At 53.5% G+C, this 138,085-nt stretch overlaps 4 protein-coding genes across 5 annotated transcripts in view; 3 read left to right on the top strand and 1 right to left on the bottom strand.

Annotated features, from left to right (window-relative positions):
• The window catches only part of LOC136651248 (SCO-spondin-like), a 116,474-nt gene extending 69,587 nt beyond the window's left edge, over positions 1 to 46,887 (top strand). The window contains exons 61-112 of the mRNA XM_066627474.1: positions 1 to 225; positions 557 to 603; positions 1,170 to 1,340; positions 2,832 to 2,966; positions 3,119 to 3,264; positions 4,875 to 4,969; positions 5,052 to 5,104; positions 5,458 to 5,628; positions 6,790 to 6,960; positions 7,738 to 7,817; positions 8,639 to 8,808; positions 8,901 to 8,947; positions 9,692 to 9,874; positions 10,592 to 10,762; positions 11,362 to 11,559; positions 12,363 to 12,459; positions 14,004 to 14,227; positions 14,918 to 15,076; positions 16,235 to 16,401; positions 18,619 to 18,779; positions 21,864 to 22,072; positions 22,780 to 22,821; positions 22,995 to 23,165; positions 24,199 to 24,408; positions 24,610 to 24,777; positions 24,928 to 25,059; positions 25,715 to 25,955; positions 26,425 to 26,577; positions 26,716 to 26,762; positions 28,118 to 28,288; positions 28,875 to 28,970; positions 29,938 to 30,093; positions 30,282 to 30,412; positions 30,778 to 30,902; positions 31,374 to 31,420; positions 32,709 to 32,767; positions 32,831 to 32,981; positions 33,354 to 33,515; positions 34,309 to 34,425; positions 34,903 to 35,041; positions 35,813 to 36,015; positions 38,673 to 38,834; positions 40,601 to 40,728; positions 40,810 to 40,961; positions 41,292 to 41,338; positions 42,021 to 42,185; positions 42,430 to 42,638; positions 43,109 to 43,204; positions 44,103 to 44,163; positions 44,582 to 44,712; positions 44,957 to 45,107; positions 46,865 to 46,887. The exon at positions 1 to 225 is cut by the window's left edge and continues 28 nt beyond it. Coding sequence (XP_066483571.1) covers positions 1 to 225; positions 557 to 603; positions 1,170 to 1,340; positions 2,832 to 2,966; positions 3,119 to 3,264; positions 4,875 to 4,969; positions 5,052 to 5,104; positions 5,458 to 5,628; positions 6,790 to 6,960; positions 7,738 to 7,817; positions 8,639 to 8,808; positions 8,901 to 8,947; positions 9,692 to 9,874; positions 10,592 to 10,762; positions 11,362 to 11,559; positions 12,363 to 12,459; positions 14,004 to 14,227; positions 14,918 to 15,076; positions 16,235 to 16,401; positions 18,619 to 18,779; positions 21,864 to 22,072; positions 22,780 to 22,821; positions 22,995 to 23,165; positions 24,199 to 24,408; positions 24,610 to 24,777; positions 24,928 to 25,059; positions 25,715 to 25,955; positions 26,425 to 26,577; positions 26,716 to 26,762; positions 28,118 to 28,288; positions 28,875 to 28,970; positions 29,938 to 30,093; positions 30,282 to 30,412; positions 30,778 to 30,902; positions 31,374 to 31,420; positions 32,709 to 32,767; positions 32,831 to 32,981; positions 33,354 to 33,515; positions 34,309 to 34,425; positions 34,903 to 35,041; positions 35,813 to 36,015; positions 38,673 to 38,834; positions 40,601 to 40,728; positions 40,810 to 40,961; positions 41,292 to 41,338; positions 42,021 to 42,185; positions 42,430 to 42,638; positions 43,109 to 43,204; positions 44,103 to 44,163; positions 44,582 to 44,712; positions 44,957 to 45,107; positions 46,865 to 46,887 — 7,126 coding nt within the window. The remainder of the gene's footprint in view (positions 226 to 556; positions 604 to 1,169; positions 1,341 to 2,831; positions 2,967 to 3,118; positions 3,265 to 4,874; positions 4,970 to 5,051; positions 5,105 to 5,457; positions 5,629 to 6,789; positions 6,961 to 7,737; positions 7,818 to 8,638; positions 8,809 to 8,900; positions 8,948 to 9,691; positions 9,875 to 10,591; positions 10,763 to 11,361; positions 11,560 to 12,362; positions 12,460 to 14,003; positions 14,228 to 14,917; positions 15,077 to 16,234; positions 16,402 to 18,618; positions 18,780 to 21,863; positions 22,073 to 22,779; positions 22,822 to 22,994; positions 23,166 to 24,198; positions 24,409 to 24,609; positions 24,778 to 24,927; positions 25,060 to 25,714; positions 25,956 to 26,424; positions 26,578 to 26,715; positions 26,763 to 28,117; positions 28,289 to 28,874; positions 28,971 to 29,937; positions 30,094 to 30,281; positions 30,413 to 30,777; positions 30,903 to 31,373; positions 31,421 to 32,708; positions 32,768 to 32,830; positions 32,982 to 33,353; positions 33,516 to 34,308; positions 34,426 to 34,902; positions 35,042 to 35,812; positions 36,016 to 38,672; positions 38,835 to 40,600; positions 40,729 to 40,809; positions 40,962 to 41,291; positions 41,339 to 42,020; positions 42,186 to 42,429; positions 42,639 to 43,108; positions 43,205 to 44,102; positions 44,164 to 44,581; positions 44,713 to 44,956; positions 45,108 to 46,864) is intronic.
• Positions 46,888 to 62,262: 15,375 nt separating this feature from the next.
• Positions 62,263 to 68,410, top strand: LOC136650929 (zinc finger protein ZFP2-like). 2 transcript variants are annotated; one of them, XM_066626893.1, is made up of 4 exons: positions 62,263 to 62,380; positions 63,414 to 63,540; positions 64,661 to 64,759; positions 65,710 to 68,410. In XM_066626893.1, exons 1-4 carry the CDS (start codon positions 62,354 to 62,356, stop codon positions 66,939 to 66,941), a joined length of 1,485 nt encoding a protein of 494 aa, XP_066482990.1. In that variant the 5' UTR covers positions 62,263 to 62,353; the 3' UTR covers positions 66,942 to 68,410. The 2 variants fall into 2 exon arrangements, with proteins under 2 accessions (XP_066482990.1, XP_066482989.1); XM_066626892.1 differs by having other exon boundaries at positions 62,263 to 62,410.
• Positions 68,411 to 71,349: 2,939 nt separating this feature from the next.
• On the bottom strand, positions 71,350 to 115,670 carry LOC136651246 (uncharacterized). The gene is made up of 26 exons (XM_066627473.1): positions 115,566 to 115,670; positions 104,012 to 104,180; positions 103,040 to 103,147; positions 101,682 to 101,789; positions 100,459 to 100,605; positions 99,476 to 99,631; positions 98,156 to 98,326; positions 96,187 to 96,450; positions 94,726 to 94,929; positions 91,856 to 92,029; positions 91,468 to 91,641; positions 89,159 to 89,290; positions 88,513 to 88,674; positions 87,410 to 87,565; positions 85,657 to 85,821; positions 84,341 to 84,499; positions 83,851 to 84,024; positions 81,890 to 82,063; positions 81,315 to 81,482; positions 80,593 to 80,757; positions 79,974 to 80,210; positions 79,257 to 79,523; positions 76,506 to 76,664; positions 76,212 to 76,337; positions 74,112 to 74,276; positions 71,350 to 73,340 (listed from the first exon to the last, which is right to left on the bottom strand). Exons 1-26 carry the CDS (start codon positions 115,638 to 115,640, stop codon positions 72,376 to 72,378), a joined length of 5,124 nt encoding a protein of 1,707 aa, XP_066483570.1. The 5' UTR covers positions 115,641 to 115,670; the 3' UTR covers positions 71,350 to 72,375.
• A 10,740-nt stretch (positions 115,671 to 126,410) lies between these two features.
• Positions 126,411 to 137,179, top strand: LOC136650925 (zinc finger protein 398-like). Its single transcript, XM_066626880.1, has 6 exons — positions 126,411 to 126,469; positions 127,757 to 128,143; positions 129,047 to 129,173; positions 131,587 to 131,700; positions 132,979 to 133,086; positions 134,533 to 137,179. The coding sequence occupies exons 1-6, from the start codon at positions 126,413 to 126,415 to the stop codon at positions 135,843 to 135,845; spliced, it is 2,106 nt and encodes a 701-aa protein (XP_066482977.1). The 5' UTR covers positions 126,411 to 126,412; the 3' UTR covers positions 135,846 to 137,179.
• The last annotated feature ends 906 nt before the right edge of the window (positions 137,180 to 138,085 follow it).

Here is a 138,085-nt window from a genome sequence, read left to right as displayed (position 1 = left end):
GACAGCTGAGGAGTGCCAGCAGCGAGGGGGCATCTGCCCCCGCCTCTGCTTGGATCGGGACTCTCACGTGGAGTGTACTTCCCACTGCTATGATGGCTGCTACTGCCCCAATGGGCTCTTCCTTCACCATGACGCCTGTGTACCACTCAGCGAGTGCCCGTGCTACCACCAGGGGGCGCTCTACCAGCAGGAGGACACTGTCCCGCTGGACTCCTGCAACAACTGGTACCAGGCTGGGAAGGGGGCAGGAAAGTCCAGCTAACCAACCTTTCAGGATCCTCTCTGGCCCCGCCAGCCCTTTCACCTCACCTCCACCTTCCTTGCCCACCAGAAGGCATAGGTGCGTTCTGTGCTAGCAGAACGCAAACATCCATAATTGCATGATTAAATGCAATCATCCAAGGGTAGCTGGAGATGATTCCAGCTGTGCCTGGTCCTCTGATCAGTGCTAGGCCAGCCCCTCCACCCTCCTTTCGCTCAGCAGCCCGGGCATCTTAGAATTCCCCACCCATCCAAAGAGGATCCGTTCTCAAAGTGCCCCCTTTTCCCTTTGCAGCACCTGCATAAATGGGACGATGGAGTGTGGCGTGGAACCTTGTCCAGGTAATGGTGGCTCAATGGGCCCAAACCTTTTACACCCAGGAGTAGGAGACTGGAAGGTGAGTGGGAGGCAGAGAGAAGACACACTGAGTGTTAGTATGAATCAGCTCTCATTTCCATGTATCAGAGCTAATGCTGGAATTCATATTCGGTTGCGTGTCATCGGGTTGGCCACTGGTTTTCAGCTGGTTACTGATTTGTTGGGTGAGCCGTATTGTTATATATTAAATAAATGAAATTGTTGGGGGTGACACCAGCCCTAGTGAAGCCACTGCATTTAGGCTGTGCGTAGGATCTTGTAATTTATTCTGTATGGTCTGGTACAGAAGGAGGTCCGTCATGGGGGTGACGCAGTGTGCTCTTGCACCGGGTGACACTAACCCCAGTGACACTTCTGAGTGAGAAGAAGGCCTCGTAAAGACAAAACGGAAGGAGAGGCCGGATGGCTCCCTGGTGGGGAGATAGGTTGGAGGTCTGCTGTGATGAGGATGCATTTTCTGGGAGTGGTGAACAAGGGGCTGTGTGCTGGCTGGCACTGGGAAGGAGCTTCACCATCTTCCTTTCTGCAGTGGACTGTGGCTGGACGACTTGGACAGCCTGGAGCTCTTGCAGCCGCACCTGCAATGTGGGCACACGGCGTCGCTTCCGCTCTGGCTCTGAGCCACCTGCTGCTGCTGGGGGAAGCCCATGCCAGGGACCCAACGTGGAGATTGAGTTCTGCAGCCTACAGCCCTGTCAAGGCAAGAGAAGAAAGGGGAGTGGGGCTGCTGGGGTTGCGGGAAAGGGGGTCAGGAGCGCAGGAGAGAGCCAACACCTGCTCGGGGCAGAAATGGAGCTGGGGTTCAGACTGGGAGCCAAAATTAAGCAATGTTCCTTTGAGCATGTACAGAGTCCCTTTAACGCAATAGCGTCAGCAGCCCCCATGTGGATTGAGAGAAGAAGGTGAAACTTCTCAGCACACCTGAGTCCTGGCAGCCTCTTGTTGTTAGTTTGAGATTTCACTAGAACATAAAAACATAATAAAAGCCCCGCTGGATCAAACCATAGACCTATGTAGTCCAGCTTCCTGTATCTCACAGTGGCCCACCAGATGTCCCCTGGTTCTGATGTTGTGTGAGAGGGTAAAGAGCATCTCTCTATCCACTCTGTCCATCCCCTGCATAATTTTCTGTGTCTCAATCATGTCCCCCCTCAGGCACCTCTTTTCTAGGCTGAAGAGGCCCAAATGCTGTAGCCCAGGGGTGTCAAACTTAAGGCCCAGGGGCCAGATGCGGCCTGCGGAGCTTTTTATCTGGCCCTCAGGCTTTCAGCTGCTGAGCAATGCTGAGGTGTTACTGTTGAAAGGGCGGCCCACATGATAATTGGGCTCCCCATATCTTGAAATATGATAAAGATTTGCGTGTTTTCTCTTCTGCCATTTGCAGCTAGTGAATTTCTAAGTGAGAAAAAGTGCTTACTTTTGGTTATGACCTGTTCAGTGACATCACTTCCTCCCTAACGACATCACTTCCGGCCCTCAGCAGGCATCATGAATGCCATTTGGCCCTTGGTATGAAATGAGTTTGACACCCTGCTGTAGCCTTTCCTCATAAGGGAGGTGCCCCAGCCCAGTAATCATCATAGGCCCAAATCCTAACCCGCTTTCCAGCCCTGGCATAGCTGTGACCCATTCCCTGAGTCCCTGGAGCTCCTTGCACCGAGGACACACACATGAGTTATGCCCCAAAGGTATATAGTCATACGTGTGTCACTCGATGTAAAACACTGGATAGCCCCCACCCTGCTGCTGGCTGCCTGACTGCATAGTTTTGTGTTTTTGTTTAGGGGTTCTTCAGAAAGCTTACACTAGTTTGCTGCCCCGCTTCTCAATGGAAGTGAAGGGCAGTGCTTGGAGATCTGGCTTCCTCACCCTGCTGCTGAACTAGCACAGATGCTTAACTTGCTCTGTCTTACCTTGGCACTTCATTCCAGGAGGTCACACGCCACTTCATGCAGAAGAGCGCATGAAGCTGGAGCTGAACAGAATGTGGTTCTAGGCCTTCGGATGCTCGGGTGGGGGGGGCACAGTGATGCACAGGGGAGCAAGGGGGCAACAAAACAGGAGGAGGAGAATGGCCCAGGAGAGACCCACCATGCCTTGGCTGACCCTGCCTGCTTTTCCTGCAGGAGCCTCTTGTTCAGCACTCCTGGGGATCCTGGGCTTTCCAACACTCTCTCCCTCTTCCCCTCAGGCTCTAGCACGGAATGGGAGCCCTGGTCAGAATGCTCTGTCCCGTGTGGGGGTGGCTACCGGAACCGCACGAGGGCCGGTGTGGCTGCCCTGCGCAGGATCGAGTTTGCCACCTGCCACCTTCAACCCTGCACAGGTGAGCCCCTTCCTGGGCCTCAGAACCCACTGCGGTGGAGCCCAGCCATGGGCTGCATTTCTAGCAAAAGCGGAGCCCACAGCCCTGCCCACAAACCACGAGTAACCACCAACCACTCCCACCCACCCCCTTCCTCTCACCCTCTCACACAGGGGACATGCCAGGTGTTTGTCCAGAGGGGAAGGTGTGGCGGGAATGCATGGAGGGGCCGGCTGCCTGTGCAGAGCTCAGCCTGGAGCCTGGGAGGAATGAGACCTGCCTCGCTGGCTGTTACTGCCCCAATGGCACCGTCCTGCTGGTGAGTGAGGCAAAAGCTGCCTGCTGAGGCAACCCCCATGCTCTGGGCCCACCTTTTCTGTATCCAGGAGAAACTATCACAGGATCAGACAGAGAATCTGTTCTGGTGGGGCTGGAACCATGTTCAGCTGCAGTGGCCTGCGTTCTACTGCATTTGAAGCTCATAATGTTGTACGTCTAGAAAGCTGCTCTCTGTGATCATGGAAGGCAAGCGGTAGAGGACTCTCCAGACTGCTACACCCAGTGTGTACCAAAATGGGGGTTAAGCGCTCCCTCATATAGAAAACTCAAGCAAGCCTTGAGGAGACTAGTTCTGGCCTAGGATTTTATCTGATGTGCTAAATAGCACTCCCTGCCCTGCTTCTGAAAGATCCCAGAAGATGGATGGGGTGCTTTTTTTTGAGCAGTGGACTGGCTCTGACCCCCCCCCCCCCGTGGGACAGTGGACGGCGAGATACACCGAGTTGCAAGGAGCAGGTTGCAGGGAGCAGCCCTCTGAGCCAGTCAGCAGCATAGCTGGAAGGAATGCCACCCAGAGGCACGCCTCCTAGGGCTGCCCCCCTTCACTTGCCCCCATGCCGCCTCTAAGTGTGACTAGGCCTTTAGCCTCCCCAGGCCTCAGAACACCCAGCACAGTTCCGATTGTGTTCAGAGGGAGTGCAGGAGCGAACGAGGGGGGCCGGGCCTTGGCAGGGGTGACATTTGCAATCCCCTGGAAGAGGGCTGCCTGGGGTCCTGTGACCCCCCCCCCTCAGCTACACAACTGCTGGCAGTTTCACTCCAGGTATTCAGGTGGTTTACCTGGAGCTGTTGCCAGGGTCGGGACCCAGGACCTTCTGCAGGCAGAGAAGAGCAGAGCAGGTCTTCCTTTGAGCCACAGCCCTTCCCCAGGCCTAAATGAGGTCTTGAGGCTTCCACTCGCGCCAGTGCTAAAGCGCGGTGCTCCCACCCCATGCCGTACTCTGCTGGCTGACCGTGCAGTCCCAGGACCCACCATCTGTCAGGGTGCAGTCTGCAGAGAGCCTCCATTTTTGGTCAAGGCAGAACCCGAACTCAGGCCCACTCTGAGGCCTTTGTGACAGTGAACAGAGGAGTGACACTGCCTGGCAGCAACTCTCCAGGACCTCAGCTGTGCCTACCAGGGCCAGCACAGACTGCACCTGGGAGCCTCCACACCCCCAGCAGGGGCACTGCCTTTGAACTCAGGCCCTTCCCCATCCCATGGCCCAGAGCAAGACTGCTGGGCTGCCCCCAGTCCCACCCATTTCAAAAAGGCTGGAAACCCAAATGCCAGAAACAGAGTACAATGAGTAAACAGGCATTTGCTTAATAGTAAGAGTGATGAGTAAGAGACAGACCAGGGACAGACTGCACTTGCTCCCGGTGTGGAAGGGATTGTCACTCCCGGATTGGCCTTTTCAGCCACACTAGACGCTGTGCCAGAACCACCTTCCAGAGCGCGGCACCAGAGTCTCTCGAGACTGAAGGTTGCCAATACAAAGAGTGATGGCATTTCTGTTCTTGGCTGTGATATCCCCTCTGAGTGCCGGAGGTAAGGGCGGGAGGGCACCTGATTGCCTCTGATGGCTGCCCCTCTGCTCCTGTTGACAGAACAACCTCTGCGTGTCCATGGAGGAGTGTCCGTGTACCCAAGACGGAGTACTGTACGCCCCAGGGCAGGCAGTGACCCAGGGCTGCGAGAACTGGTCAGTCCACCTCCCTGTGCCCACCACCCTTGCTCTCCTTGCCTGGCTCCAGGCTGAATGACCTCTTTCCTTCCCTTCCTAGCTCCTGCATCTCCGGCCAGGTGGGCAACTGCTCCCGAGCAGCCTGTGGTGACGGTAAGCTCCAGGCTGAGTCCAGGCCCCACGGGCATCAAATGTCCCTGGAAACAAGTGTCCCATCAGGAGCTACCATTCTCTGATCACACCTCCACCCCCGTTCTCTCAGTTTCTTTCCAGTGCTGCTGGTCACGTCCAGGCTGCCACTAGGTTTCTCTTGAGGACTTATCTCAGGCCCTGGAAGTCAGCCAAGAGGCAGTCAGCCAAATGGGCGCCCAAGGGGTTCAGCCGGGGTGGCTGGTCTTATCACTGCCACCCTCCTCTCTTTCATGCCTTTCTCCTGCTTTCTGGCTGCTCTTGTCTCCCACCACCACCACCCACCTCTGACGCCCTCCTTGGTTCTTCCCTGGCAGTGAACGGCCACTGGTCAGCCTGGACGCCCTGGAGCGAGTGCTCGGCTTCCTGCGGCCTGGGGCTCCAGAACCGGCACCACTTCTGCACAGACCCTGCTCCATCCGGGCTGGGAATGCCCTGCCTTGGGCCAGAGCGCGAGGACAAGCCCTGCCACGTCCAGCCGTGTGCCAGTGAGTGCTCCTCTTGCCTCCTCCTGTTTGGCGCAGCGTTGCTCTGCAGGTCCCGCCCTCTGGTGAGGAGCAAGAAGAGCTCCAGCCAGCCAGAGAGGGACTCTGAGTCCCACAGTGGCTTGCCAGTTGTCTCTGGGAAGTCCACCAGCAGGAGAGAGAGGTCTGGCAATGTCCGCCCTCCTCAGCTTGGCTGTCCTGCAACTGCCCAAGTTGAACTCTGGGCAGGTAGCGGCTTCCAGCAGTGTGGGCAGGCTGAAGCTCTCCTCCAGAAGCAGAGGAAAGCAGAGGGTGCCAGCTGCATGAGGGGGGAAGATGTGGCACATCCCTACCAGTGACTAGGGGGTCCAAATAGAGGTGCTGATTCAGCGCACTTTGGACTCCAAGCCCCTCCTCCTGGATAGAAGTGCCCTAGAGGCACACCTGATGTGGTTCTGCCCCAGTTTGTGACCTTACACCTGTCGGGCAGAAACTGGCCCATGTCAGAAATGGAGGATGCCTGGTCTGGGGGCCAGGATCCTTGGAGTAGGTGCCCTTTGCTCAAGTCTTTTCTCCACACTGGAGCTTCAGGATGGTGTCACACACTGACCTCCATCTGCACCACCACGCAAGGTGTGGGGAAGCTGGCTTGGGCGGCTTGTGGCTTTACTTCTTAGCAATGGGTACATATGCTGCCCTTTTGCATCCGTGGAACTCAAGGCAGCCTGGATGGGGTTCCCAAGTGGCCTCCATCTGACCAGCCCAAGTTCAGCTTCCTCGAGGGGGCTGCACCAGCCCCTCCAGACCATTATAAACTGCACTGCATGCTCTGTGCTCCTTGTGACTGCGCCCTCACAGCGTGAGCTCTGGTACTTCCTGGCTGAGGGAAGCCCACTACAAATGGCAGCCTGCCCAGATCAGCAAAGGCTGGTTCTTCTCATGGGAGGGTGTGCCGCGCAGCCTGGCATGGGGGTTAAAGCAGCACTCCTGTGCCCCAGAGTGGTGTGGGGCTTGGTCTGTAGCAGTAAGGAGGCAAGAAAACATGGAATGCAAAAGTCTACCTGAGCCAGGATGGCCCAGAACAGCTGCCCCTTCTACAGTTGCACCACTGGTGACCTTCTGGAGGGAGTCAACCAGGGGCCTGCAGCGGGAGAGGTCCATCGTGATTCCCTCCGTCTCTCGCAGGGAGTGGGGCTTGGGGGGACTGGAGCCCGTGGACAGCCTGCACCATCAGCTGCGGAGGAGGCATGCGGAGCCGGATGAGAGCCTGCGACAGCCCAGCCCCGCAGGGTGGAGGGGACTACTGCGAGGGGCCCCCCACCCAGCTGGAGGCCTGCGGCCTGAATCCCTGCCCAGGTGAGTTGACGGAGGGGCAAGGGGGCCCTGCCCGCTGCTTAGGAGAACCTGTGGCTGAGGGGAGCCTGGCCATGTAGGGCTGGGTGCCGGGAGCATAAGTGAGTCCCGAGAGCAGGTGCCGTGGGCTGTGGCTCCCAGGCCCACCTGCCTCCCTCCTGCAGTTGCATTCAGGACAGATGCCTGAAGGCTCCTGGGGAGGGAGGGAGGGAGGGAGGCCGTCCCTGTCCTGACCTGTCTCCTGTCCTCAGGCTCTGAAACAAAATGGCCTCAACTCCATCCTGAGAGACTTCCTCGGGGCTGAGCGGTGCATTCGGGTGAAGTCGCAGCTTGGAGTGCCCACTGGGGCTTCCTCTGAAAAGCAGCCACAAAGGGCCCCTGTCTGGGTCCAGGCTGTGGCCTGGGAGGAGGGGGTGGTGCTCCTTTGCCCTCCATATTCCAGTGACCCCACCGAAATCCCCTCCACACACAAGCGGCTGTTAGTTGCCAGAAAGAAAACTCCCTCTCCCCCTTCCCTCATGGCTAAGAACAGCTAAGGCTGTGCATGTAGAGGAACGGGGATTGGGACCATGATGTGTGGGCAAAGAGCTGGACCTCCATGACCCCTGTCCAAATAGGGCGCCCCTGCAAGAGGACCCCCCCCCCGAACACCAGCATGTCATATCCTCATGCCTGGTCCTGCCTCATGCACCTGGAGAGAACCTGGCACCTGGCCCCAGGTGGGCAGAGTGCGGATCCTCCCATCTCCTCCCTGTCCCTCCCTTCCCCACTGTCTCACAGCTGTGGACTGCTCTGCCGTGGAGGGTGCTGAGTTCAGCAGCTGTGGACCTGCCTGCCCTCGCTCGTGTGATGACCTCTTGGTGAGACCCTGTGTCTGCGGATGTGCCCCTGTGCCCCTCCCCAGGGCTTTCTCTCTGGGCTCATACCCCTCTGAGCCATCACCTCAAACTCTCTAGGGCCTCTGAAACCCCCAGAGAGCCAGGCTGCCGTTTGACTAGCAGAAATGGGGGGGGGGACCCAGGAAGGTCCTGTCTCTCCCTGCCCCCTTTTTGCCCATGTCCCCCCACCCTATGGTGAGGCGTAGGCAGGGGAAGGAGGGCCCTGGGAGCCAGTTCAGGGGAACAGTCCAGCTGCCAGCCTCCACTCTTCACTGTGCAGGGACAGAGCCCTGCTGGGGGCGAGGAGAGCTCAGGCTGTTTGCAGGCATGAATCCCTCATTCCCAAGAGCTGAAGGAGCAGCTGAGCGGGGGGGAGTGCTATTTTGCACGGCTCCCCCACCCACTCCATTAATTGCACAATCAGAATAAATATGCCCAGTTGGTCTGTTTCCCTTGTACTCTGCATGATGTCTTCTCCATCTTCGATTCGGTTTTCAAACCATTTCAAAGAGAGCAGATGTACGCAGAGATGACACCAGGCCTTTCTTCAGAATGCCTGTAAAGCCCAGACACACACTTGTGTGGAGCCCCAGTTCCCCCTGCCCACCTCTGCCCATCTCCACAAGGCCCACACAGTCACTTCTCGCAGTGGAGAGTACGACTCTCCCATGACCCAGCTGGTGTCTCCCTGGACTGGGCTGTGCTGTGGCAGCCACAACCCCCCCACAAAGATCCAGGCCCTTCTCTGGATCTCAGGAGCCTGCCGCCCACACGTGTCTCTACAATTCCCTTGGCCCTCCTAGCACTGCGTGTGGACCTGTGAGCCCGGCTGCTACTGCACCAGTGGAATGCTGCTGAGCGAGAACCACACTGCCTGCCTGGAGAGGCGCAGCTGCCCCTGCCTGGATCTGCTGACTGGGCTGCGGCACCCGCCAGGAGCGACTGTCCTGCACACTGATGGCTGCAATTCCTGGTAAGGCTGGGCGGGGCTATGGGGCGGCTGTGGAGGTGTCCCGGGAAGCCTGCAGGGCCCCTCTTATGCCACCTCCTATTTTCGCCTTGCAGCACCTGCTCTGAAGGGAGGCTGATCTGTACCAAGCGGGCCTGTGCCGGTGAGTCCACCAGGCCAAGGGGCAAACCAGAAAGGCAGGCCTCCTGCGGGAAGGAGCCTGGATGACTGTGGGATGTTGGAGAGTTGCTTCTGTTGTGCCCCAACCAGCCTGCCTCCATGGGGCTCTGCAGGGCAGCTCTGTTGGGCCAGGTCAAAGGCCAGCCTAGGCCAGTCACCCATCGGTATCCCCTCAGTTGCCTCCCAGGAGCCCCTGAGCAGAGTGCCCCTGCTCTTGCCCCAGCCACCAGCATGCAGAGGAACACTGCCTTGGAGGGTTAGAGTTCCCCCTTGGCCATCACAGCTAGTTGTTAGTGCAAAGCCTCGCCTCTGGGATTGGAGTGAACCCGTTTTGCTTCTCAGTTCCCCTGCACATCAGCCTGCTTGGGGAATGTGCACCTTGTTCCTGCCTCACAGTATTGTGACCCATCCCCCGCGAAGCATCGTATCTCCTCCACACTTGGCAGTGGCCTCTGCAAATGCTCCTAGAATGATGCTCCAGCCCTTAATTGCTGGGCTTGGCCCTGCAATCCATTCCCCCCTTTGATATCGGTCAGGAAGCCCTGCCCAGTCGTCAGCCCTGTCTGCTGGATGGTCAGCTGTTTGTGAGCTGGGCTCTGCAAGGCAGCAGCCTATGATAGGGTGTAGCGCCAGGGCCAACAGCAGGAGTGCCCTCCCTGTGGGGAGGGAACCTGCACCCTCCCTTTGCACACAGGCCAGGTGACCTCTCCACTCTCCTCCCCTCCAGTTCCCGGTGGCTGGTGTGACTGGTCGCCATGGAGCCCCTGCTCCAGGACGTGTGGCAGTGAGGTGGTGACCCGCTACCGGATGTGCAGTTGCCCCAAGCCGCAGCACGGTGGCCCGGAGTGCCAAGATGATGGTGCGGTGCAGCTCCAGAGGGAAGAGTGTCCCATGGCCACCTTCTGCCCAGGTACCCAAGCCGCAGGAGAAAAGGGGCGCTGGGCGTGCTCTTGTTGTCTTCAGGTGACCAATAAAAGGGCTTGGAAGATGAAAGAAAGAGAAAAGCCCAATTGGAGGGAAACATCTGGAAGGGAAACATCTGGAAGCTCAGTCACCCCAGTGGGGATTCCTGCAGCACACATGTGTATTGGCTTGGGGTGTGGGTACGGCTCTGCCCACCCTCCAACCAGGTCAAATTTAATGTGATCGCAGCAGGTGCCTCTGCCAGGACTGGGTACCCTCCAAGTTCCCACTGAGTGTGGGAGAGAAGATTCAAAGTGATGCCTTGGCAGGAGGGACCAGTGGAACCTCTTCCCCACCCAAACGTGCCCCCCCCACTGTAGTTCTCTTTTGCAAAGGGGCCAGTGCATTTCAATGACTGTTCTGTGTGATGTACTTCGGGTATCACATTTTGTTTGACCTGGGCTGGGTTGTGCTGCACCTTGGCTGCCTTCTGTCTTGCAGAATCACAGGTCCCATTTGGCTTGTACCTGGGAAGAATGAGGATTGTGTCATGTCAAGTCTGTAGTTTGGTCATGCCACATGGGCTGCAGACTTGTGCAAAGAGCAGACGCTCCAGCTTCAGACCAAACTGGGCTTCTGTAGCCTGGCCCCACACGTAGCTGCCCTCTGGTCACTCCAGCCAGGGTGAGCGCATCCATAGCCCTCCTGTTTCTGTGCCTTGCAGTGGATGGGGGCTGGAGTACGTGGAGCTCCTGGTCTCTGTGCAATGCCTGCCTTGGTGAGTCTGTGCGGAGCAGGGAGTGCAACAACCCCCCTGCCCGCTTCGGGGGCCTGACCTGCTCTGGAGAAGCCTGGCAGAGCCGCATGTGCCACGACGGACACACTCTCTGCGAAGGTGAGAACGAGTCAGGCAGGGACTCCACCTGCGCTCCCTGGGGAGGGTGGGTGGGGACACTCCTTGGGGCAAAGCCTCCTTCTGGCAGCACTGGCACACCTGGAGTCTGCAGCTGACATTTCTCTGTGTGAACGTCAAGGTGGCAAGAAGTGTTTCCAGGTGTGGATTTTGCAGTCCTGACCGCATCCCAGCCGCCTTTTGAACTTGGTCGCCTGCCTTGAACAGAACAAACGCCTCATTTGGGGCTCCTCAACCGCTGATTTTCTTCCTGCAGATCCCTTTTCGGGAAGCAGCACAATTCCCACATGTAGATCGGGTGTGCTGCTCCTGCATGTGTGCAGGCCCACTGATGACACCCTGCCCGTGGCACTCAGGCCAGAGTCTTCCATGCAGGCTTTTTGTCACTGGCACAGTGGCCTTGTGGTGTGGTTTGGGGGAGAGGCGAGCTTGGCTCTGAGAGGCCTAGAGGGCTCAGGGGTATTCTGAGTCCTTTCTTCAAGGTTGGGGGGGGGTTATTGGGTGAGGGGGACAGCAGGCTTAGGGGAAATGCCTGAAATGCCCTCGGAGGCCTCACTGCATGACTCCTCCCACCTCCCCAGACTGCGGTGGAGGCCAGGTGTCCTTCTCTTGTGGCAAGGCCTGCCCCCGCTCCTGTGAGGACCTGCACCCGGATGCTGCCTGCCTGGAGAGCCCACAGTGCCAGCTTGTGTGTGCCTGCCCAGATGGACAGCTGCTGCAGGACGCCACCTGCGTCAGCCCCGCCGAGTGCCGCTGCAAGTACCGGAGGAGCTGGCTGGGTGCGTGTGCCACATGTCTGGGACTAAGAACAGGCCCGGGCAGAGCCTGGCAGGGCACTGAGTGGCACCTCTTGTCCGTGGGACGGGCAGGCAGGTCTGGGCCCTTGGGTGAGGAGAGGGCACGAAGCCACCTGCTGGGGAAGCAAAGTCATGGTCCACCTGTGCTCCGTGTTGCCTGCCGTGGCCGGTAGTGATGGCGCAGCTCTCCAGGTCTCGGGTGGCGAAGGCTCTCCCAGCACTGCCAGAAATGTCACTGAAGAGCAAACCCACACGCAATGCAGGGGCAGCTCAACTCCTGAGTTGGGCTGCTCCTCAGTCGAGGGGGGACCATGGCTTGTGAGGTGGTTCTTTGAGGTTTTCCCACCTTCATGCACCACTACGCTGGAGAGCTTAATGTCTGAGGCAGAAGTTAGCAGCATGCAGTCAAGAGGTGCCAGGAGCCCCGCGGTGGAAGCAGCTTTCGTGTGGTCTTCCCTGGTTCCCTCAGCACATTGTGCCTTTGCGGGTGGGTGGTTCCAGAGTCATAGGAACATAAGAACAGCCCCACTGGGTCAGGCCATAGGCCCATCTAGTCCAGCTTCCTGTAACTCACAGCGGCCCACCAAATGCCCCAGGGAGCACACCAGATAACAAGAGACCTGCAAGGCCTCCTGGGAATTGTAGTTAAGAACATAAGAACAGCCCCACTGGATCAGGCCATAGGCCCATCTAGTCCAGCTTCCTGTATCTCACAGCGGCCCACCAAATGCCCTCCTGCTGGGAGGCAAGGCTGGCAGTGTCACAGTCCCTCTTCTTCCTCTCAGGTGCTCCAGAAGAACGGAACCTCTCATCCTGGTCTGGACTCCCTCCATGGGACTATGCCCAGCCAGGCGAGACCGTGCACGGCTCCTGCCAGAACTGGTGAGCGTGGATGATGCAGGCAGGGCAGAGACCACTCGAGAGCTCCTGGAACCATGATGCCCCCCAGACTCCAGGGGGCCCTGTGGAATAGTCCTGCTCCCACCTCACACCCAGCTGCCCAGACCCTGAATGCTTGTGCTCTTGATGCCATGCATGCACATCTGTGTGTGTGTGTGTGTGTGTGTGTGTGTGTGTGTGTGTGTGTGTGTGTGTGTGTGTGAAGCAATGAGCAGAATGTGCAGATTTCCACATCCAAAACTTTCAACTCCAGGCGTAATCCAGACTCTTCTTGGTTTGGGCCTCTCTAGTCTATCATGCAGGTGTCTGCCTAGAGGGCTGCATGGCAGTCCACATCCCAGCTGAGGCCATGGGGGGGGGGGCGGGCAACTGATCTTAACCTCCTGGTGAAGCACCATTTTCTCTCCAAGCTCCATCCCTCCTGCCAGTCCCTTCACTGTGCCTGGAACAACCTCCTGGCCCCGCTATGGTGCCAAGCTGAACCTTGTGTTCAGCTTGACCTGAGCACAGAGGGACAGAATTCAGCAGCTGGATTGGGGCCTGCATGAGTCTACAGCAAGAAAGTGGAGGGTTTGACTCCCCCCCCCATGGTTCTGGTCCTGATCCCTGCCACACCCCCGATCCTGATCCTGATCCCTGCCACACCCCCAACTGTTGTTTAGCAAGCTTTTAAAAATTCTCTGTACTGCTACTGCACCACTAGTTAGATGCTTGGCCCAGTCCAGCAGCTCCCCATCCGCAGCCCTTTCAGGGCCCTTTTGGTCCACAGAGTCTTCCCTCTTCTCAGGAGTTGAAGCCCTGCTACCACTTGAGGCCAGGCAAGAAGTGACACAGGTGGGGCTTCTAGAACCTTTCTCCTGCAAGAGCAGGCTGAAATGCTGGAGGCCACAGCCAGGAACACCCCAGGCCAGGGGCCCTCAGCCCTTAATGGTGCCATCCGTTAAGTCAGAAACCTCCTGTGGCCCCCAGATGTTCTGTCTTTTCCATGTGGCTCCCAGAAGTGTGGCATGGCCCCTTGGGGTCCACATTGCAACCACTCCTCAGCCCACCACTCTCTTTTCCACCACACTTCCACTCTTCCCACCTTCCTTTTCTGATCCAGGGAATGGGGAGGGGGAGAAGGAGAGTGGAGCTGCGGGGGGGGGCTGTGGGGGCCCCTGCCACACTACTGCCTGAGGCAACCACCTCAGCCAGCCACAGACCTTGGCTCTGTGCTTGTTGGTGTGTGGTTTAGATCAGGGCTGTGGCACAGTGGGAGAGTCTCACCCCTTCACTGTGGCCCCAGTCCAGGCTGCTGGATGGTGCCCTCCAGCCTGCCTCCCCACCGCAGCTGGCAGCAGCCCAGTGTGGCCCTGGCAAGCCTCCCTCCAGAAGCCCTGCTGCAGCCTGGGTACTGCTTCTTGGCTCCTTGTCATGTCCCTTACATGCTGACCTGCAGGGTGGAATAAAGGCAGGCTGAAAGTATCCGCACCTGGCACCTCTGCCCCACCCCACTAACAGGCCTCCTTTCCACTCTTCTGCCACAGCACCTGCGTGGCTGGACATCTGCAGTGTCATGTGGACCCCTCGTGTCACCTGAATGGCGGCTGGAGCACCTGGAGGCCGTGGTCCCCCTGCTCCCAGAGCTGTGGGGAGGGCATTCAGCTCCGCTTCCGACAGTGTGACAACCCGGCCCCTCAGAATGGAGGCAGGGGCTGCCAGGGCATCAGTCAGCAGCAGAAGCCCTGCCAGGACCAGCAGGATTGCTCAGGTGAGGAGGGGCAAGAGGAGCTGGGAGTGGAAGTGGTCACATGAAGGTCCAGGCAAAGGATGGCATTGCTCTGGAGCAGTGATTTTCAGCCTTTTTCATCTCGGGGCACACTGACAAGGCACTAAAATTGTCAAGGCACACCATAGGTTTTTTGACAATTGACAAGGCACACCATGCTGTTGGTGGGGGCTAACATCCCCCAAAAACCTTACTAATAGTCCTCCCCTAAACTCCTGTGGCACACCTGCAGACCATTCATGGCACACCAGTGTGCCATGGCATAGTGGTTGAAAATGGCTGCTGTGGAGAGACACCTGCTCCTTGCAGTGGTGCTGCCTGCAGGGTGATCCACCTGGGGCTCAGGAGTTGCTCTCCCCACATTGGAAACAAGCAAGTTGAGAGAAAGGCAAGGTGGCTGCAGTCCTCCTGCCCGACACTCTGTTTTCCACATGCAAGGACTTTAATTTCCTCAGAAGTGCTGGCATGGGAGCAGCCTTCGCCCCGACAAGGCCCACCTGCATTCTGAAGGGCTTAAGCCCAGGCTCCATTGGAAATTGGGCTTAAACCAGCCCTAGTCAGAATTTGTGAATCGCTTTCTGCAAATTAGTCATGGAGGGGGTGGAGCGAGCATGTGGGGTGTCCCCAATTCCATAGGCCTTACTGGAGTCCTTCCTTCCTTGTATCCTGCAGAGGAGGAGGAGGAGGAGGCGTGGGGTGAGTGGTCCCAGTGGTCTCCCTGCAGTGTGTCCTGTGGAGGAGGAGAGCAAGTGCGCACCCGCAGGTGTCGCCATCTGGGCTGCCAAGGCTTGGCCACACAGAGCAAGACATGCAACACACAGGTGTGCCTCGGTGAGTCTGCTGAAAGAGGCACCCCGCCCTGCCTCCACCACAGCCCCCTCTTCCCCCTCCAGCATGGGAGCTGGTACATAAGAACAGCCCCACTGGATCAGGCCATAGGCCCATCTCGTCCAGCTTACTGTCTCTCACAGCGGCCCACCAAATGCCCCAGAAGTCATTTAGTAGGCAAGGAGCAATGGCCTTTGCCCTGCCCCAAGGGCTGGTGCCCAAAGCCTACCTTGGCCATGGGCAGATCTCTCCACTCCCTGGGCTGTGACTGGTAGTCGCAGATATAGGTTGGCATCCCAGTTCTCTGGAGGCTGTGGGGTTGACCAGTCCTTGACATTTGAAAATCATGGGCAGAGCTGAGTAAAGAAGGGAGCAGGGCTCCCTCTTTTCTGCTGGAGAGTGAGGAAGAGGTTGTAGGACAGTGGCAGCCCAGGGTGGACCTGGACAATCCCTCTCCCCTGCCTTTGGGTCACAAGTAGAGGCAGGGGCCGAGGCACAGGGCCCCCACCCTTCCTAGCCACTGTTGCTGATGCCCACTTCCCTCCGGTTGTCAGAGTGGGGTCCAGTTGGAGAAGGAACCACTCATACAAGGACCCTGAGCCCCGCCAACCTCCCAAGAGCTGGCTGCTCCCTTCTCCCTTCCAGAGCCTGGTCTCTTGAGGCTCACCTTAATTTTCTGGCCAGGGTCAGGCAAATGATGGCAGCCAGAATTGTCTAAGCCTCCCTGTCTCTGAAATGGGCTTTGGGAACAATGGGGGGAGGAGCAGGGCCAAAAAGAGGAGAAAAAAGAAACCAGAAAATTCTCCCAGGGGTGGGGCCAGAGGAAGAGAAACGCTGTTTGGGAAATGGCACTCCTGTCATCGGAGAGGATCTGAAGGGTTCCAGAGGCCGTTCACTTGTCTGGCCATGGACAAAGGGGGCTGAAGACCCCAAGAGGGGAGCCTATGAATGGTGGGAGGATTAAGAAGCCTCAGGGCAGCTGAGCAGGGGGTGGGGCTGGAGGTTGCTGCATTTGTGAACCCTGAAGGCAGCACAGGGGAGGAAGCTTGCCCCCTTTAACTCGCACATGGTGGGTCGTGTCAGGGATCTCCCACTCAGCAATGCCCCCCTGCCACTTCTTGGGTGTGGAGCCTCACCTTGCTATCTCCCCCCCCCTTCCAGAGGTGGGCTGTCCAGTGGGGCGCTTGTACCGGGAGTGCCTGGAAGAAGAGGGGTGTCCCTACAGCTGCGCCCACCTCACCCGCCAGATGGACTGCTTCTCAGATGGCTGCGAAGAGGGTTGCCACTGCCCCGTGGGCACCTACCAGCATGGCGGACTCTGCGTCCAGGTGGGTCCCCTCCAGGGCTCCCTCTCAGAGCTGGGGTGGGTGCAGGGGCTCTTCTAAGGGGCTTGAACATCTGGTTGGGGAGTTAGAGGAAAGAGCAGGGTCTACCTGTGAGACAGGAGAGCTCCAATGTTCCAGCTTTCACCAGGTAGAATCAGAGCCCTGCTGGGTCTAATGCTGCTTCCTCTGTCTTGCGGTGGCCCAGCAGATGCCTCCAGGAGCACTTGGGAGATGCCACTTCTGGAATTGCAAGGTTATGAAAGTTGCTCTTGTCATGAGACAGTAGGAGTCTTGGGAGGGCAAATGTTGCATCAGTGTGCAGTTCTGATGCTGTTCTGGACCATGTGCGGTTGGACCACCAGTCTGATCCATGACCTGATTGTGGAGGAGCGTGCCAACCTTGCTTGTATCATGGAGTCCTGGTTGGCTGGGGAGGGGTTAATCTCACCCAGCGGTGCCCACCAGGTTTCTGTGTACTGCAGTAGCCATGGCAGCAGGGATGGGGTGGTGGTCTTGCATTGGTCCATTGGGAGTCTTTCCCTTACTAGGTATCCTGCCCAGCAGTGTATGGGAGTCAAGTGCCTGAGCGTGGTGCTGAGAGGGCTGTCAGGACAGGGATCCTGCTAGAATATCGATCTCCTAGCTGTACAGTGGACTCCCTGCCTGAGTTGGTCTCAGCCTTGGCAATGGAATTTCCCCAGCCAATTGTGTTGGGGGATTTCAACATCCAGGCTGAGGCTCCCAGAGTAGGTTCAGCTCGGGATTTCCTGGCTACTATGTCTTGCAGTGGTTCCAAGGGGGTTGTAGAAATTGCAGGGCACTGTCTGGAAGCAGTTAGTCATCAGACCGGTTGTTGTTTACCGACCTGGCATTCAACAGCAGCAGCTTCAGGCTTGCAGGGCTGCCACTAGGGCTACCAAGGGCCCTTAGGGAGGAGGAAGGGCCAGAAAGAGGGATAATCTGCCTTTGACCAACCCTCCTTCTCCTGTGATGGCCTGCCTACCATCATGTTGGCAACCTTCAGTCTCGAAAGACTCTGGTATCGTGCCCTGAAAGGTGGTTCTGGAACAGCTGAATAGTGTGACTGAAAGGCCAATTTGGGAAAGGCCAATTTGGGAAAAGGCCAATTCGGGAGTGACAGTCCCTTCCACACCGGGAGCAAGTGCAGTCTGTCCCTGGTCTGTCTCCCTGGCTACGGGCCTTCCTTCTTTGCCTCTTTGCCTCAGACTGTTGGCCAAGTGTCTCTTCAAACTGGGAAAGGCCATGCTGCACAGCCTGCCTCCAAGCGGGCCGCTCAGAGGCCAGGGTTTCCCACCTGTTGAGGTCCACTCCTAAGGCCTTCAGATCCCTCTTGCAGATGTCCTTGTATCGCAGCTGTGGTCTACCTGTAGGGCGCTTTCCTTGCACGAGTTCACCTGCCTACCATCACCGCCATATTTCATTTTGCCCGTCACCCTGTAAATTGTGGCACTACCCCTGAAATCAAAACATGTGGTGCTGGTGGGGAAGAGGGAGAATAATTAAAACTAGAGATCACTCCAGGACCCCTTCACAATTGCAACCATCTTCCAAACTAGGACAGGCACGCTCAACCTTCAGACAGCTCTCTCCCGTCTTACGCAGAGTATAAACCTCCCCCCCCCCCACACAACTTCCTCTGCCCCCACTCTCACCAGAGCTACAGGAGCAGGAACATGCGCCCTCACCACCCCTCCAACCATCAAAATTGTGTGCAGTTGTCTTAGTTGCTGCTTCAGCTCTTCTGCTCTTCTCTCTCCCTGGCTGAATGATATGGGGGGAGAGTGATCTGGATACTGTAGGGTCAGGGTGCCAGGAAGGGCTCTTCAGTCTCCTGGGCACAATCCCCTGGGCTAAGAGCCATGGGCAAAGAGCCTTAAGGTTAGAGAAGTGGTTTCGGTCCTGGAACAAACTGCTTGGGGTGGGAGGAAGGAAGCACTTGGCATCTCCATCACTGAAAGTGTTCCAGAAATGTTGGCTCAGTGGGGTTTTTTTAGGGACCAGCACAGTGCTGTCTGGCAATACATCAGATGATGCCAGCAATGACCACTGGCCTCATAGCTCCCTGTTCATCCTTGCCACTTGTGACCAAAGATGCCCCTGGGCTTGTGTGTAGGGGAGGTGGTGCTCACCCCTGTGCTCTCTCTCTCTCTCTCTCTCTCTCTCTCTCTCTCTCTCTCTCTCTCTCTCTCTCTGGCCCAGGAGTGCCCCTGTGTCCTGACAGAGGAGTTGTTGGAGATGCTCCAGAACCCTTCCTCAGAGCTGAGCCGTGTCCTGGCTGTCCACACCGTTCAAGGGCAGCTGCTTTCCGCAGGAGAGGAGGTGCCACCGAACAATACCATCTCTGCTGCCTGCAGCAATTGGTGAGTTCCACAGTCAAGGCCAGCCCTGGCTTGCGAGTAGAATCAGGGGGCAAATTAGCCCTCCATCCCAGCACAAAGTGGCTGCTTTGTAACTGCATTTCTGTCCCACTTGGAGGAAGTTGCTCAGGGCAGCACACAGGGCTCTGTCCATCCGTCTCCAGTTATCCTCACAGCAGCCCTGAGAGATAGGTTAGATTGAAAGAGTGTAACTAGGACAAGGCCACTGATGTGTGAATTTGAACCTGTGTCTCCCTGGCTCAACTCCTGCACCACAATTGCCCACGACGGATATGATGTGGGACCATTTGGGGGTAGGACAGGCATCCACACTTACCTCTGAATCTTCTGGCTCTCATAAGAACATAGGAACAGCCCCACTGGATCAGGCCATGGGCCAATCTAGTCCAGCTTCCTGTATCTCACAGCGGCCCACCAAATGCCCCAGGGAGCACATCAGATAACAAGAAGACCTGCAAGGCCTGCTGGGAATTGTGGTTTAAGAACATAAGAACAGCCCCACTAGATCAGGCCATAGGCCCATCTAGTCCAGCTTCCTGTATCTCACAGCGGCCCACCAAATGCCCCAGGGAGCACACCAGATAACAAGAGACCTGCATCCTGGTGCCCTCCCTTGCATCTGGCATTCTGACATAGCCCATTTCTAAAATCAGGAGGTTGCACATACACATCGTGGCTTGTAACCCATAATGGATTTTTCCTCCAGAAACTTGTCCAATACCCTTTTAAAGGCGTCCAGGCCAGATGCCGTCACCACATTCTGCGGCAAGGAGTTCCACAGACCGACCCCACGTAGTTCCACCTAACCCTCCCAATTTTAGTGGATGTCCCCTGGTTCTGGTGTTATGTGAGAGTGTAAAGAGCATCTCTCTATCCACTCTGACCATTCCCTGCATAATTTTGTATGTCTCAATCATGTCCCCCCTCAGGCGACGCTTTTCTAGGCTTAAGAGGCCCAAATGCCTCATAAGGAAGGTGCCCCACCCCAGTAATCATCCTAGTCGCTCTCTTTTGCACCTTTTCCATTTCCACTATGTCTTTTTTGAGATGCGGTGACCAGAACTGGACACAATACTCCAGGTGTGGCCTTGCCATCGATTTGTACAACAGCATTATAATATTAGCCGTTTTGTTCTCAATACCTTTTCTAATGATCCCCAGCATAGAATTGGCCTTCTTTACTGCTGCCGCACATTGGGTCGACACTTTCATCGACTTGTCCACCACCACCCCTAGATCTCTCTCCTGATCTGTCACAGACAGCTCAGAACCCATCAGCCTATATGTGAAGTTTTGATTTTTTGCCCCAATGTGCATGACTTTACACTTACTTACATTGAAACGCACCTGCCATTTTGCTGCCCATTCTGCCAATCTGGAGAGATCCTTCTGGAGCTCCTCACAATCACTTCTGGTCTTCACCACTCAGAAAAGTTTGGTGTCGTCTGCAAACTTGGCCACCTCACTGCTCAACCCTGTCTCCAGGTCACTTATGAAGAGATTGAAGAGCACCGGTCCCAGGACAGATCCTTGGGGCACACCGCTTTTCACCTCTCTCCATTGTGAAAATTGCGCATTGACACCCCCTCTCTGTTTCCTGGTCTTCAACCAGTTCTCAATCCAGGAGAGGACCTGCCCTCTAATTCCCTGACTGTGGAGTTTTTTCAGTAGCCTTTGGTGAGGGACCATGTTGAACGCCTTCTGAAAGTCCAGATATATAATGTCCACGGGTTCTCCCGCATCCACATGCCTGTTGACCTTTACAAAGAATTCTATAAGGTTTGTGAGGCAAGACTTACCCTTACAGAAGCCATGCTGATTCTCCCTCAGCAAGTCCTGTTCGTCTATGTGTTTTGAGATTCTATATTTGATGAGGCATTCCACCATCTTACCTGGTATAGATGATAGGCTGACTGGCCTATAGTTTCCCGGGTCCCCCCTCTTTCCCTTTTTAAAGATCGGTGTGACATTTGCTATCCTCCAGTCTTCTGGCACCGTGGCCGTTTTGAGGGACAAGTTGCACATTTTAGTCAAGAGATCAGCAACTTCATTCTTTAATTCCTTAATAACTCTTGGGTGGATGCCATCAGGGCCCGGTGACTTACTGATCTTTAATTTATCAATGAGGTCTGAAACATTGTCTCTTTCAGCCTCTACCTGACTTAATTCCTTGGTCAGGAGGGGCCGTTCTGGCACGAGGTCTTCTGCTGTGAAGACAGATGCAAAGAACTCATTCAATTTCTCTGCCATCTCTAAGTCTCCTTTTATCTCTCCTTTCCCTCTCTCACCATCCAGAGGGCCAACCGCTTCTCTGGCGGGTTTCCTGCTTCTAACATATTTGAAGAAGTTTTTATTATTCCCCTTAATGCTGCTGGCCATGCGTTCCTCATGGTCTCGCTTGGCCTCCCGTATCACTTTCTTACATTTCTTTTGCCACAGTTTATGTTCCTTTTCTTTCTCCTCATTAGGGCAAGACTTCCATTTACGGAAGGAAGCTTCCTTGCCCTTCACAGCCTCTCTAACTTGGCTTGTTAGCCATGCGGGCACCTCCTGGATTTAGTGGAGCCCTTCTTCCTTTGCGGTATACACTTCCGCTAGGCGTTTGTTACTGTTGTTTTAAGCAGCCTCCACGCACTCTGCAGAGATTGGACTCTTGTTACCTTCCCTTTCAACCTCCTTCTCTACTCCAGTCTGGATCACCTTGAAGAAGCCTCTTTCTCTTCTTGGTTCCAGTTTTTTCTCTCAACACCAGCAGCAAAACCAGTGGCAGAAAGATAGGACTATGTTTAACCCCCCCCCCCGACACACCTTGCTCATGACACCTGAGCAAATGTGTGGATATCTGAACCCTCCCTTCTTCTAGCCCTTCCAGGTCATTAGTGCTCCCCAGGCGCCATTTTGGGGTCCTTTTGCTGTCCAGTGTTTGGGGAGTCCTGCAACAGAAATTCCTTAGGAAGACTAGCTGGAATGTGCGTTCAATGGCAAGGTGTGCAAATGGAAGGTGCCCTCCCTGTGAGGCTGCAGGGAGCCCTGCACAATTGCTGACTGTTGCCTCCCTCCACTCAGCTCCTGTCATAATGGGCAGCTAGCCTGCAACTTCTTCTGCTCCGTGGATGGGGGCTTCACACCCTGGAGCCCATGGACACCTTGCTCAGTCACCTGCGGTGGGCTGGGAAACATGACCAGATCCCGGGACTGTGTCCACTCCGTGCCAGGGAAGGAGTGCGTCGGCCCCCAGGTTGACATTAAGTACTGCCAAACACCTGACTGCAAAGGTAAGGGGCATCTGGGGAGGGTGCAGTTGCCTGGTATGCATCCTGTGGCATGGAGCCAAGCAGGACACTGGCAGTGGTCGCCTCTCTACTCCTCTTTTTCTTGAACGTGTCATGTGGTACATACAAGTGGCGCAGTCTGTGGCTAGTGAGCTTGCCATCTTCTACACTGGCGCATCCATGCAGACACAGGCCCTTTGCCGGAGCAGAGATACCCAGGAGCCTCCAGTTCCTTTGCCCACCATGGGCACAGCTGGAAGGTCAGCACTTGTGCCCTGGCCAGAACCGACCTCAAGCCCTTGCCATGGGCAGGTTGGCTCTGATCACCAGCCAGCAGCTACCGTGCAGTGGTTAGAACACAGGAAGGTGGAAATGCTGGGCCAGTCACCCTCTTGGATCACAGGGTTCTTGTGAAGAGAGGGGACACCTGGAAGGGAGGTGGCTGCCAGTGTCAAGCAGAGCAGGAGCAGTTGGGTGCAGCAGCTCCCTACTGAGAAGGGTCTCCCGCGCCCCACATGCCTCTCTCCCACAGACCCTCCAGAGCCCCAGTGCTGGGTCTGGCCACAGGCAGCACTGCAGTCTCCTCAGCTCCCATCAGGGCCTCTGCATGACCCTTGCAATGGGCAGGGGAAGCCCAGTTGCCGAGGGGTGGTGAGAAGGGGCTTGCTGGGGTCTGCTCAGCCCGGTCATCCTGACTTTCTCCTTCACAGAAGTGGCTGGTCCCACAAAGGAGCCGGTCTCTGGAGCCCCAGGTAAAGGGTGTGTGTGGAATCCTTTCACTTGAGGGGGGAAGACCAAAGTCCCGCTTGGAGCTCTTGGCTTGGCTGGGGGTTCAGGTTCCCTTGGGGAGGTACTTAGGCCCACCCAGTGGCAAAGAGACTGAGGAATGCCTCTCCTGTGTCTTCCTGCTTTCCCTACTTCCCAGGTTCTGAGGAGGACAACTTCACCTCCTGGTCACCCTGGACCCCCTGCTCCAAAAGCTGCAGCGACCCAGACCTCCCAGCTATCAAGACCCGCATGCGGTTTTGCCAGGAGGGGTCCAGCTGCACAGGAGCCTCCTTCCAGGAGCGGGAGTGCAATTTGCCGCAGTGCACAGGTGAGAGTGTTGTGCAGAGCCAGACACCGGGGTGGATGTGCTACTCCAGCATGCGCCTTGTGAACAGGCCGTGCGGAGTGAATGCTGGCTGGTGGCAAGGGCGGCCCATCGCTGCTCCGAGCGCGGAGGGAGTGCAGGAGGAAGCTTGGCTGAATTGCTGAAAGGGACACGGGGAACAGGCAGAGGTGCCATCTCCACATGGCCACTGCAGTTCCCAGGGATTGCTGAGCCTCCATGCGCACAAGGCAGAAGCTCAGCATGAGTGTCCAAGAGAGAGAAGGTAAGAACATAAGAACAGCCCCACTGGATCAGGCCATAGGCCCATCTAGTCCAGCTTCCTGTATCTCACAGCGGCCCACCAAATGCCCCAGGGAGCACACCAGATAACAAGAGACCTGCAAGGCTTCCTGGGAATTGTAGTTAAGAACATAAGAACAGCCCCACTGGATCAGGCCATAGGCCCATCTAGTCCAGCTTCCTGTATCTCACAGCGGCCCACCAAATGCCCCAGGGAGCACACCAGATAACAAGAGACCTGCAAGGCTTCCTGGGAATTGTAGTTAAGAACATAAGAACAGCCCCACTGGATCAGGCCATAGGCCCATCTAGTCCAGCTTCCTGTATCTCACAGCGGCCCACCAAATGCCCCAGGGAGCACACCAGATAACAAGGCCACAGCCAGCGCCCCTCTCCCCAGTCAGCTATATTATATTGGTGCTTTTAATGTGTAGTGCTCTGAAACCCGCTGCAGAGATTCCTCAGGAAGAACAGGGTGCAAGTTCTGTGAATCTGCCCAGTGACTGGAGAGCCTTGCACAGGGTCAGCCCTGAAATGGGCGGAGCAATGCTGAAAGGGGAAGTGCCTCTAGGGATGCTCCTCCCTGCCCAGTGAACCACGGCCAACCCTCCCCCCCCATAGTCTAGGGCTCAAAGGCTGGGCTTCCAGGTGAAGGCAGCACTCCCCCCCCACACTGCAGGGTCCCAAGCCTGACCCCCCCCCCCCAGCTCCATCCTTTCTTTGCTGCTTCCCACAGACACCCCAGTGTGCCAGGGTGAGGAGTGTCTGGGCATGAACTGCTCCTGGAACCCATGGTCTTCCTGGAGTGAGTGTTCCCGCAGCTGCGGAGTGGGGCAGCAACAACGCCTGCGCACCTACCACCCACCTGGGCAAGGAGGGCATTGGTGCCAGAGTATCCTCACAGCCAACATGGAGCGACGCTTCTGCAACCTGCAGGCCTGCAAAGGTAGGGTTTGCACACACAGCTGCGCTGGGCTTGTGGCTTCCCTCAGAATACATGCAAGTGCCCAGGACTGGCTGGCCTGAGGGGAAGGGACCTCTCACTTGACTGCTGCAACGTGCAGGCAGATCTTGAGACCTTTGCAAGCCAAGCCCTGAGCTCCCCCTGCTCCACACCCTGTGCCCTCTTTTCTTTGTGTCTCTGCAGTGGATGGCATCTGGTCTAAGTGGACCCCCTGGTCCTGGTGTGACCGCACCTGTGGCGGGGGGCGCTCAGTGCGCACGCGGACGTGCACCAGCCCCCCACCCAAGAACGGAGGGCAGCACTGTCCTGGCGAGAAGCACCACGTGCGCGTCTGCAACCCTCAGCCCTGCAGTAAGTGGAGAGCAGGGCGGCTCTTTTCATGAGTGGGGGTTCTGAGGGCCCCACGCCTTGTCCTGCTGGCCCTGTTTGTGGGTTGGTGTTTCCCATCAAGCACCCATGCTCCTGTCCCTGGAAAACTGACTGTTGTCTTTCTTCCGGCAGAGGGGGGCTGTGCCCCAGCAATGCAACTGGTGGACTGCGCCAACCGATGCCCACGTCACTGCTGGGACCTCCAGGAGGGCATAGCCTGTCATGACAGGGAAGCCTGTGAGCGCGGCTGCCGGTGCCCCAATGGTGAGCCTGCCTGCCTGCCTGCCTGCTGGTCTCTGTGTTCTGCCTGGGAACTGCATGTGGCCCAGCCAGCCACCCTCAGTCACACAGATAAGGGCTCCTCTGCCCATGGACAGAGCCAGCAAGGAAGCAGTGGGTTTGGCCCATTTGAGAGGCCAAACGCTCAGCTTGTTTGGCTGGAGTGGAACCACTCACAGGCAGCGCAGGTGAAAGATCAAAACAGGGATCCTGGCCAAGGGGGGAAGGGAGGCAAGTCCCTGCAATGCTCAGCCATGTTGGCTCCTGCTTGGCCCCCCCCCCTTCGCCACCTCTTCTGCAGACTTGAGAAGGAGCCAGTCATTTTGCCTGTGGCTGATCAGACCAATCTCGTCTGATCTTGGAAGCTAAGCAGGGTCAGGCCTGGTTAGTACTTGGATGGGAGACTGCCTGGGAATACCGGGTGCTGTAGGCTTATACCAGAGTCTTTCTAGACTGAAGGTTGCCAACCAACCAAATCAGACCAATGTGCTAGTGGGGTTTCCCAGCAGTAGGAAGGCAGTGCCTTCTGCCCATGCTCAGGAGTACCCTTTCCAGTGTTCCTGCTGGAATTGGCTCCACTATTCTGTGGACCATTTCAGAATTTGGGCCTGCAGCGTGATGGTTTCCCTGCTTGTCCCAGGGACCCTGGAGCAGGATGGTGCCTGTGTCTCTCCTGTCCACTGTGAGTGCACAGATGCCCAGGGGCACAGCTGGGTGCCGGGCAGCCTCCGTGATGACGGCTGCAACAACTGCACCTGCTCTGAGGGGCGGTTCCTGTGCACCAACCACAGCTGCATATCCAGTGATTGCGCCTGGAGCCTCTGGTCAAGCTGGTCCCCATGCAGCGTCACCTGTGGGCATGGCCTGCACACCCGCTTCAGGTAAGGCTGCGGGGGGCACCTGGGGCTGAGAGGGAAGGGGAAGGAAGGAGCTGGGAAGGGAGCTCTGTGGGGCTGGGGGTTTGGGTGATTCTTTTGCCCAACCAGGACTGCGCCAGGTGAGTTTGTGGCAGATCCCAGGGAGGTGTACTGAGAGGGGAGAAAGAGAAAAGCAGGGGGCAGGAGCTGCAGGCACCCCTGGATAGGAAGAGGGCAGGAGGTATGGGGTGCAATGGAGAGACCCAAGAGCAGTTCATCTTGTGCTGTCATTGTGGTGGAGATATTTTGGTCTGCATGATTGTGTACAAACAGTCATGAGTGCCAAGTGCTCTCTCTCTCTCCTGTGTCCGTCCATCTGTCCATCCCTCTGATGCCTGTGGGTCTTCCCCCTTTGATTTGCCAGTGTGCCAGTTCCCTTACATGCTACAAAATGGGAGGGGGTGTTCATTCTCTCTTACTCCTGCCCCTCTAGGACACCTACCTCCAGTTCATGGGCCCCTGAGTGCTTGGAAGAGCAACTGCAGACTCGCCCCTGCCCTGAGGGCCCCTGCCCTCCCCTTTGTCTGCATGCCGGCCAGGAGATGGGCCTGGGCAGCACCTGGCTCCAGGGAGAGTGCCAGCAGTGGTAAGTCCTGCCAAGGGGGAGGGCTTTGGAGGGCCTCTGGGCAGCAGCAGACATTTTGGTGCAGCATTGCTTGTCCGCAGGACTGGGGTTGGTAACCTGGGCTACACTGATGCCTTTCTCTGCCTCTTCCCCCTCCAGTATTTGCACCCCAGAAGGCATCTACTGCCTGGACATTGTGTGTGCAGGTGAGTCTGTGGCACCACCTCTCTGAATGAGGCGGTTTCCTCCCTTGACTGGTTCATGATTCAGTCAGAGCTTGAGCAGACCCAGCCACGAAGTGTGTTCTAAGTTGTGAGTCTCCATGCACAGGGCAGCTTGGCTCATGTTTTCCAGCCATGTTGGCTCTGTAATAACCAGGGGAAAATCATATATATGAAAAGATGATCAAGAGCAAGTTGAGTCTCAAGGAAATGAATCCTGACTGAAAACCACTGAAGTCAGTGAGACAAGTCATCTGTGTCCCATCAGTTTCTGTGTGACTACTGGATACAGCCCAATGCACAGAGGATACATTCAGTGGGTCAAATGCAGGTTGGGCTTTCTATGGTGATCAGATAGGACAACCCACCAAATTACGCGTGAACGTGGGGTAGGCAAGCAAAGAGTCAGAATGTAACTAGTTTATTAAAAATTCAAAGGAAAAGGAATTAAACAAAGGGAGGAGATAGGAAAAAATACAAGCAGGCTGATGGGAATGCCTGAACTTGGCTAGTTGTTCACAGTGAAAAAGCTGAATTCAATGAATAAAAGAACCAGGAGCTGGAGCTGGGATGCTGCTCAAGGGCAAAGTACACACAGACTAGTCCCCAGCAATGCATATCACGTTGCTAAACCTGTGAAGAGGGTGCTGGCGGAGTGAAGGCAATCAAAAGCAGGGTGCACATTCCCTGCATGTTCCTCTCTGTATATGTAGCCCCTGTCAGTAGCAATTTACATTGTCCCAAGTCCCTGCACTTCCTGGAGAATAAGTGGTCCAGCAGTGGGTTTCCATAGCAGCCCTGGCAGAAACACCTGGGGCATCCCTGTGCTTGAACGGAAGTCATTTCGGTTTGATGATGACATCCAGTTAACCTGATGGAGTAACATCCAGTGGAGCGGAGTCTGCCTGGCTTCTCCATCCCAGGCCTGTACCTAGATAGGCAGGTTTGACTGCTCAGTGGTAGGTGCAGCCAATCCTGTTCGAGGGGTCGCTGTTCCAGACAGGAAAAAGGACTCTGAATCCCTAAATGCACATGGCTGGCCTGTAATGGAGTTTCATGCAAACAACAAACGGCTGCTTGCAAAAGAATGTCTCAGCACCTTTGTAGGCTGCCAAACCAGCACAGGAGCCAGGGTTAAAAGTGTCCCCAAATAAGAAAAGAAAACAGAAAATAAGGGAGAAAATGGTACATTCATCCCAGACTCATAGGACGGGAAACTTCCGCACCTTGCAAACTGCTGATGATCTTGACAACTGAGGATGGGCATGGTGTAAGGTGAGGGTGCAGGGCAACGGGGGTCCTCAGACAGATGCCTTCTTATCCGCTCTCCTTGCCAACAGTTTCTGGTGCCTGGACACCCTGGTCGCCGTGGTCCGACTGCCCTGTCACCTGCGGACATGGCACCCAGGTCCGCACGCGGGCTTGCATCAACCCACCGCCGCGCAACAATGGCCTGCCCTGCCCAGGCCCTGAAATGCAGGCCCAGAACTGCTCCACCCTGCCCTGTCGAGGTAAGGGCTTCCCTGGGCACTAAGTCCGTTTTCCTTCAGCTAGGAGCAAAAGCACTAATGCTAATCAGGCTGATTCTCTTTAGCATTTATTTAGTGCCTTGGTGGGCTGGAACCCAGAAGTGAGGCCCAGGGAACTGGCACACCATTCAGTGGCCCAGGCAGGGGTGTGGGGGAGAGATCAGGAGTTTCGGAATGAGCTAACGTGCCCAGTTAACTTATGGAATTCGTTGCCACTAGATGGGATAAAGGACATAATATCAGGTAGCTTTAAAAAGAAAGAGCAATTCACAGATGGAGCCCTGTTGCTGAGCTAGGAAGCCTCCATGTTGAGATGTGGTACTGTGGGTGCTGGAGCCAAGAAGAAGGGATAAGAGCAAAACAGCCTGGGAGTTGAACTGCCAAGCCTGGCCAGCGTCCCAAAATGTCCACGGACCAGAGTGTTGCTGCCTGCTTGCAGATGCTTGCTTGCCTGCCTGCCTCCTCCCTCTGCAGCTGCTTGTCTCCACAGGAGATAGTGAGTCCTGCCCCTGGTCTCCCTGGAGCCCCTGTTCTCAATCCTGCGGAACTGGCTTGACCACCCGCACAGCACTGTGCCCCTGCCCAACACCCCAGGACTCCAGGGTGCCCTGCAACGACAGCCACCGCCTGGCAGTGGAGGCCTGCTACCTCCGGGCCTGTGCAGGTGAGAGCTCTGCCCCCTCCTCAGGACTTGGGTGGGCAAATCCAAGCAATCTGGAGAATCACAAGCAGGAGCTCCTGCCGACTTGTGTCCATTTGGTCATGGCTGCTGTTGGTGCAGGAGACAAACATGGATCAGGTCTGTGGCGCTGCGGGGGGCGTGTCCTCTTCTGCTTCAGACCCTTAATCTGGGCCAGTTCCCTGGTGAAAGTTGCTTCCCTTTGCACAGGGAAGATCTTGTAAGTGTCTTATAAAGTCCTCTCTGTTGCCCTTTCCAAGGCATTGGGGGGGGGGGATTTGCTCATAGCTGCAGCTGTTAACTTGTCAGAAGAACCGCTGGCACTCTGAACCACAACTCTTGTCCCCCACCAGGTCTGACCACTCCCTCCCTCCCCAGTGATCTTTCCAAAAGCACACTGGGGAGTTGCCATCATGGAGCAGGAGAGCCCTCCTTGTCTGCCCAAACACAGGGGAACTCTGGCACTCGCGTATTTCTCAAGAGGGAGGTGGGTGCAGGTCTCTGACCATGATATGGAGGGGCCTTCGCCTTCACTGGAAATGCCTGTGGGCTGCCCATAGAAACGAGGTAGTGAGGGAGGAAACACTGCACATGCTTAGAGGCACTCGTTTGCTATGACCATCTACAGCACAATCCTATGCCTGTCTACTCAGAAGTAAGTGCCACTGAGTTCAGTGGCACTTACTCCTGGGTAAGCGCATATAGGATTACAGCCTTAATGTTCCTGGGCAGAACCTGCCCCAATTGTTTTGGGAAAGTGCTCTTTGCCGACCATCCTGGGACGTTCCTGGTCTGCTGTGCTGAACATCCATATGAATGCAGCACTTTCCTTTCCTTGCTCTGCCGTGGTCTACCACAACTCCTTGGAAGGAGGGAGTCCTTGAGCAGCAGGGTGTTCCCATCCTGGTCTGTGTGTGCTCCACCTCAGCCCCTCCTCTTCCTCTCCCCCCAGAGTGTCCCTGGAGCACCTGGACAGCGTGGACTGGGTGCTCCTGTAGTTTCCTGGTACAGCAGCGATACCGGAACCAGCGTGGCTCAGGGGCTGGTGGCGAGCCCTGTGTGGGGCTGGACGGCCAGTTCCGCATGTGTGACTACTCCCAGTGCTCAGGTGAGGCAAGAGATCCCCCTCCTTGTCATTGAGTGGTGGTGGGTTTCTCTCTGTGCAGCCTGCTCTCCCTTGGATCAGCAGAGGGGGTGGAGGGGCAGGGAGGGGGAAGCTGATGTCTCTTCCTTTGACTTCCCACCCTGCTGAGGATCTGGGCTTCACCTGCCTCCCCACCCACCACTTTTCCCCAGAGTCCAGCTGTGAGGCCCCCTTTGAGTTCCAGGAGTGCGGCTCCCCCTGTGATCGCCTCTGCTCCACCCTGCAGCACCCAGAGCTGTGCAAGGACATTCCCCAGTGCCTTCCTGGCTGCTACTGCCCACAGGTGAGAGCGAGTGCCCAGAAGTGTGGGACTCCCTGCTGCAGGGCCTGCCTGACAGCCAGAAGCACTGCAGTTGATTGCTTGTGTCTGCCTGGAGGAAGTCCTGCCATCCATCCTAGCTGTGGTTACTTACTGGTGAGAGACAAGCACATCCTGCAAGTGCTCAGTCATACTTTGCTCAGTCATAACGAGCTGAGCCAAGAAAGGAGGATTTGCAGTTTGGTGCTGATCATTTCCACCTGCACATACATCTCAAAGCCCCTCTCCTCCTTGCAGGCCTCCATTCCTCTGAGTCCCACAGGTCACTTGGTGGTTGGGGCCGGCTGGGGAGAGGCTGTTCTGGGTCCTGACTCTTTGTGTCTCTCAAGGGCCTAGTCGAACAGAACGGGGCCTGCGTCCCACCTGTGCAGTGTGGCTGCCTCCACCTCAGCCAATCAGAAGGCCTCGTGTTCCTGGCGGCAGGAGACACGGTCTGGATGGGTTGCAAGGAGTGGTGAGTGATGCAGTCACACATGCCCTGTGGTCAGCTTTGCCCTGGGCAAATTGTACTGCCCCGGTTGTGGTTCACAGTGGCCGAAGCTCCGCTCTAGACTTGCCATCCGAGGCCATGACTGTGTTCGCAGGCCGGAGATTCAGCTGTGCAGTTTCCCCCTAAGGGCTACGAGCAGGCGGTTGAGGGAGCCAGAAACCTCATTGCCTAATTCCAGGGCACATTGCATCATTCTGCAATTTCCCCACCACACTCTTGGTTTGAATTTGTTGTCCCAGGAATCTCCACTTTTCAGTGCAAAAGGAAAACCCGGTTTCTGAAGTTTGGCTTGAAGCCTGCCCAGCCTGCCTGGTTGCATTTAGGCCCAAAGCAAGGAGTTGCCAGGCATTGCCCGAGTCCGTCTGGAAACGGGTGGCAATGACAAGCCATGTGGACTACTCCTGGCGCTTTTAACCAGCAACTTTCTCTCTGCAGCATGTGCCGGCAGGGAGAGCTCCAGTGCAGCAGCGAGGGCTGCCAAGGTGAGAGGCAAGGCAGGGCTCCTCCACTCCCCACCCCTGGGCCCACTGCCAGGCAACCTATTGGTGCCCAGAAGGGGCTTGTCCTGTGGGTACTGGTAGCCCAGCATTTGCCCAGCTTCAAAGTCATTCCTCTCCAGGATGGGTTTATCTTAGGCAGCTGGTACGTAATTTCTGAAATTATCACTTCCCCACCTTCTCCCCATCCCAGTGGATGAAGTGGAGTTTCTAAGAATAAGGGACTTTGCACATGTTCAAAGGATTCTCTTCCTTATTCTGTTCAATCTCCCAGCCCTAACACTGCAAACAGCCTATAAAATCCCACATGGAACAAACCCACTGCCCCTCCCCATTCCCCCTTCCCTGCTTTGGGTCTTACTCTCGGCCAAAAGGAGCCTCTTTCCTTTCTTTTTCAATACCTTTGCTTTAAACAAATCCTGAAGGACTCTCAAACGTGCAAAAAATTCAGAGGCACAAAGGGTTATGTTCCGATGGTTGTTTAGTAGAGAGTCATAGCTAGGTCATTTGATACAATAAATTTTTGACACACACACACCCCCAGTGGCATTTTTTTATTTATGTACTTAAGTATTTATTTTAATATAGAACAGTGCAGGTTGCCCAACCAATCAGTCACCAACCAAACACCAGTGGCCAACTTGATGATGACACACAACTGAAGTTCTAGTTCTAGTACTGCATTCGCTCTGATACATGGAAATGAGAGCTGACTGGTGCTAACACCTGATTGGTTCCCTGCTATGTCATAACAACACCTTATTGGCTCTTAGAACAATCAGTCCCATTGGTCAGTTTTGAGTCAAGAAAATACACTTTTTGTTATATGTTTTCTTTTTCTGTTTTCTTTTTCTGATTATTTGGCTATAATTTTTGATATAATACAGATATTTTGACAGAGTTTGTTTCATTGCATTCTGAATTAAATTACCCATTGAATGATATATAACATGATGGTATTATTTGAAAATAGCAAGATTTCTACAGTTTTGACCAGTAGTGGTGTCACACACCCCCAAGGGTGTCACCCAGGATGGTCTGCCCTCCCACCCCCTGCTAGCTATGCCACTGATTTAGAATTTGATTGGCCTTAATTCTGAACATTTTTTGGAATTATCTGGTTTGCCTTGAGGATTCCCACCCTGGGGTCTTGAAAACAAGGGCGGTAGTTTCCATGTACACTCTCACTCCTGTGTGCCTGTCATTGCACCGACAGACTTTCAGTTCGTGTGTCTGAATTCAGCTCCAGGTCTGATGCGTGTTTTGTCCCCAGGGCTGCTTCCACTGAGTGCCTGGTCAGAGTGGACGCCCTGCTCCTCCTGCTTGCCCTTGGCGGCTCTTAGTCCCAGCATGGCCACTGTCCTCTTGGCTCAGCACAATGGCTGGAATCCAGAGGCCCCCTCCCACCTGGCCATGGTCTCTGTGCAGCACCGCTACCGGCTGTGCCTGGACCCACAGACAGGCAATCCCTGGGCAGGACGGGCAACCCTGTGCTCGGCTGAACGAGAGCAGGAGCGACTCTGCCCAGACCCTCGAGCCTGCGAAGGTGACTTGGGGGTCCTGCCAAGGGCTATGTGGGCCACGACTTGAATGGGAGGGGTCTAGGGGGACTGTTCAAGGTGCAGTATCTGGGGGCATTCTCCAGTTGGAGTCGCCACTGTCCCCCATGTGCCATCACCGCAGCTGCAGGTGTGCCCTCCTCTGGTCTCCTATTCACCACCCTATTCACTTGGAGTTCCAGTTAGGTGGGGGGGGTGAACCCAGTGAAACAGCCGCCTGCCTCACAGAAAGATGCCAGTGGGAACCAACAGGCTGTCTCAGGAGAGATTCTGACATTGGGAGGGGGCGTTTCCCATGCAGAGTTCTGGTGGGACAAACCAGGCTTCTGGGAGCTCCCCTCGAGTCTTTCCCTTCCCAGATTTCTGCCTCTGGAGCAACTGGAGTCCCTGGAGCCCCTGCCGGGAACCCTGCAGTGGGGGCTTCCGTGTGCGCTGGCGCTCAGCTGATCACCAGGTGGGAGAGCCTGACTGCCACGGGGTCCGGTCCCAGTCAGAGAGCTGCAACACAGCCCCCTGCCCAGGTACATGCACTGGAGTTGGGGCTCTCCTGGCCATTGCCCAAGTCCCTGCGGAGCCAGCAGGAGCCAACACCCCACAGGCAACTTAGGAGGCCCATGGCCATACCACCTGGCAGGCCTGCCTCCCCCTTCGATCCTGAGGCTGTTCTGTGCATATCGCTTGTCCACAAGGCCTCCTGCGTGTCCCTCTGCGTCTCTGATAACTCAGTCAGGGGTCCTTCACATCGCTCCACCCCTCCCCAAACAAAATTCTGCAGCCAGGCAGCCGGAAGATCACTGAAACAGGTGATGCGTTTGCAGAGTCACCACTTGCTCTTCTTCCACAGGTGGAGGCTGCCGATCATTTTGGCTTTAGGGCAAGGAAGGGAGTGACCAAGGGAAGGGTGGGAGGCCCCCCAAGACAGTGACGGGTTGCCAGGTGCCAAAGCCTTTATTAGGCAACCCAGCTGCAGGTGCGCAAAATAGTCTGTGTCGGCTGGGACTGGTGGCACAGAAGCCCTCCCATCCCCACTCTCTTCCCAGGTGTGGCCCCAGGCAGTGAATGGCCTCCCTCCATGGATTCTGGGTCTTGCCTTTCCTTCTGCCATGACAACTAGTACTGTAGCTGGGGGGGGGGGTGACAGCACTAAGTTTTGCAAGCAGCCCCTCCCCCTCCCCTTCACTCTTGCCACCCAGAATGGCTGCAAAGGGAAGGGGGAGGGGCTGCTTGCACACTAGTGGTGACAACCCCAGCAGAACTCGCAGAATCTCCCCCACAGTCCTGTGCAACATACTCTCAGGCCTGTTTCTCTCCCAGGAGAAGAATGTGAAGATCGGAGCAAGGTGCACGATTCGGCCTGTGCCAACGGCTGCCCCCGCACCTGCACAGACCTCTGGGATCACGTGGAGTGCCTGCAGGGGGAATGCAAGCCAGGTGACCCACCCCTGCTGCTGCCGCCCACCGCTGCAGACTGACAAGGCCCAGGGCGCCGCACTGGCTGCTCAGAACCCCGCGGGGCCTGTTCGGCTCTCCTGCCTCCCTACCCTGCCCTTTTGCCAGAGAGGGGCACTCAGCATCCTCCCTCCAAGGAGCCCTGCCTCTCTTCCGGGGCCAGCAATCCCCTGGCCTGCTGTTTCCTCTGGTTCTGCAAGCCCTGCTCCCCTGGCCTGAGAGAACCCCTTTGCCGAGCCAGGACTCTGTGGTGGGGGGTATGAGCCTGGCTTTGTCAGCCTCTGACTGCCAGGGACGGGGAACCTGGCAAGGCTATGCGCTCTCCCCCCCCGCCCCAGCTCAGAGAGCAGACCTGCCTTTGCCATCCATGTTGCCTGAGCCATGAGCTGTGCCTTCCCTGAGATGAAAGCCTGTTCTTCAGGGGTCCCATGTCCCCCCTCATTGCTGTTGTCTCCAAAGGGTGCCGGTGTCCCGATGGGCAGCTGCTGCAGGATGGCATCTGCATGCCAATCCAGGCGTGCCGCTGTGGCCTACCCACAGCCAGCGGTTCCCTGCAATTCATGCCTGGGCAGTTGGTGGAGCTGGATTGTCACAACTGGTAAGGGGCTCTTCAGGGGGGCTTATATTTGGAGAGGAGATGGCTGGCCAGTGCATGAACTGGGGGGACCACAAATGTTGAGTGAATGAATGGTTCACTAAGTAGAAACCAGTTGGGCCCCGCCAGGACTCCTCGGGAAGGGTCCACAGCCTCCCTTCACCCACAGAGGGTGTTGTGCTGGCAGTGCTGGGAGTGGGGCAGCCCCCAGCCACGCACAGCAGCACAAGGGCAACAGGGAAGTGGCACCTGCATGCTGCCTGCTCAGCCCCAGAACTGAGCTGTGGCCCTGCAGAGGCAGGCGGGGGTTGGCAGTGCAGCCAGGTGGCACATCTAGCTGTACAGGGTGTGTTTGGCTGGGGCTCCACCTGTGTGTGTGTTGCTGTGGGGGCACAAATGCTCTGAAAGCCACAGCAGCCAAGGGCTGGCACTAGAGTAGCAGACTGGCAGGCAGCATGCACTTGGGAAGGGGCAGCCTGGCTGTAGCTTCTCCAGTGCAAGCCCCACAGCAATGAATGTGGCTGTGCTCTGGGGCAGCCTCCATTTGTTTCCATGAGGCTTGTTCAGGAGAAGCCGGTTTGGGGCCCCTGTGAATCTGCGGAAAGGTGGTGCTCCCAGAGCGCTTTGAGTTGCGCTCCGCGTAATCCCAGCAGAAGCTCCCGGACTGCTCCTTGAGCCCCAGGCAGGGCTCTTCCTACTGTCCCAGCCATGTGCCGTCAGACTGCAGGTATGTGCCACTCACACTCTGCTTGGGGCTCCTGTGTCCCTCCACAGCACCTGTGCCAATGGCACCTTTGTGTGCCCTGAGCAGGAGTGCCCAACCCTCGGAGAATGGTCCACCTGGAGTCCTTGCTCAGCCACTTGTGGTGCGGGGATTGCTCTGCGACACCGACCCTGCCACGAGAGCCCCAGTGGAGTCCCCTGTGCTGCTGACACCTTGGAGGAAATCTCCCAGTGCAATCCCCAGCCCTGCCCAGGTGAGTGCTGCCACCCTCCTGAAAGTGAGTGCCAACACAGCTGCCCCCCCATCACTGATGTCAGCCTGTCACTCCTGCCTTACACTGTAGTTGTGAGGACCACCTCCAGACAGTACGTGTTGAGTGCTTTACATGCCCAGGAAGTGCTCTGCAGATTTTTATTTATTTAGGCAGTTTTTACCCCACCTTCCCCTCTACAAAAAAGGGGAGCCCAAGGCAGTTTACAAATAAAGAAATACAACAAAAATACAATAACATTCAAAGACAACAAAATACAGGTCCAACCTTGTGATACACAGATTTTTTATACAAGGATTTGACTCAGCTCAAATGGCCACTGCAAATGAGAAGGAATCTGCTGATCCCTGGAGAAGGGGAAAAATGCACCCCTTTAAAATTGCAGTTTAAAAAACTACTTTTCTTACTATTGTAGAGGGACAGTCATGCAAGTGATTACAGGTATAACCTAATTATCCACAGATTCCACAGATTTTTCTGTCTCAAAGAGGAGGGCCCTTTAAATTAAAGGAAAACAGTCATTTAACAATAACCTCATTAATGTGAGAGAAATCCATGAGTCATTCTGTCTGCAGGCAGCTTCAGCTTCACTCCCAGACCCCTCCCTTCCCCCCCCCCCCAGCATGTGAAAGAAAGATAATCATTTTGCATTGGTGAAGGGAGGGGTCTGTGGCTGCCTTTCTAAGCACCTGGAGAGAGACTGATTGATGGACTGTCTTCTTAATGAGTCTATCTTTCATTACAGAGGTCAGCAAGGCTGTTTTTATATTGCCTAGTGAAAGGACATTGCTTTTTAAATAGATTTGCTTTAGTGTGATTTTTGCCATCCACCTGAGTTCTGGGAAGGGAACTCTCAGGAATAATGAGACTCATCCTGTATAAAAACATCTAATGAACTGTGCAAAACAGCTGAAGGATGTAAACACAGTAAAAGAGAGAACAGCAGCCACACAAGCAGTGAAAGAACCATTGAGGAGCCAAATGAATCAGCACAGAAACAAGAAAGCCTCATAAAACCACATCAGGGTTACAGAAATCCATCAGTAAGATCCTCCATCACCAGAAGAACAACAATAGAGCAGCCTTGCCCAACTTCACCTTGCCCAGTGGCCTTGCATCTGAAAGCCAGCTGGAAAAGGAAGGTCTACAGACCCCACCAAAAGGCCTCGGGGAGGCCACTACTCTCAGCTCAGAAGGGAGGGAATTCCACAGTTGGGGTGCCACTGCTGAGAAGGCCCTGCTGCTTGTTGCAGACCCCTGATCTCCATGAGGAACAGCAAATGCAGGAGGGCCCACTCATATGACCTCAGGCGGTGGGCCAGATTGTATGGAAGAAGATCTAAAGCACTTTGAAGGTCAAAACCAGCCCCCTGATTTTGCTCAGAAACAAACAGGCAGCCAGCGTAGCCGCTGGAGCAGCAGTCTGGTTGAGTTGAACCATGAGCAGCCATGTTCTACAGTACTTGCAGCTTCCAAAGAGCCTTCATGGGCAGCCCCACATAGAACATGTTGCAGCAATAAACTCTTGTGGCACTCATGCATGGATTGCTGGGGCCTAGTCCAAATAACCCCACATCATCACAGCTCCAACTTTTCCTGAACTGTGAATTCAGGAGGACTCCCCAGGTGTGGCCCTGTTCCTTCAGAGAGAGCACAGCCCTATTCAGAACAGGCTGAGCGTCCAATAGCTGTGTTATCTAGTGAGTCCATGTGAATAAAGGAAGGCAGAGAGAGATAACAGCTCAATATGCTTATTCCAGAACAGAACGTGGCAATGAATCTGACACAAGGCAAACACCCCTGGATTTTATAGCCTGTAGCTCCGCCCAGACTCCCCATGATTGGTGCAATTGGAACATTAACTAGAGGGCCAATCGGGTGGTAGGATTTCAATCCATCACCCAATTGGCCAGCCATAAGTTTGGACCAATCAGTTATGCAGCATTTCGATCCTGCATAACTTGCATACATAACAACCTGCACTGTGGATTTCTGGCCAGGAGCATCTACAGATTTAATTCCAGCTTGTTAGCCCTTGTGCAGTTCCCAGCACCCTGCCAGCAACACCCTCAGATCTCAACAGCTGCCCTGGCATTTGCTGGAAAGGAGAAATGAAGCTGGGTGTCATCCACATACTAGTGACACCCAACTCCAAACCCCTGGATGAGGATGCAAGGGAGGGCACCAGGATGAGGTCTCTTGTTATCTGGTGTGCTCCCTGGGGCATTTGGTGGGCCTCTGTGAGATACAGGAAGCTGGACTAGGTGGGCCTCGCCTGATCCAGCAGGGCTGTTCTTATGTTCTTAACCCTGTGGCACCTCACAGCTCTAAGGCCAGGGGGGTGAATAGGCACCCCCAGCACCACCTTCTGAGACCTGTTGGTCAAGAGGGAGGGGAACCACCACCACCTTACATTCTCTGATCTGATGACAGAGCCAGCCCCTTCTCCGCTGCCCCCTCCCTCTGAGTCCTCCCACTGCCTATCCCAGGAAGTGCCTTTCCTAGCAGCTGCCATCTTGGTCCTTTGTCTACTGATCCTCAGCAGAATTCCCTGGCCTGCTGAGTCTTGGCTCTGTGCCAGGGCTCCTGCAGGGGCCCTCCATGGGCCGACACTGATCCTTTCCCTCTTCTCTTTGCAGCTGACTGCCGGTTGAGTGCATGGTCTGCCTGGAGCCCCTGCAGCAGCAGCTGTGGAGGAGGAACGTCTGAGAGGTACCGCAGCCTGCTGTCTCCCCTGGGAGAGCCGTGCCTGGAGCCACTGCTGCAGCGCCTCACCTGCAATTTGCAAAACTGCACCCCAGGTGAGCTGCTCCGGAGTGGCCTTGGTACTGCTTGCCTGCTGGGCCTGAGGTCAGCCCCAGACTCTTCACCAAGGTGGCCATTCCCAAGAGGGGCTGCAGAGCAGTTGCAGGCCAGGCAAGGGGGACACCTGGCCACAGGGGAGGCCTGTCTCTTGAGTCCTGGCACTGCTTCCCCCACAAAAAGTTGAGTTTTCCCTTGGAGCTTCAGAAAAAGGCCCAGTCCTTGTGCACGAGACTGGTCTGGGTGCACAGTTTAGCCACGGCAGCAAGTGCACAGTCTTCCTCAGAGTAGTCACCAGTGTCTACTGGCCTGGGCCTGGGCCTGGGCCTCCAACACTTCTCATGGTTCTTGCTGCTAGGCACTCCCTGAGTTGCTGAGCCACAGCCCACTGCAGGCTGAAGTCTTCCCCAGGAGGGCTCCGTGTCCAGTTGGAGAGGTGCTGGGGCTCACACTTGCCCAGAAGTAATAGCCTCTGCCCTGCCCCTGAAAGATGTCAATCCGTGCCCCACCTGCCCTTTCCCCTCCCAGCCTCATTGCAAAGGCCCATTGCAGATCTGCAGTTCTGAGTGGGGGCACTTGCCTTGTGAGGAAAAGCTACAGCGTTTGGGCCTCTTCAAGAAAAGAGGCGCCTGAGGGGGGACATGTTTGAGACATACAAAATTATGCATGGGAAGGATAAAGTGGATAGTGATGCTCTTTACACTCTCACATAACACCAGAACCAGGGGACATTCACTCAAATTGAGTGTTGGGACAGACAAAAGAAAATATCTCTTTACTCAGTGTGTAGTTGGTCTGTGGAACTCCTTGCCACAGGATGTAGTGATGACATCTTGCCTAGATGCCTTTAAAAGAGGATTGGACAAATTTCTGGAGGGAAAAGCCATCACGGGTTACAAGCCATGATGTGTGTGTGCAACCTCCTGATTTTAGAAATGGGCTATGACAGATGCCAGGGGCATTTGTGCTCCCTGGGGCATTTGGTGGGCCAACGTGAGATACAGGAAGCTGAGCCGTTGGCCTCATCCAGCAGGGCTCTTGTTCTTATGTCCCTTGGGATGCCGCTTTCCTTCAAGCTGAGCTTGTGATTAAACTACGGTTTAGAGCAGGGGTGTCAAACTCGTTTCATACAGAGGGCCGAATAGCATTCATGATGCCTGCTGAGGGCCGAAAGTGATGTCATTAGACAGGAAGTGATGTCATTAAATAGGTCTTAACCAAAAATAAGCATTTTTCTCACTTAGGAACTCCTTAGCTGCAAATGACAGAAGAGAAAATACACAAAGCTTGATCATATTTCCAGACATGGGACAGCCCAATTTTCAAGTGGGCTGCCCTTTCAGCAGTAACACCTCAGCACTGCTCAGCAGCTGAGAGCCTGGGGGCCGGATAAAAAGCTTCCGCAGGCCGCATCCGGCCCCCGGCCTTATGTTTGACACCCCTGGATTAACCACTGAGAGGAACTGGGATTGTGAGGGTGGCCTCACTTGGTCCGGGACTGAGTCTCAGCACAGAAGCTCACTGTGGGGGCAAGCCACTTATAAAGCAGGGTCCATGAAGAAGCCGTGTTCCCAGGACCAGTCCTGTGGCTGGTGGTTCCACCGCATCATTTGCTGCTGCATAAAGATGGAACGGGGCTGAAGCACACGCTGGTGCAGGAGAGTAGGAGGTGATACCACCACCCCACTCCTCCACCCTGGCTGGGCTGTTTGGATTCTCCATTCCAGCACACTCTTCCCCCTCCCTTTCCTTGCCCCTCCTGCAGAGTGCCCCGGCAGCCAGGTTTACAACACATGTGCCAATGCCTGCCCGCAAAGCTGTGCTGACCTGCACCCTGAGAGCCAGTGCCTGCAGGTGGAGTGCCAGCCAGGCTGCAGCTGCCCCCTTGGCCAGGTGAGTGTGTCTGTGGGGTGGCCGGCCTGTCGCTCACTGGGAAGCAGAGCAGAACTGCTAGAGCCTCCTCTTGGCCCCCAGGTGCTGCAGGACGGGGGTTGTGTGCCCCTGGAAGAGTGCCGCTGCTCGCTGGGCCAGGGGCCTGCCATGCCCTGGGCTGCCAACCTGTCCCAAGAGGAGCAGGCACAGGAGCACCCGCCCGGCAGTGTCATTTGGCACGAGTGCAACAGCTGGTGAGTTGGGAGTGGGGCTGCCAGCTGAGGGGGTGGAAGCGGGCAGTGAAGAAGCGTCTGTGCCAGGAACAGCTGGCCTCAGACAGGGGCCTCTGCATGACGAGTGTGGCCATTTTTGCAGAGCGCAGCCCAGCCCAGAGGGGCCTGTGACTGCAGAGGGGCTTTGAGTGGAAAGGGAGGGGATTCTCAGATTTGAGCAGGGGGTCTTGTGAAAGTGCGGCCCCCTTCTGATGCTCCTGTCCTGTCCACCCACTGGTGGACTGAGGTGCTGGGCTTGTTTTTGCCTTGTGTGGGGGCAGCTTTTGATCACCACTACCTTTGGCTCTGCAGTGTCTGCCAGCGAGGAGTCTTCATCTGCAGCCAGAAGGACTGTGATGGTAAGAGGCCCCAAGGACCCCACTCCCCCACCCCACACTTGGCCCCAGGCAGACTGTGGGCATGGCTGTGCACCCCCTCTGCCTCTGCCTCCTGGACTGCTCCGAGGGATGCTCCCCGAGGTGACCCCTTTTCCATCTCCTGCATCCCATCTTGGAGAGTGAGGGAGGGGCCTCGGGGATGGGGAGATTTTGCCCCTCCCCCAAGGCTTGCAGAGCCAGGAGGTTGCTGGCAGCTGGGTAGATGGCAAGGAAGCAGGACGGCTGGGGTTGCCTTCACTCTGCCTGGCCGTGCACAGAGGGCAGAGCAGTCTGAAACCAGGGCTCACCTCGCTGTCCTGCCTTCTTAGGGTTCTGTTTTCAGTGCTGTGTCCCAGCCCTGGAACATACGAACATGTGACACATGGTGGGTCTGAGCACGTGCAGAGTATCTCTCACATACACCACTGAAGAACTCCCTGCACGTTTCTGAACCTGGGCTCCTCTCATTCAAGGGGTTCACCCCAAGGAGAGGCCACAGGTGCTGCCTGCCTCCCTGGGACAAGAGCTGGGCACTGCCTTCCCCTCTGGCTCCCCCCGCCCCGCTCTTCCGGCAATTCCATGCTGCTCCCCCTGTGACTTGGCCCATCCCCCCACTTCTCCCACCCTGCCAGGATATCTCAGCCACACCCTTTCTCTCCCACAGTGCCATGCCAGTGGTCAGAGTGGTTGCCCTGGTCCCCCTGCTCCACGACATGTGGCACTGGCGAGCGCCTTTCCCGGCGGTACCAGCTCCAGCAGCGTTTATACGGAGGAGCAGAATGCGAGGGCCCTGCTGTGCGTGAAACACCATGCACTCTCCCAGACTGCGGTGAGATGGCGTGTCCTTGCATGCCTGACAACTGTAGACAACGTGCCCCCATCCCCAGACAGGAGGGGAGGCTGGGAAGGAGCTGCAGCACTAGGGACAGCCTGTGGTTGGCAACCTGGAGAACGACTTGGTCCGGGCAGGAGGGCCCCTCTGAGCAGCTGCTGGGCAGGGGGAATCCAAGCACTTGGGAGCCGCAGGGCAGGTGGAAACTCTGGCTCACCTCGGCCATCTTTCCTTGATGCAGCCTGCCCTGTAGGGGAACACTGGCTCAGAGCTGACTCTCCAGGCCTGTGTGAGCGCAGCTGCCATCAGATCTACGAGGACCCGCTGCAGAACTGCAGCAGGAGGGCAACGCAGGGTTGCGTGTGCCAGCCGGGGCACTACCGAGACAGGAGCGGGCACTGTGTCGTGGCTGCTCACTGTGAGTGTGAGCAGGAGGGCCAGGTTTACCTGGTGAGTCTGAGCACTGGCAGATTGGGAGGGGAGGGGTCCCGAATCCCAATGAGCTCATGCCCTTGGATCTTCAGCTCATTCCTTCCCAAAGTGATTGTGGGAAAATTGGGCGGTGCCACCCCACCCCTCCAACAGGGGTCTGAAGGGGGCCTGTCTGCCTTCTCCTGAATGTACCTGTCCAATGACCCCAAGTCATCATCCAAGGCCTTCCCCAGGTGGCACCAGCAACAGCCCCCAGTGGGGCCCCTAGCCAGGCGGTTGGTCATGGTCCTCCATTTGACCCCCCTGGAAGACAAACACATCCTCTTGACACAGCTGTGCTGGTGATGCAGCTCACACTGGTTCCGTGTCAGCGTCGCACAGTTTTGTGATGCCTCGTGCAAGACATGGACGCCAGCCTGCTCCCTGGCTGGAACTGCGGAGTGCCGTGAGCACAGCTGATGTGATGCTTCTCTCCCCACCCTCCACAGCCTGGTGCTGAATGGCAGGACGGCTGCACAGCCTGCCGCTGTGTGAATGGGAAGGCCTTGTGCAAGGCCAGCTGCCCCACGCTCATCTGCCTCGAGGTACGGCTGCGGGGGGGGGGGCGCTTGGGGCCTCATGCTCTCAACCAGGCAGAGGTGGTTGGTGCCCAGGCTGGGGCGGGGCAAGACAGATGGCCCTCCCCTCTGATCTGATGTGTGCTGGGTGGATGTGGCTGCTCAGGGGTATGGGATGTGCGCTTCTGTGTGCTCAGGGCACTTTCAGAGAAAGCCCAGGACCAGGTTCTGTCCTGACACGGCATCCAGCTTTGTCCCAGGAGGCTCTCCCCCCCCCCCGTGGCCCCAGTGGCACAGAGCAGCTGCTAGTACCTGTCATTGCATCCTTTCCTGTCACAGGGCAGCTATCTGCAGGTCTCCATGCTCTGGTCATGTCCAGAATTGGCCATAATCACACACTGTACGTGGGGCAACCTTTGACAGTGAACTGCGCTTGGTCTAAAGCCGAGCATTGGCACGTGTCTCCCCGGGGCTAGAAGAGCTTCTGGGCTCTTTGTCCATGCCGAGTGCAACCTTCGCAGCCCCACAATCTTTAGTATCTGGGTACCTAAAGGGAGATGTGCTTCCCTCTCACACTGCCGATGTTCCAGGCTTGTCCTCAGAAGTCCTTTCAGCTGTCCCTGCTGCCTGAAAAATGACAGGCGGCCAAGGGAGCAGGGCCTGGCCAACCATGTTGCTGCTCACTCTGAATGGCACACCCTCCCTGGAGTGGACTGCCTGGAGCAGGCCCAGCTCCCTTTCCAGCACGAGGGGAAGTCTTTTCTGTTCTCCAGGTACCCCTCTGTAAGCCACGCATGTTTTTAATTATAACTAGCCTTGAGCGTTTTCCGGCAGGGAAGCAGTGTCACTCTAAACAAAGGCATGAAGAGCAGGTGCTTGGCCTGAGCTCTGGCCCAGTTGAAGCCCAGCTCTGTTCTCTTCTCAGGGTGAAGTGCGAATCCAGGAGCCAGACAGCTGCTGCCCTGTCTGCAGGAAGGCGCTGCCAGGTGGGTGCCTCTTCTTCTGCATGGGGGCCAGGCTGCTGGCATGACTCTGCACATCCTGCACCCACTGCCAACTCAGCGCTGGGGGCTGTGCAAGTCCAGTCCTTGGGAAGTGCTTCCAGCTGGAGAGGAACTCTGTAGGTCCTTATACAACTCTAAAAACAGCTGCCATCAACACTGCAGAGCCAGTCCAGGCTCTGTCTGTCCACTGGACCCCTGTCATGCTGAAAGAGGGCCTGGGAGCGGGTCAAGATCTTTGCATTTCAGCTGGGCCCAGATCCACCCAGTGTCTTGACCACCCCCAAGCTCAGGCAAACCTGACCTTTCCTTCCTTCCAGCTGGTTTTGGGGGGTTGTCTTTGGCTGCACAGGTGGGTGCAGCTGGCTGGGATTGTCACGGTCTTCTTCCTATCCCTGTGCAGAGGAGCCGCAACTGCACTGCCAGCGCCTCACTGAGCGGCGCAACATCACCAAGGGACCCTGCTTCCTGGCAGACGTGGAGGTGAGCTACTGCAGCGGGCGGTGTGCCTCCCACACCCACGTCATCCCCGAGGTAAGTGACAGCCACCGCCCTGCCAGCAACACCCAACCTGGCCCAGGTCCCGCCTTGCAGAGCCCTCTCCAGTGCAGGAGGTCAAATGCAGTCACTGTCTTCTGGGCCTACGTGATTGCACAAGGCCCTCATTTCCTCCAGACCCCCCCCCCCGCCTACCCCCTGCTCTCAAGAGCTGCAACTGCTGCTGCTCCTGCTCGTGCCTGAATGCCAGGAGTGGCTGCTCAGTGGTGTCCCCTTGCAGGAGCCCTACTTGCAGACTCTCTGCGATTGCTGCAGCTACCGCCTGGACCCCGTCAGGCCCGTCCACATCCTGAACCTGCACTGTGAAGACGGTGAGACTGAGCCAGTGGTGTTGCCCATCATCCACAGCTGCGAATGCAGCAGCTGCCAAGGTGAGCCTGTGCAGCCCCCAGGGGGAGGTCTAGCGGGCTGGGCCGAGACCTTCAGAAAGGCCCCCAAGGGGGTCCCTCTGGGCCAGCCACCAGTGGGGCAGGAAGGCCACCAGGCATAGCTTCTATCCGCATCCTACCCCCTCCCTTCCTTCACTCTGGGATTCGTATGTAGAGTCTTTATCTGAGTCCCAAAAGGAGCTCCCAGGCTGAAAAGAGGCACCAGCTGCAGCCACAGGAGGGAGTTGCTCTCCGCTGCCCGAGGAGATAACTCTGGCAGAAGGGGTCTCTTTGCTTGGTGGGTGGAGGGCAGGTCTCGCCCTCAGGGACCCTGGCTCCTCCCCCTTCTTGGAGCCTCACAGCATCTCCCAAGATAGAGTCGCTGAGAGTTGGAGGCTGGCCAAGGCCTCCTGGTCCAGCACTCCCACCACCACCACCAGTCAGGCCAAAGTTCAGGGCCCGAGTTGCGGACCAGATTACAAGCTTTTTACAAGCTGGTTTCATTCACTTACACTCATTCTACTCAATTGCAGATATTTTAAAATTTAAAATTTATTTTTTAAAATCTGTACTTTTCAAGGTCCTTGAGCACCTGCACACACGCCTGCCAGAGGTGACATTTCAAGGGCCTGACCATGAAGACTGAGCTCCCTGGCAGCTCCTGTTGAGATAAAGGGCTTTGCCCTGAACTGCCACAGGGCTCCTTCCTGTGTTCACTGCCACAGACTCAGGTGACTGCACTTGCTCTGGGTCTTGTACAAAGCAATTCACGCTCAATCTACAACTACAATCTACACACAATATTGCAACAGGCAGAGAGGTGGCCCGTTCCAGAGCCCAAGGCCCTCAGCAGACCAGGCTCCTGCAGCTTTCCTGGTGCAGGCAGTGCTCAACATGCAGCTGCCCCACAGATTTGCTTCAAGGGCGTGCAAGCTTGGCCACTGTAGTTCCCAGGCAGGCCCTTCCTTTGTCATTTCCAGCATGGGATTTGCCACCTCCACAGCTGCCATGCACCTCAATTTGGTGCTTGCACAGAACGTCAACCCACCAGGGCCCCAGGTCTCTTTCGTGGCTGCCCTCTGACCCCATCAGTGTGTGTGTGAAGTGGGCATTTTTTACCCCAGTGTTCCTCACCTTGCACTGCATGTCATTGAGCAGCACATGCCCTTTGGCTATCCACTTGCCCATTTGGAGAGGTCTGTTTGGAGCACTTCCCTACCTGCTCTGTATTTGACCACCCTGAACCATTTGGTGTCACCTGCGGCCTTGGCCACTGCGCTGCTTAAGCCTGACTTAGGGTGCAGTCCTAACCCTTTATGCCAGTGCTTTCCAGCACTGACATAAGGGCAACTCAGACCCTAGGTAGAGAAACAAACATTCCCTTACTTGGAGGAGGCCTCCGTGAGTGCCACCCAACTGCAGGATGCAGCACACCTCCCATTGACGCCACTATGCCAGTGCTGGAAAGCACTGACATAAGGGGTTAGGATTGCGCCCTTAGTTACAGACAAGTCCAAAAGCACCCAACACAAATCGGGAGGGGGGGTTCCCACTTCTTGCACCTCTGTGCTGTGAAAATGGCCCCCTTATTCCTCCTCTCTGCTTCCAGACTAATATGCCTTGAACTTGGGAAATGGCCTTATTCTGCACCCCTGTTGCCAGCCCCTGGGCTTCAGGTCCTTCCAACGGGAGATCTCCACGCCTGAACCTGAGCAGGAGGCACCCCTCTCACCACCCCCTCCCGGCTTCCTCTATTTCAGGTGGCGACTTCTCCAGGCGCTGACAGTGTCCGGGCACGTTTCGATCCAGAGCCGTGGCAGTCGAGATCTGCAATCACTTCTCTTCCCTGGGCCTTGCCTGCCTCTCCCCGCCACCCCCTGCCTTGCAAGGCAGGAACAAAGCTTTGCAATTCAGTAAACCTGCATAGCAGCAGCAGCTGCCTCAAAGACTGGCCTTGTTTTCTTCTTACTTACATACAGATTTCTACCCCACTTTCTTCCCTTCAGGGCATTCAGAGTGGTTTTTTCCCCTAATGAGGCAGGGCAAGGTGGGCCTCTGGAGAAGAGGGTGGACGGGGGCAGGGGGGGCAGGCTCCCAGGGCGCTGGGTTCCCACCATGCCTTGCAGCTTCCCACATTCCTTTGGTCAAATATAAGAACATAAGAACAGCCCCACTGGATCAGGCCATAGGCCCATCTAGTCCAGCTTCCTGTATCTCACAGCGGCCCACTAAATGCCCCAAGGAGCACACCAGATAACAAGAGACCTCATCCTGGTGCTCTCCCCTACATCTGGCATTCTGACTTAACCCATTCCTAAAATCAGGAGGTTGCGCATACACATCATGGCTTGTACCCCATAATGGATTTTTCCTCCAGAAACTCATCCAATCCCCTTTTAAAGGCGTCTAGGCTAGACGCCAGCACCACATCCTGTGGCAAGGAATTCCACAGACCGACCACGCGCTGAGTAAAGAAATATTTTCTTTTGTCTGTCCTAACCCGCCCAACACTCAATTTTAGTGGATGTCCCCTGGTTCTGGTATTATGTGAGAGTGTAAAGAGCATCTCCCTATCCACTCTGTCCATCCCCTGCATAATTTTGTATGTCTCAATCATGTCCCCCCTCAGGCGCCTCTTTTCTAGGCTGAAGAGGCCCAAACGCCGTAGCCTTTCCTCATAAGGAAGGTGCCCCAGCCCCGTAATCATCTTAGTCGCTCTCTTTTGCACCTTTTCCATTTCCACTATGTCTTTTTTGAGATGCAGCGACCAGAACTGGACACAATACTCCAGGTGTGGCCTTCCATTGATTTGTACAATGGCATTATAATATTAGCCGTTTTGTTCTCAATACCTTTTCTAATGATCCCAAGCATAGAATTGGCCTTCTTCACTGCCGCTGCACATTGGGTCGACACTTTCATCGACCTGTCCACCACCACCCCAAGATTTCTCTCCTGATCTGTCACAGACAGCTCAGAACCCATCAGCCTATATGTGAAGTTTTGATTTTTTGCCCCAATGTGCATGACTTTACACTTACTGACATTGAAGCGCATCTGCCATTTTGCTGCCCATTCTGCCAGTCTGGAGAGATCCTTCTGGAGCTCCTCACAATCACTTCTGGCCTTCACCACTTGGAAAAGTTTGGTGTCATCTGCAAACTTAGCCACTTCACTGCTCAACCCTGTCTCCAGGTCATTTATGAAGAGGTTGAAAAGCACCGGTCCCAGGACAGATCCTTGAGGCACACCACTTTTCACCTCTCTCCATTGTGAAAATTGCCCATTGACACCCACTCTCTGCTTCCTGGCCTCCAACCAGTTCTCAATCCACGAGAGAACCTGTCCTCTAATTCCCTGACTGTGGAGTTTTTTCAGTAGCCTTTGGTGAGGAACCGTGTCGAACGCTTTCTGAAAGTCCAGATATATAATGTCCACGGGTTCTCCCACATCCACATGCCTGTTGACCTTTTCAAAGAATTCTATAAGGTTCGTGAGGCAAGACTTACCCTTACAGAAGCCAGGCTGATTCTCCCTCAGCAAGGCCTGTTCGTCTATGTGTTTTGAGATCCTATCTTTGATGAGGCATTCCACCATCTTACCTGGCATGGATGTTAGGCTGACCGGCCTATAGTTTCCCTGGTCCCTCCTCTTTCCCTTTTTAAAGATAGGCGTGACATTTGCTATCCTCCAATCTTCTGGCACCGTGGCCGTTTTGAGGGACAAGTTGCATACCTTAGTCAAGAGATCTGCAACTTCATTCTTCAATTCCTTAATAACTCTTGGGTGGATGCCATCAGGGCCCGGTGACTTATTGATCTTTAATTTATCAATGAGGTCTGAAACATCTTCTCTTTTAACCTCTATCTGACTTAACTCCTCGGTTAGGAGGGGCCGTTCGGGCAGCGGTATCTGCCCGAGGTCTTCTGCCGTGAAGACAGATGCAAAGAACTCATTTAATTTCTCTGCCATCTCTAAGTCTCCTTTTATCTCCCCTTTCCCTCCCTCACCATCCAGCGGGCCAACTGCTTCTCTGGCGGGTTTCCTGCTTCTAACACAGTCATTTTCAACCACCATGCCATGGCACACTGGTGTGCCGTGAATGGTCCCCAGATGTGCCACGGGAGTTTGGTGGAGGGTCATTTATTAATAGGACTATTGGGGGATGTGAGCTCTCCACAAACAGCATGGTGAGCCTCGTCAATTGTCCAAAAACTGACGGTATGCCTTGACAATTTTAGTACTTTGTCAGTGTGCCATGAGATGAAAAAGGTTGAAAATCACTGTTCTAACATTTGAAGCTTTTATTATTCCCCTTGATGTTGCTGGTCATGTGTTCCTCATAGTCTCTCTTGGCCTCCCATATCACCTTCTTATTTTTCTTTTGCCACAGTTTATCTTCCTTTTTATTCTCCTCATTAGGGCAAGACTTTCATTTATGGAAGGAAGCTTCTTTGCCCTTTATGACCTCTCTATCTTGGCTGGTTAGCCTTGCAGGCACCCTCCTGGATTTAGTGGAGCCCTTCTTCCTTTGCGGTATACACTTTCACTGGGCCTCTATTACTGTTGTTTTAAGCAGCCTCCATGCACTCTAGAGAGATTGAACTCTTTTTACCTTCCCTTTCAACCTCCTTCTAACCAGCCTGTTCATCTGAGGGAAGTCCACCCTTCGGAAGTCAAGGGTTTTTGTGAGAGATTTGCCCAGTATTCTTCCCCTCGACGTGCATGTCGAAACAGATCACAGCCTGGTCACTGTTTTCCAATGGCTCAGTAACACTGACATCTCTAACCAGGTCCTGAGTACTGCACAATATTAAATCCAGAGTCATCTGTCCTCTGGTGGGCTCCATGACTAGCTGCTCTAAGGCACAGTCATTTAACATGTCCAGGAATCCGGCCTCCTTTTTGTGACCAGAACACAAATTGACCCAGTTGATGTGAGGATAACTGAAGTCCCCCATGATTACAACCCTGTCCCTCCTTGTCACCTCCCTGATCTGTTTTCTCATTTCAAGGTCCCCTTCCGGTTTCTGGTCTGGAGGACAATAGTATGCCCCCCGGTATTACATCACTCCTCAGGCCTGGTAATTTAACCCACAGAGATTCTATGGTGGAGTCAGACCCGCCTTCAACCTCTACTTGCTGGATTCTATCCCTTCCTTAACATAAACGGCCATCCCACCTCCAACTCACCCCTCCCTGTCCCTCCTGTAGAGTTTAACCCGGGATTGCAGTATCCCACTGATTTTCTGCATTCCACCAGGTTTCCGTTATGCCCACTATGTCAATGTTTTCCCTGGTCACCAGACATTCCAGTTCTCCCATCTTTGCTCAGAGACTTCGGGCATTTGCATAAAAGCATTTGTACATGGAATGCCCCAGGATGGGCTGCTTATTAGCTCCTTTATCCCTGCATCCTCTCATTGTGCCAAACCATCTATCACATCCCATGATGCTACCATTCCCAATTTCTTCTCCTACTCTATCTTTACCTTGTTGTTCTCTAACCTCCCCATCCTTGTCCCATAGGGATGAGGAGTCCCGAACCGGATGCCCCTCGGCTCCTGTCGGCCTTCCTCCAGGGATCAGTTTAAAAGCTGCTCTGCCACCTTTTTAGTGTTATGCGCCAGCAGTCTGGTTCCATTCTGGTTCAAGTGAAGCCCGTCCCTCTTGTACAGGCCCCGCTTGTCACCACCACGCCAAGATCTCTCTCCTGATCTGTCCTATATATGAAGTTTTGATTTTTTACCCCAATGTGCATAACTTTACAATTACTGACATTGAAGCGCATCTGCCATTTTGCTGCCCATTCTGCCAGTCTGGCGAGATGTTTCTGGAGCTCCTCAGAATCACTTCTGGTCTTCACCACTCGGAAAAGTTTGGTGTCGTCTGCAAACTTAGCGACCTCACTGCTCAACCCTGTCTCCAGGTCACTTATGAAGAGGTTGAAAAGCACCGGTCCCAGGACAGATTCTTGAGGCACACCACTTTTCACCTCTCTCCATTGTGAAAATTGCAATCTATCTCCAATCTATCTCCAGTAGCCTGTGCAGCCAGCTAGTGTCTGGCAGGGAGTATCTGTTACACAACAAAGGCAATAGATTGGACTGAATGCTTACTTGATGACTAATCACATAACAACAGGGATCGGAGAACATATCTCCACTGTTAAGTGGCACACACTTGTAAATCACAAAAGTCAACTTAAGTTTTTAGGTGTCAACAACCAAAAATGTAGCCAAAGTAATCCCAAGCACTAGACATTAAATGGAGGGGGAAATATCCTCTCTCTCTCTCTCTCTGTGCGTACATGTGCACATGAATGCATGCATGCATGTGTGCATGTGCTTCTTTTAAACTGAAACATTCCTTCTCAGGTGACATTTTCATAAAATTATTTTACATCATGTGGGGGGAAAAAACCATCACATTTCTGTTATAAACACACATGTGTTGTGCATTTACATGCCTGTCGGGATCTCATAGTCTTTGGTTGCAAGGCACGCACACCCAACAAACTGCCACCATCAGACAGAAGGGGACAGGAAGTGACTCAGAGTCCATTCAATTACCATAAATTTATTTAGAAGATTCAGTATAACTAAAAGTAATGATATCAAGCAAAAAAATTAGCATACAATTATACGTGAAAGAAGGACAATTGCTGAGCATACAATGAAACGTCTCCTGGAAGAACAAGGGGCTCCTGGCAGGGCCAGAGTTCAGGGGTGGTGTGCATGGTCCTGCTCTTGAAAACAGATACAGTAGTGCCTCCTCTGCATGGGAGAGGGGAAGGGGAAGAAAGCATGGCTGGGAGGGGGTGAGGAGGAAGAGTCTGGGAGCCAAGAGGAGCACATCCCTCCCCTTGCCCTGTTTACCTCCCCACCACTTCTCCCCGATGTCACTTTACCCCTGGCTGGTCCTCGGGATCCCAGCGACTGAGATAAACGTTAGTGAGGAGAGAAGTTGCAGAAAAGCAAGCAGTGGTTGTGGGGGCACAACCCCCTTTGGTCCCTGAATGGGACACCCCAGTGTGAAGCAACTGGTTTGCATCAGAGCATCCTTGGGGGTTGGGGCTCTTCTAAGCTGGGGACCAAGGGGGGGCATCCGGGCCTGCAACAGGAGCCGCTTAGTATCCTGCACTGGAATCTTCGCTTGACTCGGAGTGGTTCCGCTTCAGGCTCTCGTTTTTGCCTTCTTGGGCAGGGGAGGCGACTATCGTCAGCCCTGAGTAGCAGCCTCTGCAGACAGGTCTGGCCCCCTCACGCTGCTTCCCTCTGCGCCGGGCTGGAGGTGCCTTCCTTGCGTTCCTCTTGGCCCTGTGGTCCCACAGGGAAGCCTGCAGTGGAACAGGGGCAGGTTGGGGGGTGGCTCTGGCTTGCAGCCAGACAAGAATGTGGTGGTGCTCTCAGGTCAGCCCCTGAGAGACCCCGCTCTTGCCTTTCCCACAGGAGGCAGTAATGGGGGCCCTTTCATGGGGGGGGGCATTTTCCCACAGTTTCCACTCCAACATGATGGCTTCTCCCAGATACAAAAGACATGGACTGGTTTTGGCAAAAATACTGTGAGCGACTTCAGCTCCTTCAGAGTCTGTTTGGAGGAGGCTTTGTCTGAACCTCACTTGGTGTTGACACTGTGGGGTGGGCCAGCAGACAGGTTGAGTGCTGGACAGGACTGGGAAGGGACTATTGAGCCCTGGCCTGGTGAGGGAGAAGCACTGACTCAAGCAACATTCTGTGGAGGGCCAAACTCACGCCACGCGTCCACCTCCAGCACAAAGCCCGTACCCAGCCATGTGGGTCACTCCAGACTCTTGACTTGTCTGGTTATGTGCACCACCCCAAGGAGCGTCAGGGAGGGTGGCCAGCAGCAACCTCTTACTTCTTACTTCTGGGTCTGAATCCCCTGCCCAATGGACACAATGGATTTGTTTGTACTGCATTTTAACTGTGTTTGTTAATACTTCTCTTGAGAAGCTCCCTTGCAGGAGAAGAAAGATGGAAGGCAAGCACACACTCCTTTCCTCCAGCTTCTCCTGTACAGATTCAGACCAGTGATTCCAGGGAACTCATGACGTTCTGCCTCTGGCTTCACACACTCAGGTGCTCCTAAGGGTCACCAGTCCTCAGCCAGCTGGGCCAAAATCTCTCTGGCTAGCCTTGCTGCAAAAGTGACCCGGTGGACAAAAAGGGGCTCACATGGACTCTGGTCTCGTCAACTATGAATCCAAGTGAACCATCTGTGGCAATAGTGTGGCCTGGCAAAGATGAGGTGTCTCTCCCTCTCCCTCAACCTCTTCCTGTCCCCCCCTTCCCACACATACCACCTGGAGGCGCTGCAAGAAGGTTTCCTCTGTGGGTTTCTCTTCCAAATGTAGCTCCTGCTGCATGAGAGACTGACAATCGAGAGAGTGATGGGTTAAGAGGATTAAGAGGCACCAGCTCATTTTAACAAGGAATCCATGGTAGTGAATCCTTTGTTAAGTGTGTATGTGACCCTCTCCCCACAATGCCCTCCAACTCCCAACCTCTGCATGCTCAGACACACCTGCCAGTCCTGAAAGCGGAGGGTGGGCTTGGGCTGCAACTCCATCCCTCGATCCTGCAGGAGAAGGAAATGTGAGACAGCATGTGATGTGATCCTGCCAGGGCCCAAGAGAAGGATGCGTTGGAATGCACATGTTCAGTTACATGAGTGCAGTCAAGGGCCACATAACACTGAGTCCTCCTGACTCAGGAGGAAAAGCTTTCCTCAGAGACTCCAACAAAGCCTCAGTCACCTCCATGGGTCTCTGGACATGGCCACAAGGCTTGGCCAGAGAGAGCCATCGCTTGGGCAACACACCTGCTGTGGACCCACAGCCTGGCCATAGACAACCTGGGAGCAGCTGCTCCTGCTCCTGCCTAGACGCCTTTAAAAGGGGATTGGACAAGTTTCTGGAGGAAAAATCCATTACGGGGTACAAGCCATGATGTGTAAGTGCAAACTCCTGATTTTAGAAATGGGTTATGTCAGAATGCCAGATGCAGGGGAGGGCACCAGGATGAGGTCTCTTGTTATCTGGTGTGCTCCCTGGGGCATTTGGTGGGCCACTGTGAGATACAGGAAGCTGGACTAGATGGGCCTATGGCCTGATCCAGTGGGGCTGTTCTTATGTTCTTATGTTCCAAGGAGCCAGCTGTGCAGGGCACTGACTTATGGGCCCCAAAGACAACTACCAAGCCTCCTCCCTTCTCAGCCAGTTGAGCAGAGTGCTGATCTGTCAACCTTTGTATCAGTCTGGAAGCCATCCCCCAGCTGCACCACCCAGAAACACAACGCCCCCCCCCCCCCCCAGCAAGGGACTTACTGTTCAAAATCTCTGCACTGAACTCTGGCCTGCGAGACGTACGCTGAAATGAACTGGCTGGGCTTGGGGAGGGTAGCAAGACAGTCTTGGCTCTTGGCCTGGCCTGACAGCCCTCCTCACCAAAGTGCCCTGGCAGCCAAAGAGTGGGGCTGGGCAGGGGTTCCATGGCTCAGAATTAATCTTCTCTGCACCTTCTCCAGGTGACCATTCCCAGGGTGCTTGGTGGAAGGCCACTTCTGACAGAGCCCTGTCGCTAAAAGCCCAACACAGGACAGCTTTGTGTCTTCAGAAGGAAACCAGGGTCTGTCTGGTCTGGGTCATTGCACGCTGAAGGCTTGCGTGTTCAGCCCTGCGCATGGCCTGCAGCATGCCAGAGAGAAGGGTTGCAGCCTTCCTGACTGGCTACTTTGTCCCTGGAGGAGAGTGCTAGTGGGGGGGGGGGGGCGGCAGGCATTTCAGTCAGGCAAGCCACCACTTGCAGTCTGAAAAGGGGGACCCAGAAGCACCTCTGCTGCTTGCTTGTGAGAATGAGGCTGCAGCAGCAGGCACTCCTTTCAGCCCTCTGGTTCTTACCATTCCACTGATGGAGGAATAACATCCAGGACGATAGCAGGGAAAACGCCTCATGGCTCTGGCCGACTCCAGCTGGTGCTGTGCATGGAGAGAGAGAGAGCAAGTCAGGGGAGCACCTCCCTGCCACGGATCCGGAACCCACGTACATTCATGGGTGCACAGGTCCTGAGAAGAGAACAGCCTGCTCCAAGTCAGCACTCTGAGTTCTGCTTGACCACAACTACAGTGCTGCTGAAGGAGGCGGTGTGCCAGGTCTGGAGCCAGGACAGTGGGCACACCGGGGCAATGGGCAGGACCATCCAAACTGGGGCCGAGGCCTGCCACAGTTCCACTCCAAAAGCAGTTTGCAAAGCCTGAGCTCATTGGCAGTCTGCACAGCAATGAAGCAGGAGGGGCTGCTTCTCAGTCTCTCAGTTGAAGAACCACAATTAGGAGACACACGTTTTGAATTCTTGCTATTATTTGGAGAAGGGGAAAGGCTTCTAGGGCAGACTGCAGGACTTTCAGACTGGTCGGCACTCCAGCCAGCACCTCTCCTTTGAGAAATGCAGCACTGCTCCTTGCTACAAGGTTTGGCAATCGCCACTTGCTCTGAGGCTGGGACAACATGTGAGGAGACCGTCTCTCAAGGCCACCAGTTGTCTGAGCTCCAAAAGCTTCCACAGCAGAAGCAGAGACTGAGGTCAAACGGGGGGGGGGGGAGTTGTCATTTTTATGGCCACCTCCCCAGGTCCACTGTGGAGAGAGAGAGTGCCGTATCTGATGAACCTTTGGCATCATCCAACAAGGCGCTTTCTGCATTCAGGTGGGCCAGAGGTGAAAGACCTGCAGTGGCCGAGGGCCCAGGCAGGCAGACTGGTGTTCATGAAGTAAATAATGACAGCCTGTTTACCAGGATGGTTCATTAGGCAAACTGGCCCCCACTCTCACCTCCCACCATGGGCAGCAATCCCAGAGCCCCTGTGCAAACCCCACCATCAGGTGAACTTCTTGGAGGCTGGGTAGTCAACTTGCTCCCTTTCCAGACTCCTCCTGCTCTGGCTGGGGCAGAGGGGAAGAGACACGCCAGGCAGGGAGCTGATTGGGCACAAGCTTGAGATGGCTGGCTGACCTTATTTGAGGGAGGCAGGCATGACATGTGCAGAGCAATCCTATCTTGCTTGCGCTGTATCCAGCACAAGATAGGGCGTCAAAGTGGCTCAGCCAGAGGTAAGGGGAAACTCTTTCCCTTACCCCCGTCATATCAAAATGTCCAGCTCACAATATAGAAATATCCCAAGATGCCCAGTTCACAATATGAAATGCCCACAAGGCTCTTCTCTGACCAAAAGCTAGCATCTAATATCCCTCTCAGAGTACAAGCTGGCTGTGGTATGGGCCTCCAAGGTGAACAGAAAGCCATAAATAACGGCAATCAACAAATAAGGATGAAAGAGTTAGAGTACCAGACCCTCTGTAATGGATAGCTCTGTAAACAGATTGCCGATGTGTATCTAATTGCCCTCCTCAGATCAACATCCTGTACTGATAACATGCCAAATGTTGTTTGTGTGCCTGCCTGTATGTTATTTTTCCCATGGATGTTTTCCTCTCTTTGTGTCCTCTTGTCCCCCCTCCCTTATCTAAAATACCCTATAAAACCTGCATCATTGTAATCCTTCGGGGTCCTCCACGTGTGTGGGGGGGGGGGATTCTGTTTGCAAACGAGTAAACGTTAGAAGTCCTTTGAATTCTCCTGTCATCTTTTGGTTGCCTCTCCAAAAATCCAAAGAACCGTATGCGCATTCGGGGTCACCCGGGTAAGCCACTGCAGCCCCTATGGGTCTCCTTGTCCGAGGAGAGTGGAGCGGCTTGAAGCCACTCCGTGCAGCTTGAGAACGGGGGTTGGGATTCGGCATAACAGCCAGATCCCAACCCCACCTCCTGCTCCCCGCCCGTCCTAGGACTGCCCTCCCCCTGACCTGGAACGCCTCACTCCTGCCTCCTCCCCACCTCCCTCCCACTCACCCCAGAGCCTTGTGTCGGCCAAGTTTGGCTGACACAAGGCTTGCCCAGCAAGCTGCCACAGAGGCTGGATGCAGCCTCTGTGCACTGGCGCGGCTTGCCCCAGAGAAGGCACAAATGTGCTTTATGGCACATTTACGACCCTCCTAGGCAGCTGCCTAGCCCAGGGGTGCTCACACTTTTTTGGCTCGAGAGCTACTTTGAAACCCAGCAAGGCCCGGAGATCTACCAGAGTTTTTTTTACAATGTTCGCACCATCATAACATATAACATTTATGTGTACAATGTATGTTGGTGTACCTTGAGCCCCACTGAGTATAACAGGACTTACTCCTGAGTAGACATGCCTAGGATTAGGCTGTGAGGCTGCAATCCTAGCCACACTTACCTGGGAGTAAGCCCCATTGAGTACATTCCTCCCAGAGGCACCTGAAGGGGGGGAGGTTGGCACTCCACGATCTACTCATTTTGCCTCGCGATCTACCGGTAGATCGCGATCCACCTATTGAGCACCCCTGGCCTAGCCTAACTCATGGTTACGATTGCACCCTGAGTCCATGAAAACCCCTTATACATCGCCTAAACATGCAGCAAACTTTTAAAAACACAATTTTTAAGAAAATGATCCCTGTAGAAGAGGCATCCCCCATTTTTCTCACATGGAAGAGAACGATGCTCTTCTGAAACGAGCATCTTCTAAAACACAGATGTGACAGGATGAGGCTTGCTTTGGAACTGCTCTTTTTAGCTGTTTGAACATTGGTGTAAATGCAACACATGGATTAATTGATGAAGCAGGTATGAAGGTATAAATAGGAATGAACAAGAAGCGCCTCTCTGCACAGGGTGCTGTCCTCTCCTGGGTAGACCTGGGCTCCCGCTTGAGCTTATCGCCTCTGTGGCCATTTGCTGGGTGGGTAGACCTGGGCTCCCGTCTGGACTTGGAGCCCAGGTTTACCTGCTGTGTAGACCTGGGCTCCTGCTTGAGCTTATCGATTCTGTGGACATTTGCTGGGCAGGCAGAACTGGGTCTGGGCTCCCACCTGGACTTGGAGGCCTGCTTGGGTAGACCCGGGCTCCTGATTGAGCTTATAGCCTACATAAGAACATAAGAAGAGCCCTGCTGAATCAGGCCAAAGGCCCATCTAGTCCAGCTTCCTGTATCTCACAGTGGCCCACAAAATGCTTCAGGGAGCACAAAAGACAGCAAGACACAACCTGCATCCTGGTGTCCTCTCCTGCATCTGGCATTGAGGTAGCCTACTTCTAAAATCAGGAGCTTGCACATACCTATCATGACTTGTAACCTGTGATGGACTTTCCTCCAGAAATTTGTCCAATTCCCTCTTAAAGGCATCTAAGCAAGTTGCCATCACCACTTCCTGTGGTAAGGAGTTCCACAGACTAATTACACGCTGGGTAAAGAAATATTTTCTTTTGTCCGTCCTAACTCTCCCAACATTCAATTTTAGTGGCTGTCCCCTGTTTCTGGTGTTATGTGAGAGGGAAAAAAAATGTCTCTCTAGCCATCCCTTGCATAATTTTATATGTCTCAATCATGTCCCCCCTCAGGCCTCTGTGGCTATTTGCTGGGTGGGTAGACCTGGGCTCCTGATTGAGCTTAAAGCCTCTGTGGCTGTTTGCTGGGGGGGTAGACCTGGGCACCCATTCCAGCCAATCTCCTTGACACCCACCCAGTGGGTGTTCCCCTGACACCTGATTTTGCTCTCCATCCTGGCGGGCGCCCTTCCCTGCTGGCAGGACAGTTGGGGGGGTATGCACCCATGGCCTCCCCCGGATCCGCCCCTGCTTAGAACCTTTCCCACACTTAAGTTCTTGGTTCTCTTTAGCTCAAATGCTTTCCATGTTTTCTCCCACCAGAAAAAGGGTCTCCCCAGCCCCCAAGCAGCAGCCATTAATTTTAAAAGTATATCTGAAAGGCAAGAACCTGCCCCCATGATTTCCCCAAACAGAAACATTTCTCCCTGCCCCCCCCGCCCACCGGCAGTTCCATTATAGTAATTAGCATGTTCCACAATAGAAGAAATAGCACCCTCCCTTCCCCCAGCCAGTACAAGGAGAAATCTCTCCCAACCTTCTTGTAGCTGCTCTTGACCAGCCCTGCTCTCCACGTGCTCTGGATGGGGGCAGGGTGACCAGAGGTCATAACTTCCAAGGAGTCCCCCCAGGACCCTGTTCTACACACGCTACACACATGCACTCTCTCCTCCCCAATCCCTGCCAGAAGCACCGAGCCGCTTCCTTCCTGCGCACAAAAAATGTTGCAAAAAGGGCTTCAAATCACCCCCAATGGACGCCTGATTAGATAAAGAGGACAGATTTGGAAAAAATGCTAGGGGGCTAAACTGCTGGCTTGGGAGGGGGGTAAAGCCCCCCCTGGCCCCCCCCCCAGCTACGGCCCTGTGCAGAACTCACCTCTTCTGTCATGGTGGCCGCGGCAGTGGCTCCCACTAAAGCCACAAGAGCAGCCAAGGTCAGCCAGGGCCTCTTCATGGCTGCTGGATTGATGCTCTCCTCAGAGTGAGATGCACTTTAGGGATGGTGGGAGGGTGAACCTCGGGGCCTCCCTGTCCCTTTCCCCCTCTGTCCCTGGACCTTGACTCTTTCCAGTAATTTGCAGGAGTTGGCCTGGAGAGCTGCCATCGGTACTGTTAGCACAGGACAAAGGGGGGGAGCGAGGGGGGCACAGCGGCCAGGTCTGTGCACCATGTGAGAGACAGTTGGGAGGCCAGTAAGAGAACAAGCCTGCTGATTCCTCAGCCATGGGGAAGCAGCTTGTGCACCTGTAAAATAAGCAATACGTGTGTGTTAAAGCTGTTTCTCTCCTGCTCTTCTGTCCTACTTTGGGAGCCTCAGGACAGCTAGCAGCACATTTAAAACATCAGGCCCAAGTCTGAATCCAAATCTCACATCCATAACAGCAGGAGGCATTGCAAGCCACACAAGATCAGACCCCAAGAACATCCCAGGGGACAGGACAGGACAGGACAGAAAGTGAACCAGCAGCACCGTCTTCAGAAGTCAGTCCAACTGAAATTAACAGCAGTTACCCACAAGCCTCCCCTGTCCTTTTGGCAGCCCCTCTTTGGTCATCACTTTAACTGAGTCATCCCTTCCCCGCTCTGCTGCTGCTGCTCTGCAATCTGGACATTGCCCCCAACCACCAGCACCTCAGCAGGACAAGGCCATGTGGGTCAATCAATCAATCAAGCAACATTTCCCACATGACCAGATCCCACATAGGCATCTGGGCCAATTTAAGCCACTTGGATCAATTACTTTCAACTGGACCCCACGCTAGGGTAATTTAGTAGATAATCTACTAGTTAATCTAGTAGGATAATCTAGTCTTGTCAAATACACACAACCCATTGCAATGGACACCTAACACTGCATTGTACAAGATGGGGCTGGGTGGATGCAGTATCTCAGGTGGGGCAAATGCCCCAGCCTCCCAGCCGCTTCCTGAAAAACTGCAGCCAGAAGCGCAGGACCTAATTTCTACCATTGCCTCATGCATGGTGGCAAACGCATGACCTGCGCTGGCAGGTGCAGGAGCCAGAGAGGGTGTGCTTCAATTGAGGTGTAAATGGGGAGAAAAGGCATGTTCTCTGCTCTGATGCCCTGATTTCTAATTCCATAGACAGACTGAGAAGCATGTGCTCAGAGGCACTCTTTCTTTACATATAGTGCATTGGGGGGGGGGGCACTGCTGTCAAGGTAGGCCCTGGAACAGTTGTCAAAGTTTGCTACTGCTTCTCCCACTAGCTCCAAGATGTTTGTGTCAGCCTCGTTTATTTTTCTTCACAGAAACATCCTAACTTGAGCAACCCAACAGTGATCTTGATGTTCAGAATTATGTTTGGGCAAAGGTGAGAAAATACCAGTCCTAACAGAGGCTCCCCCTCCTGCCTTGTTTACAGATGGGATGGGACATTGAGGGAGTATTAAAGGAGAACTCCAACACACACAAACCCCAGCAGCAGGTCTGTTTTTTCACAGCTGACTTTTTAATGGAAAAGAGTCTCGAGTCTTTTAGAGTTGCCAAAACGCTCTGGGCGACTCAGAAAGTCCATCCGTTAGGACTTGTTTTCAAGTCAAGTCGGGTCAGAGACTTGTGACTCGTTTCTTGTTGCGTTGATTTGAATCCTGATCTGTTGTGTCTTTTGTCCTACCTGCCTGTATAGGTAATATGGTTCTCTTGCTTGCTCCAGGGGTAGCTCCAAGATTTGGCTAACAGCATGAACTCAGTTGGGGAGGTTTCCAATTCCTAGTTATACTATGTAAAGGTTTGATTTATATATAAAGGTTTGATTTATGCTATGTAAAGGTTTGATTGCTGCTGGCTGGGATCAGATGCGTGTAGTTCTTGTGTGTATCTCACCTGATGAATCCCATGGGGTTGTGGGCTGCAGGTGACGCAGTTGGGGGTAACACCACTACTGGCCCACAGTGTGAAAATCCTGGTGTTTTTGAATAATGCCCTCATGTTATATATCAACCGATGCGTAATCGCAAGCAGAATGCAGTGGAACAGGCCGCGTTCAAATGCCTCTTTTCTACCAAGAGTTGCAGCCAGAAAAACAGAAGAGGTAAACGCAAATGCCTTAAGGAGCAACAAGTGGATTTCTTGACTCAAAATGGACCAAAGAGAAGCCAGTGGGGTGATGATATAGCAGGGGCCATCAGGCACCAGTAAGAGTCGGCTCTCATCTCCATGGGTCGTAGCAGAACTCTTGTTCAGTGGTGTAGCTAGAGGGGTGCAGTGCACTCAGTCTGGCGGGGCCCCCTGGAGAGTGCGAAGTCTTGCATGGAGCCTCCTGTGGACGCAAGCAGCCCTCGGAGCCTCCGGTCTGCACCCACCACCCGGAATGGCTCTGAATGGGGGGAGAGGCCGCCTGCACACCACAGGCAGACTCCCTGCAAGACTTGGTGCTTTGCCATTGTGGTGAGCCTCCCAGCAAAACAGTGCTTTGCCCCCCCCATCCAGCTACGCCACTGGAACTCCTCTGCCAAGCTAGAGCCACGCCCTGGGCAGGGCTGGGCGCGGGGCACGACGGGAGCTTCCACGCTCCCTCCCGCGCAGGCGCAGCTTGAGCGATGGTTTCTGGCGGAAGCGCAGGCCTCAGGGAGGGCGGAAGTGGGCGCTCCCTTCGCCTGCGCATGCACGGAAGCTCCAGCAAGCAGTTCCTGCGGTCAAAGGTCCGCTGACCGAAAGAAGGCCAGGCAGAGAGAGGGACAGGCGGCTGCAGGTCCGCTTGCGGGAGGAGGCGCAGGGAAGAGGCTCTGAGCGCCCTGGAGGATGAGGAGGAGGCGGCCTGTGAGGAAGGTCCGCAGCTCGCGGCGCCCCCCCTGCAGGGTAGGCCAGGGAGGGAGTCCCGGCCAGGCAGGCAGGCAGACCTCTGCGGGGAAGGGTCCGAGCGCACGTGTCCAGCTCGGGAGGCGGACCCTGCTGGCTGGGCGTGGGGGGCTTCCAGGTTGGGGCCTGGGTGCCCCTTCGTGGGGGGTGGGTGTCTGGCTGGCATCAGTGCCTCCACATCAGGCGCCCTCGTGCCCCCCATCGCGCCGTTGGAAGGGTCTGGGGGTACAAGCACAGTGGGATGCCACTGCCACCCCACTGCGCCACCGCCGTGTCAGGTGAGGCAGAGCCTCCCCACTGGAGTCCTTTGGAAACCGACGCTGCCGCTGCCGTAGGAGATACTCAGGCATACTCAACCCACACGCATTGCTGGGGGGGACGCGTTGCACCTCCCATGGTGGTGGTGGCACTTTCCAAAGGACTCCAGTGGGGAGGCTCTGCCTCACCTGCCTCCCCACTCGCCACACATTCATGGAATGTGCCAGTTCAAGAACAAGAAGAACACAGACGAATGGAAGACAGCAAGCCTCATTCCCCCTTTAAGAGTTTGTGCCCATGGTGCCACAAGAAACATTTCTTTACCCAGTATGTCACTAATTTGCAGAACTCCTTGCCACAGGATGTGGAGATGGCATATATTTGTTTCACTCCGGACGAAATGTCTGAGAAGACTCGATGGTGTCTTCCAGGCCACGCCTCCAGAAGGGCTGCAGGGTGGGAACTCTGGGGCTGGCTGACCCTACAATGCCCTGCATAGCCTTGCAGACTAGGGGCCAAGGTGCAGGCTCTTCCCTCCACACTGCATGCACAAAGGGTTATGTGCTGCCGAAGACGTGGGGATTGCTTGGAAAGCAGCATAAATGTGGAGGGTGGCGGGAGGTCAAATGTCTGAAAAATGTGAGGTGAGGGTTGGTGGAAGATGAGGCACACTTGCCTGTGGATGGCGCACTTGAGGAGTGGGTGAAAAGAGCTGATTGTTTGCCTTTGGTATTTCTTGCTGCAGGGCACCATAACCTTTGCGGATGTCGCTGTCCATTTCTCCCCTGAAGAGTGGGGGATGTTGTCAGCGTTGCAGAAGGAGCTATACCGAGAAGTGTCCATGGAAAATTATGCTAGCCTTGCTTTCCTTGGTAAAGTGTTTCTGGGCCTGGTCTGATGACCCTTGGAAGAGTTTGGCGGAAGGCTGCGGGGGTCGTCAGTCGACTCACACTCGTGCCCCGGCATACACTGGATTCAGCATGTCTAAAGCAAGACTTGGGAGCCCTGTGTTGATCACGCTCTACACTTATCAGGGGCCCTGTTGACATGATTTAAAATGAAGTCGAGTGCATTTGCCCCAAAGCATATACATGTGTACAGAAACCTGTGTGCACATATGAATAGCCCAGATTGGGCTGCTTAGATGTGGGTTGGAATAGGTGGAATGAGCCCTTGTAGTCCTCTGGGCTGCGGAGTCTTTGTCTCTGAGCCAGAGAAGTCTCGGAGTCAGGTGTCTCCTTATTTGATCCATTGCTTCCCTCTCTAAAATACTATGACAGAGCTCCTGCTTTTGAAGGTACACCAAAATGAGCACAAGCCCTGCTGTTAAGCACCAACCCAAATGGGGAAGACCCTCCAGAAGAGATGCAGGCTTGAGAAGCCCTTGCAGGGACATCTGTTTTAAATTTATTTCTATCTAACAGGTTTATAAAGTGTTGTATGGAGTGGAGAGTCTCCTCCTTCCCCAACACTAGAATTAGAAATCATCCAATAGAACCGATTGGTGATGAAATAAAAAGAGTTCTTTTTCACATCATTAGTCATTGAAACTCTCTGCCGCAAGATATGATGATGGCAACTTGATGACTTTAAAAAGAGATTAGAAAACAGGGCAGTTAAGCAAAACTTCCACATTTCGCAGCAGGAGAGCGGAAATGGGTGCACAGGAAACAGGGAAGAGCTGTTTGAGGCCTGCTTGTGGGCTGGCCAGTGTGGAAGGACAAGACCAGAATACAGGAGCCTTAACCTAGCAGGACTCCTGTTCTATACTTGTGCTGTTTGATCCCAGTCCCTGATCCTTTTTCTCCCACTATGATGAATGCAGCTCCATGGTCATGGATGCAATTTTTTGGATGCTTACTCGGGAGTAAACTCCCTTCAGCTCGGTGGAATCTATTTCTGAATAAACCTGTTTGGACTGCCTAGTGAAAGGGCCGCAGGCCTTTGCTCCATCCAGGCTGCACATGTAACTCCCTCCCTCTCTGTTAACAGGCCTTGTGACTGCCAAGCCTCAGCTTGTGTCTGACCTCGAGGAGGGGCAGGAGCCAGGCAGAAAAGAACAGCAGGGGGCTGTCAGGAGCCACTCTGTGGGTAAGTGGTGGGAGTAGTGGAGCAGTTGGGTGTCCTGCACCCATGTAGGCAGCCTCAGTCTAGGGGACTTGGGCTTTCTGACAAGGAATGCTTTCTTCTTGCCTCCTGTAAGATGGTCATTGGGGTGTTACAACTGCCCTTCCCATACCAGCAAAATGGCGTTGATTTAAGGCTATTTAACTCTACAGCTTGCCCCAAGGAAAGGCTGAGCAAAGTGACAGGCCCTGCTGGCTCACCTGCTTGGTCACAGAATTGCCAACACTTAAGCCAGCCCCTGTAGCTGTGCATCTAAGCAGTTCCGAGAGCCCCAAATGGCTAAGAACCAAGCTGTGAGCAGGGAGTCAGGCTTTCCTGGGGTTTGCCTCGCACTGTGCTGTGAATGTGCTTGGGGGCCTTAGGCAAGCCACCACCTCTCAGCCTCTCTGCCTGTTGCAATGGAAAATCTTTCAGCCCCCTTCTTAGTCCTTGCAGTTTGCAACATGTGGCTTGGAATTCAAGGGCCACAGAGTGCCTCCAGCGCAGGCTTCTTCATTCAGCATCTCAGCTTATCTGAAGGGATTTGTGTGGCCATCTGTGAGACCAGGAGGATTGTGGCAGAGCTGGCTCTTGCAGGGTTGGTGCTGACTTGTGATTCCCTGGGGGCGGGAGGTGTAGTTGGGCATCAAGAGCAGTGGAGTGGGGGCCAGTTCTTCTACCCCACAGGTGCTCAAGGGTATATGTGGGTCAGGTTTGCCTCCAGCACATAAGCACAACCCAATAGATGGAATTCTCCATCCACCCTTTGTCAGTGCCCAAACCTGGGTGCAGGATGAGCTTTGCCAGACGTGTTCCAGACCCCTGTTGCTGCCATTCAGCCCCTGCCGTGTCTTTAAGAAAACAGCCACAGACCTGGCTCTGCTTTGCCTGTTTCTGTACCAATGAAGGGTGGGGGTGTTGCTTCTGCCTTTCAGCCACTGGAGAAATAGCTGGGCCTTCTCCAAGTCCAGGATCCTCCAAGAGTCTTGAAGAGAAAGAGAGTCCCAAGAAGAGAAGATGTTCCTGCCAGCTTGTAAATGATTCCGATCCAGGAATGAGTCGGGCAGTGCTGGTGAGAGGCTACAGGTGTAACTACTGTGGGAAAATTATTGGCACCAGGAATAACCTGTCTGCCCACAAGAAAATTCACATAGGAAAAAGACCCTACAAGTGCCGCAGTTGTGAGAAAAGGTTCGTTCGCAGTGAGCACTTAGCAGCTCATGTGCGCACACACACAGGGGAGAAGCCCTTTCAGTGTCAGGACTGCGGGAAACGGTTCAGTCAGAAGGCAAATCTCTGTACCCACACCCTCATCCATTCAGGGGGAAAGCCCTTCCGCTGTGCCGAGTGTGGGAAGAGATTTGGCCAGAAAGTGTACCTCACTCTGCACCAGAAGCACCATGTGGGGGAGAAGCCATATCAGTGCACTGAGTGTGGGAAGCATTTCATTACCCAGAAGGTTCTCGGGAACCACCAGAAAAGCCACCTGGGTCCGTACCCCTGCACTGAGTGTGGGAAGAAATTCCGTTCCCCAGTGGGCTTGAGGGAGCACCAGAGGTCCCACTCTGGGCAGAAGCTGTTTGTATGTGTGAAATGCGGCAAGCCCCACGCCACCAGCTCCCAGCTGAACTACCACCAGAGGCGCCACTCACAAGAGCGCCTCTACCGGTGCAGCTACTGTGACAAGAGATTCTGGCAGAAGTCGGGGCTCATTTCTCACCAGAGCATCCACACTGACGAGCGGCCCCATAAATGCCTGGAGTGTGGAAACAGTTTCCGCCGCCGCAACACGCTCAGCAAGCACCTGAGGACGCACACGGGGGAGAAGCCCTTCTCCTGTACTGCGTGCGGGAAAAGGTTCTCCTCCAAATACAGCCTCCAGAGCCACCAGCAGATCCATACGGGGGAGAAGCCGTTCAAGTGCAGCTACTGTGGGAAGTGCTTCCGGCAGAACCGGCTGTGCCTGAAGCACGAGCAGGTCCACACCAGGCAGCGGCCCGAGTGCAGCAAGTGTGGGAAGAGGCTGCGCACTGAGAGGGAGCTCGCGACGCACCAGCAAGTCCACACGGGGGAAAAGCCCTTCCCATGCCCCCACTGCAGAAAGGGTTACCACCGGAAAAATGATTTGGCCAAGCACATGAAGAACTCTTGCAAAGAGGAGGGCTGATTCGGAAGAGCACCAGCCAGGAAAGTTGCAGCAGCCTCATCCTAGGACTGCAGAACTCAAAGTGACTCCTCACGAGGAGACAACCACTGACGGTGGAGGGCACGGGAGAGCAGGCCTTTCTCAGGTTGCCTTCAGGGAAGAAGACACCACTGAAATGCTTCACTCCTCTGGAGGAACCCAGCGGGTGTTGCACATTCTTGCGGGCTTGAAACACAGCCACTGAATGTGTTGTTCTGCTCACTCTTGCGCTCGCCTCTGAAACAGTCAGCGACACGGTCAAAGGGTGACATGTGAATCAGAGAAAAAAGCCCAGAAGGGCAGGAGGCGATCGCAGTGGCGCCAGCAGCGTCCCCTTGAGGTGCTTCTGTCTGAAAATACCTGTGAGGTTGGACTTTTTGGGGGGGGGGGTGTGATCGCCACTGTTACAGATTTGTTGTCAGGATGTGAGGCTTGCTTTTGAGAACGACTGGTGTTTCATTGTGGATGTTTTGTCATCATAATCAGAACCTTAATTGGCATATATGTATGCCAATTTTTATTTATACACACACACACACAAAATAATGAAACGTTTAATGAGCTCCCAATCGCCCGTGTCTTGATCTACTACTCTTCACTGCTGGTTTCAGAAAGGCAGCAACCTTTCCCGCTAACCCAGAGTCACTCGCTGGCAAAATATATCTCAGTATCCCACAATCCAGATATATGTTTTTTTTCAATAACACCAGATAGGAAAACTTCATCTGAGTAAAATGGACAATACACATTCAAACAACACCTGTTGCTGTAAGGAATCCCCTTGAACCTCCCATATGTCACTGCCAAAGGTAGAACACGACATCTGGCAAGTGAGAGGGCCCTTCGTTTCTGTGGACATTCCAACAAGTAGCAGTACGTAGCAGGCTGACCGGTTGTCAACAGGATCTGCAAGATGAGGGGTGAGCAAGTCTTGTTTGCTGCGCTTAGCAGTCCTTGAGGTTGGATATCCAGGAGCCTACACTTAATACTGTGGTAGGCTTCCAGTTGGGGCCACGAACCCAAAGAATCGACTTTGATACCAATCGATCTGTTTTCTTTACAATAGAAGTACCTACTGGAGGGTACGAATCCTCCAAAAGTTAAGAGTAAATGGCTCTTGTCCCCGCCATAGTATACTCAAAGCCAGAATTTTATCGTTCTCAACCATGCCCATGTCTCTATTAAAAATTGGCCCATTGCAATACACAAGGCAGCAGAGGGCATCATCTTAGGAGGTCCAAGGCTTTCTTCAAAAACATTGCTTGAATCTGTTCTACTGTGTTGTTCAGTGCACTTATCCATCTGGGAATACAGAATTTTTGGTGTAATTTTTGCATTGAACACCCCAAGAGCCACAGGCACATGCAAATTGCCTATGGTGAAAAAGAAGCAGATGATGGTTGGCATCATTACTTTAGCAGCATTTAACTCTATATTGCAGTGCCAAACCCAAGAGTGAGACTGAGTGAGAGCGTGTTTTGTTGTCTGAAGCATTGTTTGCTGGCTGTTGGATGCCTTTTGCTGGGAGATAAGGTCCTTTCCAGGGTAGTGGCCTGTTTAGTATTTTCAAAGATGGCCCTGTTGTTTTGCTTGAAATCTGCTTGGATTTTTTCTGCTGGCAACACTCATTTTGTCTCTTGCTTCAATTGGACTTCTGCCACCCCCCCCCCGCCCCCCGAAATATTTAAGCCACCTGGATTATTTAAATAAGGCAAATGGGACAAAACAAATCTGGGAGAAATACGTTCCCAAGCTGGCCTCTGGATAGCACCATAATGGAAAGTCCTGCTCTTTTAATAAGCCCAGAATAAAAGACACATTCCAGAAGTGCGATGCTAGTGAGGTGTTGTCCATTCCCCAGCAGGGTGCCTGTCCCGGCTCCAAAGCCTTCTTTGCCTCCCTTCTTGCACCAGAGGAGGCCAGCGGCAATGGAGGCTCTGATGTTTCTGCTTCTGTTCAGGGAGCAGCAGCAGCAGCATGGGCTCCTCCCCTCCCACAGCATATCAGCAACCAAAGATGTTCACATTAAGACCCCTCCCCTACACCTGCTGCTTGCTCCTTGCTTGGTGGGGTCAGGCCACCACCCTCAGCCCCAAAAAAGTTGCAGCAGACGAGCCTCCAATAGCATGCCTGACCTCTGTTAGTCAGGAGGCTGATCTCCAGTAGCATGCCCTCTGATGTCCCCCACCCCTAGAATCTCAGGCCAGGCCTGATGTCTCAGAGCAGAGCCCCCTTGGCTCAGCTGCCACTCCGGCAGCCCAATCCTATCATTGGGTTGTGCTGCCGAAACTAGCATTCCAACCTACGTTGTCACAAAGCACACAGCCAGGCTGCTGCCAGAAACAGTTGCTGGTGGTGGCTGTGTGGCAGTAGCCAGCCTGGAACCCTCGGCACGCTCCTGAATCACGATTGCCAACCCAACAGTGTGAAACGTTCCGGCCTTAAAATATTGCTTACTCTTTGCCCATCAGGTAACGCAGCAGGTGGTGAGGTTAAAAGATGAGGGTTAAAACTATCTCAAGTATGTTTCTGTGAATTAACACATGCAAATTATTACTGGGGCTCATTTCTCTGGCAGACCTAGAAATGGGGGGGGGCAGGGGTTAGCTGATTCCATAGAAACTGCCATGGAGCTGGCCTTGGTTTGCTCCATGGAAAGGGAGAGGCAGGGTAACCAGTCATGAGGTGCACAGGCCAAGACACTATCTGGCACAGCAGCAGCAGGCCTAGGAGACTAGGGCAGGTTTGACTGCCTCTGTACCACAATGCTGCCAGTGGGCATCACTGCTTGGTATGCAGCCACCAGAGGCACCACATCAGAAAGGATGTCAGTGGCCTCCTTACTGCTCCAGGTTGAGTGTCGAGGCCTCTGGTGGGGGGGGGGAGTTGAAGCAACCTTTCTAGAGGAGAGCTCCCCGTATGCTCCTTTCAGGAGGTGGCAGAGGACAAGACCCCTGGCCAGGAAGGCTGGGGCAGCTTCAGGCAGGTGGAGGTATAGAAGTCAGTGTGCCAGAGGGTTCTGCTTCAGGATAAACATGGGCGCTCAGGACTCATTCCGGAGTGGGTGGGACGCAAGGCCCCTCAGCTCCAGAAAGAGAGCAAGTGCTCAGGGCACTTCTGCTTCACAGGGCCTCATTGCACACACTGCTCTTTCGCAGAGAGGAGCCTGTGGAAAGGCACCTGGATCCAGCAAACCTCAACAGCACGTGCCCTTTACATAAGAACAGCCCCACTCGATCAAGTCATAGGCCCATCTAGTCCAGCTTCCTGAATCTCGCAGTGGCCCCACCAAATGCCCCAGGGAGCACACCAGATAACAAGAGACCTGCATCCTGGTGCCCTCCCTTGCATCTGACGGAGCTCATTTCTAAAATCAGGGGGTTGCACATTCACATCATGGCTTGTAACCCATGATGGCTTTTTCCTCCAGAAACTTGTCCAGTCCCCTTTTAAAGGCGTCCAGGCCAGATGCTGTCACCACATTCTGCAGCAAGAAGTTCCACAGACTGACCACACGCTGAGTAAAGAAATATTTTCTTTTGTCTGTCCTAACCCTCCCAACACTCAATTTCAGTGGATGTCCCCTGGTTCTGGTGTTATGTGAGAGTGTAAAGAACATCTGTCTCTATCCACTTTATCCTTCCCATGCATAATTTTGTATGTCTCAGTCATGTCTCCCCTCAGGCGTCTCTTTTCTAGGCTGAAGAGGCCCAAACACCTTTCCTCATAAGGAAGGTGCCCCAGCCCAATAATAATCTTAGTCACTCTTGCACCTTTTCCATTTCCACTATGCCCTTTTTGAGATGTGGCAACCAGAACTGGACACAATACTCCAGGTGTGGCCTTACCATCGATTTGTACAACAGCATTATAATATTAGCCGTTTTGTTCTCAATACCTTTTCTAATGATCTCAAGCATAGAACTGGCCTTCTTTACTGCTGCCGAACATTGGGTCGACACTTTCATTGACTTATCCACACCCCCCCCCCAAGATCTCTCTCCTGATCTGTCACAGACAGCTCAGAACCCATTAGCTTATATGTGAAGTTTTGATTTTTTGCCCCAATGTGCATGACTTTACACTTACTGACATTGAAACGCACCTGCCATTTTGCTACCCATTCTGCCAGTCTGGAGAGATCCTTCTGGAGCTCCTCACAATCACTTCTGGTCTTCGCCACTCAGAAAAGTTTGGTGTCGTCTGCAAACTTGTCCACCTCACTGCTCAACCCTGTCTCCAGGTCATTTATGAAGAGGTTGAAAAGCACCGGTCCCAGGATAGATCCTTGGGGCACACCGCTTTTCACCTCTCCGTTGTGAAAATTGCCCATTGACACCCACTCTGTTTCCTGGTCTTCAACCATGTCTCAATCCTTTCTTTGTGTGCGTCTCTTTATTAGTCATCTGTATAGCCCACCCTCTCACAAAGGTTCTGAGTGGATTAACAACCGTATAGAATATAGAAACAAAATACCAATATATATATATTCTACCAATATAGAAACCGATACATTTAAAATATAAAAACACATTTTTAACAGATTTGAACCCTGACTTGCCCTCCCCCAGCCGGCTGCCAAAACTGGGCCAACCCAAAAAGTCTTCAGTTCCTTCCAGTGTCTTTCCCAAATATTGAGCCTTGTGCAATGGGTGGGGAGCCCCCCTGGCTGCGGTACTGCTTGGCCTCTGCTGTGCCACCTCAGAGGCTGTGATGCTCAAAAAGTCTGCTGCACACACCTGCAAGTGCCCATTTCCAGTCAGTGGGAGCCAAGCCACTGAGTGAGGCTCGGGCACATCCAGCACCCCCAACAGAGCAGAGACCAATGACGAGCCAGTTCCGCTCTCAGCATCCTTTCCTGGGAAGAGACTGGCAGCCAGACCCTGCTGCACTGGAGTTGCTGAACAGCCAGTCCAGACAGCATAGGGACAGGGCACACCACGTCCCTGGTGCCAGGCATCAGCCTCAGCAGGTGTATGGCAAAGAGAAAAGGCTGCTTCCACTCGAGTTGGAGGGAAGAACACTCCTCTTCCCCCCCCCCACTGAGGCTGAGGGGGGAGAGAAGGCTGCAGCCCTCGCCTCTGGCATCCCTGTGTGCTGGACACTGGCAGGAGCCCAACAGGAAGGTCCCAAGGCAGGGGAAGGTGAGCCTACTCTGTTGCCATCCTCAGGAACTCCCCAGTTATGAAGGAGCAGGATCCCCAGGCAAGGGCTGCAGCCACAGTCTCGCTCTTGGCCTCTCAACAGCTGGGCAGAGCTGTCCCTGGACAGTCAAGTCCCCAACTGATGGGAGGCCAGCAGGGGGCAAGGTTCACTAGTTTGTGGACCTCTCCCCCCCACCTCCCCATTTGGGAGGGATCCTGCCATCGAAGGCTGTGTAGCCAAGTCACTTTGTTGCTCTCTGCACTGCTGCAGTTCATTTGGGGCTTGGGGTGTGCTGCTCAAAGCTGCTGGTGGAAGGGCCAACCCCCAGCTGTCCCGGGCCCTTCAGTGAACCTGTGCTGCCTTTGGATCCTCTGCCTTCCCTCTCACCTGCAAGGGGCCCAGAGCAGGTGAACGGTCCCCCTGACTCTCGTGTCCAGGCACAGCCAAAGGAGGCATGTCGTGAGCCAAAGCCGAGATCGACAGCCCACCTGGTCCTCCTCACTGCCCCAAAGGGGATCCTCCTGCGTTGCACAAGTGAGGAACAGAAGTCTGGCAAGATGGTGACGTGTGACCCAGCGTAGCTGAGGGGCTGCCTGCGCGCTGCCTGCAAAATGGCCGCCTTGTTAGCAAAGCGCAGCAGGCGAAACACTAAGGGGCGGGGACTGCCATTGGGGTCCCAGGACACCCCCCCTTGCACCCGACGTGCACTCTCAATCTCCAGGGCATCCAGGGGCAATCCCAGCATTGCAGGGAGAGTTTTCTGCAAGAAGGACGCAGCGTCACTGCCTTCCGCCCCCTCTGGCAAGCCAAGCAGGCGCAAGTTGTTACGCCTGGAGCGGTTCTCCAGTGTGCGGCAGCGGCTCTCCATCCGCCGCACGTACTCGCTCAGGCCTCGATTTTCCATGCGGAGAGTAGCCAGCTCAAGCACCCAGCCACGGGCGTCCTGCTCCAGCCGGTCCACATGAGTCCGCAAGCGGGAGACATCCCTGCAGAGGGCGCTCGTGTTTGCGGCCAGCCGGTCCAGCTTCTGAGACAGCACAGACCCTAAGCTGCCGAGCCCTGCCAGGCCTTCCGGAGGCTTCTGCTGCCCCCAGCCACAGGACGGCAGAGACGGCTCCAGGGAGGGACACCTCTTCTTGGGTGGGTTTTCTGGCTCAGCGGCATGATCTGAACCATTTCCCCGCGATTTGAAACTGCAAGGCTGTTGGGTCATGACCTGGGGGTCATCGGCCCTCTCTGCAACCAGAACACAAAGGGGAGAAAGTTAGATGTGTTCTTCTACGACATTCCTGACTGAGTGGCAGAAACCTCAATCCTGAAAACAGTTAATTTTGTAGTCTGGAACATTATGTAAATTTGCATTTCTAGCTAAGCTTAATAGCCTGCCTTATCCCAAAAGCGTGCAGTAAATATAAAGTCACCTACAGAGGAGACTGTTTTGCTGCAGAAGTCTCCACCAGCCCAACCGTTATACTCACGCCCCGAGCTGGGCCGGTCTGTTTTCCGCAGGAGAGAATTCTGCTGGGGGGGGGGGGGAATGCTGTTCCTAGGACTATTTCTCCTTGGGGGACTCCTAGTTGCTTAATTTGCAAAGTTTTGCAAACAGAGCGGGCAGGAGGCCCCAACAACTGGGAATCTTGCGCAGCTCCCTTTCCAATACTTGAGAATCCACCCGCAATACAGTGCTGCTGCCCTTCACAATGATGAGATGTAGGAACTTGCTGCTCCGTTTTATTGCATTTGGGTGAAAGTGGAGACACTCCAAACTGAGAATTCAGCAACCCCAAAGAGTTTATGATGGTGTTTGATGCAGCTGCACAATATAGGCAGCTCTAACTGTTTTCTTTTTTCAAAAAAGGACATCCAAAATATTCTGCCCACCCCATTCTAGAGATGGAGGCAGCAAAGACCATCATGAACATTACAAATGCAATCCTTCTGGGTGGCCCAGATGCAGGGCTCCAGCCACACCCCTGTCCCAGTTTGTGTTCCATCTCTTTACCTTACCTGTCACCATGGATCTTTTGCTCCCACTTTTGGGTGAATTGGGATCACTCCATCTCTGATTACCAAGCTTAGGAACAGGGGCTCTCCAACTCAGCATGTGTTGGTGTCCATTGCTAGCCACTCGTGTTGCGCAGGTTCCCACACCACAGGCAGGGATGACATCTCCTGATTGAAATAACGTAGACATAACATGTCTGAACTGGAAGGCTTGCACCAATCATGGTCTTTCTGGTGTGCATCTCTTTCTGCAAGACCGGTAAGGAGCCCAGCCAGGATGATGCCCCAGCTAAACCGAATCTGCCACAAAAGGCAGGCCCGTGCTACCCACATCAACCAGACCAGCTGCTTGGCTTCCCTCCCCAAAGAACCCTGGGAAAGACCAGAACATTCTGGGAGACCTCATGAAGCCAGAATACTCCAGAGGCACAGGGGAATACGGGTGGGTTCAAATTGTAGACTCAAGGTCTCCTGGTAAAGAGACCTCAGCCAGATCTGATCACAGCAAATCTCCTTTAACAAGGGAGTGAAGTTGTGTTGATTATCTAAAATTTAACTGGTCTCCTGTGGAGGAGAGCCCTGCTTCCTCCTGTTTGGACCTTTCCTCATTTTTGGACCCTTCTCACTCCCCAGAAGCTCCTGTGTAGGCTATTTATCTTTTATCTTTAGCCGCCCTGGGTCCCTTTAGGGAGAAGGGCGGGATATAAATAAAGTTTATTATTATTATTATCTGTTTTAAATTATGTTTTTAATCTGTTTTAACCTGTTGTAAGCTGCCTTGAGTCCCTTCAGGGAAAAAGGCGGGGTAAAAATAAAGTTATTATTATTATTATTATTATTATTATTATTATTATTATTATTATTATTATCTATAGTAGACTTTTCTCTGTAGTACACTGGTTCCGAACCTGTTGTCTGGCCATCACAGGTGGTCCGTGAGACCCTGAGAAGTGACCTGCAAAGTCTCAGGGACAAAAGATTGCCTTTGATTACTTCCACCTTGCTCCCCCACAGACCACCAGAGAGGGCGGAGAATGAACTGGGCAGTTCATTCAACCAAAGCATTCATTCAGCCAGCCGCAAAAGCAGCAACTCACAAATCTTCACCAAAAATAATACATCAATAAATCTCTAATTATTACAAATTTAATTGCATTTTTGTGTGAAGGAGTGGGGTTTGCAGCAGCTGCTGCAAGCCATATGCGCTTGGTCAAGGAATGCACACATGACACTCCTGAACACTGTCATATCTGGGAGGAAACGGACCTGCTACAGGAGCTGTTTGACTTGTGGATCCACTTACCATGGGGGAGTGTATCAGGGACATAGCTGTGGGATTACAGCTGCTGCAGAAGTCTGCTTTGGTACACGCAGGGCACTTTCCATTCTAGTTCGAGCCTAAATATGATGATCTAATTTTCTGCAGTGATTTTCTATATTTAAAATTTTTTAGAGACTTTGGGGTATGTTTGGTTTTCTGTATGACTTTATCTAGCTGCTGACACTGTGAGGGCAGGTAGACCTGGCTCCACATTGGGAAGCTTGGTAGACCAGGGCTCAAAAGACTCTTCCTGCTGTTGCAACCCTCCCTCTACCCTGTTTCGCCCCCTCCCTTCCCCTGTTCTGCCCACCCCGTCACCACCCTCCCTGACTGTTTCACTCCCTCCCTTCTCCCTTTGGGAAGGGCCCCAAATTCCACTTGGAGGTCCTTGTTGCATGTTGTCCACAACAATTCCAATTTTTGTCTCAGTGGTCCATGGGCTCCTAAAGGCTGGACCACTAGCCTGGACTAGACTGGGCCTGATCCAGCAGGAATCTTCTTATTTTCGGGGTAAGTTCAGCAGCCTTTGTCGGAAACACCATTGTCAGCCAGATCAAGATTTCCAAAGTGTAACTACACACAGTGCCAGCCCACACTTGGATTCTTGGCCCAGTGACAAGATGGCCACAACAGCAGACCATGAACAGGAGCGAGCTGCCACCTGGGCTGAGGACCCACCTGCTCCTCTGACGCCCTCAGCCGCTGCACCCATATCCTGACAGGGGCCTCTTGGATCACACGTGCTGCTGCCAAACCAGCCGGCTCCTGCAGTGCCACCTCACCTCTGTGCCCACTGCCAACGGCAGGGGGTGGGCTCTGTCTCGCCTTCTCCTTCCCTGGGCTCCTCCGGCGTGTGGTGACCAGACTGGCTCGACTTCTGGGTCTTTCCTTCAAGCAGCTCCCCAGACCTATTGAGGCAAGGCGTGAAAGGAGCGCTGGTTCAGGCTGCCTGGAGCCCAGGACCAGAGCTGACTGCTCCTCCGAATGAATGCAGGGCTCCAGGGGCCCTCGCAGGGAAGCACAAAGGACACAAGGGGAGCACACTGGCCCTCGTGCTTGCCTTGCTAGTAGCTCACCTTCCTGGGTCCTCTCTGGGTCAGCCTCCTCCTCAGTGCGCGTGGGCCTCGCTTCTCCTGCGTCACTGGCCGATGTGCTGGGTGGACTGGGGCCCCCCACAGTGATCTCCTGGAGGCACCTCAGCAGGCCCTGGAGGGGGCCGTTCTCATTCAGCCCCTCTGCACAAGGGAAGGAGCGACTCATTACCAGGTTAGCAAGGAGCCTCCCTGGCCTGAAAAGACTAGGATCCAGCACCTCTCCTCCCTCCACCAGACCAGGCACACCTTCGCCCCTTGGCACTTCATCCTCATTCCTGCCTGGAACTTTTGACATACTTGGTCCTGACCTAGGCCTGGAGTCCCTCCCCACCCAATGATGCCCTGACCCAGCTTTCCTTGGGATGATGTGCAGCAAGGTGCAGAGCTGAGCACCCCCTGCTCCTCTGCCCTGGCCCCCCTGGGCCTCTCCCTCCATCACTGCTGCCGCCACCACTTCCTTGGGCCACTCGCCTTCACCCCAGAGAGCATGCTTCTATGGGCCGCAACCCAGTCTCTTGATTCAGAGTTGCACTGCCAAGCCAGACTCCAGCTCACAGTTCCCTGCCTGGGCCGTGCTTGCCAGTGGCCCTCTGGGAGTTGCCCCTTGAGCCCAGTAGCTGCTCATCTTGCCTGCTTGCCGGCTCGCCCCGTCGGTCTGCTCAGGGACTCTTGAGCCTGCCTCGCCCTGCCTCTGCCAAATCCTTGAGGCCTTGCCTGGCAAGTACATCCCAGGCGCACGCTTGCAAGCTGGCCTTGCAGGTCCAAAGGGCTCCACCCGGCCTGCGTCCCCCAGCCCAGCCAAATGGCAGCCATGCCCGAGGACACAGGGAGCCCAGTCTCGTCCTGCTGCTCGCCTGCTGCATGGTTAGTGGGGAGCTGAACTCCCAGGCGGCTCCGCTCCACATCTCTTTCCGACTGGCGGCCACAGGGGCCCAGGGCTTGTGTCCTGGAGCAATTCAGGGCTCCAGCTGCAGGGTCTTTCAGGCAGCTCTGCAGCCTGCTGGTGGGGGGGCTGCCTGCCCCAGCCACAATCAAAGCAAGCAAGAGATTTTCATGAGGAGTCGGCATCGTGGGGCCTTGCTGGCCTGTGGCAGGTCAGCCAGAACCTCTGCATCAGGCTCAAGAGATCCTTCATTGTCTCTTCCTAAAAATGGCCCTTGTTGCACACCTGTGCACACTGCTGGGTGCCTGCCAGGGAGAGGGACCCAGACCAGCTCCGTGGGCTGATGGCAAGGAAGCCTCCGGCCTTGGGGAAAGGTCGGCCTCTGGCTCCCCTCCCTGCCCTCCAGTTGGCTGGCTCAGGCAAAGAAGCCCTGCAGAACTGAGCGGCTTTCGGCCTGTGCACAAGCCATGTCCTGGGAGGCGCCTGCCTTCCACACGGGCACAACCGTCCAGGACACAGAAGAGGAGTCTCTAGCCTAGGCGCCCCTCACCAACAGCACTGGCCAGCCAGCCAGGAGCAGCATGCGCACTGAGGCACAGGTCACGGCCATCCAGACACACCAGCACCCCACCATTCCCGCTGGCAATTCTGCTTGGAAAAAGCTCGCCACAGGCTCCTTGTGTTTGCTGCCTCCTGGGGCTCAGGAGTGAGTCAGCTACACTCTGGCACTGTGCCAAGTATCAACCCACTGCCACAAGACCCCTGCTAACAACCAGCACTGCACCTGCCAATGCCCAGGACAGAGTCAGGCCATGCTCTTCACCCTGCCACCTGGTTGCTCAAGCACCTGCTAAGCCCCTTCCCAGGAACCCCCTCCCTCAGCCTCACTGGATCCAGCCAGGTATCCTTCCTGGCCCTCCTGGCAACCCCTTTCTTGCCTCCCCACTTCCCCTTTTAACCTGGAGGTTGCTGTGTCTTGGCCAGCTAACTCCTCGAGTGCTGCAGTGCTGCCTGCTTCACCTTGACACAGATGAGGGGCCCTTCGCCACTCTCTCTTTTGTGCCTTGAGTGTGCAGTCAGAGAGGACGCACCAGCTGTTTCTCTCCCTTCCTCCAGAGGCGCAAGGGTGGGGAATGCGTGGGAGGTGGCTGTTTCTTTTTGCTTCCCCTTCCCAGTTATTATGCTGGGGGCACCCGCAACCTCCCCCACCTCTCCTTTTCCTGCCACTCCACTAAGTGGTGCCACATGCCTCTACAAGTGGTCATGGCAAACACCAGACCTCTCCCATATGCGCATGTTACATGCATCTTAGTGCATGCCTGGAAGCGCCCCGACCATGTGGTCCACGGGGGTCCTGTGTGGCCATCAGACCCCAGCCCTCCCCATGAGGCTTCTGGCTTCCTTGGACTTGCAGCTGCGCTTTTGCCACAGACCAGGCGGCTCAACCTTCCCTCTTTGGGGCCGCCTGCTGACCCTGAGAAGGCCTCGGCTGCCCTGGCCTCACTGGAACTTCAGCAGCAGGAGGTTGGAAAGGAAAGCCAGGCCAGACTCCTGAGACAGCTGCATATGCCACATCTCTGTCACCCGCTGTGTGCCGCACGCCTCCTGGGGCCCCTGCCGGATGTTTCGCTGTGCCCTGCTTATCACTGTTAATTTATATCTGCTGAATTTTCATGGTTGCTTTTCCTCAAAGCCATTGGTAGGCACAGGCTTTTGCCTCGTATTGGGATGACAAGAGGACAGGAAAGTCCTCCCCTCTCTCACCTTCCCCCCACCCAGGGCCCCTCCACCAAGACCTGGGGCCAGGACCAGCTCTCTGTCACCAAAGAGACGACTTTGATCTCACTTACTTGCAGCGTGGGATGCACAGACACCTGGCTCAGCTCCCCGCAGTGTTGCCATGTCCCTGTGGCCGTGGACACTGGCAGGAGGGATGTTGGCACCATGCAGCCGGCTCCTGGCAATGTCCTTCAAGCAGTTCTCCAAGCCACGGAGTGGTGAGGGCTCAGGCTCTGGGGCGGAGGGACACCTTTCCCTGTCTGATGGAAGGGCTGTCGCTGGGCTCCCCGTCCTCCCAGATTTCACAGCCACGTCCACCTCCAATCCTTGGCAAGTGTCTGTAACAAGCACAAACACTTTAGCTAAGTACACCTGGGGGGGGGGAACCCACAGCTAAGTGAATCTGTTTCATGCCGCAGTTCCATAACCGTGTTCAAGACATGGCTTCTCCTCCAGCCACCTCCTCCCTCCAGGGTCAGTCAAGCCCACCACAGAACACTGCACGGGGGATCTGGGTCTGCCCTACCTTCTCTCACCTGCTGCCTCCTCGTCAGGCGGGAACAATTGCTTCCACCCCCTGACCGCTCTGCAGCTTGTCATGTCCCTAATTTGGTGGGCCGCTGTGAGATGCAGGAAGCTGGACTAGATGGGCCTATGGCCTGATCCGGTGGGGCTGTTCTTATGTTTCTTATGATCTGGCATTTGGCCGTTTGAGGCCTGCCTGGCTCCTTGGCCCCGGCCCCCATCAGGTGCCCTCTAGTTGCCTGTCATCTCAGCCCAACACCCACCTGGGCTGCAGTCCCACCACACCCCATCGCCTGGGCTTTGCTGATCCCTGTCTGCCTCGCTGCAGCTGGAGGAGGAAGAGGAAACGCTCGGAGTGTCGAGATAGCTTGGCCGCTGTATTGGGATTCCCTGCAGGCAGCTCATCAGTCGGAGCAGCGGAGACCTCCCCACGCTGGCTTCTGCATCAGTGGAACCAGAGGTGCTCGTGGGACACAGCGAAAAACTGTCTGCAGAATCGCCTGGCAGAAAGGACACATTGCGGATCTTCTGAATTCAGAAACACCACCAGCCCCCAGGCCGGAAAGTCCCAGCTGTGCACAGGCTGCTGGCTCCTGTCGACACCTGAGCAAGTCCAGCCACAGCTCATCCCTCTCCACTCACCCAAGCCCTGCTGTTCAGCAACGCCAACCGACAGTATGCGCATGTCTTGCCAACTGTGTCCGCATTACAAATGGTGGGATTCTTTCCTCAGAGTGTGCTTCAGAACACCAGCTCTGATCATATTTGATTTCCTCACCAGGGGAGCACAAGAGCAACACACACACATGCGCATACACTCAGCTCTGGCTGTGCCCAGTTCCCACAGGTGTTCATCTCCATTGTGCCGCCACCTCCTCTCACCTCCTGGCCACGGCCTTGGTGACGGGGCCTCTGCTTTCCTCCGCCTCTGGCTAGAGAAATGGCCTGGTGCAGGGGCAGCGTCTGGACGGGGACTTCCACTCATGGGAATCTCCTTCAGACAATTCTCCAGGCGCTGAAGGGGCGAGACCCTGGATGGCCCTGCTCCTGTTTGAGGGGGGGAAAAAAAGATTACCTAGGCAGCAGCTGGAGACCAGTCGCTCAAGCCTGCAGCTGACACGAAGACACACCACAAGCGTCCAGATCTTGCATTTCAGTAAACTCTGTGACACTCCAGGCCTCTTTATCTGACAATCTAGAAAAAGCTAGAAAAGGAGGAAGACTGGAACTCGAGGAAAAGGAGAGGGGGTGCGCATGGAAGTTGGTGCGCCGGCATCAGGGCATTTCCTCCAGGGTACCTCACCAGACATTCCACAGCACACCATTCCCCACTTCTGCCATGCAGGCGTCAGCGCGGCACTGAAGAGGCACTCACTCCTCTCACCCCAACCCAGGACTGAAGCAGCACATGGTCCGCACAGACTGCTGCTGCTTCCCAAGAACCTCCATCTGCAGGTGGACTCAGACGTGGCCCTGTTTTTACTGTTGGCTACACACTGACCCTAGGATTGGTTGTCTTTGCTCCATCACGGATCAGAAGGCTGCACTGTAGTCGCTCTCAGCTCTCTGACGCAAAGCAATCAAGCCAGCAAGCAGCATCATACCTTCCTCCTTTGGGGACCATCGTCCCACCTCTGGAGTGCAGTGTGCTTCAGGCGGGTTGCTGCCAGAGGAGCCTACAGCAGGCCCAAAGCATGGGTTGTGTGGGGTGCCTGGGAGCCTCTTCAGAGAGCTGTCTGGGCCTGAAAAGGGTCTGCTGCATGGACTGCATCCTGCAGAAACAGGGCAAGCAGAGCTGCCATCAGCGCCCAGGCTGGCTGCCTTCTGCCTCCCATCAGCTCTGGGTTGTGTTCAACTGGTAAAAACCACCCCAGGGATGAACCTTTATACAGCATACTGAACACCTCCAAATGAACCACAGGCAGTTGCTCAATAACGTCTGGGTCACATTTACAGAAACAAGCAAGCATGGAGAAAAACAACAGGAGAGCCTTGTGACAAAATGATTAATAGAAACAAATTCCCTGTGGACCTAAAAGAAACCTTGGCTGGAGGAAGCATCCATCCCGACCATGACCAAGAGGAAAGGACACCCAGACTTGCACCTCACTGCGCCCATGCAAAAGGGGGTCTTTTCTTGGTGCATTCTGAGCCCCTGAGCCTGAGGACTGGCTCTCACCTTCCTCCTTCCTCGTCCATTTGCCCGTCTCCAGCGTCCAACTGTGGAGTCCATCTGGGGAGCTGCTGATGGAGGAGCTCATGCCTGGTGAGCAGGGTTGGCTGTGCCTGTTCGGGGAAGACTCCTTCCAACACATCCCCAGGCCTTGCAAGGGGATGCTGCTCTGGCTGAGCCCTATTGAAACACGTCAAGCAAAGCTGTCGTGACTGTCTCTGCTGCTGTCAATTTTCACCCAACCTCAAGGTATCAAGCTGGGGGTTTGCTGAATTTGGCAAAAGAAAGATTCCCTGGATCTAGTCTTCCCAGAAATACTGGAACATTACACTGACTGCTGTCTGGTGGGCAGCTACCAAAGAACATCTCAAGTTCCACCACTTTTACACATGGCCAGCATGAGAGACGTTTCTCATTTGAAGGGACAGTTCCCAAGAAGATGGGATGGTGTCTAGTCTTTCCTAGGCTCCAACAAGAAAAGTCCCCTTCCCCCCAAGGAGATCCCCAGCAGCACTGCTGGATACAGAGGTTGCCATTTTGGCGCCACAGCACCCAGCAGCCCCCCTGAGGACAGGACTGGGCTACCTGCTATAAATCTAAGTACCCACAGCATAAAGCAGGGACTGGTCAATATGCATCGTTTTCAGAATAAAATGGCTAATATTATAACACCGTTGTACAAATCAATGGTAAGGCCACACCTGGAGTATTGTGTCCAGTTCTGGTTGCCACATCTCAAAAAGGACATAGTGGAAATGGAAAAGGTGCAAAAGAGAGCGACTGAGATGATTACTGGGCTGGGGCACCTTCCCTATGAGGAAAAGCTATGGCATTTGGGCCTCTTCAGCCTAGAAAAGAGACGCCTGAGGGGGGACATGATTGAGACATACAAAATTATGCACGGGAAGGATAAAGTAGATAGAGAGATGCTCTTTTCCCTCTCACACAACACCAGAACCAGGGGACATCCACTAAAATTAAGTGTTAAAAAGAAAATATTTCTTTACTCAGCGTGTGGTTGGTCTGTGGAACTCTTTGCCACAGGATGTGGTGATGGCATCTGGCCTGGACGCCTTTAAAAGGGGATTGGACAAGTTTCTGGAGGAAAAATCCATTACGGGTTACAAGCCATGATGTGTATGTGCAACCTCCTGATTTTAGAAATGGGCTATGTCAGAATGCTAACGCAAGGGAGGGCACCAGGATGCAGGTCTCTTGTTGTCTGGTGTGCTCCTTGGGGCATTTGGTGGGCCGCTGTGAGATACAGGAAGCTGGACTAGATGGGCCTATGGCCTGATCCAGCGGGCTGTTCTTATGCAGCCCAGGTGGTGGCACAAGCAAACTGAAGGCAAATCAGTCTGCTTGCGGCAATTGGTTCAGCCGCACTGCAACTCAGCAGACCAAGAGACAAAACCCCAAGAAGCCCATATGTGAGGGGGCTTCACAGGCCCTGCAGTGCACAGAAATACTGCTTCAGTCTTTCCCAGCTGCAAAATGGGGGGGGGGGGAATTGTACTTGCCGACCTTACAGGACTACACCAAGAGTGCTTTGAACACTCAAGTGCTATAGAATTGTCAAGCATCATTTATGTATTTACAGTATCTCCTAACACATGGCTTTTTTAAAAAGCTCCCAGATGACACCATACCAAGTGACATGCCTCTAGAGATACACACACAATAAAATCAGTAAAAACAGCATATTAAAGGACATCCAAGTAGCTTTGCCGTAAGAAAAAGGAAAGTCCCCATTATGCAATATGCCATAAAACCACAATCAGGCCTTGAGTGGCCATCTCACTTTCTTTGCAATCCACTTCTGGGCACTCTTGTCAAAAAGACTGGCAGCCACTGCCCTGGAAGAAGGGGATTTCCCCTGCCATGCCTACCCACACACTGCTCCAGTTCAAACAGAATTCTTTTCTGCCAGGCTGAAGACTGTTGCAAGTCCACAGTCTGACTCTCACCTTCTTCCTTCTTGGTCCATTTCCCCATCTCTGGTGTCCATCTCTGGAGTCCATCTGGAGAGCTGCTGAAGGATGAGCTGACGGCTGGCGAAGCGGGATGGTGGTGAGCTTTGGAAGGGAACTCCTTCAGACACCTTTCCTGGCCTTGCAACAGGGTGCTGCCAGGACGGAGTCCTACAGAAACCCGGGAGGGGGGGGCGGAAGCAGAGACTGTCAAGCTCACGTACTGGCCTTGGGCCATACCCAGGACAGAAAAAGGTGCACAGCCTGCCCTCATCCCCCTGACTCTGCAGCCCTTAATGATCTAGGCAAATCTGTACAAGACTCGGCTGGGCACAAAGGAGACCCTGGAGCTTGTTACACCTCATGCAACTGGGTCTAGGAGGGTTGCTTAACTGCAGCGGATGAGGGACAGGGTGCAACTTCCAAGCTGAGAGACTATGCAAGCCGTAGACAGTAGACCCTTGGATGGCCTGAGTGCCAGTCTCACCTTCCTGCAGCCATTTCCCTGTCTCTGGCGTCCACCTGAGGAGCTGATCTGGGGAGCTTCCAGTGGATGAACTCACGGCCGGTGAGCAGAGGTGGTTCCAGGAGTTTGGAGGGAGGTCCTTCACATGCCTCTCCAAGCCTTGCAAAGGGCCACCAACTCCTAGGGGGAGAGGGAGCAGAGAATCACATCTGCAGGGCACTGCCTGGCCAGGGCTGTGCTACTCCAAGGAAGACCCTGGGGGTAAATTATGCAATGAAAGGATACAGTGGATAGAGAGATGCTCTTTACACTCTCACATAACACCAGAACCAGGGGACAGCCACTCAAATTGAGTGTTGGGAGAGTTAGGACAAAAGAAAATATTGCTTTACTCAGCGGGTAGTTGGTCTGTGGAACTCCTTGCCACAGGATGTGGTGACGGCATCTGGCCTGGATGCCTTTAAAAGGGGATTGGACAAGTTTCTGGAGGAAAAATCCATTACGGGTTACAGGCCATGATGTGTATGTGCAACCTCCTGATTTTAGAAATGGGCTACCTCAGAAAGCCAGATGCAAGGGAGGGCACCAGGATGCAAATCTCTTGTTGTCTTGTGTGCTCCCTGGGGCATTTGGTGGGCCGCTGTGAGATGCAGGAAGCTGGACTAGATGGGCCTATGGCCTGATCCAGTGGGGCTCTTCTTATGTACCTGCCAGTCCCCGAGTTGCATGACTACCTACACAATCCAATGCATGTCTACTCAGAAGTAAGTTCCATTGTAAATGGAGTTTACTCCCAGGAAAGTGTGTATAGGATGGCAGCCTACATCTTTCCAACTCCTACTCCAAAGGGTCCAAGCCCTGCAGACGTCATGCGCCCCACACTTGTAGAAGAGTCTCACAGAATGTCCCTTTAAGCCCAGAAGTACAACAAGGGAGTGCTGGCAGCCCCCTCCCCCCACCCGATCCAGGTGCCCCAGCATCAAAATGGAGCATGCAGTGGGGTCTCAGAGCCAGCTCAGGAGCAGAGGGGCTCAGAGGGGATCCAAAGAGCTTCACTCACTGTGGATTGCGGAGACACCAGTGACAGGAAGAAGGGAGGGGAGGATCACCCTCCCTGTGCAGAAGGTGCCAGTCCCAGTGCGAAGGCTCTTGGACAGCTATAGACAACACTTGCCTGGCGGCCCAAGGACCTGACTTGCCAAAAGGCCAGAGTGGAAGTTCCGGTGTCTGTTTAGCCAGGGGGTGCTGTTTAAGGATCCTTCCAGCTCTCACTGCACAATCCCTGAGGCTCCACTTGACAGAGGGGCAAAGCAAACCCCCAGGGGTGATGCATTTACCCAGTGAATCTTCCTTCTGTCCTTCAGGCGCCACCCCTGTCTCAGGTTTCCGCCATTCCGTGTCACACCCGAGACTGCTGGGCAGCGCAAGGGACAGCGGTCTCCCAGGCACCTCCACAAGGCAGGCCTCTGGCCCTGGAGGAAGCACATTCTCCAGAAGGGGATCTGTCAAACATAATGCAGGGGTTGATGAGACAGGCTGGGATGGCCCTCACTGTCCCTGGAAAGGAAGCTGGAGATTCAGCCTGGCTTGGCTGCTGGCCAGTGAAGCTCGTGTTCCTGCGAGACCAGAGATCTCACTCCCTGTGCAGAGCTCAGTCTGCAGGTGTTGCGCTCTGAACTTCCAAGCCAGGGACTGAACAACTCTCACAGGTGCCATTGACAACATGCTACAAGGACTCACCACTGCAGCTAGAACTGGGCCCCCTGCCTGCCTGCCTGCCTTTCCATGACTCCTGAGCCACAGGAGGTGGGCTCAGGAGGTGCCACAGCCTGGTGGGCTCCTCCATCCCTGCCAGCAGCAGCAACAGCCCACGATATCCATGCATGTATTTTATATAATTATTCCCAACACTGTACCCCACCTTCCTTGGGAAATCATCACTGAACATAAACACTGAAATAAAAGATTATCAGCCCAGTCCTAACCTGTGATGATGCAGCAGGGCCAGAGCAGCCACACTGCATCCTGAGCATGAACTGAGCAGGCTGGAGGTCTCCTCCAGGTAATGGGACATTAGTCCCCTTACCCCAGATAAAGCCCTGGCCTACTCAGTGTGGCAAACTCAGGTCTGCACCTGGTCAATGGCCAGCAAGTCCGATTTGCCTCGTGCTGTGTTTTCAGGCCCGGGTCAGGGGACAGGATTCAGTGTGTGCTGATGCTGCCAATTCCAAGCCCTCCTGAGACCCAACTGATATTCTGGTCCAAGGCCAGTTGCAGCTTTAAAATCAAAATGGGGAAGCTCACGGTACAATGGCCTCAGTAATGGGGGTCACTTGGACCGGATGTGATGTGCAGAATGAGGGGCCCGGGGTCTCTCTCTCTCTCTCTCTCTCTCTCTGAAACCCTGGAGAGCTGCTGCCAGTCAGTGTTGACAGTTCTGAGCTGGATGGACCCAGGCTTGACTCAACAGAAGGCAGCTTCCTAGACGGATGGGTTTTAGAGAGGAACTGCAGCTCAGTAGAAGGGCACCTGCTTTGCATGCAGAAAGTGCAGGAAAATAGTTGTGCAGCACACAAAGGGCATGCCTGTCCTTGGTCCCAGATGCCAGGAGAGCTGCTGCCAATCAGTGCAGGCGGTTCTGAGCACGGCGGCCCCAGAGAAGAAGCCTCCTGCAGAAGGAGAGGAACTCAGCACCTAGGCTCGCAGCATAACTCTGAAAACCAACCAGCTCAACCAGGAAATCAGCCAGGCCCTCCTGCCTTGCTGTGGACAGTTGGGGCAGGCAGTGGGAGGCAGAGAGGTGAGCCCTGTGCAGAGCACAATCGGGGGATGGATGACAGTGAAATGGGCAGGGGCAACAGGAGGACCGGACGGAGAGGAGACAATGCCATGCCTGACAACCCTCTTCCACTTGGGCTCTTGGGTTTCCATAGCCCCTGGCCCCACCTCCTGGAAGGAGCCCGCGAGCCAAAGTACTTGCTATTCCCAAGCAGGCACTGCTGACACACCTGGCGCCCAACAGGCTGGCCAGACTGCAAGGAACTACAGCACCTGCTCCACGGGATCAGCCATTCACCAACTGCCTCATACCTGGTCTTCCTCTTCTTGCCCCCTTTCTTCTCTCCCTTCCTCCTCCTCCTCCTCTTTTGCTAGCCAGGATTTTGGCAGGATGTGGCCCAGGGGTGGGGATCTCCTTCAGGCAGTTCAAGAGACCATGAAGGGGGCTGGTCACAGGTCTCCACTCTGCTGTGGGAAGATGGAAGCAAAGGATGGCTTAGACCAAGGTGAGGAAAGGGACAGCCCAGGGCCACTCTGGTGCAGCTGGGAGCAGGGGCTTCTAGGAGCAATGAGGCCACTGGATCCAGTTAGAGCAGCAGCCAGACAGTCTAATGGGAATCCAGAGAAGTGAGCTAGGAACTGGGCAGCTGCGCCAAGGGGAAGGAGGCCCTACCCCAGCCCTGAAGGGCCTGCAGAGTCCCTGGGATGCAGCAGCCATGTTTGCTCACTAGCAAAAGGCAGAGAACCAGACTGCTGATTCTGTGTTGCCCCTGCATAAATCTGGGGAATGGCTGCGTTTGGAAGAGAGTTCTGGTCATCACACCTCAAGATGGATATTGCAGCACTGAAGGAGTGCAACCAGACTGATCAGAGGGCTGCAGCACCTTCCTTGCAAGAGAATTTGGGTAATAAAATGACGCTGGGTGTAGAGAGAGTGGATGGGGGGGGTGTTTTCCTCCCTCTTTCACAGCCCCAAGACCAGGCTGGGTCATTCAGTGACACTGATAGGACAAAACAAAGGGGGTCACTTCACACAGCGCATAATGAATCTGTGGAATTCCTTGCAATAAGGGCAGATATGGTCCCCCGCTTGGCTGGCTTTCACAGGGGATTGGCCAATTCCAGGAGGTCAAGTCTCCCAATGACTACTAGTCCTACCAGCTGCCACCAGATTCAGGAGCAGGATGCCTCTGAAGTCCAGTTTCAGGGGAGTGATGGTGGGAGAGAAGGGTGCCCTCCCTCTCTTTCTGCTTGTGACAGTGGCTTCTGAAAGGCAGCTGGTCAGGAAAAAGAGTGCTGAACTGGGTGGGCCTTGGCCTGGGCTTTCCTTTGGCCTTTGCAGGGCTTTCCTATGATCATATTCTCTGAAAGCAGCCACAGTCACCAGCCAGGCCCTCAAAACAGTTCAGTCTCACCCTCTGAATATGGCGCCCAGAGGCCCAGCTCCATTCCAGCTTCTGGGCCACAGCGAGGAGAAGTGCTGTTTTTTGGCAGGGCGGGCTGAAGGCCGTGTCTCTCTGGGAGCTCCTGCACACCTTGCAAGGGTGGCTCCTCCTCAGTCGTTAGTTCTGTTTTAACTGGAGCAACAAAAGTAAAAGATCAGAACCAGATCAGCTGCCCACTCCTCCCCCCAGAATTCACGGCATCCCAGATTAACCACAAGGCTGTCTGGAAATGGGAGTCTGCCACAGTCAAGTCCTTGAGCAGCCCTGAAATGACAAGGCACAATGCTGCTGGTGGGGGGCTCACACACCCGCATTGGCCCTATGAATAAATGACCCTCCCGCAAACTCCTGTGGCACACCTGTGGACCATTTGCTGTACACCAAGGTGCCAAGGCCCAGTGGTTGAAAACGGCTGCCTGAAAGGTTACCAGATTATCTTCCAGCCTCCTTCAAAACAGCCACATGGGTCTCCTAAGCAGACCCGACATATACCCTTGGTAACTGCCAGAGGTTTGGGAGAGGGAAAACCTGCTCTGTGGTGGGCATTGACTCCTTTACCTGGATTGCCTCACCCAACCCCCCGCCACATTGGCCAGGATCCCTCAAGCACTCTCACCCAGCACACGCAGGCCAGCAGGCTCCTCAGCGGTCCTCTCCTTGGCTGCAGCTCTTCCAGGGAGGCTGGTGGCATTCACCGTTCTCTCCAGGCACTGGAGGGGGGAGCCGCTAGTTACCCCTTCAAGTTTAACTGCAGACACATGCAACAGATACAAGTCTCAGCCGTGTGAGGGAAGGCAGAGCAGAAGCACCCTTGACCTGAACGGAGGTGAACATCTTCCTTCATCTTAGAAAGGAAAAGTAACCAATTCATTAATAGCGGATAAGCAACAAGAAGAATGCACACGACTCGACCTCCTGACAGAGCTGGCTACATGGCACAGAGGCAGTGAGCAGCTGCTGGACAGATCACAGTTTCTTCATCGACTTTCCCACTCAATCGATTCCTGGGATGCCTTTCCCCTTTTCTCCTTTCTGGGGTCTCCTCTTTTTCCCCCTTCCTCTTCCAGCCTCTTCAGCCACTTCTCTCCTGCCACCTATTCCCCCCTCTAATGGTCTCCACCTGACTTTTCCTGTCCTGGTGTCATGAATATGTACAGTTTAGGCCTGGTAGAATGTAAAGCCTGAACCAAAGTAACCCAGTGACGGAGAAGTGGCTTGCAGTCCTAGCTGCAAGGAATTTACAACTCAATGGAAGGTGATAATGTAGCACCTCCGCAGACAGAGAGGCGCCCATGAATCTGCAGTGGGGAGGGGAGAACTAAGAGGACTAGCATCCAGCCCCACTTCGAGAAGATTCTGTCCCCATGAGTTCTGATAGGGCAGTTTAAAATGAGTACAGAGTCACCCCATCCTGTTAACATGGGAAGTATAAGAACAAAGCCCAAAGGGGAGTCTTTTGTCTTTGTCTTTCTCTCTCTTGGTGGGAAAGGTGGCAGGTGCAACGTCCTGCCCCGCCAGGGCTATGTGGCCTCATAGGTAACTGGGAGCTGAAGACCTACAACAGAAAGCTGACCAGGTGAGAGTTAGGGAATAACAGAAATAGCCAGTTAGCTTTGTTATTTTAATGCTGAGATATTTCCTAGAAGTTTTATGCCTCTAGCAATTGCTGCCTTTTGTAACTTTATGTAACCCTATGTACTTAATAAAGTAGAAATCCTTTACTAAGTTGTTTCATTGTCTGCTGGGGACAAAGGTTCAGAATCCTGCCTAGCCGTTCAGCAAGCTACCAAATCCTCAGTGAGGACTAGTAACTTGAAAGCTGAGACTTTAAGTAAAGAAAGTGCTCAGTGCCTGCAAGGGACAGAATTAAGCCTAGAGGGTCTCGGTGTCCCTGGGCTGAGACACTGGCACATACAGAGTGGTGGCAGTACTACCGAACAGGGGTCCTTGAGGGCTCTAGAGTTCAAGAACCCTGAGCACCCCAAAACCCTGGGAGTCTATGACACCTGGCTCCCCACATGGTCCCCCCCGCACCCCACTGCTTGCCCAGCACTTTTGAGGTCTAAGAGACCCCAAAAGTAAATGCTGAGATCTCACCAGAAGCCTGAGCAGAAATGGCACAGGGCCATTTGGTACCCAAAGCAGAAAACCCAAATCCCAGCCCACCCCAGGGGCAGCAGCAAACCAAATGTGACCATTGCTACCCTCTTTTGGCCCTCCAGCACTGGCCCCCAGGCGCTCCCCAACAGCCCCCACTTCAAGGGCTGTAGCTCTTCCTGTCTGAGGCCGAAGAGAGCTCCTCGCTGGTGGACTGAAAGGTGCCCCGTGACAACTGTTCCCTGCTAACCCACCACCCTCCAGGGACATCATCTCATATTCTTTCCCTTCCCCGTCACCCCAATAAGAGTAGGGCAAAGGATAAGCAGTTGGCTTTGGAGGCTGGGGGCCTGGGTTCAAACTCCTGAGCAACCCTGGAAGCCCCTTTGTGGGGCAAAGGAAACACCAAGGAAAGGACAGTTATTTCTTACTTTGACACCGGAGCAAGACATGCAGATGACCCTGGGGATGTGAGAGCACTGCCCTCCAAAGCCAGTGTGCTAGGCTCTGAGCAGGAAGACTGGGGTTCAAATTCCTGCTTGCACTCAGTGTTCATTGGGTGAGCTTAGGCTAGACACATTCTAGGCCTAACCTTTATCAAAGGGTTGCCAGAAGGATAAAATGGGGGTGGGGGGGTGGGAGAGAACCATGTTCAGCACCCCGAACGCCTGGAAGGAAGGATAGGATGCAAGTGTCACAAACCCCAACATTCTTTGAAATTCTTTGTTTCCACAGCAGGGGCTTTGGCTGCTTGAGGCACCGACAGACCACCTTTACCTGCTTCCAGGAAAATGCCTCCTTACTCTCAGGAAACCCTGGTTGGCTTACCTGATGCAAAGAGATTGCTGGCTTGCATCTCTGGTGTACGCCCTCTTCCACCTCCTGCAGGCCACAAGGTGGACATGCGGCTGTCCCCTGGCCAAGAAGAAGAGTCAGCACCATCCCTCCTGGAGTTTCTCTGGCTATGGGAAGGAGGATTTTCATCTGCCACTTCAATTTTCACTACACAGAGAAAGATGAAATCAGGACCACCCCAAATCCCCAGCACCATGAAGGTGGTCTTAGGGCAAAAGTTCAAGTGGGCTGTCTGAGACGGACCCCTTGATCAGGAAGGAAGCAGTGTACGGAGTGCCTGAGTGCGGGCAGTGACCATCACTAAGATAAACCAGGGTGGTCCTACCAGGGAAAGGTATGCTGGACTCCCACCCACATGCACCTGGCCTGGGGGGAGATCCGCTCCCAACGTCCCTCTTCCTGCGCCTGGGGACCTGCTGCCAGTCGCGGGTGGATGGTCTGCAGGCCACTTGGGAGGAAAGGTGGGGCTGGTAGCCAATCAGTTTCCGCAGGCTCTTCAGCAAGCCTCGAAGGGGCTTCTCCTCGGCTGTCACTTCTCCAGGAGAGAAAAACAAGGTTGTCGTCATTTCAAAAGCTTTACAGCTCTCAGGACTGCAAGGAAAAGAAGCTGAAATCATATAGTTGGTGCCCAGTAAAATCTCAGAGCCCAGAGGAGGCCATGAAGTCTCCAGGTGTTGGGGCTCTGGTGTGCTGCAGGGCTCTTCCTCTCCTCCTCTCTAGCTTCTGCCCTTCCAGACCCCCTGTGCTAATTTCCACACCCTGCCCACCTTCCAAGTGTGATCAATACTGTCAGGTCAGCAGGGGAGGATAGCCCTTGCTTTCCCGATAGCAGAGTGGCACGGGAGTGTAGAGAGATAGCACAAGGAGAAGGCAATCCCATACAGAGCCAAAGAAGCAGACAGAGGCTTGTTTGTTGCAGAAGCAGGTATTGGTAAAAGGAGCAGGCAGAAGAGTAGTCAGTCAAACGGTCCAGAAGTCAGGGATACAGCAAGTCACAGTCACGAGAAGGCAGTCCAAATCAGTACATAAACCACCAGCATGATACGCAGGAACTCCACCACAACAACTCACACTCGGTGTCTGTCCTTGCCCCAATATAAGAACATAAGAACAGCCCCACTGGATCAGGCCATAGGCCCATCTAGTCCAGCATCCTGTATCTCACAGTGGCCCACCAAATGCCCCAGGGAGCAGACCTGATAACAAGAGACCTCATCCTGGTGCCGTCCCCTGCATCTGACATAGCCCATTTCTAAAGTGAGGAGGTTGCACATACACATCATGGTTTGTAACCCGTAATGGATTCTTCCTCCAGAAACTTGTCCAATCCCCTTTTAAAGGCATCCAGGACAGATGCCGTCACCACATTCTGTGGCAAGAAGTTCCACAGACCGACCACAAGCTGAGTAAAGAAATATTTTCTTTAGTCTGTACTAACCCTCCCAACACTCAATTTTAGTGGATGTCCCCTGGTTCTGGTGTTATGCGAGAGTGTAAAGAGCATCTCCCTATCCACTCTGTCCATCCCCTGCATAATTTTGTATGTCTCAATCATGTCCCTCCTCAGGTGTCTCTTTTCTAGGTTGAAGAGGCCCAAACACTGTAGCCTTTCCTCATAAGGAAGGTGCCCCAGCCCAGTAATCATCTTAGTCGCTCTCTTTTGCACCTTTTCCATTTCCACTACATCTTTTTTGAGATGCGGTGACCAGAACTGGACGCAATACTCCAGGTGTGGCCTTACCATCGATTTGTACAACGGCGTTATAATATTAGCCATTTTGTTCAGTATATATATATATACTGGGGCCAGCCAATCAGGGTAGGGCGACCTCATAGTCACAAGACAGTCTTGTGACCCTCTGATTGGCTGTCCAGTGGTGCATTGCACCACTCCTCCATAGTCTACGTGACTCAGCATTGCACCAACTGTGCTGCTTTGCTGATTGTTGCACACCAGGCCCAAATATTAGGGCCTCCTGCCACATCCTGGCTAATAACAATCTCAAACCTGGGATGCCAAAAATCTGACAAATATTTTACAAATCCCTTGCAAAGTTGGCCTTGGGAAGTAGGCCTCAAAGAGTCAAAGAAGCAATTGCATGGTCATTTGCTTAAGACAGCTTTCATGAGATCCTGGCAGCAGAGATGTGGGCCAGATGTGACAACAGCTAGGTAGGCTCAAAGTTGGGCAAAGCAACATTCCCACAACTGCAATGGCTCTATATCATCAGCCTGCAGGGAGACATCAAGCGGGGTGTGCCACTGGGCTCTGCGCTGGGCCCCAAGCTGCTCAATGTTTTTACACATGACCTAGATCAAGGCGGGGGAGGCTTAGCCAATTTGCACATGGCACAAAGCTGGGAGGGACAGCCAAGATCCTGGAAGGACAACTTCAAGTTCAAAATGCTCCTGACGGGCACCACCACTGGGCCCAAACCAACAAGATGAGTTCAAAAAGGACATATGTGAATTCCTGCATGTGGGAACCAAAAACCAGAGGCCCAAATACTGAATGGGGAGATGGCTTGGCAGCAGCACATGTGCAAAGGATCTTGGTGTCTCACAAGCCAATTCTCTGGGCTGGGTTTGCTGCCAGAACACGTGGTCCAGCAGCAGAACACACTTTATGGAGTCAGAAACACTATTCCAATGGCATACGTTTTCAGGCACTCCTAGACCTCTGCCAGAGACAATGAATGACACCCAGTATACTCCAGTAGATGGGAGAGGCTCCACCAGTCCCAGTGTGCTAGTGTGTGTGTGTGTGGGGGGGGGTTCCTTCCTAGGTGGACTGGGGGAGACGTTGGTGTCCTGTTGCTGCTCCCTGGCATCTGGCATCCTGAGGTAGACTACTTTTAAAACCAAGAGGTTACATATACCCAACATGGTTTGTAACCTATGATGGACGTTTCATCCAGAAAACTGATATGACAGTCATCCTCAGGAATCTGGAGAGCTGTCACACAGAAGGCAGGGAGGGCTTGTTCTCTCTACTGCTTCTAAGGGCAGGCCTTGAACTAACAGGCAGAAAGTGCAGGAAGGACCCTTCCCACTTTATCTATTTGGGTGACAGCACTTATTTTAAGGAAATATTTGGGTGGCCCTGGCAAGACATAGCCTCTGCATGCCCAAACTCTGCCTAGCACAGAGTGGGCCACCGTCCTTAGCTGGCCAAAGGCCTTCTCCATTCCTTCCCACTTTGCTCCGGTCTTGCTTCACTAGTTTACAAACCTTGTGCCGGATTTTGTGATGTATGTGTGGAGACCCCTTCTTGACACACTCTCTTGCCTGTGGTCTCAGGCAGGAGCCTCTCCCCTGTGGCACAGTCGCCAGCTAAGGAGACGCTGCCCAAAGTGCCAATGTGATCGGGACGCGTTGCCCCTCCTTCCTTTCTGGGGCTCGGCAAGGTGAGTCGGTCAGGATCTGTAGGGGATTCTGCTGAAACAGCATAGAAGGGAAGTGTGTTAATCTGTGGCATTCATAGACCTGCCACTGAATGCCGGGGGGGGGGGCCGCGGGTATTTGGGGAAAGGTTGTTCTCACTGCCACCACCCAAAGCTAGACAGAAGGAGGTTGTCTTGGAAAAGTCTCCTTCCCAGGGTCACAGGGAGCCCCCAAATCTAGAGAGTCCCCTTCAAACTGCACAAGAGTTGGACATGGGTGTGCTGGGAGAGATGGCAACTTGCTCCCTCCTGAGACCAGGCAAGTAAATAGCAAAAACATGGAAAGTTTATTGAAATGAATGAAGAGAAAGATGCTAGGATAAAAGATATGGCACTGAAAATCCAACACAAGGAGCAAAGGGGTTGGGGTGACAGTGATGGGCAAGAATGTTAAAATGCAGCAGCAAATCCAACAAAGCCTGATGGGACTTCTCTGGGTCCCTCCCCCACCCAACTCGCACTGCTCCAGGTTCTTGGTCCTTGCATTGACTCTTGGCTAGATGGTGGGAGAGCCACTATGAAGCATTTGACTATTCTTACATCAGACCAAGGCAAACATGCACAAAGGTGTTTTATAAACTGTGAGCATTAAACACCTGAGTTTCACTTGTGGTATTGGGTTGTGGGGGGGGGGGGTACCTGAACCCTGAACTTCCTGCTCCTGGAGGTCAGATGGCCTCACACCTCAGTAAGGCAGGCCCTTTCTTTACTGGACAGGTGGAGAAAAAAATCCTCCAGCAGCAAAGAAACAAACACGGACAGGCCAGACATGACTCCCACCTTAGAATGACTCAGCAACCCCTTCAGAAGCCTCCGGAGTGTCAGAAAGATCCAAAGCAGGTGAAAAATGGGGAGAAAATCAGGGCAGAACAAGAATTTTCACCACAAGGAAGAATAATATCTACCTGTTGACATGACTGCTGTAGCCAAGAGGAATCACATGTGCACTTTGTGCTCTTGGAAAGTTGAGGATTATTATTAACAAAAGTTATGTATGACTCTTTCCAGAGTGGGGGAGCCTTATTAGTCAGTTGCAGCAAAAAAGGACAACAGAGCCCTGCAGCACCTATGAATTCACCCATTTATTTCATCATAAGCTTTCGTGGATTCACATTATGATGAAGTAAACTGAGGACTTTTTAATGAGTCCAGAGTTGCTTTGCTGTCATTACAAAAAAAAATTGCAATGAGTTCCCCAGTCCCAAAGCCACAGAGTGATCCAAAGGCCCGACATTTATGTGCAACTTGCCTTGTGGAGAGTTGGCCGTGTTGGAAGCACAGCCAAGTGGGGTCGCAGCCGGCCTTCCAGGATGGCAGACGTCAGGCTCTGGATGCCTCAGATCAGTCTCTTCAGGGGGACCCTTTCCCACTTCTGACTTTGCTCTCTTCAGGTCCATGTCTCCTGTTGTGCTGTTGTGTGGCAAGTCCTTGGCTGGGACCTCAGGAGTGCCAGACCTGCACTCAGCTCTGGCGTAGGTGCTGCCTTCACAGTTGGGGAGGGATTTCGCCTCATCTGCAGGAACAAACACTGATTTAGGGAACTAGTACCACCAGAGGGGTCTCTCTTGCTACCGTCAGGTCCCACGAGGCCTCCCACCTCCAGAAGTCCAGGCACATGTTCTGAAGACCAGGCCAACAAGCGGCCATCTTGAACAAACAGACTTCAGGAAATGCATAGCCAGATGAAACCCGGAATGCCTGTGGGGAGCCAAGGAATCATGCATCAGGATGAAGAATTCCACATTCTGAGACTCCCAGCCGTAATGTGAAAAAGAGAGGAAACTGCAAACATGGGAGGGAGCGTAAGAGGGCCGACCAAGACTGTCAAGGTTGAGGGCCGACCAAGACTGTCATGAGTGTTTTTCAGTGTGACCCTTTTTAGGGGGCATGAGGCAATGGGGAGAGTTGCCCTGACCTCACACATAGGGAAGGGAGACACATCGACTGAGGTGCCTTCAATGAGCCTTCAGCCAGCCCCCACACCACCCAGAGACTCCAAAATGCCTGTCAGGACACACTCCAGCACACCACCGAGTTTGGCCCCTCCTGGTCCCCAGTCCTCTGTCTCCAATCTCCCCAGTCTTTCCAGGATACTCCACTTAATATTATAAGAACACCCACCCTGAACCCTGGGAGTAAACCTGAATCTTAGCTGTAGGATATATTGTCTGATGATGCGACAGTGTGCACAGGTACACAGACTTTCCCACATCTGAACAAGGCTGGTTAGTGAGGTGCAGGACTCGAGAGGGACAGCAGGGAAAGAGAGAGAGAGCATGTCTCCCAGGCCTGAGCTGCTGCTTCTGCAGTCCTTAGCTGGCACTTGGGAAGCAAGTTGTCCTCTCAACTAATACGCTGCTGTAGGTGACGCAGAGATCCGTGTGTCATTCCAGACACGCTTCCACTCTTGGCAATGGTTGGCGATATTTCACACCTCATCGATGGTCATTTGCTGGTTCCTTAGATCTTCCTCAATGTGTCTGAGTCATGTTTTCTTTGGTGCAGCTCACTGAACTCTCCAGCTGGGAGGTTGCGCTTGCCAGAGGAGCTTACGTGGCAGCCAACTTGTGCCAACTAGTGCTTCATTCTGCAAACGTGGCCAAACCATTGCAGTCTGCATTTTTGGATTTGCTCTCTGATCAAAGAGCAATTATCTTTGATGATCGCACCTTATCCTAATTGTCTCGTTACGATGGTGGTCAGGAAGACAGACACCCAGGATCTGTTTCAAGCATCTCGTTTGGAAGACCTCAAGCTTGTTCACATCTGATCCTAGCAGAGTTCATGTTTCTGATCCATATAGGAGAACTGACAGGATCAGTTTTCAGAGGAGGTGAATTTTGGTCTTGATAGAGATATTGGCCTTCTTCCAGAGGCACTATTTGAGCAAGACAAACGCTACTGCGGCTGAGCCAATCCTGCTGTGGACCGTGGTGGCGGCGGCCACCTTTTCGCCTGTACCAGCAATCCCAGATATTTGAATTCTTGAACCTGCTCAATTTGGACTCCATCAAGGTGAGCACTGATCTGTGATCCATCTGTGGTGATAACTCCACACTGATTCTTAGGCCATAGGATTAGGCAACATGGGCAATGTGGCAAAGGATGCTCAGGCCTGAGCAAGCTGCAGGGCAGGCTCTGCTCTCCCGGGGAAGCAAAGCTCCCTGTGTCCCATTAGTCTCATGGGAAAAGGGTTTCTGCTTTTGTGGCTGCCTCACCTGTAGTACTCATGGTGCAAGACACCTCCTCCAGGACCATTTGGGGGCTGTCGTTCTGCACCCTGGACTGACAGGGTCTGCTGGGAAGAGCTGCTTCTTTCTCGAGCTTCAGCCACCCTCGGACCAGATTCTTTTCCATGACCACTTCTGTGTCTGATGCTGCTTCTTTCCCTGCAAATAAGCAGTGTGAAATAAGCCAGAGACTGTCACTGGTTGGACCAACTTTTGTTGCTATGACAGTACGCAAGCCGCGGAGTGACACAGAACACATTAGCAGGCAGAATAAAGACAGGCTATTCCTGTGTATGGAGCAAAAGTGATGATGTAATGCAAACAGCACATAATATTTGTGGCATGCCTACACATATTGCTCTCCCCCCAAACAACTCAGGGTGGGTGCCATGGGATAAGTGCCAGCAGTAGGTCCCCAGGGGCCCCCAGAGCCTTGCACTGCCCCTCCCCCATGGCACCCCATACCTGCCTGACAGTCTACTGGGCATTACCATGGCCACAGACACTGAGGAGTCAGCCCCAATGGCCAGGCTGTCAGAAAAACATGAACTTCCAGCCAGTGGCTGGCTGGGTTGACTCCAAATGCCACTCAGCACAGGGTTTCCTTTCAGCCTCACAACAACCCTGAGACCGAAGGACAGGACAGCAGCTGGCCCGAGGTCACTCTGTGCATTCGACAGCTCAGCAGGTAATTGAGTCTGGGCTTCTCACACTCCAGTCTGAGAACTGAGCCACTGTCATGTCTGTCTTCTGACAAATGGGAGCCCAGGCAGATGAACACTGGCCTTAAGACATGCCCTTTTCTTCAGCATGCAATGCAGACTGGTGTTAGAATCCAGACTCCAGGGACATTGCTCAGTGGTAGAACACAAGCCCTGCATTTCCACAAGGTGGCAGTCTTGGTCCAAGGCATCACCACTGAGCAGGGCCAGGGAGATGCGGTGGGGATGACGGAGGGCCACTGACCAGAGAGTCGGCAATGCTGGGCAATAGGGGCCCAGAGCCAAGCGCCACGCAGAGCCTGCTATTCAATGTTCTCCACAGTGCTTTGCCTCTGACAGAGCTCTGTGACCTGCAACCCACCTGCCCAGCTGAATTCTTGTAAGATCTGCACATCAAGTCCTGGAATCTTTTGTTCCCCTTTGCAACAATAGCAAATGAACACCATCCTAGTGATGATGCAACACTGCCTTTGTCCTTCCTTGGCCAGAGGAGTGTCCGATATACCTCAACACCTGACTCTAGCATCAGAAACAGTCCTTTGGCCAATAAAAACACTGTTATGTGTGCTGCGCTTCTGAGACTCACCTTGGGTGTGCAAACCCCTGATTCGAGGCTCTGCCCAGTCTCCCTCCGAGCTGCTGGTAGGTGTGTCTGGATGACTGGACAGGCTCAGGGAGACCTCTGCCAGATCAGCCTCTAGGCTACCATGGTGCAGATTCTCCATGTGGGCCTCCGCTTTAACTACGGAAACAAAGCAGGTATCAAGCCGTTAGCCATGCTGAAACAGCAACATGAAGAGCAGGAGATAAAAGTATAACATCAAACCAAAACAAAAACTTCTTTGAAACAATAGTTCCAGCATTGCATCAAGGCTTTTGGGGTACTTCAGCAGACCCACATAGTCCCTTGTTCCTAAAATGGCATCAGGCTCCTTCTGCTCTGGAAGAAAAGGACAACCCAGAAACTCATGAGGCAACTTTTGGCAGCAAGTCCCGCTCAGCCTCAGTCTTCCCCATCTGTAGTATGGGAATAGATATAATGACTGACCTGACTGGATTGTTCATCAGGATAATACACACCAAGTGCCTCGTGCACTCAAAAAGCACCACACAAAAGCGAATTCCGGGTTTGTTACAGGGAGCATCTCAGGCTGAAAGGAGGAAGCGGCAAGCCCCTCCTGGCTTTGTCTCCAAGTGGCGATAGTGCGCCTGACAGATCGCATGACTTCAGTCTCTCCTCCTCGCCCACCCCGCTCTCCTGCTTCCCTCAGAAAAATTCCACAGCTGTCAAACATTTCACCGCTGCTCATCAAAGGGGGAGGGGGAGGGAGGGAAATCTGTCAAAAAATTCCATCGCTGACAAGAACGATTTCTTCTAGAAAGAGAGACCATCCAAGGCTATGGCCTACAGGACAGGCCTGCCCCACAGCCCCGAGTCAACTCAGAGAGCTCAAATCAAGCCCCATGCATCATGTGGGGCTGTGGGGCCCTAAGGAGGAGCTGGCCCCGCTCCTCAGAAGCACAACTGGGTGCACTGCAGAGGGCCAGCAGAGCGGGTCACTCGCTCACCCTGGGGAGGCAGCACCTCTGCGGCAGGCTCAGGCTCACTGCAGCCAGAAGGGTGCCCGCTGGCCTTTCCGTGTCCGTAGAGAAACTCTGGGATTTCCTTCACAAGCTTCATGAGGGCACAGAGGTGGAGGCTGCTCTGGTAGTCGCCTGTTTGGGGAAAACAGAAGTACCAGGTGGGAGCCGCAGCCGGAGAGCTGACAGCCACACTGAACACGGGATCCATCTATTTCCACCATCCTTGGCGACCTACATCTGGGGGTCAGGACAGGAATTAGGGTGGGAGAGGTATGCCTCTCAGCAGGGGTTTGGGGTCCTTGGCCTTTTCATCCATCACACATCTAGGACACCTCCCTTTGAATGGAGGGAAGGGCAAAGGGCAAGTTTCATGCGAAACACGACTCAGGAGTTCTGTGGTCTGCTTAGAAAAGCCCCATCTTGGTTCTGGAATATATGGAGGAGTCAAAGGAAAGCAGACCCCCTGAGCATGAGTAGAGTGCAGTCAAGTCAGCTTGTGGTCAGGGGACAGGTTTCCAGATCATCTGGAAGACTTTTGTTTAATTGATCCATACCCCGCCTTTCCACAACAGGCCCTCAGGCGGCATCCAGGCAATCTTCAGCATCTATTTATTTTTTAGAAATTAAACGGTAAGCAGGAGTCCTCTGAAGAAGGACAAATACACCTGGAAGGACAAATCTACAAATGATCATATTACAAAGGAAAGCAGCAAATCCCCAGGGGAGGGTCACATTCGGATGGAAGCAAAGGTCAACGGGGCCCGTGAAGTCCAGCCCCCTCTTCCCTCAGCGGCCCAGCAGTTGCCTTCAGGCTCAGCGGCAGCTCATGGGCAGAGCACCTGCTTCAGTGGTGGGCAGCATCTCCAAGTGGGACAGGAGGGGCTATTCCTGCCTGAGACCCCAGAGAGCCTCTTGCTGGGTCCGAGAGGTGGCTGAAGTGCATTTCCCATGCCAAGCACTCCTCTGATTGTGTGGCCTGCACAACCCAACTCGCCACAGTTGCTTTCCTCTGGGCAGGCAGGCCAGCGTTGCGCTCTGGGGAGATTGCCCTGCTCCGCATGGCCTGGCACTCAGGCTGCCAGCTTTTCCCTCATGCTGAACCAGGAAACCAGACGCTCCCATCTCCCAGGCCTCCGTGAACCCTCCTTCCCCATCTCTTCCCTGGCCCAAAGAAGGCCACCATGACTCACCTGGGTGCTCCCTCTTACCTTCGCTCCCATTGCCTGGGGCGAGGTGCCCCTCTGCCTCATCACTTAGGCAGTCCAGCTCCCAGGGTCCCTCCTCCACAGCTTCCTCTGCAAGGGGGGGCTCCTCACCTCAAGAGAAAGGCACAGAGAGTCTAAGCAGGCCTGGCTGCGATGGGAACGATCCGCTTCTCCTCACAGGCCTCGGCTTCAGACAGAGTGGGGAGCCTGTTTATACATTCCCCACCCCCACCCCACAGCCTCCCCAAAGATTCCAAACTGACAACTCAGCCCCACCCAACTCCCAGCCTAGTGATGCAGCTGCGCCAATGGGGCACACGCTGCACCCCGCAGGGGAGTTTTGGGCTGCAAAGGCCTCCTCAAGGTAAGGGAACATTTGCTCCCTGGCCCCGGAAAAACCCTCACAGTTCACTTGGCCTACTCAGACCTGCACAAGCCATATAGCTGGCAGAAGTCAGCGTGGACCCAGGAGGATGGGTCAAAGTCAGGAAGTGGGCACCATCGGGGCAGGTGAGGGGGGAGGACAGGAGCCTCGCTGAGTTCAGTAGGATTTACTTCCAGATAAGTGCATGTAAGATTACAGTCTAAGAGGATTTTAGATAAATATATTGTTAACTGCCCTGGTGGCATAAAAATAAACATTTTTAACATGGAAGAGAAGAAAGGTGCTTGTTTTCCCTCAGACCACCGTCATCCACTGTCATCCACCCAGTTTGCTTGCAGACTTCCAACCCTTGGTTGGCAGAGCTTCCCATGGAGGCTGTGGTTGGAGAAGTTCAGGGTCAGGGGGCATTCACTGGTAGCTCCACCCAGTCCTGCCCAGCTGGCCACAGTCTTGGCTGAGCAGAGGCATGATGGTGGCAGGAGGGCATCTGCTTCCCATCCTTCAACCATTCTCTTGAGCAACAAAATAGCTCTTGCCCGGCCACCACCACCCCTCGCTCCTGGCCCCAGCCTGTTGGTCCTTCACAAGTTGCTCTCCAGAATGTCATCTCATCACAAGTTCCTCCTTAGGATCCTTTGCCATACAGTGTGACAACCCCCACAGGGTGCTGTGGGGGCAAACATCTTCCATGCCAAAAACTGGGGGTGGCAGGAGACCCCTGCACAAGCGGCAGCCTGTGCCAGTAAGCCAGAGGCATCCTGCGTGGGTTACCGTGGCACTGTCCCGCTTCTGCAGACCTCTTCTGCAAGTCAGGAGCCATCCAATGGCCACTCCGCTGTCTCCTATCCTGTCTGCTCAAAGCTCAGCCTGTGGGATGCTACTTACAGGTCTCAGTAAACAGACTTGACCAACTGATGGAGCTAATGGTGGCGCATTGCCACCACAATGGCTTCCCCCGCACAGCGGGGCTCCTTACCCTCAGCATCTCTTCCTCCATCGCTGGAGCTGCTCAGAGCTTGAGCCTCCAAGGTTCCTTCTGGCTGATGGATTAAGGATGTGAGCACCTCCTTGGGAATGGAGTGGCCTGCAGAGTGGTGGGAGAGATGACACGTGACACTTGTCTGAGTCCACACTCAACCATGGCCGTCAAGACAGAACCTGCAGTCCAGAGAGTCTGACAGTCAAGAGCATAAGATGCAGCTTTCCAGCCCCATGGAAGGAGCCTGATCCAGGAACGGGGGCTGTGCTAACGCCCCACTGCACTCCAACAGGGGGCAGCGCAGATGCCCCAAAGAGACCCTTTCCCCTTGGCAATGAAGCACAGACTGGTCTGCACAGACTGGCAGCAGCTCTTCAGGATCTGTCATGCTCATCTTGCCTGAGTCCTGCCTTGCCCCCAGGGCATGGAAAGTCGTCCCCTGCCATCTGTTTCAACCAGAGGTGCCCTATGCACAGCACCGAAGGCCTTCAGCACACAAGCATGCGCTCTGTCACAGAGGAATGTGGGGTGGGAGAGGGCGTGGGTGGGTTTAGTTTCAACTAGGCAGATTCTCACACTGGGGAAACACAACACTTCCATTCAGGGCATGTTTGAGTCACGCTGCTGCCTAGTATCCCCAAAGACCACTGGCGCGCACACGCATGAATTAACATGCCCCAGGGAAAGTCTCCTCTGCAAGCTGCACTGCAAGGAAAGAGCCCCGAGCGAAAGGATGGTGCTGCTGCTGCACCGCTCCCTTTCTAGACAATGAAGCCTGTGCAAAAGAACTTCCCTGCAGACTGTATCCCGTGGGTCAGATCTGCCCGACCACCACTGATGAGCGCACCCCAAACCTGTCACCTCACAGCAAGATTCGCTCTACTCATCTCAGAACCCTGCAGAACACCACCAAGCGAGTGAATGGGAGCCTGGCACCCTCAGGTCCAGGGGCGACCTGCAGAGTCTTACCCAGCGAGAGAAGCAGAGTGTAGTTGTCTTGCATCACTTCCTGGTGCAAGGCCTTCTGCCACCCCTCCAGCAGGGCCCACTCATCGGCGGAGAAGTGCACAGTCACATCTTCTACCTTCACCTGCTCCAAAGTTCCAGCCAAGGTGGAGATCCCTCTTCGTGCCTGTACCTGAGAACAACAGGTAAACAATTATTCTGGATGTTTAAGCTGCATCCTCCTCCCCAAGGTTCCAGTGAAATAAGAACACCAGAAGAGCCCTGCTGGACCACACATAGGTTACGTTTGCCCTCCCACAATGACTCGGCAAAGGCCTGTAAGCCCCACAGGCAGCCCCCCCATGGCTCCCCCAGCAGTTGGTGATCAGTGGCACACTACCACTGAACATGCAACAGTGAGATTGACAGTTACTGACAGACCCTCCCTCTCTCCTTCCTCTGTGACCCCATCTAGTTCCCCACCCCCCAAAAGGCATCTCAGCCCATGGCCACCAACACTTCTAGGGGCAACTAACCCTATGTTAAGTCTGCACCAGGTGACAAAGTTCTTTCTTGGTTTGCCCAGAACTTCCTGCTGGTCAGTGTGTTGAACAATCTTGACCTCTGATTGCATGAGGGAGGGAGGGAGGAAACCTGCTCTCTGTCCATTCTCTTCACCCTGCACATCACTTTACTGTTTCAAAAACAGGCACATGCTGACCCTGCCCAGCTCCCTGCCCATGTGGTGGGTCCACAGAGATGCAGCACCCTGTCTAGACTTTGCACCCAGCCATGGATCAAAATGGCAAAGTTTGATTTGTTCCCACACATCACAAGAATTATTTGCTGTATGTTCTCTTCACGCACAAAGTCCAAAATTTCAGGATGGGACAAATGGAGAACCTAGTCAAGATTCCAACAAGCAGCCATCTCAGCAGGTGCAAGAGGAGAGACCATCCACTGACCTTATCAAGTTTCTTTTCTACTCAAAATCAAATAAAATTTGGCACCAACACAAAACTGAGGGGATCAACTTTTTGCAAACAGAATTGAAGTTAGAAGACAGTTTGCTTGAGAAACTGCTTTTCCACATGTTTTCTCTGTTTTACGTAATGCACACTCCTCCTTGGGAAGAAAAGGAAAGGGAGCCTTTCTTTCCAGGTGCCAGCTGCTTTTGCCCTCCTGGCAAAGAGTTCTCTGAGCAGGACAGTTTCCCAAACCTGGGAAAATCAATCTCTGTTTACACAGAACGGCTGAGCGGGATCAGAAATGTTTTAGGGAAGAGTTATGGCCTCTGACTGCTCATCCTGCCTCAATCTTTAAAAAGGGAAAGAGGGGGGAACCGGGAAACTATAGGCTGGTCAGCCTAACATCTATACCGGGTAAGATGGTGGAATGCCTCATCAAAGATACAAGAATCTTTGAATCTCGTAGAATCTCAAAACACATAGACGAACAGGCCTTGCTGAGAGAGAATCAGCCTGGCTTCTGTAAGGGTAAGTCTTGCCTCACAAACCTTTTAGAATTCTTTGAAAAAGTCAACAGGCATGTGGATGCAAGAGAACCCATGGACATTATATATCTGGACTTTCAGAAGGCGTTCAACATGGTTCCTCACCAAAGGCTACTGAAAAAACTCCACAGTCAAGGAATTAGAGGACAGGTCCTCTCATGGTTTGAGAACTGGTTGAAGGCCAGTAAACAGAGAGTGGGTGTCAATGGACAATTTTCACAATGGAGAGAGGTTAAAAGCGGTGTGCCCCAAGGATCTGTCCTGGGACCGATCCTTTTCAACCTCTTCATAAATGACCTGGAGACAGGGTTGAGCAGTGAGGTGGACAAGTTTGCAGACGACACCAAACTTTTCCAAGTGGTGAAGACCAGAAGTGATTGTGAGGAGCTCCAGAAGGATCAAATTGGCAGAATGGGCAGCAAAATGGCAGATGCGTTTCAATGTAAGTAAGTGTAAAGTTATGCACATTGGGGCAAAAAATCAAAACTTCACATATAGGACAGATCAGGAGAGAAATCTTGGGGTGGTGGTGGACAGCTTGATGAAAGTGTCAACCCAACGTGCAGCGGCAGTAAAGTAGGCCAATTCTATGCTTGGGATCATTAGAAAAGGTATTGAGAACAAAATGGCTAATATTATAATGCAGTTGTACAAATCGATGGTAAGGCCACACCTGGAGTATAGCGTCCAGTTCTGGTTGCCACATCTCAAAAAGGACATAGTGGAAATGGAAAAGGTGCAAAAGAGAGCGACTAAGATGATTACTGGGCTGGGGCACCTTCCCTATGAGGAAAGGCTACGGCGTTTGGGCCTCTTCAGCCTAGAAAAGAGACGCCTGAGGGGGGACATGATTGAGACATACAAAGTTATGCATGGGAAGGATAAAGTGGATAGAGAGATACTCTTTACACTCTCACATAACACCAGAACCAGGGGACATCCACTCAAATTGAGTGTTGGGAGGGTTAAGACAGACAAAAGAAAATATTTCTTTACTCAGCATGTGGTTGGTCTGTGGAACTCCTTGCTGCAGGAAGTGGTGACAGCATCTGTCCTGGATGCCTTTAAAAGGGGATTGGACAAGTTTCTGGAGGAAAAATCCATTACGGGTTACAAGCCATGATGTGTATGTGCAACCTCCTGATTTTAGAAATGGGCTATGTCAGAATGCCAGATGCAAGGGAGGGCAACAGGATGAGGTCTCTTGTTATCTGGTGTGCTCCTTGGGGCATTTGGTGGGCCGCTGTAAGATACAGGAAGCTGGCTAGATGGGCCTATGGCCTGATCCAGTGGGGCTGTTCTTATGTTCTTATGCCATAAATTACATGTCCTTTAACATGCTACAGGGTCACTCCACTCCCTTTTGTGACAATGGACAACAACTCACCATGCAACAGCCCCAACATGGAGACAGTAAAAGAGAATCCCCCCCAGCTCTTCCCAGAGCAACAGTCGGAAATTTCAGTGCTGCTTTCCAAAATGTTCTGTCGTCACCTGGAGAGGCTCCATCCCAGCACCACATCCCTGCAGCTCTGGCATTTGCTGGTGCTGAAAGTCTCAACACCCATTCATGGAACAATGTGGATTTCAAGTGGTACAGCCACCAAGCCTCAGGAAGCTCTGCAATGGAAAGCTATTTCCAGCATCCTCTACAGAGAGGCTGTAATGTTTGAGACACTCCTCAAGCCACTAGTCCTCTACAATCTTACAGCAGTGTTCCTGAAGAGTGAAGCTTTCTTTTTGTGCTCTTGGTTGGGGGGGGGACAGCCTGAGCCCTGAGGTGCTGAAAGGGCCCTTGTTGGGCTCACTTGGAGCTCCCTCTTCACAGGCACTCATTGAGAACAAAGAGCTTACAGCCCAACAGACCAGTCCTAGCCATCACCTTCAACATAGGATCTCAGCAGACAATCCTCCCGCCCAGTGTCCACATTTTACGAGTGTTTTTAAAAACACTGCTGGGAACAGGCCACAGCTAAGAGCTAGGAAAGCTGGCTTCCCATGCCAGGTGCTGGGGGCTCCCTGGGCCAGAAAGCCAGCGTGGGCCTCCCCCCACCACATGGGTGTACCCAAGGCCAGTGTTCTCTCTTGCAGGAAAGACCAGCACTGCTCTGGGGATAACATTTTGGGCAGAGAACCTGCCTGCCTGCCTGCCTGCGAATGCCCAGGACCCCTCCCTCCAAGGGGCTCAGAGCAGCAGGTGTTCCATCCTGGGCAGTGGGCTGCCCAGGGCCATACAGGGAACCTCAACCCACCTGGGTTTCACCACTCCTAGTCAGTCAGGCCACCTCACAGTCGCACCCCACTGGCTCTCGGGTGCAGAACTTGGAAGGAGGGCCAGGTTCAGTGCACAGTGTTGGGTTGGGTGGTGCAGCCCTTGAGAAGATTTCCACAGCCCAGCACCAAAAGGCCCAACTCCAAACTTCCTCTCTAGCTTGCAGTTGGAGAGGGCAGCAGTCTTCCCCACAGTGCACTCCTGAGCGGCCCCAAAGCCCAGCACCACTGTGAGAAAGACCTCCATCGTTTTGGCAGCTCCAAGGTTGGGAGGAGACAGTGGCTCATCTCGCCATGCTCCCCAGATGGCAATGGGGCACTTGCCATGACAAGCCAAATCAGGGATCATTTGGGGGCAGTACGGCCCCTTAGATTAGAAGCTTTGATTGAGACCCCCCCACAGCCCCTCCCTCTCCATAAGCATCACCAGTCAGAACACAGCCTCGTAATGGAAGTGATACTTGTGGACTCTCACTAGGAACTTGGGCATCGGGTCCGTGAAGAGGCTGCCGGCCAGCATGACACCCAGGAACAAGGAGCTGCCTCCAGGTGCCTTCCAACTGTTTTGCTTGTCACCTGACCAAAGACAGCGAACACCAGCGAGACTCAGTGTGATCTCAGGGGACAGATTTGGCAGTGCTGGTGCAATCAGCTGTCAACTGAACCCCTGAAGGCAGCCTGCCCTGGCAGACAGCCCTGAGCAGGCCTCCACACTGCTCCACATGTGGCTCTTTGCATCCCATCACTCCTCTGCCCTGAGGGATTATGACTGCTGTCAATCACAACCAGAGACCTCCCCCAGGTAGCCCTGGCCCTGCTAGCTGTGAAGAACAGGAAAAGATTCCTGCTAGGCTGTGTCAGGGACCAGCATTCTGCTTCATCCAGGGACCGGACAAATGACACCTTGGGAAGCCACCACCACCAGCAGAGAGGAAGGCTGCAAAGTCCAGGAATTAACACAGTGACTTGCAACCGGGGATCACGGGACCCCCCCCCCCCCCACACACACACACTTTGCTCACCTGCTCCTGCCAGCATCCCTGTCCCTGGCAGAATTTTGCCCAGCCAAACATCTCTTGCCAGAACTGTCAGGCCTTCAATAGGAGTTTCTGTCACACACTGTAGGGAGGCTGCTGCATCTGGAAATGGCACTTCAGGGAAACATGCACACACCTTACATGAGACTGATGAGTTCTGGGTTGCATCATGATTCCTCAGCTGCCCCTTCCAAAGCGCTGAGGTTGCTCCTTCCTTATTGTGAGTCCATTTCTCAGAAGACCACAAGATTTTGCTGGGCCTGGTAGCCAAGCAAGGCTTCCGCTTGTCTGGCTCCTGCTCCACAGCATGAGCATGTGCATTCCTTCCCCCCTTTGTCACATGCAGCCTGGCAAGAGTGTCACAGAAGAGTGCTGGCTGCCCTTGTAAAAGTGAGGTCAACCTTCTTCTTCCATCCACAAGGTGGAGGCAGCCTGCCAGCACAGGACACAGTCTGGCACCATTTTGGAAGAGGCTTCCTTGTGCTGCCAGTGGCTCTTTAAAGCTAGGCACACCTCTGGAAGAGTATCCAGCAGGGCTTCCCTGCTGGGCATAAGAATTACCTTTCTCGTTGTCAATGGCAACCATATTTATGGATGCCTGTCATTTTCCAGAGCATCTTCAGGAGGCAGTAAAAGCCATTCAGCAGAAAATCTGAGAAATCACCTCCTCTAAACATATCTGAGAAGCTGCAGCCTTGCCTGGCTTCTTCAGGGACAGGCACCCTCCATTTCAGAGCTCATTTTAAGGATGGACAGGAGATTCCTCCCAGGCCTTGGAGGGTTGGCACGTGTATGTGTGTCACTCAGTTTCTCTGCATTCAGTGACCAACTGCTGAACATATGAACTGACATCAGTGAAAAGCACTGCATGCGAGGTGAGAACAGGCAACGCGGTGTTCATGCCCGCACACACACCTTTCCTGGCATTTGCCGTCATCACATCACCACCATTTGGCTAATGGGGCAAACTGCCACTGACAGAGTCTGAATCCTCTCTGAATCCATCTCATTCCTGCCTTGTGCAGCAGACCATTCTGTGCACTCATTCTGGAATGCGAGAAGGAGACCCTTCTCTCCTCTCAATCTACGGGCACATTAGCCAGGTGGCTTCCACAGGATAACAAAGCTCCAAATTCCACAGGAAAGAAGCCTCCTGGGGTCATGAGTCAATCTGAGCAGGGGTTACTAGTCCCTCCCAGCGCCAGACACAGCAGATGGCTTGGGTCCAGAGAACCAGAAAGCAAATCTTCTTCATGGCACTCCAGCCCACAAACATAATTCTGACAGGTGTCTAGCAAAGCAAGCTGGTCCTTGTGAGCACTCCTGTTGCAATCCACTGGCAATGGTCCTCCAGGTGTCACAGATTTCAACAGGTATACACAGGTTGTGATCCACCAGGTGGAATGTGGCCTGCCAGCTGTGGATGGTGGACTTCAAGGGCTTGATGTGACCCAGTGCAGACAGACTTGGTGGCATTCCCAAAAGGAGTTACTTTGTGGAGGCTTTAATTCCATGTGCCCCTGAGCACTGCATAGCCACTGTTTCTGGGTCTTTAGCATCAGAACAAATCAGCAACTCTGTACATGAGGGACTGTACAGATCTCAATGATTTAAGAAGGTGGTCCGCAAACCATGCCAAATTCTTTCCTATTAATTCCTCCAACTGTTCTATTCCCCCCCCCAAAAAAAAACAACTGAAGCATATCACCAATCCATCCACAACTGAGAAATGCTTGCTCCACAGGACACATTTCATAACACTCAGGTTATGCAGAACATCCAAAAGACCGGAAGGCAACATCCCCAAAAGCAACCACCCAGTCATTATAAAGAAAACTGCACTTCTTAGGAGTTCCAGATGCATTTTTGCTAGGAGGGAGAGACAGGTACGACAGAGGCATGCGCAAGTCTTCAAGGCAAACGAGAGAGACAGCAGTAACATGGGCACCAGGTCTTCAGCCCTGTTGCAGAGGTTAAGGGGTCAGAAGTAAAAACTTGTGCTCAGTTTTTAGAAGAAGAGAGCCGCAGACCAAATTGGCCTGGAAGTCACGTTCTCTGACTTCACCTCTGACTCAAAACCTGCACCTTCACTTTCAAGTGAGCAGCAGTGGTTATTGTTTGGGGGCAAGGGGTGGGTGCAACACAGAAGCCTTATTATGAAGCTGTCAGCCACTCTTGCACAGCCCTGTTCCACTGTCAATAAAAAGCATGAACTAAAAGGAGGGGGGAAACACCCTCCCTGCCTCAGCCAACAGCTGCAGTTACAGCATGTTGGGGAGAAGATGGAGGCGTGCCAGCCAGCACAAGGGTACAGCTGGCAAAGCCATCACCTGGGGAACACTAAGGCTGACAGTGCCAATGAAAGAGCAGCGTGACGGCCCAAGGCTCAACTTCGACATCTTCTGTGGCCTTCTCAGGGATTGGGGAGTCACCTCTCTGGCTACAAGGTGCAACCTCTGAAAAGCCTCATAGGCCAGTCAGGGCTCCAGTCAACAAGAGCCCATTTTCGGTTCAGAACTGTAAAACTGTCACAAGAGCAATAATCCCACACCAGAGGCAGCCATTGAAATCTGCCACCCATGCCAAGGTGAGCTCTGGCGACTCTCCAGGGGGAGAATGTTCTGGAACCTTAGAGAGGGACGGCCCTGCTCCAACCCACATCAGCTCACATTTCCCCTTTGCTCCCAGAGGGACCCTTGAGCAGGGCTGCCGGTTCATGCTGATGGAAGCGACACCGTTGCCTGGCTGTGATTCAAAGGAGTTTCTTTTCCTTTTACAGCACTGATGCAATGGGAGAGGGGACCACTCCCACCCCGTCCCTTCCCAGACCCCTCTTGCCCTCTGCTGCAGAGCAACACAAAAGTCCTGCATGCTTCTGCAGAGATGGTGTTCTACATACCCAGGAAGGCTTGGGCTAGGGCAGTGGCAACAGCACACTCAACCACTGTGTTGGGACTTCAACAGGGAAAGGCGGGTTCCCCAGGTTGTCATTGGGTATTCCCTGCTCCTGTCACAGTCTTCCATGTAGCCACACTTTTCATTTTAATCTTCCAAGAAGCTCAACACAGTGTCCATGGTAGGTGCATCCCTCCCACCACTTTATTCTCACAACAACCCTGTGAGATAGAACCGTGAAGATGAAAGACGCTAACCCTCTCTTTCAATTACAGGTGCAGCCTATTTATCCACGGATTTTTTATCTGCAGATCTGTCTCAAAGCAAATGGGGTGGGGGAACTGAAAGTCACACACACCTTAGCCCTGTGCTGGCCTCCACTCTGTTTCCAGGCAGCCAAAAACACTGCAAGAAGGCTCCACCTCACCCAGGCAGGGAAATAGCCCTGGAGCCCTGGAAGAGGTTCCCCTTGCCAAGGAACAGTAACACTCTTGGAGCCCCTGAGCCTGCAAAGAGGCTGAGGAGGGGAAGGGGGGGCAGAAAACCTCAGTAGCCAGAGCATGTGCAGCAAGGTGGAGCTCTCTCTTTCTCACTCACACACACATACACACACACACAGGGGCAGGTGCAACAGAGGGGATTGCTTAAAAAAACCCAGGGAGTGTTTGTTGAATTCCCCCCTCCCCCCATAGTGCAGGCTCTCCAGCCTAGGGAAACAAAACAGCCCAGCAAGACTACAATCCTCTCCACACCTTCCTGGGAGTAAGCCCCATTGACTGGAATGGGACTTACTTCTGAATAGAAACGCATAGGCCTGGACTCGTAAAAGCTCCGCATCCTACCTGTGAAAGAAGTGGGACAGCTGGCAACAGGAGGGCTGAGTACGGTGGGGGGGAGGGGACTGATAACAGCTGCCTTAGTTTCCTTCCATCCGGAAGTGTCAGGCTGCATTTTTAACAAAAATTTGGAATTTTTGTTAATCGAAATGATTCATAGGCTCCACCTGTAATTATCTTTGAGAGTGGATTTGTTCTCCATTGCTCCAGGGGTAGGACCAGGACAAATGGGGTTTTAATTACAGCAAGAGAGATTTTGATTAAATGTTAGGAACAACTTCATGATGGTATGAACTGTTTGGCAGTGGAACAGTCCACCTCAGAAGGTGGCGGACTCTAAACAGATACTAGATAGCCAACTATTGCCAACAGATGTTGCAGTTATGCAAAGCCTGCATTGGCAGGGAATTGGACTAGAGGATCTTGTAGGTGCCTCCCAATTCTATGAATGGACAAGGTTTACTTTGGAACAGGGAGTATTTGAACCCAGATCCCTCTCTGTTTAAATCAAGCTGTACTTAGCCCACTGTTACAAAGACAAACATATCCCAGTTTGGGGTCTGGCTATTCTTAATTTAAAAAGCAGAGGAGACCGAGGGTGCTGGCTTGGAATTTTAGAAGCTTGAAATGACAAAACACACAACCTTAGCACAACACATAAACACAGCAAACATAGAGGAAGATGTGGGAGACGGGAGGCTTTGAGGACCCAGGTTCAGGCCAGGGCAGAATGGCTACAGGCACAAGGCCATCGCAGAACTGCAGCTCTCATGGGAAAACCTCAGAAAGAAAGTCGCATTTTGAGGACAACAGGACATGGCTCCAAGGGAGATGACAGAGCCGGCTGAAGGGGTGACAGCAGAGATGGACCCAACTGGTGGGCGCCAGCAGGAACAGGAACTGAGAGCCTCAGAGCCCCTAAAAGAATGCTTGAGTCTGACTCTGGGGGACTCAGGAGTCTTCCCTTTGCAGCAAAGACAGACAGGATCACTTCCTCAGGAGATGCCCACTGCCATCACTTGGCAGGACTGGAAACAAGGCAGGGGCATCCTGCTGATTGACAGCAAAGGGTGTACAGTTGCGACTCGTGCATAGCACAGCAGGATTTGATGTAAAGTAGATCTGAAGCCCCTCCCCTTGTGGGGTTGCAACACATTCCCCCCAAGCCCCAGCAAGACCAAGGGAAAATCCACATGGCCCTGGTGCCTCACTGTGAGGGCCAGAGGGGAAGGAGCTGCACTGGAAGCTGGAGGTTCCATTCACCTTGCTACCGAGGATAGGCAGAATGTCCTGAGCAAGTCACTGCTTCTCTGCCTCGGTTGCCCACCTGAAAAATGGGAATGATAAATGACAAGCTGCACAAGATCCTTGCAAGGCTCTTTGCAAATTAAAAGGGTTATAGAAGAAGTTTTGATTCAGGCATGGTGTTCCTGCTCCACATTTTGCTGCAAGCACCTGCAACAACATCAGGACTCTTCCAAGTCTGAGGAGGTTTCTCAGAGGGAGGTGGTGCCATCACAGATGCAACCGTCAGCCCCAACTGACCACAATCAATGCTTTGAACCCAGCCTGGGAACAAGCAGGTTCACTGTGAACTCAAAAGTCACATGAAGCGTTCCTGAGGAATCCATGAAGGCAATAAGCCCCCCATCATTCTTCCTTTTTCCTGAATCATGTTGATTTCCAGCTCAAGTCGCATAATGTCTGCATAAGACCAGAAGACTACAGGCAATCCAGCCTCTTAATCACAACAGTCAGTCACTCTAGTGGTCATTTGATCTAGTGGTCAGCTTGATCATTTGTGGTCAAGCTTTTCGTCAGGAGTCATGGAAAGTATTTTATTTGGAAGGAACCTTTTTCAACCAAAAATCGTCTGTTTCCATTTCACTTACTGCTACAATTATCAGAAGATGCACAAACTAGGGAGAAAATGTGCCAAACAACAACTTTTGCTGTGGCAGGCACATGCCGGCTTTTGAGCTACGCAGAGCTGCTGACCAGAATATGCATTCTGCCCAGTCACCGGTTCTGACTGGGCAATTTGCAAATTCCTGCCTCCCAGGAACTCAGCTCACTTCAAGTCAGTTACCAAACTCCAACAGGACATATACAATGGGTGCATAAGAAGAACCCGCTGGATTAGGCCCAAGGCCCACGTGCTTCAGTTCCCTGAATATCACAGCAGCCCACCAGATGCCCCAGGGAGCACACAAGACAACAAGAGACCCGCATCCTGGTGCCCTCCCCTGCATCTGGCATTCTGAGGCAACCCACCTCTAAAATCAGGAGGCTGCACATACACATCTTGCCTTGTGACCCGCAATGGACTTTTCCTCCAGAAACTCGTCCAATCCCCTTTTAAAGGCATCCAGGCCAGATGCCGTCACCACATCCTGCAGCAAGGAGTTCCACAGACCGACCACACACTGAGTAAAGAAACATTTCCTTTAGTCTGTCCTAACTCTCCTAACACGCAATTTTAGTGGATGTCCCAGTTCTGGTGCTGCCCCTCAGCCCATCCCTGCAGTCTCCATCAATATCTACTGTGCAGTGCCTGTTGGGCCTGAATCTGAGCAGAGCAGCAGCACAAACCCACCACAGGCATCAGTGGTGTAGCCGGGAGGGGGGGCAAAGCTCTGAGTGACGCCTCCGTTCTGCACCCCCAGCCCGGAATGGCTCCGGAATGGGGCAGCTTCCTGCCAGACTTGCAGCCCAAGCCTATGCACGTCTATCCCATTCGTGTCAATGGGGCTTACTCCCAGGAAAGTGTGCGTAGATAGGATTGGGCTCAGTGGTTTGCCCCCCCGGCTACGCCACTGCCTGCACATCCCGAAGTTGGGTCCAGCGCGCCAGCCCAGCCCCCGTCCCGTCCAGAGCAGCAGCTCCCGTGTCCGGCGGAACGTGAGAATGCTCTGCCAACGCGTGTCTCCGGCGGCGGCGGCGTCCTCGGGGCTGGGAGCGCGGAGGCTGCACCGGCATCGCCCGCAGGCAGGCAGCCCCCCGCGGACAGCGCGCCGCAGCCCTACCTGCGCCCCGGCCGCCGGCTCTCCCGCAGCCCGGGCAAGCGGAGCGCCCCAGCGCCGCGCTTCCCCGGGACCCATCGCGGTCCCCGCAGCCGCCGCTCCTCCCGCGCCGCTCGCCAGCTCTGCCGGGACGCCCCCGCAGCGCTCAGCCCTCGCGCGAGCGCTTCGAACACTGGCGGCGGGCAGTGCGCAAGCGCCCCTGGGAGCTGTAGTTCCCCCTCGCGGATCCTGCATGCGCCGCCCGGGAGGGGGACTACAACACCCAGCAGCCACGCGGCGACTTCCAGCTGATGTCCATGGCGGTGGCGTAGCTGGAGGGGGGAGGCGCAGCCCGCTGGCAGGGAGTGGGCAAGCAGCCCCTCCCTACGGAGCCGTATGGGGAATGGCTTCGAAGGGAGGGGCCGCTTGCCCACCTCGCTGAGCCTACCTGGCAGCCTGAGTGCCCCGCCCCCTCCAGCTACGCCACCAGGGAGAAGCAGCTGCCCCCGCGTGTCTCGGGCTGCTGCGTGGCAAGCAGGCATTCAACAGGTGCAGCTTCCCCCTCCTTCCGAGCACTTGCGCAGGCTCTGAGCAGGGCTTCTGTCCCTGGACTGCCTGCTGGGCTCAAGCCCTGAACGGTCCGTTGTCACTAGGAAGAGCCCATCCTAGGCGTGTCAGCTCAGAAGTCAGTCAACAGGACTTACTCCCAGGAAAGTGTGGTTAGGATTGGAGCCTCTTTCTTCCAGGGGAGCAGCAGAAACAGGAGCAGGTCTTGTGACACCCAGAAGACTTCAAGGATTTGTGGTGGTGCAGGGACCCCTTGGAGGCCAGAGACTCCACTTCACAGTTACTCAGCCCTTTAAGAACATCAGGAGAGCCCTGCTGGATCAGGCCCAGGGCTCATCTAGTCCAGCTTCCAGTATCCACCAGATGCCTCAGAGAACACTCAAGACCACAAGATCCCCCTATCCTGGTGCTGCTCCCTCACATCTGGCATTAAGAAATAGGCTCCCTCTGAAACCCGGAGGCCACACGTAGTCGGCTTGTAACCTGGGATGGACTTTTCCTCCATCATCTGTCCAATCCTCTTTGGAAGGCATGTAGGCCAGGTGCCATCACCACATCCTGTGGCAAGGAGTTCCACAGCTTCCATAGGAGTTCCACTGCTCTCCCCCAAACACCTGAATGATGCCTCCTGTCTTGCTTCCCTCTACTCCTTAAAGCCTCTCACTCCCCTGTAGCTATCACTAAGTGCCTGTAAGGAAGAAATGTGTATTCTTCCCTTGCTTGTCACTAAGGCAAGGCCAAAGGGAGAAGCCAAACTTAGGCCAGAAGGAAATACAGTAAAATGTCATGATGTTTTGTTCAAATGTATGTATGATGCCAAGATGTATCAATGCTGAATAGTGCTTATGAGCCAAATGTTATATTAAGTAAGGAGAAAATGTATTTTGCTCAGGGGAAGCAGCCTTCTGCTCAAGCAGGCCCAGAGAAGCAACTTTGCTCTCTTTCTTTCTGAGAGGGTCTGTTTGTGCAACAGGCCACTGTAAGCAACTTAATGCTAAATGTTTACTCATGTTTACTAATACTGAAACTAATCATTTATGCAAATGCTTGTTCATGCAACATTATGAGTAAATTAGTTGGTTTATATATATGATCCCATAAGACAAACAGCAGGATACATTTCTGCCCTCTCTCTGTTTGAGACAGTTTGAAGTAGGCGAAAGGTACAGCTATATATCATTCCAATTAAAGTGCTATTTGACAGCTAGCAAATAATTAGAGAGGACCCCAGCTAAAGGAATATCCAGTTTTAAGGAATGTCCAGGCAAATTGCCAAAGGAACTGATAAGTCAAGATGAGTGGCTAATCAGCAAAAGTTGTATTTTGTACAGTTTTAATTGTATGCAATAGGAAAAGCTAAGGTGAATGTTAGAATGTGATTCAACACGATTCCCTTTTTAGCCAAATAAACAAATAAAGTACACAATAATGCTTAAGAACATATCAAATGCTATAAGCTTGAGTGTTTTAAGCATTTCACAAATAAACAAAGGCAAATTTCGGGGTATGCTCAGAGGACAGAGAGTGGAAGCTGGTCAGGCAGTCCTGAAGAGTGTTGCTCTTGGCAGCCTGCCAGAATGATGAGTTCAGAATGATCCAGTTGTCAAGAAGTTAATTGAATTGATAAATGGAGCCAGGCTGAACAGAGAACACACCCCCAAAAGCTTGGAAGTCAAACTGGACAAAAGGAGTAATTTGGATATAATTAAACCAGGAAAATATCTTTAATAATGACTAAAGCTATTCTTTAAAGTACAAATATGGTATTTTAAGTGAATTTAATAGGAATAAAAGTTAGTTGGAGTACATTCCAATTCTGTAAGATTCAAAGTCTTGTTTGATGTTTTAACTGAAACATAACTCATAAGGAGATTTGAAAATAACAAGGAGTCTAAGATGCACCGGCCAGGAAATGAGATAATTTAAAGAACTTATCTCTTAGTACCATGAAAGAGACATAACTCAAATCAGTTTAAGAAAGTTTGAGCTAAGCAGCCATTAATCTAGTCTCACTAATGAGGACACTTGTAAATCAAGTCCAGCTAACTAACATTGTGTCTCTAAGATAAGAGAAACACCTGCATTATGAGGTAATATGAAGTTGTTTAATTGGCCAACATTCTTGAAAATCCACTGGTCAGCAAAACATTAATGAAGCTCCTAAAAGCTGACAGGAAAAGTTAAGTTTAATTAAAATAAATAAGAAAAGAGTTCTAAAAAGAGAAATCTTTATTTAAAAGTTACAGAATAAATATATGTTTACTACTATACCTTGCTAACATCTCCTAAAGTACACATATAAGAGAAAACTTAGTTTAAACAATGCTGGCACATAGCCCCTATGAAGCCTGGTACTAAGAATGTTAAAGAGATGGTCAAGGTCAGGCCAATAGAAGAATAAGCAGAGACAGGCAAAGACAGTAATAATTGGGTGAACAGTGCCGCCTCTGGACATGTTTTATGCAAATTTCTATTTTTCTTATTGGTCAGCTCAACCTAGCCAACCAAATGTCTGTAACACTAGCTAATTAATTTCTAGTGAATGAGAGTGTGAGATTTAGAGACAAAGAAGTCAAATTACTATTTAAACAATGTACACCTATGGGAAGATTGCTTTTTCTCTGGGACACTGAGAGACCACAGCTCTCTGTGTTCCCCATTTTGAACCACCAAGAGAAGCCCATTGCTGGCAATGAATAAAGCTTGAAGATAACCACAATTTCAGTCTGCTGAGTTTGTTTTGAACCCTAAAGACACCGTGCAACAGTCACCTGGCTCTTTTACCAGCCCTTTGCCTCCCTTGTGTCTTTTTCCAGTCTAAGACCCCAGTGCAGGGACCTCTTGCACTTCACAAAGGCACCAGGCAGGTGTCATTTATACAGTACTCCTTGAATGTCCAAGTATTTCTCAGTACTTGCATGAAGTAATGATACTGAATGCCTCTCAGCATGCTCAAAGCTCGCTACTTCACCCCAGCATTATTTGATGCTGTCTCAATGACCTTTCTTGTTTGCCAGTCCAGCACCTGTGGGGGCATTGGCAAGCCATAGGCCCTCAGGGGTGGAGGGCCCATGGCCTGCTAGTGCCCCCACACATTCTGGACCAGCAGACAAGGGCAGGTCATTGAGACAGCTTCAAAGAATGCTGGCTCTTCTCTTCTGGAAAGGAACAAGGCCAGTTCTCCAAAACAGAAGGTGGGTTTGGCTGCTGTGCTTAAAACCAGTCACAAAAGCGCCATACAGGTGATCTTTGCACATTGTGAAATGTCGGTCAGGGCATACATACCTTACAGCAGGAGAAAAAAAGCACACTTTAAAATGGGGCTGAGTGGAGTTCTCTGCTATGTTGCAGTGCAACATCGACTTCCAGGACAGAGGGAGCTGACTAGCCTTTAGCCAGTGCCTGAGTTGGACAACCTCTGATGCCACCCCCACTGGCTGGCGAGCTGTCCTTTAAGAACATAAGAACATAAGAACAGCCCCACTGGATCAGGCCATAGGCCCATCTAGTCCAGCTTCCTGTATCTCACAGCGGCCCACCAAATGCCCCAGGGAGCACACCAGATAACAAGAGACCTCAACCTGGTGCTCTCCCCTACATCTGGCATTCTGACTTAACCCATTCCTAAAATCAGGAGGTTGCGCATACACATCATGGCTTGTACCCCATAATGGATTTTTCCTCCAGAAACTCATCCAATCCCCTTTTAAAGGCGTCTAGGCTAGACGCCAGCACCACATCCTGTGGCAAGGAGTTCCACAGACCGACCACAGACGCAGACGCGTCTGCAGACGCGTGTGGCCTCTGGGAACCAAGTGCCTCTGGGAACTAAGTGCCAGGTAAGGCACAAGAGTTTAGCATCTGGGCGAGGAGAAGGCAAGGAGACCTCTGAGTTTTGGAGAAGGAGAGGAGGAGGAGCAGGAGGAGGAGGTAAGTGTACTCATTCTAACGCTTTGTCTTTCTAACTCCCTGTCTTCTAACCTTAACCTTACCTTTAAAGCAACCTTAAATCAAAATTGAAAGTTAGCACCTAAGGGAGGTACATAGGGCTACTCTGAGCAGGAGCAGAGTCCTACTCGTGAGTAAGAGCAGCGTCCTACTCGTGAGTAAGTGCCCAAGGGTCAGGCATTTAAATCAAAATTGAAAGTTAGCTGCACCTAAGGTAGCACTTAATCGAAGGAAGGGAGGAGGATAAAGTGAAAAGCAGGTTTTCTACTTGTTTAAATTAAACCTATACTTAACCCAGGTTAAACCTAATCTAAGTTAGAACATAACCTAAACAGGTCAGTAAATTGGGACACAGGATCTAGAGAGCAATAAATAATTAAACAAACCCAAATAAAAACTAGCTTGAGGTTACAAAAACAGTCCAGCCTAAGAGAACAGAACTAGGAGGGAAAGGACCTAGGAAGGGCCAATTCCCAACCCATTAAGAGCCCCATTAGGCTAATCCAAGCAGTCCATTCAGGAGCCTGCAGAGTAGGTCACGCCCATCAGCAGCCATTTGCCTTCCTGAGCTTTTGTAAACGCACCTGGGAAGGCCAGCCCCCTTTCAATCAGGAAGGAAGGAGGGGGGAGGAGCCAGCCAGGAGTATAAAGCTAGGCAGGCCATCGCGTGAGGCTCTCTGCAGACGCGTGTGGCCTCTGGGAACCAAGTGCCAGGTAAGGCACAAGAGTTTAGCATCTGGGCGAGTTCAGCAGCAGGGCGAGGAGGCTAGGGCCCCAGACACTGTCCTTCCTCTTCCCTTGAGAAGAGGGCTGCTATCCAGTGTAAGGTTTCTAAAAGGACCCCTAAATAAAACAACAACAACAACAACAAAAAAGCTATGCAGTCAGACAGCCAGCAGCAGGGTGGGGGCTATCCAGTGTTTTGCATCCAGTGCCACATGTATGACTATATGCCTCTGGGGCATAAGTCATGGGTGTGTCCTCGGTGCAAGGAGCTCCAGGCTCTCAGGGAACGCGTCCGCTCCCTTGAAGCCTTGGTGGCCGACCTGGAGAAGCGCAGGCAGCCAGAGGAGGACCGTGGGGAGACTTCCGGGGACGATCAGGCTTCGTCCCAACCTCAGGCGTGCAGCTCCTCGGCTGCCCGGGTGGGAAGTCTCGGGACTGGAGGACGTCATCCTGGAGAGGAGGGAAACAATCCCCTAGGGGGGATCCCTTCTCCAGGGGATGGGCCCGTATCCGAGCGCACTCGGGATACTCCTCGGCGGGAGGGGGGTCGGGGGCTTCTTGTAGTGGGGGATTCGATTATTAGAAACATAGAGAGGGGGGTTTGCGACGGATGTGAGGACCGCATGGTGACTTGCCTGCCTGGTGCGAAGGTTGCGGACATCACTTCTCGTCTAGACAGGCTGGTAGACAGTGCTGGGGGAGAGGTAGCGGCTGTGGTGCATGTCGGCACCAACGACGTGGGCAAGTGTAGCTGGGAGGTCCTGGAGGCCAAATTTAGGCTTTTAGGCAGGAAGCTGAAAGCCAGGACCTCAAATGTAGCGTTCTCTGAAGTGCTACCTGTTCCACGCGCAGGGCCAGCTAGGCAGGCGGAGATCAGGGGTCTCAATGCGTGGATGAGACGGTGGTGTAGGGAGGAGGGGTTTAGATTCGTTAGGCACTGGGGAACGTTTTGGGACAAGCGGGGCCTGTACAAGAGGGACGGGCTCCATTTGAACCAGAATGGAACCAGACTGCTGGCGCATAACATTAAAAAGGTGGCAGAGCAGCTTTTAAACTGATCCCTGGGGGAAGGCCGACAGGAGCCGAGGGGCATCCGGTTCGGGACTCCTCATCCCTATGGGATGAGGATGGGGAGGTTAGAGAACAACAAGACAAAGGCAGGGTAGGAGAAGAAATTGGGAAAGGTAGGGAGATGGGATGTGATAGACAGTTTGGCACACTGAGAGGATGCAGGGACAAAGGAGCGAATAAGCAGCCCATCCTGGGGCATTCCGTGTATAAATGCTTTTATGCGAATGCCCGAAGTCTACGAGCAAAGGTGGGAGAACTGGAATGTCTGGTGACAAGGGAAAATATTGACATAGTGGGCATAACGGAAACCTGGTGGAATGCGGAGAATCAGTGGGATACCGCAATCCCGGGCTATAAACTCTACAGGAGGGACAGGCAGGGGCGTGTTGGAGGTGGGGTGGCCCTTTATGTTAAGGAAGGGATAGAATCCAGCAAAGTAGAGATTGAAGGTGGGTCCGACTCCACCGTAGAATCTCTGTGGGTTAAATTACCAGGCTTGAGCAGCGATGTAATACTGGGGGTGTGCTATCGTCCTCCAGACCAGAAATCTGATGGGGACCTTGAAATGAGGAAACAGATCAGGGAGGTGACAAGGAAGGACAGGGTTGTAATCATGGGGGACTTCAATTATCCTCATATTGACTGGGTCAATTTGTGTTCTGGTCACGATAAGGAAACCGGATTTCTTGACGTGCTAAATGACTGTGGCTTAGATCAGCTAGTCACGGAGCCCACCAGAGGACAGGTGACTCTGGATTTAATTTTGTGCGGTACGCAGGACCTGGTTAGAGATGTAAACGTTACTGAGCCATTGGGGAACAGTGATCATGCTGCGATCCGTTTTGACCTGCACGTTGGGGGAAGAATACCAGGCAAATCTCTAACAAAAACCCTTGACTTCCGACGGGCGGACTTCCCTCAAATGAGGAGGCTGGTTAGAAGGAGGTTGAAAGGGAGGGTAAAAAGAGTCCAATCTCTCCAGAGTGCATGGAGGCTGCTTAAAACAACAGTAATAGAGGCCCAGCAGAGGTGTATACCGCAAAGAAAGAAGGGTTCCACTAAATCCAGGAGGGTGCCCGCATGGCTAACCAGCCAAGTTAGAGAGGCTGTGAAGGGCAAGGAAGCTTCCTTCTGTAAATGGAAGTCTTGCCCTAATGAAGAGAATAAAAAGGAACATAAACTGTGGCAAAAGAAATGTAAGAAGGTGATAGGGGAGGCCAAGCGAGACTATGAGGAACGCATGGCCAGCAACATTAAGGGGAATAATAAAAGCTTCTTCAAATATGTTAGAAGCAGGAAACCCGCCAGAGAAGCGGTTGGCCCTCTGGATGGTGAGGGAGGGAAAGGGGAGATAAAAGGAGACTTAGAGATGGCAGAGAAATTAAATGAGTTCTTTGCATCTGTCTTCACGGCAGAAGACCTCGGGCAGATACCGCTGCCCGAACGGCCCCTCCTAACTGAGGAGTTAAGTCAGATAGAGGTTAAAAGAGAAGATGTTTCAGACCTCATTGATAAATTAAAGATCAATAAGTCACCGGGCCCTGATGGCATCCACCCAAGGGTTATTAAGGAATTGAAGAATGAAGTTGCAGATCTCTTGACTAAGGTATGCAACTTGTCCCTCAAAACGGCCACGGTGCCAGAAGATTGGAGGATAGCAAATGTCACGCCTATTTTTAAAAAGGGAAAGAGGGGGGACCCGGGAAACTATAGGCCGGTCAGCCTAACATCTATACCGGGTAAGATGGTGGAATGCCTCATCAAAGATAGGATCTCAAAACACATAGACGAACAGGCCTTGCTGAGGGAGAGTCAGCATGGCTTCTGTAAGGGTAAGTCTTGCCTCACGAACCTTATAGAATTCTTTGAAAAGGTCAACAGGCATGTGGATGCGGGAGAACCCGTGGACATTATATATCTGGACTTTCAGAAGGCGTTTGACACGGTCCCTCACCAAAGGCTACTGAAAAAACTCCACAGTCAGGGAATTAGAGGACAGGTCCTCTCCTGGATTGAGAACTGGTTGGAGGCCAGGAGGCAGAGAGTGGGTGTCAATGGGCAATTTTCACAATGGAGAGAGGTGAAAAGCGGTGTGCCCCAAGGATCTGTCCTGGGACCGGTGCTTTTCAACCTCTTCATAAATGACCTGGAGACAGGGTTGAGCAGTGAAGTGGCTAAGTTTGCAGATGACACCAAACTTTTCCGAGTGGTAAAGACCAGAAGTGATTGTGAGGAGCTCCAGAAGGATCTCTCCAGACTGGCAGAATGGGCAGCAAAATGGCAGATGCGCTTCAATGTCAGTAAGTGTAAAGTCATGCACATTGGGGCAAAAAATCAAAACTTTAGATATAGGCTGATGGGTTCTGAGCTGTCTGTGACAGATCAGGAGAGAGATCTTGGGGTGGTGGTGGACAGGTCGATGAAAGTGTCGACCCAATGTGCGGCAGCAGTGAAGAAGGCCAATTCTATGCTTGGGATCATTAGGAAGGGTATTGAGAACAAAACGGTTAGTATTATAATGCCGTTGTACAAATCTATGGTAAGGCCACACCTGGAGTATTGTGTCCAGTTCTGGTCGCCGCATCTCAAAAAAGACATAGTGGAAATGGAAAAGGTGCAAAAGAGAGCGACTAAGATGATTACGGGGCTGGGGCACCTTCCTTATGAGGAAAGGCTACGGCGTTTGGGCCTCTTCAGCCTAGAAAAGAGACGCTTGAGGGGGGACATGATTGAGACATACAAAATTATGCAGGGGATGGACAGAGTGGATAGGGAGATGCTCTTTACACTCTCACATAATACCAGAACCAGGGGACATCCACTAAAATTGATTGTTGGGCGGGTTAGGACAGACAAAAGAAAATATTTCTTTACTCAGCGCGTGGTCGGTCTGTGGAACTCCTTGCCACAGGATGTGGTGCTGGCGTCTAGCCTAGACGCCTTTAAAAGGGGATTGGACGAGTTTCTGGAGGAAAAATCCATTATGGGGTACAAGCCATGATGTGTATGCGCAACCTCCTGATTTTAGGAATGGGTTAAGTCAGAATGCCAGATGTAGGGGAGAGCACCAGGATGAGGTCTCTTGTTATCTGGTGTGCTCCCTGGGGCATTTGGTGGGCCGCTGTGAGATACAGGAAGCTGGACTAGATGGGCCTATGGCCTGATCCAGTGGGGCTGTTCTTATGTTCTTATGTTCTTATGTTCACGCGCTGAGTAAAGAAATATTTTCTTTTGTCTGTCCTAACCCGCCCAACAATCAATTTTAGTGGATGTCCCCTGGTTCTGGTATTATGTGAGAGTGTAAAGAGCATCTCCCTATCCACTCTGTCCATCCCCTGCATAATTTTGTATGTCTCAATCATGTCCCCCCTCAAGCGTCTCTTTTCTAGGCTGAAGAGGCCCAAACGCCGTAGCCTTTCCTCATAAGGAAGGTGCCCCAGCCCCGTAATCATCTTAGTCGCTCTCTTTTGCACCTTTTCCATTTCCACTATGTCTTTTTTGAGATGCGGCGACCAGAACTGGACACATTTAGTCCATTCCTCTCCCATGTCTGCTCCTGTTCCACTGCTGAACCTGCCCACTCTTTGTGGAAGGTCCTGCTGCTTTTCTGATGGGCACTGCAGGGCTTGCTCACTCTCACAGGCACTGATGGCAAAAAAAGGCACCCTTCCTTGACCAAACTTGCTGATTTGTGGGTTCCAGCCTGAACACGGTGAGTTACAAGCTGGGGGAGGGGGGCAGCCCGCACTGCATGAGAGTCCCAGCCAAGGCCCAGACCTTCCCCCTTGCAAGTTTGAAGCAGCCTTCCCCAGACCTGGTGAGACCCAGAACTCTCTCTCTCCCACACACACCTTTGGCCCTTGGAAATGGAGAACCAGGGATCTGCGATGGGTGGGGAGGCAGGTGAGGCAGAGCCTCCGACCAGTTAAACAGTTGGCAACCTTCAGTCTCGGAAGACTATGGTATCGCGCTCTGGATGGTGGTTCTGGCACAGCGTCTAGTGTGGCTGAAAAGGCCGATTCGGGAGTGACAATCCCTTCCACACTGGGAGCAAGTGTAGTGTGTCCCTGGTCTGTCGCCCACCAGAGTCCTTCGAAAAGCACCACCCTGTGTGAGATGTGCAAGCACTCACAACTCGTGTGCACAGTGCGTGGGTTGTGCTTGCACACTTCACACACTGCAGCGCTTTTTGAAGGACTCTGGCGGGAGGCTCTGCCTCACCTGCCTCCCCACCCACTGCATGTCCCTGCTGCATTGACCGCCCGGGGCTGAGTGCTGGGGGGGCTTCAGTCACTCTGGACAGCGAAGCAGCAGCAGCAGCAGCCAGGCGGGGCTGAGCTGTGCTGCCCTGGAAGCAGCAGGCGCAGTGGGTGGGAGGCAGGTGAGGCAGAGCCTCCCCACCGGGCTTGGCGCGCTCGCTGCCTGCCGCGAGTTCCTCCCGCCTGCAGGGGGCGCCGCTCAGCGGGCTGTGCGCACGCGCGTTCTCCGAGCCGAGGCCAGGCCGGGCCCTGAGAGGGGCAGCTCGCCTAGCCTGCCGCGCTGGATCGGCACTGCCGCGCATGCGCAGTAGCTTCACCCAGCGGGCGCCGGCCATGGCTGAGTGGACTCCTGCCCAGGTGAGGGTTAACCCTGCCGTGCCCGCGCCGGGACGAAGCGGGGGGGGTCGGACAGGGGTTCCAGCTGCGGGGGCTGTCCTTGGGGAACCTGGGCTGGGGGGAAGCAGGAGTGGCCTTGGAGGGAGGCCCAGCCCAGAGTGCAGAGAATACCACAGGAGAAAGAGTGCCTCTGAGCACGTGCAGAGTGCGCAGCCACAGCTGATCCTGTCCCTTGTGGGGTTCCAGGCCAGACTTCAGGCACCAGCCCAGCGCCTCTCTGCGGTACGGGGGTGAGGCTGCCTCTGACTCTGTGCAGGAGCCTGGCGGCGGCAGCAGCAACTCCCTGCAAGGAAGGGGTTTCTGGGCAAGGGTCGGCCACCTAGAACACCTCGCTGCCAGAAGGCAGGGTGTGCGGTGAGTGGGGAGGCAGGTGAGGCAGAGCCTCCACTCCAAAGTCCTTTGAAAAGTGCTACTACTGCCACGTGAGGTGCTCAGTGACACTGTGAGCACCTCACATGGCAGTGATGCTTTTTGAAGGACTCCAGTGGGGAGGCTCTGCCTCACCTGCCTCCCACCCACTGCACATCCCTTTGAGGGGAGGCAGGTGAGGCACAGCCTCCCCGCCGGGGTCCTTGCTGCCACTGTGTGAGGCACTCAAGCACACTCAACCCACGTGCAACATGGTGGGGCGGCTCAACCCCGGTGGGGAGGCTCTGCCTCACCTGCCTCCCCACCCACCACACATCCCTGCTGGACGGACCAAAGGCACATGGTGAAGTCACCACAGCAGTGCCCAGGGCTGTGCGTCTCAGACAGTGTTGTGATCACCACACATGAGGGTGGAATGCATGGCATGGGGCACCCCAGGCTCTTGTAAGCAGAGACAGGCCTGAGTCTGCCTTGTTTATCTGTCTCGTTAAGACATTTTTTCAGTGCTTTGAAACATTCAGAGTGGTTTACAATTAATAAAACACTATAAAGTAGGTAGACATTTAATTAAATCAAATATACAAGATTGTACCGCTTGTGTAACAAGCTGATCAGCTTGCAGACTGGTTTCTTAAGATTCTTGGGATGCAGGGTCAGGCTTTGGGCCTGTTACTGATCTCCATCACACCTTTCATGCTTAACGAAACAGGAGAGGCCAGAAGTCCTTGTCCCAAGGGGCTCACATCTAAACAGACACAAGGCAGACAACAGAGAAAGGGGAGGGCAATGGGGGTGTATGTGATTGTGTCAGTTATGCAGCCTTAGGCTTGGTGCTCATCTTTGTCTCTCCATTTATGAACTCTTTACTGGGCACTACAGGCTTGGGAATGGGATGTGGAGCCCCAGCACCTTGCATCTTTTCAACCCCCAGCCATCTTTGACCAGACTGCTGAAAGGGAGATTTACCCAACTGCGGAGATTTCACTGTGGACCGTAGTGGCTGCCATCCAAGCTGTGGAGAGAAAGGTGGATTCTTACGCATCGCGGCTGTTGAACCTGGAAGGGAGGACCGCAACAGCTGAAAAGAAGATATTTGAGTGTGAGAAAACGGAGCTGGAGTTCAGTAACCACCTGGCTGCTCTGGGAACTTTGATCCAGGAGTACGGTCTCCTCCAGAGGAGGCTGGAGAACATGGAGAACCTGCTGAAGAATCGGAACTTCTGGATCCTCCGGCTCCCCCTGGGCCCAAAGGGGGAATCCCCCAAGGTAGAAACAAACTGGAAAATTGGTCTCTCTAGACTGGTTGGTTTCTCTTGGCTGCAGCCTTTCTTTTTTCCAGAACTGAGGCTAGATGGGAAGCAGTGGGTAAGAACCCTTATCTTCTGCTGGCAGGAACAAGAGGCAGAGGATCGCTGTTGCTTCCACGCCATGCTTGTGGGATTCCCAGAAGTACTGGTTGGTCATGGTAGGGAACAGGGTATACTGGACTTAATAGGTCCTCTTGGGCCTCACCCAGCAGCCAGAAGGGCTCTTCTGCTGTTTTTATTGGGGGGGGGGGGATCTGCCAAGGACTCACTGGATGTGGACTGGGCAAGACCCGGTGATCCTGTGGTGATCCAAGAACCTATATGCAAAATGCACACATCAGTCTCATGGAGATGTTCAACAGTAAGTGAGAATGTTTGTAAACACTTTTTGTCCAGCCAAGTCCGTCTAGGTGTATACTCAGCTGTCCCAAAGTGCAGTTGTCCAGTTGCAGGGAATGGCTGTCAAGGAGCCGTATTTGGCAACAGAAACATAAGAGAGCCCTGTGGGGTCAGACCAAACCTAGCCCTAGACCAACATCCAGGTCCCTGCAGTGGCCCAAAGCCACAAACAAAATTCAAACTACAAAAACACCATAGCAGTATGAAGGAGGAGATTCTGAACATCAGCAGTGCTTGACTACCAGCCATTAGAAAGGCTGGGATCCAGGGGTTTGGAAAGGGGAAAGAACACTCTGTGGTTCTCATCTCTATTCCAGTGAAAATGCCCACCATAGTCATGGGTAAAATGGTAGGAAATAAACTTCTTCGTAGACTGCAGCCATTAAGCCCAAACAGTTCTCACTGCAACACTAAAAACTGTGTTCTGGAAAGGAACATTTCTGAGGCCCACCTGTGATTTCAGGTCCCAGTTACTTTCGATAATGATGTGGTGAGCTTCTCCATGCAAGAGTGGGCCAACCTGGAGGAGTGGCAGAAGGAGCTGTACAAAAACATCACCAAGGGACACTATGAACCCCTGATCTCTCTGGGTAAGTAGGAGGAGTTGCCTGTTACGACATGAAGCGGTGAAATCTGTTGGGTACCAGGTTTTTCTCCTCTTCCGGGTGTTTCCATAGGGTGGCACCCATGGGTGATGGGAGGTGGAACATTACAGAACACCAGGAAAGTGGAAGTCTCCGGCTATGGTGCCCGCTGGGGAATAGATATCCTGCATCCTGAAGGTGCCGCAGTCCTGTGTCCATGGCCAGTTAGCTGGGTGGCCCTGATAATTTTTCTTAATCTGGTCCTGGTGTTTACTCCTCAGTAAACACCCTGGAGCCTATGAAGAAGTTCAAAAGAGGATGACTAAGCATGTGCAGAGTACCTTTCCCTCATCAAAGAGTGATTTCAGCCAAATCCGCACACATTTCAGATTTGTGGGAAGACTCGGGGCCCAATCCTATCCAATTTACCAGCACCAGGGCAGGCATGCCAATGGGATGTGCACTTCATCCTGGGGGGGGGGCTGTCATGGAGGCCTCCTCAAGGGAAGAGAACGTTTGTCCCCTTACGTCGGGGTTGCATTGCAGCAGGACAGTTGGACAGGATTAGGCCCTCGGTCTCTTGTCAACTAAGGGGCACTTCCCAGGCCAAGCTGATTCTTGTGGTTTTCCACAGCCCTGGATTCAGTTCATTCTCTTGTTCAGTTCAACTTGTTCATCTTGAATCAGAGCCTGAAACGAGTGGACAATCAGCACCTGCCAGCAATTCAGGGTCTCTGCCAGGCTCCCCTCATTTGGAGTCATGTGAGCAGTGGCAAAACTCTTTCTACTGGTGGGTGGATTTTCCATGTTGTTAGAGAAACATGGCATGGTCAGTGGGGAGGGGGCAGGCAGCTTGGAAATTTGGAAATCACCCTGGAAATTTGTTCATAAAGGCAAGGAGATAAAACTGTGGATTTCCATTGCATCAGGATGGCCTTTGTGTTTGTCTAAAGCAGGTGTGGGCAATTGTATAGAAGAGGAAGTCAAGCTGCACCTGCTGAAGTTCCCTCTCCTACACAATTGTCAAGCTGCACCTGCTGAAGTTCCCTCTCCTACACAATTGTTAAAGGTCCAGGATCCCTAAAGTTGAAAGTTTGCCCATCGCGGTCTAAAGGAAAGAAAACAGATAGTGGTTGTGTGAACATGCGTTGGTGCAAAAATTGTCGGGCACACAGAAGCCGGTTTAAGAACATAAGAACAGCCCCACTGGATCAGGCCATAGGCCCATCTAGTCCAGCTTCCTGTATCTCACAGCGGCCCACCAAATGCCCCAGGGAGCACACCAGATAACAAGAGACCTCATCCTGGTGCCCTCCCTTGCATCTGGCATTCTGACATAACCCATTTCTAAAATCAGGAGGTTGCGCATAATGGATTTTTCCTCCAGAAACTTGTCCAATCCCCTTTTAAAGGCGTCTAGGCTAGACGCCAGCACCACATCCTGCGGCAAGGAGTTCCACAGACCGACCATACGCTGAGTAAAGAAATATTTTCTTTTGTTTGTCCTAACCTGCCCAACACTCAATTTTAGTGGATGTCCCCTGGTTCTGGTATTATGTGAGAGTGTAAAGAGCATCTTCCTATCCACTCTGTCCATCCCCTGCATAATTTTGTATGTCTCAATCTAGTTTCTGAGTTTTTCTTTATACACACACACACTCTGCTTTTCAGTTAATGTACAGCAACAGAGCTGTACGTTGTACAGAGCAACGTACAGCACTGTTGAAAAAATAGACGACAATTAAGCAGGTAAATCAGAACAAAAAAGCAGCAAAAGTGGCAGAAATAATAAAGCCAAGGGCAGTGAAAGAACAAAATGACTCTGCATCAAAGGGTCAGAGCAAATGAGAAGGTTTCAGCTTGCTGCCTGGAGCCAGCTGAAGTGGATACCAGGCAGGCAACCCAGGAAGAAGATTCAGAGATGGGATATTGCTTCTGAAAAAGCCCTCTTTTTGGTTGTTATCCCCCCCCCCCCGATTGGGGCACCTGGGAAGAAGAATAGGCTCCCATTCTGGTAGGCTCCTGGGTCAGGTGCTGTTGTTCCCCCTGCCCCCCTCCTCCTAAAATCTGTTGTTCATTAATTTCATCACTAATTTCCTGCCTGGCTGGCCTGAAGTTTTTCCCTGCGTAAGATCCACATCACACAACAAAATCAAAGGAAAATTCAGCACAAACATTACAGTTACAAACCAAGCAATAGGTGTGACCAGAGGAAGCAGGGGTACAGGAAGGGAATCCTCAGGTGCAAAGGAGCCTGGAGGAATTGAACTGAGAGGAGCAGGAGTTGATAGCAGCATTAGGAACTTCTTGATTGGTTCAGTATGCCAGGCTGGTCCTGGTGTCATTGGACAGTTCTCTCAAATGAGCAGCTCCGCTAATATGTTAAATACTCCACTTTAATTTCTGTTTACACAAACAGATGCTGCCATTTCCAGAGCTGGTATTGTCCCACAGACAGAACAAGGGGAACCCCCTCGTGTCATGCACCCACAGTTCATGGTGGAAAAGGTGTTTCCCACAGAGCCCAGAACAGGTGAGCAGATCCAGAACATGGGCAACGAAGAGAGTTTTGTTTTTGCTTATGTCCTGCCCTTCCACCTTCTCATGATGGCACGCGATAAAAGGAAAAAATGTACAAATTGTACAGTATTGATCAACAGTAAACAGCCCTATTGAACACTGAAGGTCTGGAGCCAATAGGCTTCTCTGCAGAAGGAGTTCCCCACCACTGAAATGGCCCTGCATGGCCATGGGTTTTAAGGCTTGTGTGAAAGGAGGCACTCTCAGCAGGGTCTCGTTAGGCAGCCTTAAGAAGTGAAGGGCAGACCACCTATGTCCATGTGGCTTGATAGTGGTGTTCATCTGCCTTATGTGCAGGTTCCTTGTAGAAAAGTGGTGAGCATATTTGAACCACAGTGATCCATTTGCTGGTCACTGTTCTGCAAGAAACCTGCAGTGAGGCAAGTGAACACCGTCAAGCCACACAGACATAATCGAAGAGAGTCAGATCTTTGTGTGTCGGGCTGGTAAACAAGGATACTTGGCAAACCTCCTTGGATGAATCTTCTGCCCAGTCTGTGCTGTCAGAGAGAAAGGCTTGCTCTGTGTCTGGCAGTCTCACTTTGGTGCAGGGAGGAATACCAGCCAAAGCTGTTGCATGGAGTCTCAAGCAATCTGGAGAAACCTTGGGCACCAGGGAGCCCAGACTGTTTGGCTCTGAAGGCCGCCTGCACCTTGAACTGCAGTGCATCGCAGGCAGCATTGATTCTCATTGGCACAAGAGTGATGAGCCCCTTCTGGCTTGTCTCAAATAAAAGCCAGACAGCTGCATTCTGCACCAGTTGCAGTTTTCAGGGAAGGCCCCAAGGACGTCCCGTTCCGTTGCAGTGTTCAGTGTGTGAGAGAGAGAAAGAAAGCATGTCAGCAGGTCGGAATGGGACTTTCTACTGCATCCAGAGGCACAGGTTCCAGTCTCACTTTCCACACCACTCCTGCTTCCTGAATTACAAGCACTTGTGACTCAGTGGCTACCTACCAGGCTCTTCTCCTTGCAAGCGCATGGTCAGTGCTGCTGAGCCACATGGATGGGCTGGGATTGCCCAAACTTGCTCTTAATTCCCAAAGTGAAGGGGCTGGTGGCACCTGCAGTAGTGAAGAAAGGGCCCTGGTATATGCCCAGAGCTGCTGCCTCTCCCTCACTCCATGCATGAGCTTTCCAACATTCAGAACCAGTTTGAATGGTTGTCGCCAAAACCCCAGGTTTAACTGGTTTCAGCACTCCTTGGAAACTCATGTACCATGCTTTCCCCAGAACCAGAGCCCTTGGCATCCAAAGAAGATCTCTTGTCCTGGATTAAGCAAGAGGAGCCGCCTGGAAAAGGGAAGTGGGAGAGAGAGACCCCCCCAATGCTTTGCTATGGTGAGTCTGCTCCTCTTTTCAGACGGCTCTTGGTATTCTCGGTGCCCCGTTCATATTTCCAAAAGTATTGCTGATGCAATTTCTATAGCAATTGGATCCTTGCTACTCCTGGGAGGGGGGGCTGCACACTGCCTCCGATCACTGACCCATCTTACTCAGCACACTATTTGTGGGCTGTGGCAAGAGGGCACAGAGACCACCCCATCTTCTTTTGCTGGTCCCCAGGCAAGCAGGCAGGAAGCAGTAGGGGGAGATTCCAGCGTTGGTTCTCCTGGGCCGTGCGCCAGTGTACCCCTCGCCTCTTCTGCAGACATCTGTGGCCACGAACCGAGTGGTACCAAGAAGTATTTCCTTTTGCTCTCCTGACGGTGCCACCAGTTGCAGGGTTGTACTTGGAGAGGGAACTTGCTTTTCCCAGTGATTCCTCCACACCATGCGATTTGGATACGCCTCTGTTGTATTCTGCCTCTGTCACCACTTTTGTAAGCTCAGCAGTCCCCAACTGTTTATATTGACAGAGAAAGTCAGCCAAGAGGTTAATTCCCTGGTATTATCTTAGTTGCTTTTCCTTAGCCTCTTCAGTGTCCTTTTTGAAGATGAGGTGACCAGAGTTGCACACGGCACCTGAAATGGAGAAGTGCTCCTGGACATATGCTCGGTCACTTTCAGTCCTGGTCTCCCTCTTGGTGCACTTGCTCCTTCTGAGCTTCACAGGAGCCACGCGCTCAGGACTTAAGGACTCCTGGTTTTCCACTGGCCCACACAACGTTTGCAGGATGTGGCATGTCTGCCCCAGGGCCCTTGGCAGAGAGGGAGGGGCAGCTGCAGGTATCGCTGACTGCAACTGAGATGCAGATGTGGCCAAGGCAAATTCTTTAGTGATTTGATGTATTTATACTGTGTGTTGCTTTTTAAACATGGATTTTTCACAAGGAGTTTACAATTGTAGACTTAAAAACAAGGCATCCATAACCAGCACTGCCAAGTAAAGCTAGAACATTGCCATAAGATGTGCAAGTTAAAACTAAGCGAAAGATCAAAAGCAGCCGGGGAAGGACTCTTCCGTAGTCCTGGAGTCAGCCCAGAGAAGCCAGCCATATTTCTGTATGTGGCAAGCTAGAGGGTGGGGCCTGGGGCTGTGACCTGAGGGCCCAGGAAGCTTGGCAGTTTAGAGCTCTGGATAAACTATAAAATGCAAGGTGCCCCCCAGGATCACTGGAACATAACTTGATCCCAGGCTGCAGAGAGTTTCAAAATTGATGAAATAACGTTTGCATCCTTGATTTTGTTTCTGGAAAGTGGTGGATCTTTACAGTCTCCTCCCAGGGCATCCAGGATACTTTTGCCTGGGATGGGTGGCTGGGGAAGGGGTTGGGCTTTGCCTTCTGGGTCTTTTGCAGCTGGATAGTGCTGACGATCCCTGGTTCCTCTTTATCCCACTCCCAGATGATAGTGTGATGATCAAAAGTGAGGAGCCGAGTCGACCGGAGGGGTCCAGCCTCACCTTGCCAGGCCGTGGGGAACTGTCTGGAATGCCAGGTGAAGACGCTTTCTATGACCCACAGCCAGAAAGGAGGTGTGAGGGGCAGGCAGGCCCTCAGGAGCAGCCAGCAGCCCATCCTGCACAAAGGCTGGAGGAGCCACCTCAGAACAAGAGAGGCAGCTGTGACTTGGAGGCAGCGCAGCCAGAAGCCTGCCTCAAAAGAGAACCTTTCGGCTGCGTGAGGGGCAGAGAAGGCCTTGCTTGTGAAGAGCAGGTGGGAGAGGAACTGTATGGGGAAGGCACAATACTGACACTTGAACCCAGGGCCCAGCAGACAGCAGAAGCCTATGCCTGCAGTGAGCTCAAAGGCGGTTTAGACACCCAGCCTTTGGCCCAGGCAGTAGGAAAGCCACACACTTGCTCCTTATGCCCCAGGAGTTTTCGGCTCAAGACCAGCTTGTTGATCCATCAAAGAACCCACACAGTGGGGAAAAGCGACAGTGCATTTGTCTGCCCCGACTGTGGCTGTGGCTTCAGCCACCAGGGGCAGCTTACCAGGCATCAGGCCAGCCACGCCGATAGGCCCCACCAGTGTTCAGAGTGCCACAAGGCCTTCAACCGCAAGTCGAGCCTGGTGGTCCACCAGAAAACCCATCGGGAGAGACCCCGGCCCTTCCAGTGCCCTCAGTGCAGCAAGACCTTTATTCGCAAGCAGCACCTGGACGACCACACCCGCACACACACTGGGGAAAAGCCCTACCAGTGCCCCGAGTGCGAGAAGCGCTTCGCTGAGAAGTCTAAGCTGACCAACCATTACCGGATTCACACGGGTGAGCGCCCCTATCAGTGCGGTCAGTGTGACAAGCGATTTGTGCGGGCACACCACCTTGTTAAGCACCAGAGTAGTGTCCACCAAGCTGGTGCCAAGCTGTACTCATGCCAGGAGTGTGGGCAGAGCTTCACCCATGCCCAGGCCTTCCTCAGCCACCAGGCCAGCCACACCAATGGCGAGAGGCGCCATCGCTGCACCGAGTGCCTGAAGACCTTTGCCCGCAGAAAGTACTTGCTGGAGCATCAACGAATGCACACAGGGGAAAACCCCTATTCCTGCCCTCACTGTGGCAAGTGCTTCCGCTACAAACAGTCGCTCAAGCAGCACCTGCGCATGCATGGGGACCAGCAGCGCCCTGTGCCCAGCAACGAACAGGCTATGGCACTTGGCAGCAGCTTGGAAAAACCACCTCTCTTTCCAGCCAGTTCCTCAAATGAAACCTGAAGCTGTGTCAGGAGGACACAGCTGCAGCACTCCTTGGAAAAACCAAGAGACAGGCCGGGAAGTGGGGAGTGGTCCCGCTGCTTGCGCTGACTGATGATCACCTGACAGAGTTCCATTTGAGGCCTATTCTTCTGAAAGGATGTCCTTTTGCCAGCCAGGGCTGAGCATTGAGAGCAAGGGCTGAACATTGGAGCAAGCAGTCCTCCAAGTACTCCAGGCTGGGCCCAGCTTCCAAGTTTTTGAAGTACCCTGTGAGACCAGGAATCTGGGCTGGTCTCAGAGCATTTGGGCAATAGCTTCACTGCCTCAGTGTTTAATCTTGGGCAGCAGCAGAACAGGTGTACACAACAAAGAAAATTAGCCTTGACTGTGACAGTGTGGGCCTGCTCTTCCTGCCCTTTCTTGCTCTTTAAACTGGATGGGGGGCACCATTGAACAAAAAGCACTGGGGCAGAGGGGAGCGCTGTAAGGCCTTGCCTCAGCAATCAAACCACCCAGCGCCCTCCTCTCTGCAGACGCACAGAGGCTGTCTGCTTTGCCCTACCTGTCAGGATGCTCATGCAGTGGCCCTGGAGAAGCCGCTCACTCTTAGCCTAACCTACCTTATAGGTTTGTTGTGAAGATGAAAGGAGGTGAGATCTGTAAAGCACTTTGCACATGGAAAGTGCTGCAGACATGATTAACCATTAGTTTGCAGAAAGGGCAGCAAACAGGACAAAGAGAATCCTTCCAGTTGGCCTCCAGCAATATCCAGCAGGCGTGCCCTACTTTTGCTACTGGGACTCACTGCAGGGGAGCACTTGTGGAAAAAGCTGTCCTGGGAGTGGTGTGCTGGGGCCTTCTTCCATCACTGGGCTGTTCTAGAGGTCTCCTTGCCTTGTTCAGCACCTGCTCGCTGGGATGCCAGGCTTATTTTCCTGTTCTCCTCCTTGAACTCTGTCAGTGCCCCAGAGCAGCACTTCAACTCGCCATTTTGGGCATGTTTTCCTCTTGTTAAATATGACCTTTTGCAGAGTTTCTAATGGGCTGAATTGGGTACTTTTGATACATTTCCTTGTATGTACACGAGACAGTGGTGCTGTCCAGTCCTGATCCTGTGGTGCAGCTGCACAGGGACCTGCGCCATCTGATTAGCTAGCGCAGCAGAGGCTTACCCCTGCACAAGGGAACCATTGTTTCTTTACCCAGAAGAGGCCTCCTGAAGCAGACCCAGGGAACCACTAGGCTTGGCCTCTTAAAAGTGCTGCCTTTGCCCATGCTGGTATGCTGCTGAATACCTAAATAAACCTCTCAGATAATCTGTGCAAACTCCCATTTTTGTTATTTTTCCTATTTCTGGTGTCACATTAAATGTCGTCAAAGAAGGACGTTTCTGATTTCTTTTCCTTGCCCTTCTGCTCAAGGAGCAGCCCAGCTCCAGGCTCTCACACACCTGTCTGGTCTATTGTAAAGACTTCCACAGTACTGTATTCCTGTATTTCACAGTATGCCTTTTATCATTATTATTCCTATATATTATGTGTATTATTTTTATTCAGAAAACTGTCTACTGGCTGGTCATCACAGAACTAAGGGGACAGGCATGGTGTCCATAGACACCCTTCATGGACCCTTGGAGGGAGCTGCTGCTCCTCACTGGGGGAGAAAGTGATGAAGGCTGGCCTTTGTTCCAACTGGTCGTCAAAGCTGGAAGTGTAAAGTCTTCTCTGAAGCCAAATATGCTGCCCCCCTCCCCACTAAACCACACACGGTGCCCACTTTCATGCTGCTTCTGGAGGCCAAAAAGTAGACAGCACTTGGGAGCTGTCAGCAAGAGTTTGCTGCCTCAGCTTGGAGAAAGCAGGCTGTGAAACTGGAGGCCGATGATAACAAGCTGAAGGGCTTCAAACATCAGAGGCATGATACAAAACTTGGAAGAGGGAGGCAGATGAGGGAGCCTCCAGTGGCTTCAGAAAGGGGAGGCCGAGGCCTGCAAGCCCGGCTGAGGGCCTGCCTGCAGTCTTCCCTGAAGTGGCAGGGACGCAAAAGGGGATGAGCCAGAGCCAAAAAGCAATGACTCTAGGCAGACAGGCTGCCTCCACACAAGACAGTGTCATTTGGAGTGAAAGCCAGATGTGGCTATGAGCAATGGACATGCCTGGCAGCCAGCAGAGTTCTTGCTGGCCAGGACCTCTTGCAGCGGGACCACAGGTTCTGCTCATCCCGTGCTTCTAGCCTTCTGTTCAAAGCAGCACCCCTTC

This window comes from Tiliqua scincoides, chromosome 5, assembly GCF_035046505.1.
Source record: "Tiliqua scincoides isolate rTilSci1 chromosome 5, rTilSci1.hap2, whole genome shotgun sequence".
NCBI classification, from domain to species: Eukaryota; Metazoa; Chordata; class Lepidosauria; order Squamata; family Scincidae; genus Tiliqua; species Tiliqua scincoides.
Note: the sequence above shows the minus strand (reverse complement) of the source record. Positions and strands in the feature narration are given on the sequence as shown.

Coding starts and splice junctions, on each gene's coding strand:
- LOC136650929 (XM_066626892.1), top strand. CDS start 62,354: ATGAGGAGGAGGCGGCCTGTGAGGAAGGTCCGCAGCTCGCGGCGCCCC. Junction 62,411..63,413: donor CGCGGCGCCCCCCCTGCAGG/GTAGGCCAGGGA, acceptor TTCTTGCTGCAG/GGCACCATAACCTTTGCGGA. Junction 63,541..64,660: donor TGCTAGCCTTGCTTTCCTTG/GTAAAGTGTTTC, acceptor CTCTGTTAACAG/GCCTTGTGACTGCCAAGCCT.
- LOC136651246 (XM_066627473.1), bottom strand. CDS start 115,640: ATGGGTCCCGGGGAAGCGCGGCGCTGGGGCGCTCCGCTTGCCCGGGCT. Junction 92,030..94,725: donor ATCACAAAATCCGGCACAAG/GTTTGTAAACTA, acceptor TCTCTCCTGGAG/AAGTGACAGCCGAGGAGAAG. Junction 87,566..88,512: donor CTGGGCGCCATATTCAGAGG/GTGAGACTGAAC, acceptor ATCTTCCCACAG/CAGAGTGGAGACCTGTGACC.
- LOC136650925 (XM_066626880.1), top strand. CDS start 126,413: ATGCGCAGTAGCTTCACCCAGCGGGCGCCGGCCATGGCTGAGTGGACT. Junction 131,701..132,978: donor TCCCACAGAGCCCAGAACAG/GTGAGCAGATCC, acceptor TGCTTTCCCCAG/AACCAGAGCCCTTGGCATCC. Junction 133,087..134,532: donor CCCCCCAATGCTTTGCTATG/GTGAGTCTGCTC, acceptor TCCCACTCCCAG/ATGATAGTGTGATGATCAAA.